This window comes from Engraulis encrasicolus, unplaced genomic scaffold, assembly GCF_034702125.1.
Source record: "Engraulis encrasicolus isolate BLACKSEA-1 unplaced genomic scaffold, IST_EnEncr_1.0 scaffold_29_np1212, whole genome shotgun sequence".
In the NCBI taxonomy this organism is placed as follows: Eukaryota; Metazoa; Chordata; class Actinopteri; order Clupeiformes; family Engraulidae; genus Engraulis; species Engraulis encrasicolus.
In genome coordinates, this window is record NW_026945588.1 from 1594896 (window position 1) to 1714554 (window position 119659).

At 41.5% G+C, this 119659-nt stretch overlaps 1 protein-coding gene across 1 annotated transcript; it reads right to left on the minus strand.

Annotated features, from left to right (window-relative positions):
- Window positions 1-5242: 5242 nt before the first annotated feature.
- Window positions 5243-75843, minus strand: LOC134443249 (interferon-induced very large GTPase 1-like). Its single transcript, XM_063193127.1, has 8 exons — window positions 75792-75843; window positions 72809-73041; window positions 68686-68716; window positions 68330-68593; window positions 47322-47456; window positions 16912-17181; window positions 8062-11730; window positions 5243-7335 (listed from the first exon to the last, which is right to left on the minus strand). The coding sequence occupies exons 1-8, from the start codon at window positions 75841-75843 to the stop codon at window positions 6329-6331; spliced, it is 5661 nt and encodes a 1886-aa protein (XP_063049197.1). The 3' UTR covers window positions 5243-6328.
- Between the last annotated feature and the right edge of the window lie 43816 nt (window positions 75844-119659).

Here is a 119659-nt window from a genome sequence, read left to right on the forward strand (position 1 = left end):
TGGCAACTATGCCTTTGGTTTGTGTGTGTGGTGCCGCTGGGGAGTCGAGCCCATGTAGAGCCTCGCTTCACGAGAGAGGGACAATTTCGTGGAGTTTGGTCTATGGCGGGGGTGCGACTGTAAGCGCACTTTTACGCACAGCAAACGAGATCTATTTAGGGGTAACCCGCACGCTGAGCGGCCCAAGTGGTGTGAGGTGAACCAAAAATAAACAAAAGAAAGATACAAATAAACAAAACAACAAACAGATAACTCTCACTTTCGCCTACATCACACAAAATAAGAACTGAAAGCAAAGGGGGAAACGTCACACACTCGCGCACGCACACACACACACACAGTCACTCTCCAATATAAACAGCAGCCCGCAGACAGACCAACAGGTGGATCCACAGGTACCACGGACAGCGACCGACTGTCTCGAAGTCGCCGGGCAAAGGACGCAGCGCAAAAAGCCTGGTCCTGGTAGTGAACCAATGTGGCCGCGCTTACAGTCGCACCCCCGCCATAGACCAAACTCCACGAAATTGTCCCTCTCTCGTGAAGCGAGGCTCTACACGGGCTCGACTCCCCAGCGGCACCACACACACAAACCAAAGGCATAGTTGCCACAAGCACACAAACAATCTGACGGTTCCCTCCGACTCCGAGCAGATTGTGCCAACCTTTTAAAAGCGTGCCAAGTTTTGCCAATTGGTGCCTACTGATCACATGGCGCACTAACGCACGACAGACTTAATGATGCGGCTTAAAGGTACACATCCCATTATGTTCACCTACACTACAAGACACTAGTGTGCCGTCAGAAATCATATGGTGTGCCATGGGAAATTAAATGGCTGTAGGCCTACCTTTATAGGCCTAGGCAATATGGTTGTATTTTCAGTTAACATTTTTATTGGTGGTGTGCCTTGGCATTTTCCCTCGATGAACGGCGCTGAACTGAACGGTTATTTTCAAAGATTATGAAGCATATGACGATCATTTTGTCATATCAAGACCCACATGTGAATTACGTAGGCTAATTTTAACATTGGCAGCTGAGGCAGCACGCTGTATTCTTTCTTTCAATTCTTTCAAAATTGGTGTGTGTGCGTGTGCGTGTGCGTGTGCGTGCGTGTGCGTGTGTGTGTGTGTGTGTGTGTGTGTGTGTGTGTGTGTGTGTTGTGTCCCGCCACACCTCGGAAAAACTGTCCTGTCAGTGTTTTAGTTTGCGCAAGGTTGCGTTAGGCTACGGCCCTTTACGCCCGTTACGCTATGATTTTGGACTGCTTACAACAAAGCCAGATCATCAATGCCAGTGCGCTATCGCCCTTCTGCCAAACTTGACACTTCTCCGTGAATTTTTGAAAGTTGTTAGTCATCTCTGTGAGCTCTGCGTTAGATTTCAGCGATATCTCAGTGCTACAGGGTCGGAAACCATGGCACCATGGGACACGTGGCGGTACGAGTTACATCCAAAAGTAATTTGTGTTCGCTAAAAGCCATCACTGTAAAACTGGTTCAGAGTTAAAAGCAAATAACTATTTGATTTCCTCCATTTACCCAAGACCCGATGTCATGTATAACAGGAGGAATTGTCTACCACAGGAAGGACATATGTCGCTTTCTATTCGTGAAGTTCCGTGATCTGCCATCATGTCATGCGTTAAGAAACATTAATCCAAGTCTGACCGAGAAAACTATTAACCAATGCCCACTTTGGATAGTTCCAAATGTCGGAGTTGTTACAAGTCTAAGCTCTCTGCATGGCTAAGCAGTGATAGCCTACTTGATTTAGCCAATTATAAATTAAAAGGGGAGAACCGCAACAAAAAACACACTGCGTTGAAAGTTTCAAGAAAAAGAAAGAAAGAATACAGCGTGCTGCCTCAACGTCGAGGCCTATGTTAAAATTAGGCCTACATAGTTCACATGTGGGTCTTGATATGACAAAATGATTTTCATAAACTTCTCATCATCTTTGAATATGACCGTAGAGTAAGCAGTTGTCCCGTCTGCCTTCCTTAATTCTGTCATACAGAGCGTCTGCATTGCAGACACGTGTCGTCCAACAAATCCTATATTTCCCTTTCTGTCCGTTCGCAAAGCAAGGTGCTACGGTGTCTCTCAAAATCTGTTTATTTAACATAAAACAATGGATAAAATAACGGTATCCTTGCACGTCCTTCCAGCGGTAGTAGTCTCATGTTTTTGACTGTCAGCATCCCTCTCGCTGTTGTCCAACAACAGTGGTGGTTGAATTGAATAGCCTACCCCTACAACTGTGGCGTTTCAAAGCCTTACACGTGTTGGTTCAGACTGCCCCCCGGTGACCAAAAAGTGTGCTGCAAATCAAAGTGGTGAACCCGCAGATATAAGTTTTAATTTGCGTTATCTCGCAAAAATATTTGCGTTATCACGCAAAATATTTGCGTTATCTCGCAAATGGTTTGCGATATCTCGCAAAAGATTTGCGTTATCTCGCAAAATATTTGCGTTATCTCGCAAAGGTGTTAGTCTCCAGTGCACACATTTCCCACCCCCAAAAAAATCCCTCCGTGTCACCTCTGGGCCTCCGTAGACTTCAGAGTAATTTACTGTGAAATCTCACAGTTAATTACTCTGATGTTCTGGTACACTATGCTACTGTGATGGTCACACGGCACACAGCAAATTAGTCTGAAATCATTGTATCACTTGCCATTTCTCACCTAACTTGCACATCACAGTATTTTACTGTGCTCTTCAAGGATAACCAGCATGACAAAGTGATAAACTAGGAAACATCACAGTAAACTACTGTGTGGGCGGAGCATCTATTAAATTATTAGTGCATTGGGGCACAACTTCAGTCATAGACAGGTTGGGCTCTTCATTACAATCACACCTTTCATTGACATTTTCAGCAAATTATTTCATTCTTATTATATGGTGTGACGTCATCGGTCGAATGCTCCATTCATTTCAACGGGGCTCCCCAACGTTCGCACGTCTGTTATTTTTCGATAACGGACGGGTTGGTCTATAACAGACCGCTGCCAATGGCAACAAGACGTTTCACTGCTAAAGCGACTTTTCAACAAGACTCTAATCAGCTGCTGTGATAGACAGCACCCGTTGTCCTGGCTACCGCTGTCAATGGCAACAAGACATTCACTGCTAAATACATTCACTGCTTGTATACAAGTCAGTGGCTAAAGCGAATATTTCATATCACTCCGCAGGGGGTCCGGTCTTTTGTCACTCTAATCAGCTGCTGTGATAGACAACACCTGTTGTCCTGGCTACCTAGCTGTTGCCTACCGGTGTTCCACAACGGCACTGTTTTGTTTTGCGCAGCAACAATCTTAACATTAAATAGGCCTAGGTCTAAAGAAATGTCCCCGCCATGTGTGAATCATTTAAGTATAGGCCTATCCATATAATAAGCGGGTTAACTTTCGGCGAGTCGGTCGCTTTGTGGAATAGCAGCACTTCAGAGAGAACAAGACCCCTCCGCTCCGCGTCGGGGTCTAAAGATTCTCTCTGTCGTGCTGCTATTCCACGGTAGTGCCCAATCAACCTGTCAATTAGTACCGGCCCTCACTTGAGTACATAGGACCGTTACAAGTTCATTGAATTACTACCTGCAGCTGCCACATGCCTGATTACTCTGGTCACATGGTTAACTTTCACCTCTATATAAACTCAGACTGTCACAATGCTTGAGTTGCTTGCCTAAATGACTGGTTCGCTGGCTCTCTGTCCGGCTTGTTGGTTAGTGAGCTAACTGACCGACCAACTGACTGTTTGTTGGCCAGCTGGTTGGCTGGCTAACTGACTCTTTTGGTTGACTGTATGGCTGGTTTGTTAGCTGGCTAGCCATACAACTGACTTGTTTGTTGGTTAGTTGGCTGACTAACTGAGTGTTAGTTGGTTAGCCGGCTCTTTGGCTGGCTAGCTGACAACTGACTCTTTTGGTTGGCTGGTGGACTGGTTTGTTGGCTGGCTTGCTATTTAGTTGGTAGTGAGTATTGTGGTAGCAGGTACCCTTTTTGGTGTGTTGCTTACTTGATTAAGAAATTTCAGGATTGTCTAATTATGCTCAACTAGAGTATTCTATCAAATCTACCCTTGGGTACCAATAAAATAATCTAATCTAATGCACACTGGTTAATGTACTCTCATCCAGGAGATAGCAACTATCAAGTGGTAATAATATTGCACATACTGCAGAAACTTGAATTTCTCTGTGGTTATGGATAGTGTGGATGTTGGATAGTATGGACAGTTGGATAGTATGGATAGTTGTTGTCTATCAATACAAGAGAACAGTGTGATGGACTGGTTCCATGCCACAGTTGTCTCAGTCATGGTGGGGATTGGGAGATGCCACAATAACATAGTAGCTACCTCTTTTGTGGTGATGAATGGAGGGGCGGGATCATGGTAGTGTGGGTAGGGTGACAGTAACTTACTGTGGTGTGGCCACAGTAAACTACTGTGAGAAGATCACAGTAAACTGTGAGGATGGCCACAGGGAATTACTGGCTACTAATTGCATTCATTTCACAGTAGTTTACTGTGACATCACGGGAATATTTTTTACTGTGTATTTTAACATGAAATTGTTAGAACTAATTCCTTTCTCTTTGTTTTTTGTTGTTGCTGTTTATTTAGCAGGGACAGCACACACACCCACAGAGGACAAATCACCCAAATGGGGTGGGGGGTCTCAATCTGTGCTGTAATACAGTTCAGTGTACGACAAGAAAAATATCATTAAAGACCTCCATTTACATAGTTTATAAGTCTGTGTATTGGATCGGGTAAATACATGGAATCTGGGAAAGCACGTAATAGCCTAACATTTTAAAATTGCAAAATACACAAGATTATAGCCATGAGGCTAACTCCCATCCCTAAAAAAGAATAAGTCATTCCAGACAGTATACATAAGTGTAGACTGTTAACAGCCACAGTGTATTGTAATGTCATTTCTCATACACACAGTAGAATACACCACTAGAGTATTAATGTTTGGATTGTGTTATTAGATATGAATCAATACAGTTGGATTATTAAATATCTGATTAAAGAGCGATGTGTTACAACTTTAATCCCCGCATGATATGAAAAAATATTGAATGCACTAAGTGTAATGTAACGTCATTGTATGTCATTGTATGTCCAAAACAAATTTCCTTCGGGACCATTAAAAGAATCTTGAATCTTGAATCTTGAATTTATTATTATGAACAAAATAGTACAAATGACCACTTCAGTATTATTGTTTTGATTTGATCATTAGATATGAATACAACAGGATTATTACACATCAGATTCTGAGCAACGCAGGGTTACAACTAATTACTTATACGATATGATGCAATAAAAACATGAATAAATGTGTGAATTGCCTGTAGTTCCAGAGAGTAATAGGCCTATATAAAGATGTGTCATACTTCAAATTACCTCTCCAGTATGATATGAATAAATCCATACACCTCGGAATCACAGTGACATTGTTAAGTTATTGCTATATGATTTAGTATTCAATAAAGAACTTAGTTTATTAAATGTGTGAACTGACTGTAGTTACAGAGAGTAATATGTGAACACGCCTGTTACAGACTTTTTGTTATTTTTTGAAAACTGTGTGTACTTAATCTATGAAAAGGAAAAGATCAATATCCCTTATGGATTGGAACAAACTATAAAACAGGCTGTCGTAAGAAAACATCTGGTCTTTCAACATCTCTTGAGGATCAACACTAAAGCAATGAAGCACGCTGAGGGGTCCATGCAAAGGGGCGTTACCCTCATAGATTATGGAAAATGTCAAAATAAAGCAGAGTGAAGAAATCAGCAGAATTATCATTTGATGAAAGCAAAAGCAAATAATTAAAAAAACAAATAAAACAAAAGTCCCAAAACCCCACTCCCTTCATTGTCTTCATGATCCGTAAAGCAGACAGACGATCTTATATAGCTCTATTTTTTAAACAAACTTGTGAACTGTGCATCGCCTCAGCATTATTTACTTACAAAACTTTTATTTACACTGTCACTAATTACAAACTGTTGTTATTTCTGCACTGTTGCATGTTAAATGGCTTCCTCGGGCCTGTCAGAGTGTCTCAATCTCTCAGCCTCTTTTAGTCATAATGGGATGTCTGCAAGTTCTTTATTGTGAGCAGCTGCTCAATTACGTATCTCAGTGAGGCCATTACTGTCTATTGTGTTGTACTCCAGACTGTCTATTGTCATACTCCTGAGCTAAAGACTTCTCTATCCTTCATGCTCTTTAGATTCATTAGTGATTTCTTTTCATAGACACCACGGCACGTGTGTTGTCATTGCTGTTCTACTCCATGTTAAATGTTTTCTTCAGGCCTCTCAGTGCATCTTCTTTTGTGAGCCTCTTCCACTCATCTGGGATGTCTGCAGGTTCTGCCTTGAAAGCTTCAGCCTGTTCCTTGTTGAACTCCTTCATCACATATTTCCAGTAGTCTGAGGCCTCACTGCTGGCATCTCCTGCTATGTCCCAGTCTGGGTAGATCTCTCTGTACTGCTTATAGGGGTGCCATTCTCCTTTTGTTCTAAAATTCTTAAATTTGCAATCACTGATCACTAAAGTTGTGCATATCTCTATCACTAGTTTATTGGAATCAACCCACGAATAGCGTCCAAGACCTTCAGGTCTGTGCATGCTGGACTCGTGTTTTGTATGGGACCTACATCCTGCATTACAGGGTGTCTCACAGAAGGGACACTGGTGTCCACATCCACTGACATAGTAGAAGAGCTGATCATGGGGTTTAGAGGGCAGCTGCTCAATTCTGACAATGATATCTTTATGACTAATTCGTCGTTCGTAGTCCTGAGTTAAAGACTCCTCCATATCCTTGATGAACTCTTTGAGGTTGGAGGTAAACTGGTCCATATCAGCACTAAGGAGAATAAGGAGAAACAGAAATTTGTTGTAGGCGTCTCTTGGGATTGTCAGCTGATCCTGAAGGGCAGAGCAGAATTGATGTATAAAATCCTTTATGCCCCTTCCTGCCGCCCCTGCAGGGCTGGATATGGCATGATTTATTTTGCTCACAATATCAGAGAGGAGCTGTTTCTGTAATTGAGGCAGCCGGCCACTTGTAAACATTCTCTGGATGGTGTGTTGCTTTATTGAGTCCTTCACAAATGCCTCATATGATGTTGTGTATTTCTTGTACTTCTCGAAAGAATGTTCCTCAAGGAGCTGTTTTAAAACTGCAAACTGGAAGTTAGTCTGTGTGTTGTAGATCACTTCCCCATCACCTGTCTTTATTTCGTTTGCTATTGCCTGGCCGAGGTGTTTAGAAACATAGTACTGAACTGCAGGCCTCACACAGGTCTCTGCAAATTGTTTGGCTTTATTGAAACAATGAGTGTTATTATTAAACACTGCTTTGAAGCTTTCAAGAAATTTGTCCCTAAACGGCTTTAAATGCTCATCATGGGCTTTCTGGAACTCACTTGCTGCAAAACCCATGACATGAATCTTCAGATAAGCTTCACACACATCAGACATCCTGGGCCAGGCTATTTTGTCATCAATACATTTTAAAATCTCTTTAATGTATGTGTCATTGTAATCTGTATTGTCTCTCTTCATATTTTCAATTCGATCATTAACTAGAGTGCGACATGTTGTAATTATGTCATTACACATCTCTTGTTTTGCTTGATGATTGCTGTCGTTGCTTTTTTCAGGATGTGCCATCTTCTGCAATAATCTGTCGTACATTGTGATGTTTCTTTTCAGAGTAAACTTCCCCTGTCCACTTTTTTTCAGATCAACCTTGCTGAGCATTTCAGAGATGCATCCACTCTTTGCACTTAAATTCTCCTTCAGTAGATATAAAGCATTGTGGTGAATGTCTGCCTTTTGTAATTTTGGAATCTCTGACTTGATCTCATTCCATATGTTTTCAAATTCTTGGTTGAGGTCAAGCTCAGACAAATCAGTGTTTCTTTCCCTACATTGTTTAATGAGCTGAAAGACATCTCTCTCAATGGCTTCAGGTGTAGACACATACTCTTGTACTGCAGGCATCACACATCCTTCACTGAATTGTTTAGCTTTCTTCAAAAATTGGTCTTCTTCGTGAAAACGAGCTAAGAATGAGTCAAGAAATGTGTCTCTAGACCGTTTTAAATGCTCTTGCGGATCATTGTTGGACCTGAACTCGTCATGGGCTTTCTGAAAGTCACGTGCTGCAAAGCCGATGACGTGAATTTTAAGATAAGTTTCACACTCATCAGAAATCTTGTCCCTGGTTATTTTGTCATCAATACATTTGCAAAGCTCTTTGATGTATGTGTCACTGTAATCTATGTTGTCTCTCTTCATGGCATCAGTGTGATCTTTTACCAGATTGCGGCATTCAGTTATCATGTCATTACAGATATCTTGTTTGTTTTGAAGGAAATGTGTTTTATCAGCATATCTAATGGCACTAAGGATTCTTTTTCCTCTGTCATCCCAGCTTGAAAACCAGTCTTCTTTAACTGTAAACTTCCCCTGTCCACTAGTTTTCAGATTGATCTGGCTGAGTATTTCAGAGACACGTCCACTCTTTGCACTCAAATTTTCCATCACTAGATAAAAAGCATTCTGATGAACATCTGTCTGTTGTAAAGGAATAGTTGACAGCTCAGACATGCTCTTTGTCCACATTTTGTCAAATTCCCCCCTTAGCTCATCCTCAGGTAAGTCAGTGCCTCTTTCTTTACATTGTTTAATGAGCTCTAAGACCTTTCTCTCAATTGTCTCGGTTTGCTTGTCCTTGATTGTGTTCACCTTTTCCATACCTTTTCTGATTTCAACAGCTTGCTCTAAAGATTGTCTCACAGAATGCTCTGTCTGTTGTCTGATATTTTTGGCACTGGTACAAAATTCCTGTCTGTATTTCTCCACTAAATGGACCTTGTTGTCATTTTGCTTAAAGTACTGCTGAAGGTTGTCCTGAATCTTCTGCTGTTCTCCATCTAATTTGACTGAGGCCTCATGCAACATGTCCCTGAGTGTAGTCTGTAATTGACTGATTTGGACATTCTTTTTAGTCACTCCAAAATTGGATATCACCGTTGTCTTGGCAATGAGCCATTTGTTCATCTCTGATTGGAATGCCCACTCCCACTTGTTGTAGTGAGTGTATAAATCCAAGTAGGCATCAGCCACCAAACTGTTTCTAAAGTTGAAGATGAAGTTTTCAAATTTTACGGACTTCCACAAACTGTCAGTCAATTCCTTAAACTCTTCTGCATTTCTGTGGCGCATTTCCTTGTCAGATTTAAAGAGACCAATTAAATTCTCCCTAAGTTCATACACAGCTTCACTGTAGCCAGTATTCACTGGGGCCATTGGGGGAGTTCCATGCCAAAGTCCAGGGATGTAGTAACTGTCTTTGTCAGGATCATATTTCATCACATCAGTGAACTTTGTGTTGGCTTCTTTTTTCTCCATCTTAGCTGCTGCCTGAGTCATCTCATTGAGCTGCTCCACCAGCTTATTCCGATCTCTCATGTTTTTGTCATGAGCAGACATGTCTGACACATTCTGATGCACAAACAGACATATGGGCTTCTTCCCAACCTCCTTCATCCTCAGAAAGGCATGGACCGCAATCTGTAGAACATCTTTCATCTCTTGGTTGTTCTCCATGGCAACATTGATCATGGTGATGTCACTGAGCCCTATCACCAGGGTAGCAAGTTCGTTGTCGTGTTCATAGCTTGTGTCCAATGCTGCCAGCTCAGCTGATTTTAGACCCTCTGTGTCTATGACCATGATGAAGTCAGAGTTTAGCGCCGGTCTGAGTTCCTCAGAGACCTCCATCAGCAGCATGAAGGCTCCTCTGGTGCATCGTCCACTGCTGACAGCAAACTGCACCCCAAACATGGTGTTGAGAAGGGTGGACTTCCCAGTGCTCTGCACCCCCAGCACAGTCAACACCAGGATCCTGCTCTTGGTGTCCACCAGCTGATGCAGCTCAGTCAGGACCGCTGATATCCACTTCATTGGGATGTTTGAAGCATCTCCATCCACCAGCTCCACTGGAAATCCATCCAGAAGCATCTGAGCACACAGACCAGGAAAATTCTGGACTCGTTGTCTCGCTAGGTCATCTTGTGGAAGGGAGCAAGCACACTCATAAACCTGTCCAAGCTCTCTGAAAAAGTGCTCAGGACCCAACGAGCAGTTCGAGATATGCTCGTCTAACTTTTTGATTTGCTCCTTGTTCTGTGGATTTTCACTACAACAGTCTTTGTACTGCTGTCGCAGTGTGGACAGGTTTTGTCTGGTGAGGGTGTCTAGCTTCATCTTCAGCCATGTCAGGAAATACAGGCGCTCTTTTCTTGGTTGTGAGATTCCAGTAATAAACTTAGCCATTACTTCTGATAAAGCTCTCTGGTGCTGTTTTTCTCTCAGTTCCAATTCTTTTGTATTGAGTGAACTCCTGTAATCTTCTAATTCTTGCTCTCTATTGGCCTTCCTCATTACGCATCTCTCTTTCTCCAACCAGCTGATTTCCTTCCAGATGGCTCCATGCAAAGGCAGCTGCTCCTCCTTAAACTCCACAACATTCTTCACCATTGCACTGATTCCTTCAGCATTTTGTCTGGCATTCCTGCATTCACTGGAGTTCTCATCTACTAAAATCTGTTGAGCTGTATAGGGCAAGTTTAACATGTTGGTTTTCACAAAATTACTTTCAACAAAGTCCTTTACAAGAAGTCGCAAGATTTCGACAAATTCAGACTCATTTCGCTTTTTTCTGACGATCACATGTTCCTCTTTGACATTGTGTTGTCTGCAAGTCTCCTTGAGTTTATCCACAATATCCTCCCTCTGAGAGCTGGTGACCAGGAACAGCTCTGCTTTTTTCTCTGTGTTGGTGAATGCACTCAGGTCGTCACCCTCCAGATCATCACTGAAGATGAAAACAGCTGCTGAGGTCTGACACAGGAATGACACCTGAGTTTCAAACGACTTGCTGTCTCCTCTCAGGTTAGCTATGTTCACTGGCTGTGTGAATATGTCAATGTTTTTATTCCCAGAGGGCAGATACCAGCTGACTTCAACCAATCCATTTGATATCTTCCTGGGCACATCACCACATGGCATGTCATGATGGATGAATGCTTCACTGTGTTGAGAAGAATTGCTGAGCAATCTGTTCAGAGTTTGAGATTTAGGCAAGCTGCTCTTTCCTACCCTAACAAAAGACACCATGGGGATTTCCAGTTCAACTATCCTGCCTTCTACAAATGCCCCTTCACCTGAATGAGGTTTGTAGTTTTTAACTATATCTCTCATGGCCCACAGCATCAGTGTACTCTTCTTTGTGTCACAGTTTGGCAGTAGTAAAGGAACAGCAAACTGACACACAGACATTTTGGAGACCATTTCCTGCTGGAGGAAAGGATCTGCGCAGTGGAAAAGGGCAGTGATCACATCTAAAGGATTCATAGCGTCACTGTCAACATTATCCTCTCTAAAATCACAACTATGCATTGCTTGGTTTTGTGAACACTGGGTGTTTCTTGCCTTTAAATTGGACATTATGAGTTTCTTTAAGAAAGTCAATGGCAGCTGGTGTAGACCTTGTGGTGGTGTATCAGACAGTGTGTAACTGTTGATCTCCAGGACTGAGCTGAGAGTGAGCTTTCCTCCCTGCTGATCCTCTAGGCCCAATTCAGACAGCAGCTCAGAGAGGGTGATTCCTGTGGAGACATAGTAGAGTGGTGGCTATAAGAATGCTCATTTGGTCGGTTTGATAAAGACATGATCATTTCAAAATATGTCACTGATTCTTCAGAATGGCCCTCAAGTAGCATACGACCAAAAACATGCGTACGTCGTAAGAGTAGGAAAGATGCTATCGTACAACAGATCTGAGATGGCGTACGCTGTTCTCAAGATGAATTTGAGATGACTATGATGGCCAACTTGAGCAGCAGTTGTTGCACAACAAATCATTATCGTAAATAAACAGCCTAGATAATAACAAAACAGTTTTATATTTTATACTTTGGCTATAAACCACCTCCTTTTCCTGTTTGAACAACAGGGGTTTGACAAAATTATGGAAACACCTGTCATTTTGCATCCACAGCCATTTTGTATCTGTCATTTTGCATCCAAAGTTAATCCTGTTGGATGTGGTTGCAAACATCGCTCTAGATACATCACAAAGACTTGCTGTCTCGGTCAAAGATGCACCAAGAATTTCTCCTTCCGTCATCTAAGACAAGCATGTAAGAGTCCTCAACGAAGCTCATAATATGCACAATGAAAAGTGAATTCAGCATCAGTATTGATAACGAAAATCCTTGTCTAATTGATAGTAGGTAAGATTTGAAATATCTTTTAAGTATTGCCTTGAAAATATAAGCCTTAATCACAATTCAGTGAAAACTTTTTTAACACTCTCGTCTGGAAGTTTGTTGAAGACTTTTACGGGCTTGTCTCATATGACGGAAGTAACGTTGGCGCAGCTTTAGCAGCAGAGAAGCTATTCAGCTTGTGTTGATAATACTAAACTCCTGGACTATTTCCAAACTTCCAAATGCTTCGTTTCGTGAGTACAGACCATATTTGTGCTACTGCAGAAGTTTGGTGTCATGACATGTTATTTTTGTGGGGAAAGTTTGGAGACGGTGCCCAGTATCCATATGCGCTTGAGTCAAGCTAACCGGAATAAACATCGAATAACACGGCAACTCTGTTGATGTAAGTCTGCGGCAGAAAACACTTCGGGTGTAAAGGTGGATGGGTGTCACGGTTCAAATGGCATTAGGGTGATTCTACTCCGAACCATCGCTTTAAGGGTTGCCCAATACAGGACAATAACCCACTACACCCCACCTCAGCTACCTCACCCCCTGGAATAGCTTCTGTGAACTGCTCTACTTTTGCATTTTTATTCTTTATTGAACGGAGGGACTTCTATCATGGATAATAATTAGAACTACTTTGGTTCTCTATTAGAACCAAAGTATTAGAACTAGAATTAGAACTACTAAAGTACTCTACTCTACTCTACTCTACTAACATCATATCCAATGCAACATCCGAGAGCATTTGCATTGTAGGCTATTATAACACTGAAATAACGGCAAGTGATTGCAAATCATATCCAATGCCAATATCAGAGAGCATTTACATTGTAAGCATCCTCTTGCTTGCATATTGCTAGTTGGAAAGCAATTATCTCACTGTCGTTACAGGCCTAGTGGATAATAGTAATGGGACTGGAACATTAGTGATATGGGGATGTCGGGGCGAACCTATTTAGGGACAGAACATTCCCGTCCGTATGTTTACTGATGTCTGTTGTCAGAAGCAAAAATGTGCGTAAACCGTTTGTCTGCCTTCAGAGTCACTGGATTTACATACAACTGGACTATTGTTTCTTGCAGTGTGATCCATGGATTCCTATTCGGCAGTTCGCAAGAAGCATCCTGTCAGTTCAGTCCTGATTCTGCACCTGTTGAGAGAGTAGGCCTTCTGGCCGCTGAAGCAAGCGCTACACCTAAAAAAAAACATTGGGTACAGAAATATTGCAAAGAGCTATATTCTTCTCTGTGCCTCGGCTTGGCTGACAAGACCTTTGTTATGACAGCTCTGAAGTATGGAATGTTTTTGAGTGTGCTTTTGCTGAAACCCAACCGATTACTTAGATCTTTTATATTGACCCCAGCAGTTAACATTGGCTGTGTGTTTCGTTAAAACGCTTAAAATAAGTTAACTCCGTAATGCTGCGGCATTTCTCAGATTGTCTCGTCATTAGACACATTGGCCCTCATTTATCAAACTTGCGTAGAAACCATCGCAGAAATGAGCGCAGATCTCGTCGTACGACGAAGCTCACGTGAGATTTACTAAACATGTGTACCTCTCCAATCCCATCGTAAGAGCGAGCGGCTGTTGATAAATCCAGCGTCTGAAAACCATCGTAATTAGAATAATCACACCTTCTCTAAAACGGCAGGAAGGAGACCACACCCCTAAGTTTGCGACATGGAGAGGCGCAAACCGGCTAAAACATCCAAGTTTCTGGTTGATTGACAGCTTGACATTAGGCTTTACGCGAGGTAGACAACAAAATAACACGTGGAAATAATCAACAGCAGTAGTCAACAGTGTTTCGGTTCTCAATATGTAAGGGGTAGAGATTGATTTCCAAATAGCCTACTTACAATGAATTGTTTGATTGACTACAGTAGACATAATGAAGATATTTTTTATATCTATATTATTATATTAAATAATATATATATATTTTAAATATGATGATAAACCTTATTGTAAACGAGGTCAAGAAAGGGTTCCTACGTGAAACTGGCAAACAAACAGTGCCCAAACCATTTGTTGGGGATAGGAGAGTACATGTCCAGTGCGCTGTCCTTCTCGCGCTCACGTGCGCCCTGCTTCTCTCCTGCGCTCCAGTCCTTCGAGGTGACAGCCCTAGCTTTCGCCATCTAAATGGACAACTATAAAGTGTTATCGGACACACACGTTTCAGCCTGAACTCCCAGCTGTTAAAAAGAAAAGACGTCGGTCCATTGATTCCACGACTGAAGGCACATTCCAATACTCGGCTGTATATTGCACAATTATTCACACATCACGTCAAATCACAAATTAGAAGTCTCTTGCATTTGTTGACCTATGCCAAATTAATGCAGCGCTACCAGGAAGTTTTGCACCAATTCAAACAGGTAGAAGTTGGCTTATAGCCAAAATATACAATGTAAAAACATTTTGTAATTATGTAGGTCACATATTTATGATAATGAGATGTTGCGCTGCAACTGCTGCTCAAGTTGGTGATCATAGTCATCTCAAGTCCAATTTGAAAACGGCGTACACCGTCTGAGAGCAGTCGTAGGATTTCATCTTTCCTGCGCTTACGATGAGATTTGATAAATGCCAAGTGGTCGTAGAAAAAGAACTTACGCACGACGTACGTACGATTCTCGTCGTACGCTGCTTTGATAAATGAGGGCCATTATGTGNAAGGGGAAATCGATGGNGAAACTTTCATTTTACGCCGGAACTATCCTTTAACCTCTTAAGCTTCAGGGCTATTTTTGAGGGTTTTTTTCCTACAATGTCTACTTAAATGGTTCCTGTGTCTGCATACTTTGACCTATCATGAAGTGGTACCATTTGAAAGTAGAGACTCTGTAGAATCCACAGGAAGTGACGGGAAGATTTTGTGATGTACTGCCAAGGACTTACAGGGGTTAGAACATCTTTTTTTCTGAAATGCGGTCATGAAGACCCCCTGGCAATTACTACATTTCAGCAGTACAGCTGATACATTTGGCCTTAAAACACATTGAAGACTTATTCACAGATCTACTGAAGCTGTCGAAGGGGAACTTGCTACAGCTACATATGACCTTTCTCAAGACAATTATGTGTGTATACACATTTGTTTTACCAAGTGTCTTTTTGTATTTTTTAGTTAGTCAAAATGCACCCCCCATATAATGTCTTACTGTACAAGAACCTTTTGAGCTAGAAGCCGTATCATAGTCACATATGAAAGCATACCCCTTGAGGTGTTATACAGTCATCTGCCATGGTTGGATATGCCTTTTGGGTAGTATTACAGAGATGTTGCTGTACAGTACTGTACTGTACTGTACACTATGTACAGTAAATAACATGGGAAGAAAGGGGTATTGTATAAGTTAAAAGTCATTGGACCCGGTACAGGGCCCTCCGAAGCTTAAGAGGATAAGGCAATCACCAAGAGAAACACTACATTTGTTTTACCATAAACTACCATACTATCTACTATACTGTATACTACTGGCAAATGAAACAAGTTTTCAATGCATTTACATTTGCCGATAGACCTCAAAGCACTTAAAATGATCCGCTTGTCTATGGACTAGGTTCATTGTGAAACACTGTTTAACATTGTTACAGCCTCTAAGACATAAAAGACAGGCACAAGATTATTATAACGTCTTATTCATTAATGGTGCTTGCTAAACAAATGCAGTGATGATGTAATGTATGCCTATTTTCATTGATTGAATGGGGTGCTGCTGAAAATAAACATGTTTCTGAAATGGGCATAGAAAGCTTGGTAAGTTTCTCAATGTCTTCAGAGCATTCAGCAGACTTGAAAATAATGCTAAAAATGTTCAATGCCTTAAATGGTGTTGCTCAATTTAACATCTCTGACATGCTCTCTTTTTGTATCCCTGAGAAGAAATTTGATGGAGTTGCTTTCGAAATGTGCACACCCAAGACCAACCTCTTCACCCTTGTCAACTCACCCGCTCATGAACCCAACTCACCCTCACCCTCACCCTACTAGACCTTTCCGACCATGTATACTCTCCACACATCATACCCAAATCTGTTTCAACCCCTACTGAACTTCTTGTAACCCGCTCTGGCAGGTGACTCGCCTAGGTGGTCATTGGTTTCTTCCGAATTGAAGATTTTTTTCCCCCTATATTGTGTTCCTTTCAGGGGGCACATTTACAGTATGTTCTCTGATCCTTGCGATTCCTGTGAATTTCATGTCATTTTAGTATATTATTGTTACTCAGCACACTGTGACTATAACTATTGTCATTATTACTCTTCTTTTTAACCCCTTAAGACACGGCATTATAAATAAGCTGTTACCAGTATGGCCATGACCAAGTCGTAATGTATTACTAAAGGCCCCTTGCACTATCATAGTATTGTAGTGCTATAGTAGTTAACTTCCAATGTCTATTACAGCGTGCCACAGGAGGTACGGCGCGCATTAAGGGGTTAATCAACCTACTATATTTCTTTTTTTCCCTTTATTTCTTTTTTTCCCCAATATTGCTGTCAATCGTAAAGCACATTAGTAGTAGTAGTAGTAGTAGTAGTTGTAGTGTTACCTGTACTCATGTCAGTAGAAGCAGGCTGGCTCTTTCCTCCATGTTGGAGCTCAGTGTAGACTCTAACAGTGTAGTCAGTTCCTGGTTGCAGGAGTGTGATGTCAGTGCTGCAGGACTCAGTAGACATGAACTTTGGCGCAGTCCCTCGACTCCGGTAAGAGACCAGGAAGCCGTGTGCAGTCTTCTGCATCTCAGTAGGCACCTGCCAGACAATTCTAGCAGTTGATGCAGTGATGAAGTTCACAGAAAGGTGTTCTGGGACTGGAATCTCTGAAACAATAGAATGAATACATGTACATTTCCTCACAATAACTCAACTCAACTGATTTATCTGTTTGTCATACTGTATTTTAGTAGACTTGTCGAAATGGCCACAACCACATTAACACTGAGAGAGTAGGACCACATGCACTCATTAGAGATTTACATTGAATACTATTCATCATCCCTCAAGGCAAGTCAAGGTCAAGTTTAGCTGAGTTAGTTTAGTTGTAACAGCCCATTTAATAGGGAGAGGCAATGTGAACAAGAGGGATACTACAATCCACTACGTGTGAGTTACCTGTAAAAGGAGATGAAATAGGCAAATACAACTAATAACATGACTTCACATGGGCAACAGTAATCCCAAGCATTATCACAAAATCCATGCAGCAAAAGCATTGTGTTGACTCTTTTTTTACTGTAACCGTGAACCCAGGCTAAACAAATACAAACAAGGATGCTTTATTGTCATTATACAAAGTGCGATGGTATTTTAAGCCTCCCTGAGACACACACAGACATTGATTAAACACCATCCTGCAAGTGTGTGTTCAGTATTGTGCTTTGCTTAAGAGGCTGATTCTTCTCTCTGTTGGTTCTGGCTGATGATGACCTGCAGCGCCTGCAAGCCAGAGGGCTGCAGTGTGAGCCGTTGGAAGCCAGGGTGTGAGTTGTTTTTATTGTTTTTTTTGTAGCCTATATCTGTTTAGGCAGCGGGAGTTGTAAATGGAGGCTTAAGAACTGTAATATAGTAATACTGTGATTACTTCCACCTTCAGGGTTGGGCTGGGACCAGCATCAGCATCAAGATCAAGCATCAAGAAGCATCAGGATACCAAAACAGGTTGGACGATTCCTTGAGGGCCTCTTCCTACATGACTGTGCACCAGTACACAAAGCAAGGTCCATAAAGATCACAGAGTCTTGTGTGTGCCTGAACAAAGTCCTGACCTGAACACCTGAACCTGAACCACCGACCGACTTGATTTGACTTGACTTGACCTTTGGGATGAATTAGAGCGGACAATGAGCCAGGCCTTCTCGACCAACATCAGCGTGTGACCTCACCAATGTGCTTTTTGATGAAGGGTCTATAACACAGTTCCTCAACCTTGTGGACAGCCTTCCGATGATTAGTTGAATAATAGCAAATATTCTCTATTCTATTGCATTTAAACCGTCTCTGGTAATAGTAGTAGTGGTAGTAGCAGCCTTTATTGTTCCGAAGTGGAAATTGAGGTGCAAAAGGTGCACCAATATCATATTCGGGCAGCCGTGACCTAGTGGTTAGAGAGTTGGTCTTTCAATCTAGGGGTTGCCAGTTTGAATCCCCCCTGACCTCTCCCTACATCTCCATCCATGGCTGAAGTGCCCTTGAGCAAGGCACCTAACCCCACATTGCTCCAGGGACTGTAACCAATGCCCTGAAAAATAATAGTTGTAAGTCGCTTTGAATAAAATGAAAACGTCAGCTAAGTGCAATGTAATGTAATGTAATGTAATATTGAACTCTTTGCTTAGGAATGGGATGGCAAGTATAACGCCTCCCCTCAGTCCCAGCACTTTAATAAGCAGGTGAAAGTGTTTTCTTGGTGACCCAGCCATTGTCCGAATCTGATGCAGGGGTGACATTATTCCTTTCAGTTCATGGGTGAAAGACTTTTTTTGGGGGGGGGGCTCAGATGTCAGGTGGAGTAACGGCATTTAATGCCCATAAACGAATTAGTAATTGGTGGTTGATATGCTGCAATAAATACGCTTCTCATGTACACGTAGTCCACTAAATACAAACAAACAAACAAAATTCATACAATAGTGGCACTGGTTGTGTGCTGCTGCTGAAACGTTTCTGACCCTCATACGTATGTGAGACCCCCTTACAAAAAATACCATGTTTTTTATGTAGTAGACATGGTTCTACCATGGTATGTCATGGTCACTCTAAGGCCGTTTACCATGTCTAATTTATAGCCCTACCCTACCCCAACGCCTTCCCCTTGCCCGTCGTGCTTTCAAAAGAAGTTGTAAGGTGTAGGTCTTGAAGCGCAACCCCTACGAATTGCGACACCCCTTCAACAATCACGGAATGACACTCAGCTGTCACTAATTCTGTGCATTAAGTTGACATTAATATAGTTTTTTTTTATCATGTGTGTTTCACAGAAACAATGACCATGACACATTGTTAACTTAGTACAATGCAACAATTATTACAACTGTATAGCCGTAAATAACAGGCGAAAATACTTATATATTTTTGCTTTTGTTGATGCTGCCATTTTTAAAAGGGGTCATTTCACGTGAAATCACACACTCTGGATCCCGACTGACACAGATTTCAATTATTGTTGGAAAATAGGCTAGATTCTGAGGTCCTGAAATATAATGCATTGTCTTACAGCAAGTTGTTCAGGTATTCATTTGTGTTTGCAGGAAATTCTACAATATTTGGTTATGATTAAAAACATTAAAATAAATGTGTCTTGTTGGTGGGCACTCAAACCATTGAGTAGGCCCAATGACCCCATGTGACAATCATGAGATGCGGATATTGAGTAATTGCCCATTCTTTTTAGGAGAGCCTACAGAGGTCATCAAACATTGTTGTGAGACAAGCTGAAAGCTGTCATGTGATGTTTGATTAACTGATTGCTTATTTTCTGAATAAGTCTGAAGTCCATACCAAACTCCTTGAAGTATCATTCTTTCTACACAGGATACAGTGATGTCACTCAGAAGCGAAACTATTTGACTTAATCCTTTTAGGAGGCCAGGAGTAGGTGACAATGGGCAAACGACTAACATTGGATTTCAATCTTTTCAGAGCCAAGGACCCTCAAATATGTCAAAAGAATGTGCTGTTGTATGTGTATTGCTTGATTAAAATTACAGAACTCAGGAAGTCCACAGATGAGGTCATGAAGACCTAGAGTGATGAAATCAAGGCCCACCTGGAAATGAAGACAGCAACTTACAATCGACACAGATTAGGCATATTCTGGGTTAACTAACAAATCACGTAATTGCTTACACATAACCACACCCATACACCCACAAACCATAAATACCAACAGATAGGGATATTCAAGCAGGTCCTAATTTTTGTTATCGGTCAGGGCGAGAGAAGGTTAGGATCTCCGGAACGTTCCGTAATGCTTTCGCTGTGATTGTCATTTTTATGTAGTAGACTCTGCAGTTCTGGAAAGCTGTAGTGTTTACTGTGTATGGGCCATTGCTGGTATTCTGGATATTACCAGTGGTGGTTATTTTGTTATTTGGTAATTTTAGAAAATAAATAGATTAATTTGGCTTTTGGAGTTTTTGATTCCTTTGACTCGGATTTTGAACATGCAAGAAGTAGAGACCAAGACGGTAAACTTCAACAACTTGGTAACGGCCGACGTGATTCGAGCAAAAGGAATTAAAAATATATTTTTTCTTTTGAAGAACATTTTACTTTTCACAATAGGATTTACATTTTTTCTTTCCTGGAGGATATCGCAGTCGGGTGACAACAACGAAATCATGGCCACACAACCAGGTAAGCAGAAACCAGTTAAATCAAATTCTGCGATTGGCTATTCCAAATTGTGTGTTGCTACTCTGTTGCATATGCCTCCTTGTATTTGACGGCGACAGCATCATTAGGCCTATTTGTTTGTTTGGTATTGTCTTTGACTGTATTACGTGTTGTGGTTTGCACATAGTCTAAGTTGGGAATGAGGGCTTTATCAGGTGTAAGGTAATTGAGGAGCTTGGTGCTTCCCCGTGGGAGGATTGGGTTCGAAATAGCCCATCTAACTATGTAACAAGTAATTGCGGACATCAAGGTTTCCCCATCTGTTAAAAATCGAAGAGATCTGGGATCTGCGAATCTCAACTAGACAAGAACCTTGGAGGTTAGACAGAAGGTTGTTGAAATATCTGCCCTGAAAGAACGGTTGAATGTGAACGGAACTTTTTGCGGTCCAGATGGTCGTCAGTTGTGAATTTGGTCGAGTTGAGAGTGAGGGGCTTTTATCGGAAGTCAGAGGGCAGTTCGGTGTTTCCCCCTTGAAGATTAAATATCTGAAAGGTAAATTTGGTAATAGCGGTCATCGAGGCTTCCTCAATCCGGTAAAAACAGAAGGGGTCGAGTAATCTCAACTGGAGGAGAACCTGGGGTTCAAAGGAAGTAAGTGAGGTCTGGATCGGAGAGGTCTGGGACCTCTGGAGGGTCTGGGACCCTCCCAAAGTAGTTACTGATACGCATCAGGGAGATCCGCGCGCTGTTGAGCTTGGAGTTCAACGAATAGGCCTATTGTTTTATTATTTTGATTTGTTTTCTTTTGGTTAGGTTTCACTCTGGTAATTATTGATATCAGGACTGAGCTGTGAACCTTAGTGTGTGGACCGGGTACCCGTGTGTATGTGAGAGCGTGTTTGCACGAGTGTTTGAGAAGTGAGTAACGTACTAGCGAGTACGAAATGAGTGGTCATTCTGCTGAAGGCAGGATGTATGGAGGAAATGTATTGAATTTGGAGTCAGAATTACGAGAGAAGGATAAAATGAGGTGGATCACTGTTTCGGAACAGTGGGAGGAGATATTGAGAGCGTTGCTTGGCCATTCATTGGAGAAACAAAGAGATGGAATCTGTTTAATCTGTGAGCAATTAATGTCACAGGATACGCACTTTGTGTTTACTAACATGTAGACTACATAGGTGGTCTGTGTTTGTCTGCCATTGTATGTCAATGGGCCCTATATGTGTCTGAAGAATGTGTGACTACTGGCCAGTTGTTTGTTTGTGTGTGTGTTTGTTTGGACTTTTGAGAGTGCATGTGTAAAGGTCGAATACGAACATGAGAAGGATATTTTTTTTCACGTAAAGGCCCAACCAAGACAGTTGGAATATATCCGGTGGAGAAAAAGAACAGAGTGGATGAATAGGCTATAAGCCGTTTAGTTTTACTGACATGAATTCGATCCTGGAAAAAATGCCTTCACCCGTCGAAAGGGGTGCACCGTGGTTGTCCAAATTGATGAAAGCTAGGCTATATGTCACAAAAGATAACGATTAGCGATTGGCGCGCAGCTGTTATGTAGGCCTAAACAAACAAGCGCGTGGGAATTACAGATAGTGGAAACAGACGCAAGAACGAGCCTTTTGCCAGATTCATACCCATTTGCGTTATACGCAGCTGACATAGGCACTGCAATGCGTAAACGTCACCCAGTGCCCGATGGAGCAAAAAGTAAGAAATTTTGGACAGACATAGCCGGAAACCATCCAAGCTCTGACAAGCTGCAAACTGCTATGTTCAGAATGGCCATTCTAGAAGCAATCCCAAAGCCGGTACGAGAAACGATGTTAAATGATCCAAATTTGCCCTATAGTACTACCGAATACTGGGAACGCCATCTCAAGCACCACATGAAACAGTATAGTGCAAAACGTGAGGAAGAGAAACTAAGCACTGATACAGCACATGCACAACTAGTTAAGTTGCAATTAGCTGAGTCCAAAAGAGCGACGGAATCGAAACACTATTGATACAACTCATGTTACAACACAGCAGTCACACATTCTTCATCCAAGCCTGAAGTTGGTCCAATTTCATTAAGGGGTTAGGGACAACGTGGTGGGATTCAGAGGACGGGGAACAGGGAGTAGCGATGCCCAAGGTAGGGTCATGTATGGGGGGTGTTTTGCTTATAGTGGGACCGGGCACTGAGTGAGAGACTGCCAGTGGAATGCCTACACAACACGGAGGGCACTGCACCTACTTCAAAGCTGAAACCAGAGAAAAAAACAAGCACAAGCACACCAAGCGCACACTGGAGCCGGAGCAAGCCTATCCCATGGACAATACGCAAAGGGGATTTGGGACCTAGAGCTCACAAAGGAGAAGGGTTGGGGGACCCCTTCTGGCCTATGAAAAATTGAAAGACTATGTCAACATTGTTTGGTAACACTACTGCTTAACTCACAGCAGAAGTGACGCCCTTGGGTGCCATTTATACACCCATATCCCTTTTATCTGACCCCTACCACGTAACATTGATTAAGATGAAAACATACGCACAGGCGTGTTTAACACTAGAACTACCACGGAGGGGTCAATTGACCTTTTTACCTAAAAGCCCCACAAGAGGGTCATTTGACCCCTTGGACCCCCTGTGGACACTCCTTTTGTTGTGGAAATGTGGCTGTTAGCAGCTCACAGCTGTCACTTGAGACACAGAGTGTGTGTGTGTGTGTGTGTGTGTGTGTGTGTGTGTGTGTGTGTGTGTGTGTGTGTGTGTGTGTGTGTGTGTGTGTGTGTGTGTGTGTGTGTGTGTGTGTGTGTGTGTGTGTGTGTGTGTGTGTGTGTGTGTGTGTGGATCATTTCCAATGCCTGTTGAGTGCTGTATCTCTGCATCTCTGTTCCATGGAGAGGAGCTTCTTTCACCACAAAATTCTTGAGGGAAGTGAAGCAGTAGTCCACATGCACTGGTATTTATCCATCTAACAATTGCCAGGTTACATTCACATGAGTCGTTATGGTCACATGGCATGGGAGATTCACACGTTACAGTTTTTCTCGATTGGTTTGGCTAATTTCTCGAAACTGAGATGACATTCTCAAAACAACACGGACAAATCCCCAAACTAACTTGCAATTTCCCAAAACAGAATGGCATTTTTCATTGCTTTCATCAGATATCAAATGCTTTGTACATGTCTCAAATGTTTAGTATATCTCTGCAGATGGATATGTACAAATGCCTTTCAGTTGACACATTCAGCATACATTTAGCACATTTTCCAAAATAAATTGACCTTGCTTATCTAAACGAATTAGACAATTCTCAGTCTAATGGTTGCCCTCTCCAAAACACGTCAGCATTATTTCATTGTGTAAGTCATCATATTCAAAGTGGTCTACGCAATTCCCAAAACAGTCAAGGACATCATATTTTAAGAATTTCATTACATAGTAAATTCATGACAGTGTTCAGCAGGTCAGATGGTATTGTAACTTTACTAGTTAGTAGAAAATAATTTTACAACCGTGTATACTACAGTTTCCTCTGTTATTTGGCTAATTTCATGACACTTTTTCAAACGACATTCTGTTTTGAACAATTGCTAGTTGCTTTGGCATTTGTCCATGTTATTTTGAGAATGTTATCTCTGTTTTGAGAAATGAGCCAAACCCATGAGAAACCTGTGATATATGGGCATTACTTTCTGTATATGAATTTACAGTAAAGAAAGTCACTGATAAATGTCCTTGGTAAATTATCTGTGTTGTCAAACTTCAATGGTTTCACTCACTTTTTCATTTTTATACATTTTTATACGAAATCTAGCCAAATCTTAGCTGAACGTAGATAAAACACCTAACCATTTTGACTGACAGTGCTTACACAATGGCAAAGGGACAATGTATTTTGGGGGTACTGATGATATATGTGGGGAAGAAATTTAGTTTTGACACATGGGTAAACTGTTTTTGGGGTGATATGAGCGAGTGATGAGGATCCATGTAGTTATGCTGAACCATCCAGTTTATTTTGACAGAAGGACTAAATGAATGCAAATGAGCCAAAGCAATTGAGAACGATCTATGCCATTTTGATGGTACTGACTATTTATATGTGAGACGGTTTAGTGCTGATGCAAGAATGAGGTGTTTTGGGAGGTATATGACATTTTGCTAGTTATCTGAACTGTTGTGCAGAAGTGTAAGAATGTTTGGCCAAATGACCCAATGGTTATAGGAATGTCATCTCAGTTTCAAGAAATGAGCCAAACCAATCGAGAAAAACTGTAATTCAACCATTATCTGGTTGCAGTCATATGATTCGTCATGATCACATGGGACATTCACACGTTCATTGATGACTTATATGAAGAAAATGTGCTGAGATGTTTTCAGGACAACCATTACACTGAGAATCAACCAATTGGGATAAATCAGCAAGGTACATTCATTTGAAAATTCTACTAAATGTAAGCTGATTGTGTTAACTGTAGGATACTTGTACATAGCCATCTGCAAGGATGTACTAAATGATTGAGACATGTACAAAAGCATTGAAATTTGATGAAAGCAATGATAAATGCCATTCTGTTGTGAGGAACTGCAAATTAGTTTTGGGATTTGTTCATGTTTTGAGAATGACATCTCAGTTTCAAGAAATGAGCCAAAACAATGTAGAGAAACTGTAACACACTCTCCGCCAAACTGTGCTATCTGTCTTTGCTGCTGATATCTTCATGCAAGTTGCTATTTACCTGTGGTGATTTTGGAGGCTGACAGCCCTTGAGAAGAAGCTGTCTGTCCCTCTGTCTTGGCTGTTAGCACTGTAAGGTGTGACCCCCTCACCCCTCACACGGCCCCTAACAGCCTCATTACCATAACAAAATGAGTGATTAGTGTATTAGGTAAAAGCCACCGGGTCAAATGACCCCTCTCTGGTACTTCTAGGTAGGCAGAAAAATCCTGGTAGTTCTAGTGTTAAGACAGTTATTGGGAATCAGTGGGACTGTTTACCCTACATCTACATTGGGCAAGAAGGGGTGTCTGCTGGGGTTGAATTATACACATTGCATTATAAGCTACACATAGTCTACCCAACACCACGCGAAAGTTTATATAAGAGTACACAATACTGACTGAACAAACATAATTAGCTAAAAACACGATGGCCTTCCCAATACTCTCTGTACATTGATTTGACTGATGATTTTTTTTTATTGTTTGTTCTATTTGTCACAACAGGAATAGGCCTACTCCTTAGACCTATGGATATTTTGAGGTTTTTATTTTTATTTTTTTTTATTATTAAGATTTTTACGATTACCGTTCAGACATTAGCTGCGCGGTGTACCTGGTTACACAATTGTTGTGGGTTCTTCTGAAACAACACGGCGTGTTATTTCAGAAGAAAGGGGGAGATAGGCATATTAGGCCTAGGCCTACATGTGCGACCGTGACACTGGACTCGACTTAAGACAGACGAGATTTGAGAAAAGACTGCAGTACACCACACATCACATACATAGCCTAGGAAATAACGACGGATAACAAAGGTTGTTTGAAAAACACATTGTTGAGTGTTGGAGGTTGGTAAAGATTGAAAGCGGTTTATGCGGCAATGAGGTAACAAGGCCATGGTTTTACAGGGGTTCACTATGGAAAAGGTAAAGAACGTTTGGCAGCAGTGCAAGCTTCTCACAAGGACATCGGAAATCAAGGATTTTTTTTCCACAGCGAACGTGCAATATGGAAAGGATTTGGAGAGAGCACGAAAGGGCGTCTTCGGAAAAGACGTTGATGCGAGTGGCCATTTGGAAATAACTGATGGACTGGTTGGGAGCCGTACGGCCAAAAAACTGATGGTTGGTAGAGGACATGAATGGGAGACCGTTGTCTCTGGGCTGGTAAAATAACTTTGGCAGAAGGTCTGTGGTTTGAAAAAAACAGTTGCAATGAACTTGGACATATTGGTGGATTGTGGAATGCATACCCATAAGGATTTGGACCAAACGCCAAAGAGCAAATTGGTAAGGTTGGTATAGGCTACATACAATTATGAGCTGGGTCAACACTCTGACTCATGGTGCTGAGGTCAGTAAGAAACTAGGCAAACAGTAAGCCCTGGACCAACGCTAGGTTCGAACATGAAGATTTCGCACGTTGCAATGTAAACCATATTACGATAAACTAACTACTTTGATGTCAGATTTCTCCACACAGGTTGCAGATGGAAGAGGAACCAACGAGACAGGAGACAAGGAATTGAAATTGGCTCCTTCCAAAAGCTAGTGAGCGCAGTAGACCGAACCGAGTTGAGCGAATTACACACAATATTCACCTTGAGGGAAAGGCGCACAGGGTTACATTGAAACAAGCTTGCGGAAGCGCAGAAAATGGGGAAAGGCATAAGCCTGCAGCTTAATGCATGCGGGGCACTACTATCACTAACACCACTAATACTAACCCTACTAACGTTAACATGTTTCCTTTTACATTGTGGTATTTGATGATGCTTTATAATGAAACGGGATCCTACAGGAGACGCCACCATTCAACGTGACAATAAGAAACTGCCATATAACAACACCTCAAGGAACTGGTAGTGGAAAAGGGGGTCCCAAATGTTGCGGAAATTGGTGGTATTGAATGGAGAATTTTCAGTTTTAGGTTTTGTTATAGCAGGAGGATCAGCTGTGGAGGATTTTGTTTTAAATTATTATTATTATTAATTATTTAATATGTCTTTTACAGTTTTCATTTGTTTAACCCTTTACATTTTTCCACAGCCTTCGGCAATAGGAACTCACTGTGGTCTTGCTGTAATGACAAATTGGGTGATGAGCAGATGATATGTATTCTCTTTGCACTAGGTTTCTGAGGCGAGCAACTTAGGTTGCAGAAATGGACAAGGGAAGTTGACCAAGGAAAGATATGTGGTCATGTTGGTTACAGAGTCTAACACTGAGGTCTAACAAATTTGATGAGGTCATATTAATTATGACCTCACGAAAGGGACTGTTGGAAAATAGGCTAGATTCTGAGGTCCTGAAATATAATGCATTGTCTTACAGCAAGTTGTTCAGGTATTCATTTGTGTTTGCAGGAAATTCTACAATATTTGGTTATGATTAAAAACATTAAAATAAATGTGTCTTGTTGGTGGGCACTCAAACCATTGAGTAGGCCCAATGACCCCATGTGACAATCATGAGATGCGGATATTGAGTAATTGCCCATTCTTTTTAGGAGAGCCTACAGAGGTCATCAAACATTGTTGTGAGACAAGCTGAAAGCTGTCATGTGATGTTTGATTAACTGATTGCTTATTTTCTGAATAAGTCTGAAGTCCATACCAAACTCCTTGAAGTATCATTCTTTCTACACAGGATACAGTGATGTCACTCAGAAGCGAAACTATTTGACTTAATCCTTTTAGGAGGCCAGGAGTAGGTGACAATGGGCAAACGACTAACATTGGATTTCAATCTTTTCAGAGCCAAGGACCCTCAAATATGTCAAAAGAATGTGCTGTTGTATGTGTATTGCTTGATTAAAGTTACAGAACTCAGGAAGTCCACAGATGAGGTCATGAAGACCTAGAGTGATGAAATCAAGGCCCACCTGGAAATGAAGACAGCAACTTACAATCGACACAGATTAGGCATATTCTGGGTTAACTAACAAATCACGTAATTGCTTACACATAACCACACCCACAAACCATAAATACCAACAGATAGGGATATTCAAGCAGGTCCTAATTTTTGTTATCGGTCAGGGCGAGAGAAGGTTAGGATCTCCGGAACGTTCCGTAATGCTTTCACTGTCATTGTCATTTTTATGTAGTAGACTCTGCAGTTCTGGAAAGCTGTAGTGTTTACTGTGTATGGGCCATTGCTGGTATTCTGGATATTACCAGTGGTGGTTATTTTGTTATTTGGTAATTTTAGAAAATAAATAGATTAATTTGGCTTTTGGAGTTTTTGATTCCTTTGACTCGGATTTTGAACATGCAAGAAGTAGAGACCAAGACGGTAAACTTCAACAGTATACAGGTCCTTCTCAAATAATTAGCATATTGTGTTAAAGTTCATTTTTTCCCCATAATGTAATGATAAAAAATAAACTTTCATATGTTTTAGATTCATTGCACACCAACTGAAATATTTCAGGTCTTGTATTGTTTTAATATTGATGATTTTGGCATACAGCTCATGAAAACCCAAAATTCCGATCTCAAAAAATTAGCATATCATGAAAAGGTTGTCTAAACAAGCTATTAACCTAATCATCTGAATCAACGAATTAACTCTAAACACTTTTAAAAAGTCCCAGCCTGGTTCATTACTCAAAACCACAGTCATGGGTTAGACTGCTGACCTGACTGTGTTTAACATTGAAGTCAATGGCAGTGGCATTGCATGAGGGTTATGGAAGCCCAGATATCCTTGATGCTTAGCTGTCAGCTGTTCTTTGATCTGGTGACCCACACTTCCCTCTTCATTATATCTGTATCTGCTACACAGGGTGCATTCTCACCTGGACAAGAGAGACATGGCTGTGAGAATCATGTTCTTTGATTTCTCAAGTGCCTTTAACACCATCCAGCCACTCATGCTGAAGGACAAACTGCTGCGAATGGGAGTGGAAACAGGACTGGTGACATGGATAACTGACTACCTCACTGGGAGGCCCCAGTTCGTCAGGCTCGGCGACCATACATCCCAGACTGTAGTCAGTAACACGGGCACGCCACAAGGGATGGTGCTCTCCCCTGTTTTGTTCACCCTGTACACCTCCGACTTCAGCTACAACACAGAGACCTGTCACATGCAGAAGTTCTCTGATGACACTGCTATTGTGGCGTGCATCAAGGATGGACAGGAAGGAGAGTACAGGGAACTGGTGGAGAACTTTGTCAGATGGTGCCGGGACAATCAGCTACAGCTGAATGCCACCAAAACAAAGGAGACTTCAGAAGGACCTCCCCACCACTGGTATCTATTGAGGGAGAGACAGTGGAGACAGTTGACACCTACAAGTACCTAGGTGTACACCTGGACAACAAACTGGACTGGGCTGCTAATTCAGATGCTCTGTACAAGAAAGGACAGAGCAGGCTTTACTTCCTAAGGAAGCTCAGATCCTTCAACGTCTGCAACAGGCTCCTGCTGATGTTTTACCAGTCTGTCATGGCAAGTGTCCTTACCTATGCTATCGCCTGTTGGGGAGGTAGTATTAGGAAGAGGGACGCGGGGCGCCTTGACAGGCTGGTGAGGAAAGCTAGGTCTGTGGTGGGCATGGAACTGGAGGACCTCACTACAACAGCCGAAAACAGAACACTTAGCAGATTGGACTCCATACTTGAAAATGACACCCCCTGCACCCGCTTCTGGCCAACCCCCCATCACCCCCCATCCCCTCCGGACTCTTTTCTCTACTGAACAGCTACACTTCACCCAAAGGTCATGAGTGTGCAGCACCGATGCCTGCGTGTAGGCTATGTGTGAGGGAGGGGAGGAGAGACGCGGAACAGCTGAGATGAGGGTCGCGACTTCCGACATAGCAGGCAATTCTTTTTCAGTGTTTCAGTGACATATTAACAAAATGCTTCGTATTGGTTTTCGTCTCCGGTGGTATTGTAGTCACATTTTTATTTTTTTGACGAAAATATAAAACAATAAACTCCACAGAATGTTGAAATTTTGCGGGAAAAATGCGGCTTTACAGGAATTACGCGGCATCGTGAAATTATGCGGAATATCATTGAATTTGCATGAATCCACGCGATCGCTGAATCACGAAAAATTGGAGGGACTGGCTATGTTACAATGATAGTGTGCGAGGTGGGCTTTTTACTGTATCTCTTGATGAGCCAATGATGAATATAGCATTGGTCAGTCTTTAAAAAAATAATTTGCACCAAGTAGCACAGCAAACAAGCAGCACTACAAGCTAGCTCTCAAAGCAATGCCTAATTTGCAGCAGGCACATTATATGCAACAATGCCACAAATGATGCCACATACAGCAAGCTTTCACAAAGAGGAAAGTATGCAAGCATGTAAGCAAGCATGTAAGCAAGCATGTAAGCAAGCTTGTAGGCAAGCAAGTGCTATGCTGTGCCATGCAGGCCAGCCAGCAGGCAGGCAAGCAACTGAAGTGTTGATAGTCCAGATTTATATACAGGTGCAAGAGTACCATGTGACCAGAGTCATCAGGCCCTTGGCAGGTGACGCCCGTAATTGAATAATGGCATAACAGACCTACTCAGGTGAGGCCAGGCACTGATTAGCAGATTGGTTTAGATGGGGCTGCTTGTTGCAAGAGTGTTCAAATTCTTAAAATGTTTCAGCCATTCACACTTTCATATCAAAATCATAGTGATGAAAATCATCATAATGTGCTGCATCAAACACTTTTTAAGTATTGTAGTTTCCTTAGAAATTGTTTAATGCTTGTTAGTATCAGAGCATATTTAACCAGTGAGAATGACTTAAGTTCTTCAGGTGGTAGGCTATTGCAGCTTGATGGCGATCATGGACAAGTGGAGGATGATAGGGTTTCAATGGTGCTGCCTAAAATATTTTGTAGAGGTGTGTCGTTCATGAACGAGCCGGTTCTTTTGAACGGCTCCCTGAAGTGAACGATGGGAACCCGATAAATTTGGGAAAAAACACAATTGTTTGCCTCAAAGAGAGGCAAAAACGGTCTTTAGAAGCAGGAGAATAATCAGTTGTTGTTTGGACAACATTACCTTGAGGAGGAGTCAAAATATTACATTCACTGAATAAATAATTTAAAAAAGAGCCAAAAGAGCCAGTTTTTTGAACGGCTCTTTGAAAGGAACGAGCCACTAAGATCCGGATCCCGCAAAAGAGCCATAGATCCCATCTCTAATATTTTGGTTGCTTCCACAACGGCCAATGCTGCTATTGTGCAGTACTTACTGTTTATGCTCAATACTTGACTCAAAGTAGTATTTTCACAGTAGTTGTCTGTTTTTTCAAAAAACAGTAGAATGCTGTTGCAGAATTGCCCTAAATTAACAGTTATTTGTTACAGTGTATGTCTGCAACATGATGCCCTACAGCAGGGGTCGGGAACCTATGGCTCGCGAGCCACATGTGGCTCTTTTGGGAACTGCATGTGGCTCTCGGACAAACATGTCATTTGTTTACTCAATAAGCCATGAATAATTTTGTTACGGCACTAAATTAAAAATGGACCTACTGAAATCGAAAAGTTAAGATAATATTCAAAATATAAAGTATGATCGCGCATTTAATCCATCCCAGGTCCGATCAGCTGAGCCAAGCACAGGCCTTCGACGAAGGCTACTGTACAGATATGAAAAACGCGTTTTTTATTGGACAATGCCGTGCCAGCGCTGGGTCGTGTCGTGTGAGATAACATTCCATCCGTAATGCTTTACCTAAAGTTCAGCTGGCTAACGGTTGTATCCAAAACAAAGAAACTGTTCACGACCGTGCCATTATGATGGCAAATCAAGTGGAGGAAACGCAAGTGAGGGATATAAATGCAGCGCTGTACTTCTCCCTCGATTACAGGAAGAACTTTTGCTGAATCAACTGACGTAAGTCTTTCACAGTTTAGTGTGATTGCGAGATAACTGGTGCCACAATGCGAAGGCAAACGTAGGGTTGCCATTCGTCCCCTGAAATACGGAATCGCCCTGTAGCCTATTTGGCGGTTAAATCATGCGTTCTGTATTGGGGACGCATGTCGGTAAGGGACGCGCTTTGTAGGGCATTTTCGCGAATTACTAAAAATAGACATGTCAGCCACATATCAACTGTAAAATGTTAACTATGTCAGCGCGACCAAGATGAGCATCCTGTCTTGAAGTTCTCTCTCCCTCCCTCCTCCCTCCTCATGCACCTTCCCTGTGTCTGTCTGATGGCTAGAATAGAAGCACCTCCGTCATTCTCATTGCTCATTGGCAACTCCGATGCATAAAAGATAGAAACTTAAGGTAATGCATGCGCGTGGCTTCTTAAATGCACATCAGCACATCTACAAGTAGTTTTAGTTCTTCTTTCGTTAGCTCTCCCTTCTTGTCCCCAATGCAAGCGTTACTTTTATTCCCTTCTGTGCATGACAATTAGCATTAGAAATAATGGCGAAAATGGTATGGCTCTCACAAAAAAATATTTTTTAAAAAATGGGCGTTTATGGCTCTCTCCACCAAAAAGGTTCCCGACCCCTGCCCTACAAGGACCTTGTGTGTGTGTGTGTGTGTGTGTGTGTGTGTGTGTGTGTGTGTGTGTGTGTGTGTGTGTGTGTGTGTGTGTGTGTGTGTGTGTGTGTGACAATGTGTGTGACAATGTGTGTGTGTGTTGGGGGGGGGGGGGGGGTGAGAGAGGGGGAGAGGGAGGGAGGGAGGTAGAGAGAGAGAGCGTGTGTGGCGGTATACTTTTACTGTAATGTGCAATTATATGTACAAGTTCTTTGTGTATGTTTGGATTTGTGTATTTAGGTAAGCTGACAGACACCTTAATTTCCTTCGGGATCAATAAAATTACTCTACTCTACTCTACTCTACATCCCATAGATTTCTATACCATGCTTACAGTGCCGCCAGTTACTATTGGCACCCTTGAAGTTCAAGTACATTATGGAACATTATGGGATGACAACAAATAATAAGGTCAACCATGATTTTTCTATAGATAGCTTGTGGCTTGTCTAATTTAAAAATAATCAACAGCATTAAATACTAAACTATGAGAGGGAAAAATTGAAGACAGTAAAGCTCCCGGGATCACTGGTATTGGCACCCTTTACTGGATACCATTGTGGAAACCTAATTTGACTCAATTATGGTAAATCGCAAATGGGAAACACCTTCCCAAAAAGGAACTGTCATTCAGTGTAACAAATACCTTCTGCTGACTGTAACTGTAAGAAACATGTCTCTTTTTATTTTATTTTTTTCCAGTGAATTCATGAAAGCCTCGGCTGTCATCCATTCACTTGAAACAATTTAAAAATCACGGTTTTTTTTTACAGTTACAGCAGAAGGTATCCGTTACACTGAATGACAGTTCCTTTTTGGACGTCTTTGACCCACTTGCTTTTGCCCATATAACATGAATTAGGCAAGGAATTATGATATTTGTGTTTAAATAACCACGTCTTACAGCTTGTGTGTCTTTCACCAATGTGAAGACAGAGGAGCTGCCTGATGACACCACAAATATTATTATTTGCAAAAACAAGACCTCCAAATAATAAAAGGTCATCTCAAAAGACCGTGGTAAACCATTATCACCACTGTGTTGTGTTATTCAGAAATCTGACAAACATGGAGCTGTAAAGAACATCCTTGGATGTGGGGGTTAGGGGAAGACATTATGATAAAAGTATTTGGAAGTCGGTGCAAATAATGAAAAAACACAGGGGCTAACATCTACAGACCTGACTGTCAACTTTGAACTGTTTTGGGTAGTCTACACAAAGTAGTGCCATTTGGTTGGAGACCAAGGCAGACCACATTGCTTAATTAAAGTCATAACAGGGAACACCTGACGGCTGTATGAGAAAACACAGGCATAGCACAGCCCTTTTAAGAATGTTTTAAGGTCAGATGAAGCAATAGCACAATTTTTCAGTGACTTACACAAACAGCATGTTTGCATACTCTGCAAGAAAGTCTTTAAGGAAAAGGACACCCTACCAAAAATCAAGCATGGTGTCCGATCCATAATATTATGTCACCCCATTGTTGCATCAGGTATTGGAGGCTTTGACCGTATCACAGGTATCATGACAGGCAAAAATTTGTAACCATGGCAAGAGCACTTGGTTTGAGTTGAACATCATCTGCACTCCAGCAAGACAAAAACCCAAAGAACACATCGAAATGCACAGTGGATTGGTTGTAAAATGAAAGAACACAGTCATTGATGAAAACCAAAACCTTCGGAGGCTGCCATTGCTGTCTAATAACCCTTGAAGGAGGGGTGCCAATATTCCTGGACATGCCCTTTTTCGTGTTTTTGCTTGAATTTACAAAATGCATTTGGAAATATCTTATAATGTTCAATTAAAAGATCCTGATGGTAAAAGTTGTGTATATTTCCATGTATTTCTGGATATATTGCACACTTTGTAAATAAAATTAAAGCGTGCCAATACTAACTGGCGGCGCTGTAAGTACTTTGGTGGTTATGGACATTCTAAATTACCAGACAGAACATTCCATTGACTTATGCAGGCATTAACATTGTATAGTGCTACTAGATGTATCCCTAAAATAAAGTGTTACCGAAGTTAGACCACTGCTCAGCATTCAGAGAAGGCAGGGTTGAAAGAGTGTGCTCAGTAAAGGAATGTGTTAAAATGTCAAGCATCAAAGGGTGTTGTAGCTGTATATGATGGCAACTGGTGACTACAATGTAAGACATTTCCCCTGCAAAATAACGGCACTTACTGGCAATTATATTTACCTGTAATTCTACTGTTATTTCACACCAAACATCAAATACAGCTCAGTACTGTTCAATGTATCACAGTCTATAACAATTTTTGGTAACACTTCCAAATAAGGGGCCATAATTAACAGTAAAGTAGCTATAACCTAATACTTAAGTAAGGGTTAATAATCATTACTTAACGCCATATTAGACACATATTAATTGTTATTAATGCATATGTTGAGCATTAGTAAGCAGTTACTTAACTATTAGATAACAATAGCATTTTATTATTTAACTAATAGATAAGTAAGGGCNCAGTAAATAGTGAAGTAGCTATCAGGTCATACTTAACTAAGGACCAACATTAATACCTACTTAATACAAAAGTATGGCATAACTAATGGATAAATAATACATAATTATTGGGAGTTGAGACCCTTATAATAGAGTTGACTGAGGATAACTAATGGTTAATTAATGGATAGATATTGGTGTTTGGGACCCTTATATTAGAGTTGGCTGCGGATAACTAATGGTTAATTAATCCATAGATATTGGTGTTTGGGACCCTTATAATAGAGTTGGCTGCGCATACCTAATAGTTAAGTAAGTAGTCTACTGTGGCGTCTAGTTTTCACTCGTTCAAATCAGCAACAGGAGCCATTATATAGCAAGGATTGGACGTACACTTCTCAATGATGGTGGGGTGATGAGATGTAATTTGTTCATATACCACTTATTAGTTTTAATGGTAAAAACCCTACAATAAAGGCAGAACATTATGAAGAGTAATAGTTTTGAAGAGAAACTAAACCATTCCTTTGTGATAATTAAGTTAATGTCTGAGGATATTAGCTCCAAGAAGTGCAGTGCATGATGGGTACTCAATCTACAGACAATATTTCGGTATTATTTATTCATTAGTTATGCCTTACTTTTGTATTAAGTAAGTGTTAATTTTGGTCCTTAGTNCAGTATGACCTAATAGCTACTTAACTACTACTGTACCCTTACTTATCTGTTAGTTAAATATTTTTTATGCTATGAACTTGTAACACAAGGTAATATTTATCTAATAGTTAAGTAACTGCTTGCTAATGTTTTACATATGCATTAATAACAATTAATATGTGTCTAATGTGGTGTTAAGTAATGATTATTAACCCTTACTAAAGTATTAGGTTATAGCTACTTTGCTGTTAATTATGGCCCCTTATTTGGAAGTGTTACCCAATTTTTCAGCAGCAACTGAACTGTTAAATAACAGTACTCTACAGAACGCTCACAGTATTAGTATTGTTAAACTAAAAGTGCTCTACAATATTTATACAGTAGTATAAGTAAAATAAGGATTGTACAGGTAGCTGTTAATACCTGCTGGGCATTGTCAGCTGTGCAATAGTCTTGTGATGTGATGGTATTGTGTAGGCCTATGTTTTTCTGTTTTCTGTATTCTGTTTCGTCTTAACGAGTGTTGCTCAGGGATGCAAACTGAATTTCAGTGCAAACTGACAATAAAGTTCATAAGGGTTGGAGCAGGCGTCACCCAACAGTTTTTTTCTTCCTTTTAAGGGTGCTGACCAAAATATTGTAAGACTGAAAAATGAAAAAAGGTCGCACCATGCATAGGTTAAAGTATCATCGTATCGTATCGTATCGTATCGTATCGTATCGTATCGTATCGTATCATATCGTATTGCTGCCTGTCGCACCTCCTCCGGTGCCCATGGGTCAGCGAGAGAAAATAAGACTTGTGACACAAACATCTTTATTGTATAAATTACTAGACAAACATAGGGAATACACATTCATCATGCATGCACAGGAGGTGCTTTCCTCAACCACCTTCGCAGCGGTGTTTCGGCCCTGAACCACAACGCCGCCAACTCCAGCTAGTGGGCCAACAGTGAGTGGCCAGGCTCACTGTCAAACTGCTTCTGGCGTACAGCTCACACCAACAATACATACGTTTCATACATTTGATGAGCATAAAAAATAAAAAAATTTAAAAAAGGAAAATAAGGCAGCTGTGCTCGGGTGCGTTGGTTGCTGGGGCAGCAACAGTGCTGAGTGAAAGGTGCCGAATGCGCTGAATGCTTACTGACGAGTTGTTTGTGAGGCAGTTGAGCTGTTTGGTGTTCGTTGGCTGCTGGCTGTAACCCCCTTCCAATGCAGCTGTGCTCGGGTGCGTTGGTTGCTGGGGTGGCAACAGTGTTGAGTGAAGTGCCGAATGCGCAAGCCGGTTGGGAGATAGGCTTGCTGTTCCCTGCAGCTGCTGTCTGGGGGTTAGGTGTTCTTCCCCCAGTTTCTGTCCTTCCTCCGCAGCCAGAGCCAAAAGCTCCCTTTCTCCGCCTCCTCTGCCAGTTCCTTTGTTGCCTTCTTAAGCTTCCTTCCGGTGACTCCCACGTCCTTTAGGAGGCGTAGAGTTGACAACCCCATAAAGCCTCTGCATCCAACCTCCACTAGGTCTTCCAACCCGCCTCTCGGCACTCAGCAGCCAGCTCGGAGTACTTGGCCTTTTTCCGCTCGAAGGCAGCCTCGATTCCTTCCTCACTTGGCACGGTGAGTTCAATGAGGGCCACCGCTCTTGCCTTTGTGGACCACGCCACTATGTCTGGGCGGAGAGATGTGGTGGTAATCTCTGTGGGAAACAAAATCTTCCTGTCTAAGTCGACCTTCATGCTCCAATCCTGGCTGGGACTGAAGGGCCTTGATGTTTCTCTTTGCCTGATGCTTCTGATCCCTCCTTCCGGGACAAAGGTGGTGGGGTCCTCTGTCGGCCAGTGTTAATTTCGTCAACCATGACTATGACTAAAATATTTCGTCAAAGCCTTTTTTTGATTTTCTTCATTTAGAATTAGACTAAGACTAAATTGGGAAGGCAATGACTACCCTATGACTGAGACTAAAATTGATTTTCGTCATTGTGACTAAGACAAAGACTACATTTTAAAAAGCTGACTAAATTAACACTGGTGTTAAATAAAATAGAGAAAAAGAGAACCAGTGTGTGAAGAAGTTTCATTCTGCACAGTGTGATATATGTTAAAAAGAGAAGCAGTGTGTGGAGAAGTTCTATTATGTACAGTGTTGACTAAAATGACTAAAAATTGACTAAGACTAAAATTGATTTTCATCATTTAGACAAAGACTAAGACTAAATTGGGAAGGCAATGACTAAAATATGACTAAGACTAAAATTGATTTTCGTCATTGTGACTAAGACTACGACTAAATAAAAAAAAGCTGACAAAATTAACACTGCTGTCGGCGATGGTATTCTGCTATCCTGTCTGCGCTCCTCCAGTACTTCGGCTAGCTTTCTCAAGACTTGGTCATGGCGCCATCTGTAGCGGCCTTGTGATAGTGCGATTTTGCAGCCTGACAAGATATGCATTGCATATCTGGGAGCATTGCAGAGTGAGCAACATTCCTCATTTCCAAACCACTGGTGGAGGTTCCGAGGACAGGGGAGCGTGTCATAGGTTGAGCGTATAAGGAAGCTGAGTCTTGCCTGTGGGATCTTCCACACGTCTGACCAACTGATGTTCCTGTTTGAGATTCCCTCCCAGGTTGTCCAGCTTCCCTGCCGTCCCTGAGACACAGCCTTGATCTTGTAGCGGTCTTCCTCCATCCTCGTCACCTCCGCCACTACCATTTCCTTCCTTTCCTTGCGGTGGGCCTTGGACCAGAATCTTGGTGCATCTCCCCATCCTAGGCCTGCTCTACCTACCTGCACTCTGCCCATGATTTCCTTGTGCTGCAGCCGGCTTACAGCTTGGTCGACCTCGGTCTGGGCGTTCCACTTGCGACCAGTCAGGACCCTGGCGTTAGCCGTCCTGACTGACTCGTCTGTGGACTCCCGAAGCTCAAGGACCAACCTGGCTTTTTCTTGCATGTAGCCCAACTGTAGTGACTTCAGTGGTAGTTGCGGTGTATTTCTTCCAAAGAGGCCAGCTTCAGGTAGGCAACGTGGCAACCCCAACCACTTTCGTATGAATGAGTTGGCTTTCCCATCCATCTTAGTCACGGTTGATGAGGGGATCTCGCACATTTTCAGGGGCCACATTACCCTCTGGTAGAGTGTAAACTGGTAGCACCAAACCTTGTACTTCCCAGGGAGTTGGCTTTGGTCGATCCTTGCCAGGCCGTCACATAGCTGTTTCATGACGGTCTTCCCCATCTGTTTATCAGATAGTTCTGTGGTGTACTGCCTCCCCAGGTTTCTGATGGGTTGCTCGGCAAGAAGTGGTATCTTTTGTCCTCCGCCAAGAAAGGTGGTGCAGTTATTCCTGACTCCTTTCCTAAGTGACAGGCTGCAATACTTAGAGGGCTTGATCTTCATTTGCGCCCATGACATCAGCTCGTCCATCCTCTTCAGCAGTCTTGCTGTACATGCTGCTGTTTGCAGGAGGGAGGTGATGTCGTCCATGTAGCTCCTTAGTGGGGGAAGCCTCTGACCATTTGGCAGTTTGATCCCTCCGACCATTTGTCTTGCACCGATGAGAATGATCTCAAATGCTGCTACAAATAGTATCGGAGAAATCACCCATTGCGATACCGACTTCAAGCCATTGCCACCCAGTAGTGAAGTCTTGTATGGAGAAGCACATCTGCAGGTTGTTGAAATACTTTGCTACCAGGGTCTTGACACGTGAATGGCATGTGAAAGAAGTCCATGGCGTAGTTGATCAGTTGGTGTGGGACTGATCCATACGCATTGGCAAGGTCAAGCCAGATGACGTGCAGGTTTTTGCCTTCTGAATCTGGTCCAAGATCATTGTGGAATGCTCTACGCATCCAGGGAATCCTGGCATGCCTGCTTTCTGACAGTTGGTATCAATATAGCCATTCTCAAGGAGGTAGCGGGTCATTCTTCTGGCTAGAACTGAGAAGAAGATTTTCCCTTCCACGTTTAGTAGGGCGATGCTACGGAACTGGCTGATGTCCTTGGAGTTCATTTCCTTGGGGATGAAGACTGCTACCACTCTTTGCCACTCAGATGGAATGATTTTCTTCTTCCAGGCAGTTCTCATTAGGTACCATAGCAGCTCTAGTACCTTGGGCAGTTCTTATAGAACTTGTAGGGGACTCCATTGGGGCCTGGTGCAGAAGAGGACCTCGCCTTCTCCACGACTTGCCTGACCTCGCTGAGCTTGGGAGGCATGATGTTAAACTCAGCTGTTGGCTGTGCAGGCTGGGGTACATATCCTGGTGCTCCAAGGGGGACGCTCCTTTGTGGATAACACTACACTTCAGTTAAAAAGTTGAAGATTGTGAGATGAGAGGCAATTACTGGGTAATATTTGCATTCATGAACATGACTATGGCAACTTCCCATTCCCGGTTAATTTAGGGCAATTCTGCAACAATATTCTACTGTTTTTCGAAAAAACAGACAACTACTGTGAAAATATTACTTTGAGTCACATATTGAGCAAAAACAGTAAGTACTGCACAATAGCAACCGTTGTGGAAGCAATCAAGATATTTTAGGCAGTAGAATTACAGGTAAATATAATTGCCAGTAAGTGCCGTTATTTTGCAGGGGAAATCTCTTACAGTGTAGCTATAGCTAGCGGCTATCACTGACTAATGTCTTTAATCTCTGCTGGCAGCTAACTAGTGCTATTCCTAAAATGAACAATTTTATAAACATTGCATACTTTTAAACAGCCCTCAAAAAGTGAGTTTTTAAATCCTACATCCATTTTAAGACTACAAACAAAGCTTTGAGCAACTTGAAGAGTTATTATTGGCTGTTGCGTATGATCAACAGAGCATCAAATTTGCTGTTTTCTTGTTGACAAAAAGGTGTAGTTTCCTCCCCTACGTCCTCTACACTTGTAACTTCTCATTATGAATGACAAAGCTGTCATAAGTAGGCTAACGTTCTAGCTTTGTTTGAAAGTGCTATCCCCTGACTAATAGAGCTCCTAAGTGGTTGACGATGAGCTGTATGCGTGGATTAAAAATTTCACGGAAATCCGTTTTCCAGGAATATAATCGGTAACACTTTACTTAAAGCCAACATTATAAGCACATTTATAACAAATTATAACGCACATTATAATTACTTACAACGTATTATGACTACACTCATGATGCTTTATATTAACAGTTATGAATAACTATGAAACTAGCTTATAATGCTTTATAAATCCAAGGGTGTCATGAGTGCTCATGACTGGCTATAAACTACAGGCTGCCTGATGGGGCTTATAGTGCATTATGAGTACCTATACCCCTCAATGCACAGACCTGGATGATAAACTGTCATAAGGGCTCATACGATGCTATAATGTTTCATGTGAGATCATCAGTCGTCAATGTGTGCTCTAAGTAGGGCTGTCAATATTAACGCGTTAATCGCGATTAGATTAATAACATTCTTGATCGCGAATATTTTTTTTAATCGCGATCAGACTTCGCCAGAATCTCCCCACTTCTACCGTCCATATGCAGCTCCTCTGTTAGTAGTCGGCTTAGCACTGTCTGGGCAGTAAAATGGTTGATTATGGCACAGTCTAGCTCAGTGACTTCTACAGTTTGTCACTTACATTTCACAAAACTAATGGGCAAACTGTCAACATAATAGGTATGACATCATTAGTATTATGTCCATAGTATTGTGTCCAACGTAATTAGGCTACGTTATAGTCTGACACCTGAAGCCGATCAGGAACACAATCCCTGCCCCCTCGCGTGGAGAGCGCAGCGCCCTTCCACCCTCTCCCCCATTTGAGAGAAATATATCGCCACCTCTTTCGTCTTTATTTGCTGTTTTACTGATTTGTATAACTCTTACAAAGACAGTCAAAACACTGTGACCAGTCTGATTGCCAACAACGAGTCTAAAATATTAATGTAGTTTTAGGGTTGCCTATGCGTCTTCTCTTCACCGTGCGTTCTCTCCATACGGAGATATGGCCACGTTCGCCGCTGCCATCCACCCAGTAGAAGTCAGAAAGAGGGACAGAATGAGTGTGTGTTTGCTGCTTGGTGAACAGTGTTTGTCGGATCCCAGGATTATTGCGTTTGCGTCCGGATAGGTGGCTATCCGCATCACCGGGGGCCGAATGGAGGGAGCGCAAGCTAACAAAGAGTGCTCGTCCGATCATTTATCATCGTGAGATAAAAACTGTCTTTCAGAGTAAGAATAGGCAAATAACATGCTCAGAACTTCATCACGATTCAACTTCTCACTTGCCATGATAAAATAGCTCACTGATAGCTAGCTCACTGATAACAACACAAACTCAACTCGCAAGCCTTGACACAAAGACGCAGAGTGGCTTCTTCCGCATTTTATGGTTGCGTCACAGGTCGCGTCAAAAATACTGAATCAAACAAAGATATCGCAAACCACGCCCACTCAATGCAAAAGCGTGTGCTCAAGTTGGGTCTCCTAAGGGGGCGTTGTCCCCTACTTCTTCTCTTTTTGAGGTGTTTGCGCAAGACATGCGCTACTGCCATTTAAAAAGTGGGGAAACTGTTTGGGGCAGTTCTGAAAATTGTAAAACATTATTACAGCTTTGCAATTATTTGACAGTTATGTGTCAGTTATTGGCAGCTACTTGACTAAACTCTTATCCTTATAGGTGAAGAATTACTTTTATGTATGATTTTTTTAAATTAACATTAATGTTTAAGATGATATTGAGTTCTAAGAACTAAGAAGTATTGGAAAAAAATAAATGAATGGCCTGAAAGGCAAAACAAATCAGTCTTTGTCTCGATCCTTGTTTTATGCCAAAGAAGACATAGTGATCAGAAATACTGTGCATTAATGGTTTCAACTATCTTGAATTGCAAACTAACCATTTAAAAAATGTAAAATAAATAACGATTAATCGCGATTAACTTCCATATTTTTATGAGATTAATCGCGATCAAAAAAATTAATCGTTTGACAGCCCTAGCAATAAGTAAAGTGAAGATCATATGGATGCATCTATAATGCACTGTATAATGCACATCTATAATGCATCATAATATACTGTAAGCCCCATCAGGCAGCATGTAGTATGGGAGTGATTCTACGATTCCCCTACGCTTTTAAGTCCGTGGATTTTATTTGCCAATTCCACTAACTATTAACTGCATCCAATGATGTTTTGGACATTAGAAAACATTTATCTTTCATATAATACAGAAAGTGTAGACATGGCATTATTTCCCTCAGCAAGAATGAATATTTAATACTGGTTTTGGGCGTTTTCATGCCGTCCTGTTTTCCAAATGTCAGATTCAGTCTTCATATTAGCATGCAAAGAAACTTGTTTTGCCCAAGACGATTGCAAATATTGATTCACAGTAATCATCACAATATGACAAACTGTCAGAAAGACCACTGTCCTTTCCATTATACATAAAATTTGCCATTTTGTGTGTGTCCACGAAAACTGTGTTAACCGTGTCACGGTCTGAAACCCCCTCCATAAATCAGTAATGGTTTGGTCTTAGGCCATACGAATAACATCACGTGATGTCATAACCTCTTTGGCAGGATATGGGAAGACTTTTTGGTAAGTTTTGAGCTCCATCCTTCCATAATTTAATCCATTCTTTTTCATGTTCTCATAGCAGGAAAATTGCCTGTCAACTGTGTTATCAACATATTCATAAGAATCTGAATTACAAATCACATGTAGAAAAACACAGATAAAGCATACAGATACATGAATTGATTAAGGTGTTGTGGTGGAACTTCTGAGGTCCTCAGTTAGCACAACACCATAAAAATGGCTGAAATGTCAACCGTGTTACCGTCAATGGTGTTACAATTAGCCAATTATGACAGTCAGGGTTGCCAGATGAGGGTGATGATTTCCAGCCCAAAACATTTTCAAAACCCGCCTAGAAGCACAAAATCCCGCCCAATTCTATTGATTTCTATGGCAAAAAGTGGGCGGGTTTTTCTGATGAATGCCATTTTTACCCGCAGATGGCAATCCTAAGCAGCCCAATTGGGCGGGAACCAGCCCAATCTGGCAACACTGATGAGGAGTATGTTTTTGCCAATTTATCTCCATATTGACAGACAAACAAACAAAATACTTTGTTTTCTAGGGAGATGGGTTCGTCGGCTTTGTTTTTTCCCCCTAAAAAAGTGCAGACTTATTCCCATGCACTGTTGACCGTAACACAGTTGAGTAACACGGTTGACTGTTTTGAAAGTGTTTTTCAGCTATTGATCCCTTATGTGTTGGAAAAATCCTATGAACAGACACTAGGGATTATCTCTGGAGAAGGAAGTCTTGTGTAAGGAGGGTGACTAAATTCAAATCAGACGTTACAGGGATTTATAATGAAAAATGTGTCAGTCTGTATCACAGTGAATCATAAAATCCTACTTATGAAGCTCAACAATCACATTTTCTATATCAGTTGCACAGATTAATGACAACATTATTGCTAAGGGACATAAGCACTTTCAAACGTATGTTGTTTCAACTCTGTAGTACTTTTATATATGTTTGAAATGACATAGTATTTGTCCATAACACTGTTGACAAAATAATCAAGCAAATGTTCGCTTTCATTAGAGTATTTATCAAATGATTTAAGATTAAGCTTGGCAATTTGCTTGTTTGGAAACTTAAATATATACACTATTTAAACATCTAGGTCATTTAGTTGAAAAAAAAATACTGATAATTGACATTTTGCTTTTGCCAAAAGCGTAGGGGAATCGTAGAATCACTCATATATCCAGCCATGAGCACTCATAATACCCTTGGATTTATAAAGTATTATAAGCTAGATTCATGGTTATTCATTACTGTTAGCATAAAGCATCATGAAACATCATCGGTGTAGTCGTAATGCGTTGTAAGTAATTATAATGTGCATTATAATTTGTTATAAATGCGCTCATAATGCACTATAGATATGGGCTTCATAGAAAGTGTTACCATATAATTTTTAACATTGGGCTAACAAAAATATAAGACCAACGTCATTCGCCTATCCTCACATCCTTTCCTTAGTAACAAACGGAGCTGCACAACAACACGTGTGTATTTATCAACCTAAACATAACGATAATAAAGTAATGTTGCTATACCTTGGCTACTTGTGAATTTTTGGGAACTACATCTCACATTCTCGCGTGAGCTATAGTCGCATGAGCAAATTTCTCCTCGATGGTAAGTTTTGAAAGTATACTACTAAACCAAGGCGATTGGAGTAATTGCAGTTATGGCACTATTTAAGTTTTATCAAAAGAGTATTACCAGGAGTGAAAAACAACCTGTATCAGTGCTTAGTTAGAAATATTTCCAAAGTCTCGTTCTAGGAAGGTTTGTTGCGGTTTGCCATGGGTTACCATGGTCACGGCTCGTGAAATCTCCCTCCTGTAGTCTGCCAGTTTTCCGGGTTAAGCATGTGATAGCAACATCGTATTTATACCAGCGTTTGACACAAAAATGATCAATCATGTCATCCCTACAGCCTATTTGTAATACCCTCGTCAGTTTGCAGGGGTTCGCTAATCGCGTGTTTGCGACACACACCTTATTTGAGACTGGTCCCCATTCCCCACGGCCATTGAGTGGGAACCGGAAAGTCCTTAAAGGGACACTGTGCAGGAAATGGTCAAAAAAGGTACTGCAACTATGCTGGTCATTGAAACTGGGCTGCCTATTGTCAAATTGTATCTTTACATGGATGTGTACAAAGTAATAAACAAATATTATCTAGTATGGTCCAAGTACAGTCATTTTTGCAGCTAAAAATGGCTATTTTTGGAAATTCAAAAAGGCGGACTATGGACAAGATCCCCCTTTTCATGTATGAAAAGTGCAATTTTTCCAGTCATAATAATTTCTTGGAATTTGATGCTGGTGGTAAGTATTCATGCAAAATGTAACATTAGTGAATGGGCAGCATGAATTCTGGAAATAAACAGCTAAAATCTCACACAGTGTCCCTTTAAATGCTAACAAGAACTACAACAGTCTGCTACATGTTTCCGGGTGACTTCGGAGCTCTATTGCTTTTCTCACTAAGAAATGCATCTTTATGAATGCAGTAGTCTGCATATAGCTATCAGATGATCTTATAATGTCATTTAGCCTAAAAAATGCCAAGGAGGCACAATCCCACACTGCTCCAGGAAAATGTAGCCCTGCTGTATGAGGCACATTTCTCCCCTCCTGTCACTGCAAACTAAATATCCTCTGTGTGTGTGTCTTTTGTGCATAGGCCTATTTATGTGTTTGTTATCATTTTTCTTTCCATATTTTTTACTATCATATGCCATTAGGGCAGATGTTAGTGTCTAACACTTGTTTTCAATTTTTTTTTTTTTTTTTTTAAAATCTTTGCACAAACCTAGCCATTTTTGTAGGCCTACATCGGTAGAAGTATTACAATGATTTTAAATGAGACATAATTATGCGATTAATCACGAGTTAACTATGGCATTTGTGCGATTAATCGCGACTAAACATTTTAATCGAATGACAGCACTACTTTTGATACCTGGGACCATGGACACTGACCATTTTTGCTGCATATTCCGATAGACATGCTGACATGTGATATTACTATGGTATTACCATATTATTAGTACGTGATCTGTATTTTTGAGTCCCATTATCATTAGCACATCCCGGTTTTTAGTCCGGCTGTCCTGGAGTTTGCTGTGTACCACTAATTTTGGTCTGCAATTGGATAACCAAAACCAGACAAAACACATATCACTAAAAGACAAACCTCCTGGCTCTACATTGTGGTTGGAAGTTACACTGTTTTTTTATGTTTAAATAATGTGCATGCATGTGGGAGTGTGTGCATCTGAAAGTCTGTGTGAGATGGGAGGCCCATTGAGTTGCACATCAGTTGCCCCTCCTATGGTGCAGTGCTTTATGTTCATATGGTATGTCTGTATGTCTGCTGCATGTTGCATTTGTATTGAAGGCTATTGGCTATTTCCATTCATTTTCCCTTTCTTGCGATTACCTGCTTGAGTCATGTGTGCAACTGGTCATTGGGTAACAAATTGAAATAGATTAGGATGACATTTATCATGACTATGTTTGGAACTGGTTTCGATCTTACCAATTGTGAAAGAACTAGAGATGTGTTGGCTTTGAAGTTCATTCGTCTGGGTAGATAACTGAGCAGTGTATTTAATGCCATATTGTAAGTCAGAGATGTCATGTTGAAGAGCATGTGTGTGGATGGTACTCAGTGGTTCCTCCTGGTCCTCCCTGAACAGCTCCAGCAGGTAAGACACCTGGTCTACTCCCTCTGGTTTGGTCCACTTCACAGTAACTCCTGATAAGTCTGCTGCTACAGTCAGATTATCTGGTGGTGGAAGCTCTGCAGGGCAAACAAACATTCACACAATGATGATATTGTAGGTACTCTTGCAATTAATGGGCGTGAGCATAGGCGTGCACAGATAGACCTTTAACAGACAAAAGTGCCCTTTTGAAAGTTCGGTTTTTATTTTTATTTTTAATTATTTTATTCCTTAAATGTAGGGTTAACGCTGTATTCGATGTTCCCATCATCATTTAGACATAATTGTCAATTAAAATCGTCTGATAATAATGCCCAAAAATGCCTCATGCCCCCTCCAACGGCACACATCTCTCCCTTTGTCAACGTGAGCGCGCTTGAACTGACAGATTCGGAAGCGCGTTGCACAGGCAGCAGTGTGGCGGGCAGCCCCACATGCCATTCTCCCCTCCAGCCAGGTAACAGTCAATAGCCTATTTATGATGTTGAAAGTTGCGTGTGACTTTGGAAGTGATCTAAAGAGAGCCCTGGCTTTCATAATGAGACTTTGCAAATTGTGCATTTAGGCCCTATCAAATCTACCGCAGAAGATGTAGCCAATGTCAACAATTAACACGTGTAACATGATTGCAAAAAATATTATATTAGCAATGAATCCAGAAGTTGCTCAAACAGTTTCAGGTCTAAAGATTAACAGAATGTTTGGGAAACAGCAAGAGGATTCATGTATGTTTGGGAAACGTTGGCCTCCTGATGAACTATGCAACACACCAAATCACATTTGTGACAGACGGCATGGAACAGAACAGCGGTCACGGCCAGGGAGAAAAAAAGGTTGTGCGTAAATTCCAGCAAATCTACTAGTCTAGGCAGAATTTCTGAAAATGTGCTTATTTAAGGTCCTGAAGGCAAATCATGTTAATTTTTGGTATACAACTGATTTAGGGGTATTCAAGGGTGCTGAATCCAAATCTGTTGTATACCGGGCGCAAAAATGTACGGAAATGCCTCAAACGGGCAAAATCCAATATGGCCGCCGACACCAGGTTAAAATCTCGCAATCCCTTTTCTCTTTGACTAAACAAGGTATGAATGTGAAAATAAGACTTATTTTTATGTTTTCATATATGGGGAACCCCATTCTGTCATCAGATTTAAGGTCAGATTTGAAGAAAATGCTTATATAATTGGCTGGCAGCTTTTTTAAAACAGGGAGCCTCATACTGTCAACGATTTTTAGCATTATGATCAAACTTTCAAGATCCACAGAAAATAATATCTGATGTCTTTGTGAACACCAATACTACCAACACTGCACTGAACTGTCTACTTTCACCTGAAAAAAGAAGTTTGTGTCTACCTATTTCCATTCTTTAGTTATTGGCAGTAGAACATGGGATGACACCACCAAAAAAGCACTGTTTTTTGACCCAAAAATGGTACACTTCCATATTTTTTCCTCCAGGATAAAGTGTCTTTTTAGTGTTCATGTTTGGTTTACAGCATTTCCATGGGTTTTGAAAGATGCTTAACTCAAATCTGCTGTATACCAGGCTCAAGAAATCCCATAGTACCTCAAAATGAAGGAATCCAATATGACCGCCGTCACCAGAGATATACAGTACATGTCTTTGATTAAACAAGGTCAACTCTTAAATATATTATGCCAGCTATAGGTTTTCATACATGGGGAATTCATTGCTGTGCTCGGGTTTAAGATTTCGATGAAAAGACATGATTTAGACCTGCATTCTGTACATGTTTAAGACTGTTAATAAATTGATCGTTTATATTGGAATATTTCCCCTATTTCAATTTAATTCGGCATTAATTAAATGTATTGGTCTTATATAACATACCATGTTTTCGAATAGGCCCCCGGTAGAGCCCATTACAATACGAACTCTGTCACTGAAAAGACAACACTTACTACTCACATACACTACATTCACTCCCTCATCCCCACCCTGTCGCCACTCTCAATGTAAATAACAATCAAGCATAACATGGCAATGTTCGGACGGACCACACATTGAGAGAGTACATACACACACAAGTGTGGCAGAGAAGACATTCTTATTGGAACAACAATGTACACATACGTACGTATACAGGCGCTTTAATATACACTCAGGCAGATTTCAATTAAATAATTGAGGCATTATACCATGATGAAATGTTTCCATCTCAAACCATCTCCCATGCTCCCATCTTTTCAACCATAAAAGTAAGTGCACACACGAGTCTGCCTAAATAATTGTTTTTATACAACTTTACAATGGAAATCACCGTTTGCCAATTTTATTGATGTGCTCATTCAATCTATGAATAAAGGAGGATTGAGTGGCGAGCTGATGTGTAGAATAGAATAGAATAGATTGGAATAAAATAGAATAGAATAGAATGGTGTTTGTCACTATGCACATGTTCACTGAGATTGAAAGCAACACACTTCAGAGCACACATTAAATTCACAAAACAGTTTAGGTGAGCAGAATATACAATTAATAGTGCCAAAAAAAACATGAACAGAGCAGGGAGTGCATAGGGTGTGTGTTTGTGTGTGTGTGTGCGTGTGCGTGTGTGAATATATACACAGAGGACATACTCATGTATTGGTACTCATGTCATACTCATTGGTATCCAAAAGTTATTGCATCGATTGTCTTGCTCAATGTAGATATTACAGTAGCGGTGGCCCACTCTGCAAACACAACCATTTTACATGGCTCGTGTTCATTCTGTATTACGGTACTTCAAACCTCAGTTCAATATGTTGTGCAGTATCAATTAGTCTATTGCAGAACACCAGATGGATGGAAAGAGATCATTGGATTGAGGGATACCAATGAATGGTCATTCTGTGCATGTGTGTGTGAAATGTGGTTATGGCCCTTTGTTGCGTTGTTTGGTCCTTGCTTTGACACACCTGTACCAAGAGGACAGCAAGGCAAAGAGCTGAGGACCGGGTTGGAGGCTGTCCTAGATAATGTTTTAGCTCTGTTGATGCAGCAGGAGGATGAGAGAGGGGCTAAGTTTGTTCCTCCTGTAGGTGTGCCTCCTGAAGGCCGCAATTATCTCTTTGGTTTTCTTTGCATTCAAAGATACAGAAATTATTACCTGTATACCAGACTGCCACCATTTGCTGGCCACAGCAACTTCCATCTGGAGCTACGCCATAGGCATAGAGGTCCAAAAGAGTGGATTTATTTAAAGAAATCCTTGCACTTATGACACATTTTGTGTCACATTTGTCTGAGCTGCGGTTTAACTATTCACAGATTCGAAAAGTGACTCATTGGAGCAGCCATTGTTGCTGAAAGAACTGCTTTTTCACTTATTTAACTTCTCACCACCATACATTTTGACTATGTCACATCTCTGAAAAATCAGTGATCCTGATTCTACGGTATTGTGGTTTGCGATCAGGGCGAATCCGAAGGATTAGAGGTTATCTGCTGTACGTGATGGAGTGACCAAAGTGCCTGAAGTGTGATGGCTGCCTTGTGGCCATGGGAGGCACACCCATGAGTGAGTTGTAATCATATGTGAGGGACCCAAGTGATAGGTGAAGCTTAGATGATGGAGCACACTGGATGGGAGAAGCACAGTTGTGTGAGGGCCACCATAGGGGTGAAGTGCAAGTAAGGGGAAGGCAGCGTGATATTGACCATCACTAGGGTTATGGGTGTGCTCTGACTGTCCCACTTATGATCCAAGCCCTTTGGAGTAGAAGTCAGAGCCCTAGGTTAACTTATTCTCAATCACCTCTCCTCCTCTCCAGTGATTTTGAAGGAGTTGTTTGCTTAAATGCGACAGCTATGTATGCCCAAGACAAATTTCTCTTAGGACAAATAAAAAGAATCTTGAATCGTGAATTTGCAGCAAGTGAATGACTCCATGTACTCCATGCCTCTTCTTGCAGATCCAGAGGGGGATGAGGCACTCCTTGGGGCAAGCACAAGTTGTGATGTCTTTTCATGCTTTGTGAATGGCAGATACAGGAGTAGTGGGACTAATGCCCCATTCAATGTCATCCATCCCGTTTCAGTGACTGACAGGAGGACAGGGTGGAATAGTATGTGATCCTGCCTCAGTACATTGGCTTGATAATGTGAGGGCACAATATGTCATTGTGTGGCTTCTGATGTAGATAGCAAAGACTCTATGACTAGGACTCATCACTGCAAAACAACTCCATTGCTTTCGCTACATCTGCAGCAAAAGTACAATGTAGTGCATGGTGTTATGTAGGCTAGTGTCTAAACATGTAGTGGCCAAATCACTGAGGAGGAGGAGCTTGATAATGATTGGGAATAGCCTAACTATCAAGAAAGTAAATATTTCACAATGACATCAACCTGTCTTTTGTTCCACCTTTCACCTTTCTACCGTTCAAGGATTCAATCTAAGCAAGGCAATAAAATCAGTAGACAATAACTTCCCAAAACTAGATATTCATATTAGATGAAGGTACATTCAGGCATACAGGCTTATCTGTGTATAGTTTTGTCATAATGGAAGAGGTGTGCTGAGGTGGACACGTTTCATTGTGCATAAGCAATTGAAATAGACAAAACATTTCAATAGAAATTAGCCTGTCAGTTAATTGGCATGAAAAACAATGGTTGTAAACATGAATTCAGACTACACTGAACTGCCTGAATACACTGACTACCTTTGATTATAATTTTAAATTTGATTACATACATTATTTCCCCATGTATGAAAAGAAAACATATAGCTACATAATGTTTTAATCAAAGATATGTATATCTCTGGTGACGGCGGCCATATTGGATTCCTTCATTTTGAGGCATTATAGGAATTTTTTGAGCCTGGTATACGACAGATTTGAATTTAGCATATTTCAAAACCCATGGAAATACCAAACATGAACACTATATAAAGGCACTTTGTCCTGAAAGAAAAAATATGGACACGGAAGTACTATTTTTGGGTCAGAAATCAGTGCTTTTTTGGAGGCGTCATCCCATGTTGTACTGCCAGTAACTAAAGAATGGAAATAGGTAGACACAAACTTCTTTTTTCAGGTGAAAGTAGACAGTTCAGTGCAGTTTTTTGTAGTATTGGTGTTCACAAAGACATCAGACATTATTTTCTGTGGATCTTGAAAGTTTGATCATAATGCTAAAAATCGTTAACAATATGAGGCTCCCTGTTTTAAAAAAGCTGCCAGCCAATTATATAAGCATTTTCTTCAAATCTGACCTTAAATCTGATGACAGAATGGGGTTCCCCATATATGAAAACATAAAAATAAGTCTTATTTTCACATTCATACCTTGTTTAGTCAAAGAGAAAAGGGATTGCGAGATTTTAACCTGGTGTCGGCGGCCATATTGGATTTTGCCCGTTTGAGGCATTTCCGTACATTTTTGCGCCCGGTATACAACAGATTTGGATTCAGCACCCTTGAATACCCCTAAATCAGTTGTATACCAAAAATTAACACAATTTGCCTTCAGGGTTCATCTTTTGGGAAAATTGACCCTGACTATACTACTTATAGCCTTCTGCACAGCACAGCAATCAAAGCAGGGTGCACACAGCAATGTCTTATGTGGGGGGAAACAGGTAGGCTATAGAGGATTGTGCTTGACACCTCCAGAAAAGTGTAGCCTACACGGATAAAACCTCCGACCCAAAGTAGCAGTTTTCATTCACAATACCCGTGTAGGCCTAATAGACTAAATCCTTTTGACAACGTCTTGAAATGAGAGTTAAGCTTTAATATTCGTTTGAACAGTTTGAAAACACTCATGGACTAATTAAAATCGGTACTAATGGAGGAAAAATGACAGGAGATGCAGAGTTTTCCAAGTAGGCTAAGGAATCTGTTAGAATGAATCGCTTCCTGATCACTGCGCTGGAGACACGCATTTAAAGCGACAGTACACTTTTTAGTCCATGCGGTAAATGATGCACTAGGCTTGGTAATCTAATTATTTTAACTTTCCGACATAGTATTCCTCACTTTTAAAAAATGTAAATGTTTTGTTTAGCGTACTGTGGAATATTCATTAAAATGTGAATTTTAAAAAAAAATCACCGAACCGTGATTGCAGCCGCTAGTTCCACATGCCCCCCACCACCACCCCAGGACCTGCCCCCCAAAATGTCTGTGCACACCAGTGGGCGTGAGGAATATTCGTCCTCACCAAGGGGCAGCGTTAAACGTAGGTTCAATTGCAGTTTAAATTTCTTGTTCACTCACAAAAAAACAAAATACAACCATTAATGTTTGAACATGTACTCACAAAAGTGAGTACACCCCAGATTAAAATCCTGTAGAGAAGGGGCTGTGTTTGCTCGAATTGTCTAGAAATGAAACGAAATGAAAAGGGATGAAAAGGGAGGTCTTCAGTGTGCGTTTCAACCTTTCTTTGCATTGAACTTTTACATTTTGAGTCTTCATCTGACTTAAATAGATTGGTGTGTAGGTATAATTGCAGTTATGCAATCGAAATTACATTATTGGGTGTGGGTAACTTCCTCGCACGGCTTGCACCATTAATGTAAGGGAAGTACAGTAATGTAATTATAATTACATTAATAAGTATAACATTCTTATACAGTTCCAAATATGTAATGTGTTATTACTATATGTGAGGAATAAGAAATGATGCATGAAGAGTGTGTTAAACTCTTCGCGCTGGGTATTAATAATGTGTAGGTGTGTACTTATGGAATCGTCAATTGTCTAATTATTGATTGCATAAAACACGTTTCATGACCGTCTCATAAAATCATGACCATTATGTAAGGGATAATTGACTTCACGTTGTGCGTATAACAGGAAAAATAATGCACACCTAGGTGGTGATGCGGCCACGACGCGAAGCGGAGTTTTCTGTATAACTACTTCCTTCCGCGACAAGAAGATTCTTTTCATAACTTTCTGGCGAACTGCCGTTACTAATTCTAAATTGAGTTGTCAAGTCAAAAAGCCAGTAGTTAATTCGATCGCATTTGGTAGTCAAGTCAGTCGCCTCAATGTTCTACCCATCCGATATGGGCGCGTCTGACTTGCCCACAAGATTAGGCCTATGCTACAGTTGGCATGATTCCTACAAATTTACAGATCTCAATAGATTAAAAAAATACCCCGCTTATCTTGGCGACATTCTAAATGCCTCGCCTCGCCATTAACTTTATCAAAACAGGCACCTCGTCAATCTGCTCTCCTCCCATAGGAAACTCCCTTTGATTTATTTTCCACTGCGTTCCCATAGTTATTGATCCGAAAATATCCCATATTTTCCATAAGTTACGCTACTCTCTCAACTGTAAACGCTACAACCACAGGAAACTACTCTCCTCTCGTGGGGAAGAAACGCCCACGTGAAACGGGCGTCCCTTTGCGCAGGGAATATTTCTCTCTCTCTCTCTCTCTCTCTTTCCCTCTCACACACACACACACACACACACTCACACACACACACACACAAAGTTGACAGAGTGATGGTCAGTTGGGAGAAATAAACATGTTTGAAATTTGAAATACTAGTACAAGGTTAACGATCGTCCATACAAAAGTTATCCTATAGCGTGTTGAGTTCCTCGTGTGTCCTGACTCACTGCTCTCCTTGCAGTGCTCGCAAAGTCACTTTAAATATTGCAACGGAATGCAATACAAACGAAAACCGGTTGAAGGAAGAAATCGACCGTAGTGCTAACCTGGCCAAGATAACTTACAGTTTCAATCATTTCTAGAGTAGACGTCTCCAAGGAGACTCGTGGTCCCGTGGTGTTGTCTTCACCTCTCGACAGAGGGAGTCGGGCCATGTAAAATTACTGGGTTGAGCCACGTATGTAACCTGAGCCAGGTACAATATGAAAACACAGCCACAGCCACAGCCACTCCAGCAGCACTCTCAGCTAACTACTCATTTTCACACACCAGTCGGCTAAAGAAAAGAGGAGGCGGAACAGGGATCCTTATCAACAAGCATTGGAGCTATGCCCCCCTGCTGCCTGCCAACAACTACAGCTGCCTGGAATACCATGCAATCAAAGTCACAGCCCCAATCAAGGTGTCTGTACTTGTGATCTACCGTCCCCCAGGAACACTGGGCGACTTTATTGACGAATTGGATACGCTGATCTCCTCCATCACGGACCTAGGCGGCCCCCTACTTGTCCTCGGCGATTTCAACATACATCTAGAGAAGCCGTACGCCACAGACTTCAAGGCCCTGATGAAGTCATTTGACATTCAACTAGCCAGCTGCCCCCGCCACACGAGTGGTAACCAGCTCGACCTGATCATGACTAAGGACTGCCAAGCGGACAACATCAAGGTAACACCAATGCATGTTTCAGACCATTTTTTCCTCCATTTCACCACCTCCCTACCCGACCCTACACCCACCCCCCCTCCCTTGGTCACATATAGGCGGAATCTACGCAACCTGTCACGCACTACCTTTGCATCAGTGGTGGCAGATGCCTTGCCCTCAGCAAGCGTGCTCTCCTCACTCGATGTTGACACTGCTACAGATTCGCTCAGCTCCACACTGACCTCCTGCCTCGACAACCTGTGCCCACTAGTCACTAAACCTGCAAGACCTTCACAACCGCGACCATGGCTGACAGAGACCATCCGAGCTCTACGTACCACCCTCAGAGCGGCAGAAAGGAAATTGCGCAAAACCCGCAACCCATCTGACTTAGATCTCTACTAGCCTCCCTCTCCGCCTCTGTAACAGCTGCCAAGACGACCTACTACAACGACAAGATCAGCAACACTACAGACCCACGTAAGTTGTTTTCTACATTCAAGTCACTGCTCAACCCTCCCCCCCCCTCCTGCGCCCACAGACCTGAACCCAGACAACTTTGCCACCTTCTTCACGGAAAAGACGGCAAATATTAGCAAGCAATTCTGTGAGCCGCCCTCCCGTCCAGAAGACACCCCCCTGGAAAACACGGCGACTCCTGCAACACTTCATGAATTCACTCTGCTCTCTGAAGAAGACGTTTCCAAACTCATCACAAGAAGCCGTCCCACCACCTGCCTACTAGACCCAGTGCCCACGAACCTTCTTCAAGACATTGCCCAAACCGGTGGTCCCAGCAATCACATCCATCATGAACTCCTCACTCTCCTCCGGCACTGTCCCCTCCGCCTTCAAACAAGCAAGGGTGACACCACTATTGAAGAAGCCTACACTGAACCCTGCTCATGTCGAAAACTACAGACCTGTCTCACTGCTTCCCTTCCTATCCAAGACGCTAGAAAGGGCAGTTGCAAAGCAGGTCACCAACTTCCTAAACCAGAACGGATTACTGGACCCAAAACAATCTGGTTTCAGAAGTGGACATTCAACTGAAACTGCGTTACTCTCAGTGACTGAAGCTCTAAGGACTGCAAGAACGGAAGGACTATCCTCGGTCCTCATACTACTAGACCTGTCTGCAGCCTTTGACACAGTCAACCACAAGATCCTCCTGAGGATACTCGCAGCCATGGGAATCACAGGCGTTGTCCACTCATGGTTCAACTCCTACCTCTCTGGACGCACCTTCAGTGTGTCATGGCAAGGGAAGCTGTCTACGACTCACACCCTCTCCACAGGCGTACCCCAAGGATCAGTGCTGGGACCCCTTCTGTTTGCAATACACACCTCCTCCCTGGGACGTGTCATTCAAACACATGGGTTCTCCTACCACTGCTATGCTGATGACACCCAGATGTACCTGTCGTTCCGTCCAGAGGACACCACGGTTTCGGAACGCATCTCTGCCTGCCTCACTGATTTGTCAACATGGATGAAGGACCACCACCTACAGCTGAACCTGGCCAAGACAGAGATCCTGGTGATCCCAGCTAAAGAGTCGCTCAGTCACAACATCAACCTCAAGATAGGCTCCACCATCGTGACCCCAAACAAAGTCGCCAAAAACCTCGGCGTCATGATTGATGATGAGCTGTCATGCTCCAACTACATCAACTCGGTCACCCGGACCCGTCGAATCCAGATGTCCAACGTACGGAATATCAGACCTGTGCTGACACAATATTCTACACAACGACTGGTCCAGGCCACGGTCCTGTCCCGCGTTGACTACTGCAACACACTCATGACAGGTCTACCTGCTTGTGCGCTAAAGCCTCTGCAGATGATCCAGAATGCGGCGGCACCGTTGATATTCAATCAACCCAAAAGGACCCATGTTACTCCTCTATTTATTGAGTTGCACTGGTTACTGATCGCCGCCCGGATCAAGCACAAGGCATTGACCCTTGCCTACAAAACCATCACAGGAACGGCCCCAGCTTATCTGAAGGACCTACTAACGCCTTATGTTACTGGAAGAGAACTGCGCTCATCCAGCACAAGCCGTCTGGCTCTGCCATCCAGTCGCTCTAGGTACTCCCAGTCAAGATTGTTCTCTGTTGTGGTACCCAAGTGGTGGAACAGTCTCCCAGAGGCAGCAAGACTAAGCACATCTCTTGCAGCCTTCAAGAAACAACTAAAGACATTCCTCTTTCGAGAGAATCTACTAGACTAATGCTTGAACTGGCCTTGCCCCAGGGCAGACTCCTGACATGATGTTTAGTTTAGTTTAGTTTGTGTGTGTGTGTTTGTGTGTGTGTGTACTCGTTATTTACTCTGTATTTAAAAAAAAAAAAAAAAAAACGAACCCCTCTTTGCAACTGCACTTCTTGTTCTGTATATCTCCTGTGCACTTTGTATTTGCTTGTGATGTTGGCTTGATTATGTCCTCTTTTGAAAGTCGCTTTGGTTATAAAGCGTCTGCCAAATGCAATGTAATGTAATGTAATGTAAATGTAATGTAATATAGAAAATGGCGTCTGTAATCTATTTAACAATATGGCGGGCATTCGTAAAATGAGGGGAGATGCCTTAACCCCTTAGCGCAGCACTATGGCTCTCTGTAATGTCATGGCAATGTTGTTATGATGTAGTTAAGCATTTTCAGCAAGTGAATAGGGTCGCCGGCGACCCCTGCTGTAGTAAGAGGCTACCCTTGGTGTAAAGGTCCCTACAATATCAACAGCCTGGCCAGTAAGGGAAAAGTGAAAATCAAGATGTTTCTGTTACCGCTGTAAAATTGAAGTGGGCATGGTATGAACCTTTAGACAGAAAGTTATGAAATAAGTAAATAGCAGCCGACAAGGGAAACAATGGACAAGGCGGAAGCGTAGAAGAGCCCAACGGTGCAGCCCAAACCAAGTCCTGTGTCCCTTGATAGCGAGACACCTCAAGGGACACTCTCCCATTTATCACCCGGCTGCCAGTGTTTAAAAAATATTTTATTATTTTGTTGGTATAAAGCTTCGTGAGAAATTAATAAAAGACCGAATTGGATATTGGATGTGTAAAATGCTTCATGTCTGAAGAATTTGAAGATTGGGCACAATGACCACAGTGATGAGTGATGATTGGGTGAGCGGTTAGGGCGTCAGACTTGCATCCCAGAGGTTGGTTCGACTCCCGACCCGCCAGGTTGGTGGGGGGAGTAATCAACCAGTGCTCTCCTCTTAGACAGGTCATCAGCTGGGAAAATTAGGCCTTTTGTCCTACCGCACTTTTCTCTGTGGATTACTGACCAGAAGCCCTATTGAAAGAAATTAAAACATGGGGCCACGTCAATTTTTGCTCAGAATTCAATATGGCTGCCATTTTCCAAAATGACTTATTTTCATGCATTATTACATTGTACTATAAGGTGATATTCATGAGCGATTAACTACTTTCAGCACTATTCTGTCCTATTTCCTTACAAACATGTTTACAAAGGTTGACTAAACTAAAATAAATGAAAATAAAGTTGGCCACCTTGCAATATCCAAAGGAAAGTGCTAAAAATAATGATTGATCATACAGTGCGTCTATGGCTGGGAAAATTAGGCCTATTGTCCTGTCAGGGTTTTCAGAGTGGATTACAGACCAGAAGGCCTATTGAAAAATATTCACCAGATGGTTGCCATCTCAAATGTGCTCCAAAATTCAAAATGTTCTCTGTCCTATTTTCATTTATTTTAGTTTAGTCAACCTTTGTAAACATGTATGTAAGGAAACAGGACAGAATAGTGCTGAAAGTAGTTAATCGTTCATGAATATCACCTCATAGTACAATGTAATAATGCATGAAATCAAGTCATTTTGGAAAATGGCTGCCATATTGAATTCTGAGCAAAAATTGACGTGGCCCCATGTTTTAATTTCTTCCAATAGGGCTTCTGGTCAGTAATCCACAGAGAAAAGTGCGGTAGGACGAAAGGCCTAATTTTCCCAGCTGATGACCTGTCTATCATGCATGACTGAGGTACCCTGATCATGGTACCGTCCCACTGCACTGCTCCCCATGGGGTGCCACTGAGGGCTGCCCCCTTGCACGGGTGAGGCATAAATGCAATTTCGTTGTGTGCAGTGTGCAGTGTTCACTTGTGTGCTGTGGAGTGCTGTGTCACAATGACAATGGGAGTTGGAGTTTCCCAATGGGCTTTCACTTTTTTTTTTCTCACTTTTGTGATAAAAACGTTGCGGTTGGTTGGGTAGCTATGAAATCTTACTGAGTGCATTTTTAGGATGCACTAATCTGTCTCAAGTTGGGAGAGCGTGAATGTAATCAGAGGAGGTGTAGAACTGACACTATTCAGAGAGGGGTCGCTCTTGAGGATATTCCAGTGTTTACGAATTATGTTTTTCACTCTATCTGCCCTAGGTGAATATTCTGTGGAGTGGAGGAAGTATCAAATTATCGATTCATTAATTTTTATAGTTCATAGCCTTATCGATCGAATTATGATTAATTGATAAGCGGCGTTTTCTCCTCGAAATCTCAATGTTTCTTTTTAAAAAAACCTACTAAATCTAAAAAATTGAGATAAAATACCACATTTAAATTAATTCTATTTCAATTCTTTAATCCAACGGTGATTTAAATATTCCCACTATTCACACCCCTCTTCACACACACTCTTCACATTCCCATTTCACCAGAGTCTCTTGTCAGTTGAATTCTCAATTAATTGCGATTAATGTTTTTCAATCGATTAACACATTGATCGATTAAAGTCGATTAATCGTTTGCATACCTAGGAGGAAGACTTGTTTTTTTTTGACCAAAAGGGATTCTCTTTCAGTACAGAGTGCCCGTTAGTAAGCTGAGGAGATTTTGGAAAGGGGGTAGCCTCTCTGTTGGAAACGCTGCGTCATCTCAATGGCTTTGCGTTGGAAGTCAATTCCTATGCAGTCTTAAGACACGCACTCTTGTCATGGGGTTGCGGGAGGAAAAGTTTATCTAAAATCCACTCCAGAATATATTTCAATCAAAAAGTGTTGCATGGAAAAGATATATTGATGATTTGGCGAGGTGATCAAAAGGATTTGAATGACTTCTTGAAGTACATAAATTCAACAACTAACTATTTGTCATTCACTATGGAGCAAAATGAATAAATACTTGCTTTTGTTTGTAAGTTCACTGATATGAGAACATGCTCTGGGCAGCTCGTTGTATTTGGCCACAGTTAATGTAGAATGTTTATGTGGAACCGCGTAGTTTAGAAATACAACAACTGAGAATTGACTCACGGTGATGGTAAGGAACATCAACAAAGCATGTTAAATGTTCAAAATGTTAGCCAAGTGAGCATCAAATGCAATATTACATTTTACCTCATAGTGGCACTTGACCTTACTACAGCCCTTTGATATGCGTAAAGGCAAAATGCGCGTAAGTGGATGGGAGAATGCGCTTAGAAATAATTGACATGATAAACTCCCTGATTTTGGCCTTACCCAAAGCACGCAACTGGTGAAATAATGCGTAGGCCCCGCTAAGTCACAGACTTAAGCGCGGAGACACTGTTGCGCGCTTTTTTTTTAACTTAGTAGAGAATACAGCCCTTAGTGGTCCGTGGAATTTCGCCTAATTTTTGCCATTTTTGGGAAAATGTGCCCTGCAGTGTGACATCCTTGGTGTGACATTTTTTTTAAGATACAATAAAATTATTAATATTCTGCACAACCATATCCCCCATGGATACAGCCCAAAGTTATTAAAGGGACACTGTGCAGGAAATGGTCAAAAAAGGTACTGCAACTATGCTGCTCATTGAAACTGGGCTGCATATGGCAAAATTTGATCTTTACTTGGACCATACAAGAAAATATTTGTTTATTACTTAGTCAACTTTCATGTAGAGTCATTTTTGCAGCTAAAAATGGAAATTCAAAATGGCGGACCATGGGGAAGATCCCCCTTTTCATGTATGAAAAGTGCAATTACTTAGAATTTGGTGATGGTGGTAAGTACTCATGAAGAAGGTAACACTAGTGAATGGGAAACACTAGTGAATACTGGAAATAAACAACCAAAAATCTCACACAGTGTCCCAGGCATAAGTAGGTTTTACACTGTCTGTGAATCTGAAGATCCCAGTATTAGCTATTAATTTTGAGCTTACCTGTAATGTTTGCTGAATTTTGAAAAGTAAAAAGTAAAGCGTTCTTGAACTATTCTACTGAGTAGCCCATGACTGTGTCTAGTTTTATACATGGGTTCGCCATGTTTGTAAACACAATGTCATGAGGAGGGGCAAGACACTGGCGGCCAACCACATGAGCTATTTTTTTTATTATTATTCTAACAATTAGAGGTTGAGTTGTGCACAGGCATGTTTGCGCAGTCAGGGGAAAACTAAAATTTAGAACCCATGTAGGCTAAACAAAGGATATCAAGTTATGGTTATGGTTGAGGGTGGGGGCGGGACTAATAAGCCAATGTGGTGCCCCCTGGCACTATATGTCACTGGTGACCCCTTTATAAACAATGTTCGTTAAATTTGTGTCTTGTGGTGCCCCTTCAAAAACGGTTGGTGCTCCAGGGCGCAGGGCCTTTCTCAAAACCTAGGACAGTGTCCTTCCAAGTGTGTCAGCCTAATTAGTCACGCCCAGTGATTGGATTGGAAGGACACTGTCCTAGGTTTTGAGAAGGACCCACTATATCATGGTTTGGGTAGTTGAGCTTGGTAGTAAGTTTAAGGTCCTACCAAAGCTTACACCAAACCTACGCCCTTGACGTGATGTACCGTGAGTGTGTATGCAACTCGGAGCCAGCTAGGTTTCTGATGGCTACAAGTCTTTCCCCATGGTATTTCAGACACTTTTAAAAATAGGATGGAGATAATAATTGTACCAAGTGTGATGTGGATTTCATTGCACAGCTCTTTAATAAGTCATGAGGCCTTCTGGGTGTGTTTGCAGTGTATCCACAACACAAGGCGAAGTGACCAAGCTCTGTCATGCCATGAGAAATGTAAACAGTGATGTCACGCACGGATTCCCTTATAGAACCACTACTGGATTAATTTAATGTCATGTTTGACATTTCACTTTGTGAAAAATAATGTACAAGTGTTATCAACCCACAAGTGTTTAATGCCCACATTATGGGAAAACTTGACAAATGTACAAATTAAGAGATTGTCATGAAAAGTCACATAGTAGCCTTCTATAAACCTCTGACTGCATCATATCAAACACATTTGTGAGTAATCGCTCGATACATTTGATGTAGAAAGGTGTTTTAATCCCATCTCTTAATTCAAAGACTACAACAATAGTATGATATCAACATGATCACTCAGACAGAGATGCCTGAAGATGAAGTTTATTAGGGCCCGAGCACCGAAGGCGCGAGGCCCTATTGTTCTTACTTTGTTTTTTATTATTATTTTTTTTGGTTTTATTATTATTATTTGTCTTCTTCCCGCACGTCGGGCCATTTTTGAGGTGGTTGCCATGCGTAACTTTGAACGAAACGTTTGCAAGATGATTCGTTCGAACGCATTCTTCCGAGGGGACCATTTTTATAAAGCTAGGGACAGGAGCGGAGTGGGAACACTTTTCCCACCGGGAGTATTTTCCCCTTAGCGGCACTTTTTACCCCACGAAGGGAGACAGAGAGAAGAGGGGGCTTTTGATCCTGCTGCTGCGTGTGTGGGAGTGAGTGGGTGAGAGAGAGAGAGAGAGAGAGAGGCGCTTCTGATTGGATCAGCGCGAGATTCAGATTAACCCCTGAAGTGCTGGGGAACAGCAAGTAGTGGCTCCTGTAATATTGAGTTGGGGTTTTGGTTAAAATGTACCAGCAGTGAAAACAAGAAAATGAGTGAGAAATAATTCACTGCACATTCACTAACAGTCCATATCACATTTGAATTAAAAGTACCTTACTATGATGTGATGTGTGTTATCCAAATAAAATCCAGTCGTGTTTTTGCATTTTCTGTCATTTTAACAAAATGATTTGGATGGGATTATTAAAAAAAAATGCTACTGTTCCAGTGCAGAGTAGACTATTATGACCGTGTTATATTGAGATTGGTGTGATTTGTACCGGGAGATGAAAAAATATTGCATTACAGGACATAGAAAGGTTTTTTTTTTTTTGTGCCGAAAAGTACCGAAATACATGTTGATGCCGATACCGGTACCAAAATATTGGTATTGTGACAACACTAGACCATACAGGACGCAACCCCCACATACAATTTTTATCTTTGTGCATTTTCGGCCATGCGTTCACACACAGGTTACGCGCACCTGAAGACTCATGATAAATATTTATGCTTTCGTTTGCATGGCCCATATGACGCAGGAACGACAATCTTCATTGACAACGTTTTGAACGAAAATATTAGTGAATCATTCATAATTGATAACAATCATGTAGGGCAGCTACTGAACAAGAGTGAAAGCAGTTGGAAAATCCGACGGCAGCCTACTGTCAACGTGTTCTATTTAATTAAATAAACAAACTCCAAAGAAATAATCTAAGGGAAATTGTTGGGTTATTGAGAAGTCAAAACTAAGGGTCTTTGGAGAAATGCTGTCCCCAAAATGTTTAATCTAGAACTGACAAAAGAGGAATGCTTACGCTCTGTTCCATCCTCCTGGTGTTTGCGGAGCTCTCGTCGTGCTTTCTCATATCCAGGTTAAAAAAAGTCTTTAGCGGGACACTGTGTGAGATTTTTAGTTGTTTATTTCCAGAATTCATGCTGCCCATTCACTAATGTGACCTTTTTCATGAATACTTACCACCAGCATCAAATTCTAAGTATTCATTATGACTGGAAAAATTGCACTTTTCATACATGAAAAGGGGGATCTTCTCCATGGTCCGCCATTTAGAATTTCCAAAAATAGCCATTTTTAGCTTCAAAAATGACTGTACTTGGACCATACTAGAAAATATTTGTTTAATACTTAGTGAACTTTCATGTAAAGATCAAATTTGCCAATAGGCAGCCCAGTTTCAATAAGCAGCATAGTTGCAGTACCTTTTTTGACCATTTCCTGCACAGTGTCCCTTTAAAGTCTTTACTCACAGCGACTATGTCCCCACATTCTTCCTTATGCTCAATATCTTCCTTTAACTTTTTGACATAAATTTTGCATTTATACGACGTATCACCTTGCTTTTCAAAGTATTTCACAAACTCCATCTTCAGACCTTGCCTCACAGGGCACACATGACACCAAAACGGCGGGGTCAGTGGCTGGCTGTAGTCATTTCTGATTAGTGGTTAGCGATTTGGATGAAGTTACTCACATCTCGCCGCGTCATAACGTATCGTTGCGCACGTGTTCTGTTACTCACCCGATGTTACATGTTTGCACACATGAACCAACTTCAATACACTCACGGTCACTTCCTAACGCTTTCCACTCATTATGTGTTACACTGGGACTAATTATCTAACTAATAGGTACAATATCAGCAGCTACATAGCCTACTTTTGAAAGACAGTATTTTTCCCATCACATCACTCGTCTCGTGATCGACTGCAACTCCACTCGAAATCGACTGGTAGCCCGCGATCATCTGGTTGGACACCCCTGTCGTAGAGACTCCATTTTTGTTTTAGGAGGTCATAGCAACATGCCAGTCATGCTAATGCTAATTTGTTAACGTTAACAATACTTATTTGTTATTTTTGTGTTAGGGAGTTCATAGCAACATGCCAATCATGCTAATGCTATTTTGTTAACGCTAACAATGCCATTTTTTCCCCTTCAATATCTCGTGAACCAAATGTCGTAGAGACTCCATTTTTGTTTTAGGAGGTCATAGCAACATGCCAGTCATGCTAATGCTAATTTGCAATGATAATTCGTTTTTCTTCAATATCTTGTGAACCAGAGGTCAAAGAGACTCCAATTTTGTTTTGGGGAGGTCATAGCAACATGCCAGTCATGCTAATGCTAATATGCTAACGCTAAATATGCTAATTTGTTTTTATTCAATATCTTGTTAACCAAATGTTGTAGAGACTTCATTTTTGTTTTGGGAAGGTCATAGCAAAATGCCAGTTATGTTAACATTAATTATTAGCACTAATTAATGCTAATTTGTTTTTCTTCAATATTTCGTGAACCAAATGTCATAGAGACTCCATTCTTGTTTTGGGAAGGTCATAGCAACATGCCAGTCATGTCAATGCCAATTCTTAATGTTAATTAATGCTAATTTGTTTTTCTTCATTATCTCGTGAACCGAATGTCGTAGAGACTCCATTCTTGTTTTGGGGAGGTCATGGCAACATGCCAGTCATGTTAATGTAAATTGCTACTGCTACTTAATGTTAATTTGTGTTTCTTCAATATCTCATGAACCACAGGTAGTAGACACTCCATTTTTGTTTTGGGGAGGTCATAGTAGCATGCCAATCATGCCTATTCAAAATGTTATTGCTTACGCTAACGCTAGTACAGAAGTGCTCGAACTAGGGATTCAAATTATTGATTCATTCATTAACTATTAGTTGATAGTCTTATCGACTTTCGATTAATTAATAAGCGACGTTTTTTCACCTGAATTTCATAGGGCCTTTTAAATATCAGCTAGTTAAAACACTGAGTTCAAAAAGTATAGGCCTATATATTGTTATATTAAAATTATATTAGGAGAATTATATTATGATTATTAAGCCCATATTGTATTTTATTGTATTATGTTATATATTCCTCAAGAAATTATGCATTAGGAAAAGAAAGCAGACATATTGAGTGCGTTTTAATATGCAACCTTGCCTCCTCCACTTGCCTCCTCCACTTGCTTCTCGTCATGATGACATCACTGACAACAGCATTATATTTCAATATCTTGCAAAAGCTGAATTGTAAAGTCTTTTTCTCATTTGCAATTGGGATGGTGAATGAAAAACAGTCCCTCAAAAGTTGTTGTGGCGAGGCTGACAGCTGGGAAACTTAATTGTTTTCTCCACGGAGGAGGGGCCAGGAGGCGGGACGAGGAGACAAGCACAAGTGGAGGAGGCAAGGTCACATATTGGGATGCACCCGTTTTCTACTGTATGGCATCTCCAGACCACCTTTGGGGGGCATTGCTTGGTTTCACCCATGAGTGAACTCAAAGCAGATTTATCTTTAGTAGCCCCCACGCCCCCTCTATGTCGCCTGGCCTGAGATATGACAGACAACGTTGAGTGAGTCAAACGTGACTGTGAGCAAACTCTGGACTTATCTGCCTAAATGGGAGTGTCAGCAGCATGATCAACCACAAGCATTTTAATTTAATAAGCTTCAAAATAAAGAAATGCTATATTTTGGGTAGAGTGTTGTTGTCCATAATGGATAGTAATGTTAACAAAGTTTGTTTCTGAACAAAAAAAAACTATTTCCTGTGTCTGTAAGGAGAGCTAATAAGCTAACAGGCTCCATTGAGAATGAATGGAGCTATGACAACAACACTTATAGCTAACATGGATTCACCTGCAATTAGCATGGTCATATATTACCATGCCCAGTTCAGCTAATACCAGTCTTGTTATCTGGGTGTTAGTGATTAAAATTACAGCCCACAGTTTGAAATGACTATGTTTGTGATTTCGCTACTTAGCACGCTAAGCTAACCTAGCAAGCTTAAAGTGATACTGTGCCATTTTTGGAAATACGTTTATTGTACATCTCTTTGTGTTGAATGACAGAGTTTTACCTTTCTCCTGTACTTTCAATCGTTCTGTGAGTATGGCAGTGCAAATTTTACGTCTAAGCTAGCAATTAACATTGAGTTCTACAAGACCAGTTAGCCGCCAGCTGGTCTCATAGGACTCAATATTAGAGGTAAAATTTGCACTGCCATACTCGCAGAACGATTGAAAGTACAGGAGAAAGGCAATACTTGGTCATTCAACACAAAGAGAGGTGTACAATAAACATATTTCCAAAAATGGGACAGTATCACTTTAACCCTACAGAAAAATGATGCTTACCAGTGACATTATTTGTCATTTGTCACTACCTGTCTTGAAAGATCGTTTTTCACATTATTCAAACAGTAACAGCTTAAACCATTGGGCTTGGCATAATCACAGATTCAAGTACACATCTCCAAAAGACCCACATGAACTGTAGAAGTTGCAGTGACGATTTAATATATAAATAGATGTGCACCATGGATTTGAATAGGACTAGAAGAACTACTCATCAGTCTCTAGCGCCCTCTAGCGATTAATCACGATTAATACATTTTAATCGAGCAACCTCTTACTGGACAATTAATTTAAAGTCGATTAATCATTTGCATCCCTAGCTCGAACTGGGATGTAGTTCAAGCTACCACACTAATTTCTGGTGATAAAACTGTGGGAAAGTGGGAAAGATGTGATGGGATTGGGGGCTCGAGCCGTAGGTGCGAAGGCCCTTGATCGCCACTTGCGGCTTTAATTATTATCAGTATTTATTTTTTTGACCCTGGTGACTGTTGTGATTGACCAATGACCTTGGCGGAAAGGCAGAATGATGCAACTGTGGTAGGGGAGTAACTTTATGAAAAAAACTAATTTTGACAAAATCGGACTTAGGCGGTCGACAATATTGAAATTGGCAGAATTTGTCCTTTAAATGCTTTAGCATTTACGTTAGCATTACCTGTGTGTATGAATCTCTCTATAGGTGTGCTCTGCTGGCCATCTTGGCTCAGGGTGGCCACACTAAAGTGGTACTTCTGTCCTGGATGAAGACCAGTCACCTCCACCTCAGAGTTTGATGTTCTAAGGCTGCAATGGTCCTGGCCTCGTCTCCGGATAATGTTGTACCTGTGTGGACCAGGAACGCCTTCAGGTGGAGACCATCGTAACGTCACTGACACTGGAGACACTTTGGCGAACTGGAGTTGGTCAGGAGGAGGAACACCTGAGGTACAACATGAGAATATTGACTAAAACCAGAAAACAAAAAAAAAACATCAGATATCTTTTTTAAAATAATTAATTTATGATACAGACCTCCTTTTGTTACGATGCTGCTCTTCGGTACCTGTGACGGAAATGCATTAGAGATGAGATTAACATGCATCCCTCTCTATACACATGATAATTTAATCTCACTTTATACAGTGGTGCTCATATGTTTACATAACCCAGCAGAATATACGCTTTCTTGGCAATTTCTCACAAAATACAAACCCCAACTCCGATGAAGTTGGGACGTTTGGTAAACAGTGAATAAAATCAAAATGCTATCATTTTCAAAATATTCAATCTATTCATTAGATGGAGAATAGTGAAAAGACAACATATTAAGTGTTAAAACCGAGAAAAAATATTGTTTTGGGGGACATATGTACTCATTTCTAATTTGATAAATCCAACACGTCTCAAAAGAGTTGGGACGGGGACAATAAATGGCAGCCAATGTCGAGGAAGACTAAAAACAAAACAAAAGACAATACTTAACAGTTAAATACATTAACCGATGAGATGATTTTATATAAAAAACAGTGTTGATTCCTATCTTGGACATGATTTCACCAGCTTAAATGGTGGGTGTATTCCTTGTCATGTTTTGCAATGTTTTCCTTTCTGTAGTGCTTACAGTGTGACAGGTCTTGACCAAAAACCCACCATTTTATCACCTGCTGTTCCTTATGATGGAGCCAAACTGTTAAAACATAGTAGAGAATGCAATTTGACCTTACTATGTGGCAGTAATGGAAGATCTCCCTTCAAAATATAATGCATGAGTGGCTTTTCATGCTGTTTAAAACCCATTTATACCATTCAGCACTGTATTTCACTCTACAGATGAGTGAGAACATCTTAACCAATGCACTACTGCACCCGCATGCCATCATGGAGGCTGACTTTTGAAGTTAGCACTAACACAAGTTGGATGGTTCATTTTCACTGTAGCACAGGATGTGCAATGCTCTATTATTGTCAAAAAGAATGGACTTCTACAACTTCTGCTGACTTCTGTAAGCAAAGGACAGTTTCCCATGTCTTCTGGGTCTATTTCAAGTGAGCTCAGGTGCTTAGGAGAATGTTACACCCCTGTATCATTTGCACGCATTAAGCATTCTTATATGGTCAATTTTCAATAGCTCTAGCACTCCAGGAATTAGAGTGAGACTACAGCCAATATATATTTCATGATGTCATGAACCTATACAATGATTTTTGTAACAAAAATATGTCTTATATACACTCAATCGTGGTTAATCAAAGGGAATTCAAAAATGTATGTAATAACTATGGTAATTATTCCCTTTGCATCTTTAATTCTGAGTGACTCAGCCTCTCTGTGATGATCTTATACCTGGACACCTATATTGTCCGTCAGTACAATTCATTTTGAAATGTTCTTCTTTGTTGTTTTATCTTATTTGGATGTTTACTAAATTTCACTGATCCCCGTCCCAACTCTTTTGAGACGTGTTGGATTTATCAAATTAGAAATGAGTACATATGTCCCCCAAAACAATCTTTTTTCTCGGTTTTAACACTTAATATGTTGTCTTTTCACTATTCTCCATCTAATGAATATACTGAATGTATTGAAAATGATAGCATTTTGATTTTATTCACTGTTTACCAAACGTCCCAACTTCATCGGAGTTGGGGTTTGTATGAAGGATTACACAAAACCTTTTTTTTCAGTCATTGCTAGTGACTGGCTTAAGATATTTATTAGCAATCTTTTGTGTTTACTCTTTCAAAAGCATGATCACAACCCAAACTACCCAAATGACCCTGTTCAAAAGTTTACATACCCTAGTTTCTGATGCTGAATATGACCCTGTTTAACATCAGGGACCGCTCTAAATTGTTTATGGTAGTTGTGGATGAGGCTCTTAATGTTCTCAGATGACAAAACAGCACATTCTTCCTGGCGGAATAATTGTTTCCTATCTTGCTGGAACCTCACATTTGAGGTTTCCCCTGAGTGGCTCAATAATGTTGAGATCAGGAGAGTGAGATGGTCGCTCAAAAACTGATTTGGCTGAGGTGTCTGATTTGGCTTTCTGTGTCGAAATATTGTCATGTTGGCATGTCCAACAATGGACCATATGCAGTTTCAAGGCTGATGTGTGTCAAGTTGTCACAGGACAATGTATTCATCATTCTGCGAACGTAAGGACCAAAAGTATAGTGCATTTGTAACTCAAATGTCCCCATGACATCAGTGGTCCATGACCATGTTTCACAGAAGGGATGGTGTAACTTTCATCATAGGCTCCGTTGACTGTTCTCCAAATGGTACTCTTAATAGTGGCTGAAAAAAGTTCCATATTGATCTCATTTTTCCAAATGACTGTCACAGGCATTTTGATGCTTCTCACTATGCTATTTGGTGTATCATATCACTGATTCTTGAGAAAGTGGCTAAAACAGGTTGTAATCTTGAAAGAAAAAAACGAAGTGAATTACAAAATAATATGGTATATCCTCATAGACAAAGGTCTTGGCTTTTCAGAAATGCACAAGGCCAATCTCCCCATTTTCAATTTTTTTCAGAAATCAGGTTTTTTTCCGATCATACCTTGTTTTTTGTCAACACCGTCAGACACAATTAAAAGCAATAAAAAGTGTATTGATTTGGTTGCATATGTATCTGGAGTTTTTAAGTGATTGTGTGTGTTTTTTTGGTTCACACATACGCCTTTAAATGTTGAAAATTCACTTTCATTCTATTTTAATACTGCTTCATGTGTTCTAATTTAAAAATATGTGCTGTCAGACAATGCTTACTTAATAAACAGATCAAACAGTTTTTTTGTAATTTCACAAATATTCGTGTAGGCTTAAATTTGCTATTACTTGTATGTATACAATGTATACATATATATGTATATGTGCATATCTGCAGAACCACTTCAATATGGACTTTCACATCATGGTGATATTATTCAATAATATCAGTGATTTTTACATTTTAAGTCAATTGAAATGATGATGTCTGTCCTTGGGACAGCTGTTTTTACAGGGTGTGGGCAGGTTTATAGCCATGAAAAGTAATAAAATTACACTTAAATATTTCAAACGACGGTACATTTATGTAACAGACCCCTGGGTCTTTACCTGGATTCATTTTGTTCATGAAAATGTAGTTTATTTTCAACAGAATTGGCAGTTTATTGCAGAGACATGTTTTAGCCGCTTTCTCAAGAATCAGTGATATGCAAAATAACATGTTTGCATTTTTGTAGTAATGGCTTTCTCCTGGCAACCCCCAACAGCCCATCTTGAAGTTTTGTTTTGGTTGTCCTATGCATCCTGAACAATTTCCCTCGCAATGATCATTGCAATGCAATGATTCCCTTGCCCAATGGCTTGATTCCAACCAAACCCCCTCATATTGCATTTCTGAATTGAAATTCCAACAGTGCCAACATGACAATATTTCGACACAGAAAGCCAAATCAACCCGCCATTAGCTTCAGAAAGAATAAAATTAAGGTTTTTGAGCGACCATCTTACTCTCCTGATCTCAACGTCATTGAGCCACTCAGGGGAACTCAAATGTGAGGTTCCAGCAAGACACCCAAAGATATTATAGGAAACAACCATTCTGCCAGGAAGAATGTGCTGTTTTGTCATCTGAGAAAATTAAGAGCCTTATCCACAACTACCACAAACAATTTAGAGTGGTCCCTGATGTTAAACAGGGCCATATTCAGCATCAGACACATAGGGTATGTAAACTTTTGAACAGGGTCATTTGGGTAGTTTGGGTTGTGATCATGCTTTTGAAAGAGTAAACACAGAAGATTGCTAATAAATGTCTTAGGCCAGTCACTAGCAATGAATAAAAAAAAAAAGGTTTTCTGTAATCCTTCATATTTTGTGAGAAATCGCAGAGAAAGCATATATTCTGCTGGGGTATGTAAACATATGAGCACCACTGTATATATTTTTTAATCAGTGTTTCCCATACATTGAGGAAACTATGACGCACCGCTATGGCGCTATGAATTTCCACTGAAATGACACACCCAACAGCCCCCCCCCTCCCCCCCCCCCCCCCTCCCCCCCCCCCCACCCCCCCTCCCCCCCCCCCCCCCCCTCCCCGGCTGCCCCCATAGTTTCCAAAACATCTGTGGGAAACACTGTTAATTGACCAGCTCACCTGCTCAATGGCATCGTGTCCTTTATGTCTGTGGAGTAAACATCGTGAGCAGATTGCTGTTTGGTCGGTCCTGCAGAAGAACTCCAGCTCTCGTCTGTGCTCAGTGCAGAGAGCCTGTTGCTCCTGTTGCTGTAGGTCCTGCAGCTGATGTCTCTCCAGATCTGGATCAGTGTAGTGAGGAGTGATGCAGGTCCTGCAGTAGGAATCTCCACAGGTCACACAGGACTTCACAGCTGGGTAAGGGCATCCAGAGACATCACAGGGGTCTGGATTTATTGTGGAACTGCAAGGACAGACATCAGTTGGATATATGTTGTATTTTGTCATGTGTGCTGGTGAGAAATGGGAAACATCCACCACCCTTAAAGCAATACCCCACCTCTTTTGATAACAGCAGCTATGCTAAGATGATAACAACTCATTCATCTACAGCAGGTATTCTCAACCTTTTCTGAAGAGATGTACCCTTCACCTTATCATAAGTGTGCAAATGTCCTCCCTTTATTATAACACAATAACAGAGGCTTGCAGATGACTAGTTAAAAAAGCTATAACTTTATAAACTATAGGGGTCTTCCGATAGCCGCAGTTTTAAGAGTTCTGTGAACTACCGAGGTGTGGCTTCCCTTTTTTTGCCCTTACCCCACCAATCTTCAGTTCTAACAGGGTCGATTTTAGAATCACCTCAGACGTGGTTCTAGGCGCGAGCCTAGTTCCAACCGTGACGTGTAACCTCACTGTAACTACTCCTGTCATTAACCATCGTGTGGAAACCATGAACACGGTTTTATCACTGCCACTCGTGGCAGCTCATTCTACCTAGAACCCAGGTGAAGATACTTTCTTTCTCATAGATTTTTGACTTATTTAAACTTTTTTAGATGCGTCCTAGTAGCCGTGGAGCCAAAGTCCCAAAATTGGGTTGGACCTGACATGGCTTGCCATACTTTTTATTTGTGATTTTTTTGATAGTTCTATTCCTTCGGACAAATAATTGGAGGGTCTGTTCGGGCGGAAATATCATGAAAAAAAAGTTGTGCCTTCATTTTTCGAGAGAAATTTCTGAAAAATTAAAAATGACCTGAAATCCTTGGTGGCTTGGGTAAGCTGTCAATAAAGGCTTTCCTGGTGCACAGGACACCCATGCTGACAACATTCAATAGAAAAAATATTCTTAAACCACATTTCAGTAGGATTTTGACTCAATTTTATGCCTAAAAATTAGGCGTTTTCAGGTAAGGATTTAAGGTAATTTTTCATTTTTCAGAAATTTCTCTCGAAAAATGAAGGGTACATACATTAAAACAGGCACAACTTTTTTTGCGATATTTCCGTTCGTGCAGACCCTCCAATTATTTGTCCTAAGGGAAGAGAACTATAAAAAAAAACACAAATAAAAAGTATGGCAAGCCATGTCAGGTTCCTCCCATTTTAAAGCACGTTTGAGAGTTTGGCTCCCCGGCTATCAGTATCTCTATAAGAGGGATTAGGGATGCAAATTATCGATTAATTAATTAATCATTAGTTGATAGTGTTATCTATCGACTTTCGATTAATTGATAAGCGGCGTTTTTTCACCTGAATTTCATAGGACCTTTTAAAATATCAGCTAAATAGTTAAAACACTGAATTCAAAAAGTATAGGCCTATATTGTTATATTAAATGATATTATGAGAATTACATTATGATCATTAATCCCATATTGTATTTTATTGTATTGTGTTATATTATATTATATATTCCTCAAGTAATTCTGCATTAGGAAAAGAAAGCAGACATGTTTTCTATGGCATCTCCACACCGCCTTTGGGGGGGCATTGCTTGGTTTCACCCAGGAGTGAACTACAAGTAGAAGTAGTTGCCCCACGCCCCCTCTTTGTCACCTTGCAGTTGCCTGAGATATGATGACAGACAACGTTGAGTGAAACGTGATCAGACTCAGAACTTGTCTGCATATAGGTGTGTCAGCCAGCATGATCAACCACAAGCATTTTAATTTTATACGCTTCAAAATAAAGAAATGCTATATTTTGGGTGGTGTGTTGTTGTCCATAATGCATAGTAATGTCAACAAAGTTCGTTTCTGAACAAAAAAAAGCTATTTCCTGTGTCTGTAAGGAGAGCTAATAAGCTAACAGGCTCCATTGAGAATGAATGGAGCTATGACAACAACACTTACAGCTAACATGGATTCACCTGAAATTGAACAGATGGTGCTCCTCTTCATCCAGTTCAGCTAATACTAGTCTTGATATCTGACAGGGTGTTAGTGATTAAAATTACAGCTCACAATTTGAAATGACTACGTTTGTGATTTCGCTAGTTAGCTGCTTGCAGTGACATTTGCCTGTCTTGAAAGATCGTTTTTCTCATAATTCAAACAGTAACAACTTACATCCTTGGGCTTGGCATAATCACAGATTCAAGTACACATCTCCAAAAGACCCACAAGAACTCTAGAAGTTGCAATGACGATTTAATAGATAAAATCTGCGCACCATGGATTTGAGTAGGACTAGAATAACCACTCAACAGTCTCTAGCGCCCACTAGCGATTAATCGCGATTAATACATTTTGATCGAGCAACCTCTTGCTCGACAACTAATCTAAAGTCGATTAATCATTTGCATCCCTAAAGAGGGTATGTCTGTCCGTCGGTCTGTTTGTCTGCACATTCTTTAAATTAGCCATTTTTCGTGTTACTCTCTTCATATTTGTGCTACTGGGCGCGCCTTTGTCCATCTGTCGGACTTCTTTTATTTTAGTTAAAATTTAGTTTAGTTGTGTTTTTTCAATTTTACCTGGGAACTCCATCTTCCCTTCTGACATTTACTGGTACATCAATTGAAGCATCACTCCTCACAGACACCACATTGGGTACAGGACGAGGTAGTCTCCTGAGCAGAAAAAGGGCAATCAGTGAATGCACCAAATATTAATTTGGGTTTGAAATGATGTGCAGATGAATGCAGAGTTCTTACCTGGCATCTCCCTGTTCCCATCTGAAATCAAGCGGTAGGTCCATTGACTCATCGCTCTTCATAGAAACCATACTGACCACAGGACTAGGGGGCCTTCTGATAGACAAAGAGCAGAAAATATGTTAATGAAACACAGAGGTGACAGAATTAAAAGTAAAAGTTAAAAACATAAACACGGTTTCATTCCAACACAGGAAATTTATCTGAGTAACCAGTAGATCTGTGTACTTGCCTTAAAGGGACACTGTGCAGGAAATGGCCAAAAATGTTACTGCAACTATGCTGCTCATTGAAATTGGGTTGCCTTTTGCCAAATTTGATATTTTCATGTTTAAGTAAATAAACTAATATTTTCTAGTATGGCCCAGGTACAGTCATTTTTGCAGCTAAAATGGCTATTTCTGGAAATTCAAAATGGCGAACCATGGAGAAGATCCCCCTTTTCATGTATGAAAAATGCCATTTTTCCAGTCATAATGAATACTTAGAATTTGATGGTGGTGGTAAGTATTCATGAAAAAGGTAGCATTAGTGAATGGGTAGTATGAATTTTGGAAATAAACAACTAAAAATCCCACAGTGTCCCTTTAAAGGAGTATGCCACTATTTTGGGGCTTAATACAGTTAAAATCGTTGGCTGGAGTTTATAAAGGTGGTAAAGTGTCTTATTTTTCATGTTAAGCGTTGTCTTGCTTTAAGACAAGTTAAAAGAGGAAATATGTCGCTAAGCTAGTGAAAGTTAATGGATCCGATCCATTGACTTTCACTAGCTTAGCGACATGCGCCCTCTTTTAACTTGTCTTAAAGCAAGACAACGGCTTACATGAAAAATAAGACACTTAATCACCTTTATAAACACTGGCCAACGATTTTAACTGTGTTAAGACCCAAAATAGTGGCATACCCCTTTAAGATCAGCCGACTCTGCACTGGTTGGATCAAGTTTGTGGTGGGTCCTTATTAGGTTTTTAGTGTTTTTCAGCAGCAACACAGTCTATCCCATTAGATACAATGGAGTAAATGGTGTAACAGATATGCAGGTCATTTACTATTGAAGGACAACTGCAGTATTTTGAACATTAAGCCCCTTTTCTGGGTTGTCTGCAATGTTTTAGATATTTTACACGTTTTCTGCTGTCTCCGTCATTTGGCTTATTTAGATTTTGTCTCAATTGGCTTTACAATGGCCATCTATGGGCATGTCCAAATATGTCTTAAAAAACAACTTAAGCATTTGTTTTCCAACGTATGCATCTCACTAAGTGGTTAGGGATGTTCAATAGCGTTTCCTAACAAGTCTGAAGGAAAAAAATGGACTCTGTCATTCTTATTAGGTATTTTATGAGGAAAAGGAAAAGGAAAAGGAAAACAAATATTTACAAAAGGCTACATAAAACATGACAGAAACCATGTTGCACTAGGAAAAAGTGTTATGGAATATCAGTGAACACCCCTAAACACTTGGTGAGTTGCACAGTATTGAAAACAAATGTTTAGAGTGGATTTAGGAACATATTTGGACATGCCCACAGACGGCTATTCTAAAGCCGGTTGAGACAAAATCCAAATTAGCCAAATAACGGACACAGCAGCAAACATCAAAAAACAACGGTGAGTGGGGTTCTAAAAGATCAGATAAGATAAGATTATATAAACTTTATTGTCTGTTTACACAGAAATTTGTCTGCATGACACTTCTCCACAATCCACAAGTAAACGCACATTAAAGACACACATAACAAAATATGGCCTATATAGTCTAGTCATCTACAGTGAGTCCAATATGTATTTGATCCCTTGCTGATTTTGCCGGTTTGCCCACTAATAAAGACATGATCAGTCTAGAAATGTATGATAATATGTATTCAAACATGGAGAGACAGAATATCAAAAAGAAATTCCAGAGAATAACTTAAAATAATATATTTTGATTTATTTGTATTTAATTTAGGCAAATAAGTATTTGACCCCTCTAGCTAAAGAAGATAAAGTGCTTTGTGGCAAAGTCCTGGTTGTCTAGCACTGAGGTCAGATGTTTCTTTTAGTTGATGACAATGTTTGTGCATATAGTAGAAAATATTTTTGCCCATTTTTCTTTGCACATTATCTCTAAAACATTAATAGTTTGTGGCTGTAGCTTGGTAAATGGGAGGTTCAGTTCTCTCCATAGAATTACTATAGGGTTAATATTTGGAGACTGTCTAGGCCACTTCACGACTTTAATATGCTTCTTATTGAGCCACTCCTTCATTGCTTTGACTGTATGTTGTGTATTATTGTCATGTTGGGAGATCCAAAAATGGCCCACCCTTCAGTGCAGTGGTGGAGGGAAGGACGTTTGCACTCAGGATTGCACATTACATGTCTCCCTCCATCCATTCGTTGACGATGTGAAGTTGTCCTGTGCCTTGGCCAGACAAACACCCTCAAACCATAATGATACCACTTTCATGCATGATGGTCAGGAGGGTGTTCTTGGGATCATAGACAGCAGTACTCTTTCTCAAAACACATTGAATTGTGATAATGCCAAACAGCTTGATTTTGGTTTCATCTGACTACAGCACCTCCTTATCATATCCTAAACCAGTCTGATGTCCGTTGGCAAACCTCAAGTGGGACTGCACAGGTTCCTTCTGAAGTAGAGGTACCATGTGTGCACTACAGGATTTTAAACCTCTGTGGCATTAAGTGCTACCAGTAGTTTTCTCAGTGATTTTGGTCCCAGTAGCTTTGATATCATTGCCTAGTTCATCCCGTACAGCTCTAGGGTGATTTCTTTCTGTTCTCATGATTATCAAATCCCTACAAAAGGTCAAATCTTGTATAGAACCCCAGACAGGCTGATGGATAGTCATTTTGTATTCCTCACATTTTGGAGGAAATGCATCAACAGCTGGGTCATTAATACTCAGTCTCTTTCTTGTGGCTTTGCAGCCCATTTAATCTTTGTTCAGGTCTAAAATCGTGTCCCTGATATCATTTGACCACTCTTTGGTCTTTCCCATGTTGGTGAGGTTGGAGTGTGACTGATTCACTCATACTATGGACTGATTCTGCTGATTCAATGTGTCTTTTATGCATGTTAGTATGTACAGGTGTCTTTAATTCAGATGACAAGTTGATCGGAAGTGCCCATCTGGTCTGTGGGCCCGGAACTGTAATCAGTTGGCAGGGGATCAAATACTTATTTTGCTCGATGAAATGGAAATAAATTAATATATATTCTCTTCAGTTAATTTCTGGATTTTCTTTTTGATATTCTGTCTCTCCATATTAGAATACATATTATCATAACATTTATTGACTGATCATGTCTTTGTTAGTAGGCAAAATAACAAAATCAGCAAGGGATCAAATACATATTGGACTCACTGTAGGTCCATAAGCTGTTAAGGCAGCACAGTTCAATAAAATTAAAAAGTTACTAATTAAGCTACTAAAATTAAGTTACTATAAAGAAGTTACTAATTAAAGTGAAAATGAAGCACTGACAACTATTATCATTTTTGGCGGCTTATTTATTTTCATAAATGAATGGATGTTCGTTGGGCTGCACTTTGAAGTAGTTTTGCTGAAAAATGACATGTTATTACCGAGTTTGCCACAAAGGCACAGCCATGTTCACCGCCTACGTAACGCGAATGGTAGAAGTTGGTGGCTAATGTAACCTTCCATTCACTTAACGTTAGCGTGTGCTAACTACAGCGCTGACTCATTAATCCATAAATTTAAAGAAGGACGAGGGGTTCATTAGTCCCTGGCTCTTCTATGTTATAGACCTACTATCAGATGAAAGACAAATGCTAAGTGTCATTATCACTTTGTGTCAAAAAGCCTTGCTACGAGCATGGTGGGATAGCTCAATTAGCTGCAGTCATCCACCATAGGACATTGGCTATTTATATTATAATAAACAATCTTGTCATCACCGTAAAATATTAAAATCAATCCACCATTAAGTACGAAAATAATTAAGTGGGCTGGGATAAAGAAAAATATATTTGTCTGCACCGATGTCGGTAGCCTATCGACCACAATGTAGGCGTCAGTATTTCTATATTTCCATTGGGCTCATTCTCCGTGGTGGTGTGTTGCTCGCTCTCATAGGTTTGTAGAGCGAGACCGTGACCAATAACGTCTTTTTCCTGCATTGTTGGACTCTAATCTGAAAGCCCATGTCGTGAAGCTATGTGGTCCAATTCAATCATAATTGAAAATAAATGTATATTTGCTGGCTTATCTTACTGGTGTTATAGACACCTTTATTAGGTGACTGCTTCATTTCGTCTTTAAGTTACTAAAATTAATTTACTAAAAATTGTCTACTGTTCTCCCCTTTTGCTAAGCAATGCTATACACTCGCCTCCAAAAGAGTTGTCGCCTACCCATCTGTTTGGAATAACAGCTAATAACCTGACTTTCAATTAATCACTTGGCTTCAGAAGTCACCCATATGAAAGCTACAACCCTCTCGAATGAAAATGTATGTACAAAAATAAATTTCATGCACCAAAGAAAGATTGACCCTTTAATGAACACAGACAGGGCAGATTTTGACAAGACAAAAGTTTTGTCGCCTATCGAACATAATGTGAAAATGAGCAGATAAGTCACTTCAAAACACTTCAAATACGCAGATCGGGTGTCATACTTAATCACTGATTCACTCACACCTCTCCAGAAAATCAACTATGGGACTCATACTCTGAAGTCAAGATCCCAAGATCAACCATTTTACAACTGATAGCATCAAAACTATATGGTGTTGGAGATGAGGAATATGAAAAAAGAGAAATGGTGCATAAAGTGAAACATGGTACAGATACAGCTCTTATGACGAGCTGCATGCATGCTGCAGGTGTTTGAGGGCTTTTATCATTGATTAAATCATGAAGTTAAACATGTATTGCTCTACGAATAGTGAATATGTCACCATCTCTCATTGAACTCCATTGATTTTCATTGTGTTGCTTTCCATGATTACAATGACCCTAAACATACACCTAAGGCCAAAGTTGATTTTCTGGAGAGGTGAGAGTGATTCAGTGATTAAGTATGACACCCAATCTGCGTATTTGAAGTGTTTTGAAGTGACTTATCTGCTCATTTTCACATTATGTTCGATAGGCGACAAAACTTTTGTCTTGTGAAAATCTGCCCTGTCTGTGTTCAATAAAGGGTCAATCTTTCTTTGGTGCATGACATTTAGAATAGAAATAGAATAGAATAGAAAGCCTTTATTGTCAGTATACAAAGTATACTGAGATTTTAGCTTCCCTACGAAGTGCACAGTCCTTTATAGATGAGCATTGTCCAGTAAGTGTGTGTTCATTGTTGTAACAGCTTTGGGGAAGAAGCTGTTCTTCATCCTATTGGTTCTGGCTGGCAATGCCTTGTAGCGCCTGCCAGAGGGCAACAGTGTGAAGAGATGAAAGCCAGGATGTGTGGGATCTTTAATGATACTCCTGGCTCTACTTACGCAGCGTGAGTTGTAGATGGTGGGTATGGGAGGCAGGGGGCAGCCTATGATTTTTTGTGCTGTTTTGGTCACCCTCTGCAGTCTCTTCCTGTCAGCCTCAGTGCAACTTGAGTGCCACACTGGGTGCATCCCAATATGTGACCTTGCCTCCTCCACTTGCCTCCTCCACTTGCTTCTCGTCATGATGACATCACTGACAACAGCATTATTTTTCAATATCTTGCAAAAGCTCAATTGTAAAGTCTTTTTCTCATTTGCAATTGGGATGGTGAATGAAAAACAGTCCCTCAAAAGTTGTTGTGGCGAGGCTGACAGCTGGGAAACTTTCTCCACGGAGGAGGGGCCAGGAGGCGGGACGAGGAGACAAGCACAAGTGGAGGAGGCAAGGTCACATGCACAGACACTGCGTAGGTCAGCAGGCTCTCTATGGTGGAACGGTAAAAGGTCACCAGCAAGCTTGAGTCTAACTGTTCTTTCTTAAGTACTCTGAGGAAGTGCAATCGCTGCTGGGCCTTTTTTACCAGAGCCGAGGTGTTAGTCGACCAGGAGAGATCAGCGTAGATGTCTACACCTTGGAATTTAAATGAGCTCACTTGCTCTACACGTTCACCATTGATGTACAGGGGGGCAGGAGCATCTTTGTTCCGCCGGAAGTCCAGGATGAGCTCCTTCGTCTTGGAGATGTTCAGGGCCAGGTTGTTGGATGCACACCACTCTCCAAGTTTCAGGACCTCATCCCTGTAGGCCTCCTCCTTTCCCTCGGTTATCAGCCCCATCACTGTTGTGTCATCTGCAAATTTGACAATGATTTTCTCTGGGTGGGGCTACAGTCAAATGTGTAGAGGGAGTAGAGAAGTGGGCTCAACACACATCCTTGGGGCGAGCCGGTGCTGAGGGTGCGGGTGGTTGAGAGATGGTGACCTAGTTTCACCTGTTGGGGACGATTAACAAGGAAGTCTTTGATCCAGGAGCATGTGGATGATGGAAGTCCTAGATGTCTCAGCTTGGGGATTAGGATGTCAGGAATGATGGTGTTAAAAGCTGAGCTTAAAAGCTGAGCTCCCTTGTCTTTCCAGGTGACTCAGTGCAGAGTGGAGAGCAATGGCTATTGCATCCTCAGTGGATCTATTTGCCCGGTATGCAAACTGATGAGGGTCTAGGGTTGGGGGGAGACAGGCTTTTATATGCCTCAGCACTAGTTTTTCAAAGCACTTGGTGATGACTGGAGTGAGTGCAATAGGGCAAAAGTCATTGAGGGTGGTAGTAGATGCCTTCTTTGGAACAGGTATGATGGTGGCAGATTTCAAGCAGGCTGGGATGGTGGCTTGTTTCAGTGACAGGTTGAAAATGTCAGTGAAGACTGGTGCTAGTTGGGCCGCACATGCCTTGAGCACCTTTCCTGGTACGCCATCCGGGCCTGTTGCTTTCCTCGGGTTCACAGCACGAAGCACTCGCTTCACGTCATCAGCCGCAACCTCCAGAGTGGGTGGGGGGGTGCTAAGGTGTGGAGTGGGTTGTTGCAGGGGCTGGAGTGGTACGCCTGAATGCTGCGCCTGAGCTTCAAAGCGGGCAAAGAAGCTGTTCAGCTCCTCCGCTAGTGCTGCATCTCCATCTCCATGAGACAGACTGTCCCCTGTAATTAGTGATGGACTGAATACTCTGCCACATCTGCCGGGGGTTGTTCAGCTGCTCCTCTATCCGCCTTTTGTGGTCAGCTTTGGCTGCCTTGATGCCTCTTAGGTCGGCGCGAGCACTGCTGTATTGCACTCTGTCACCAGACCTAAAAGCTACATCACGGGCCCTAAGGAGTGTGCGCACTTGGCTGGTCATCCATGGTTTTTGGTTTGGGTAAACCTGGATAGTCTTTTCCACAGTGACCATGCCAATACAGTACTTGATGTAAGACAGTACAGTGTCGGTATATGTGCTCAGATCCTCATGATGGAAGGCTTCCCAGTGTGTCTGCTCAAAGCAGCCCTGCAGACGGGGGAGAGCATCGTCAGGCCAGGTGGTAATTGTACGGCGTGTGGGCCTTGATTGGCGGCTGAGGGGGGTGTATGCGGGGGTTAGGAATAGGGAGAGATGATCAGACTGGCCGAGGTGGGGTAGGGGTGTGGCTTTGTTTGCATGCTTGATGTTAGAGTATACATGGTCCAAAGTTTTTTCTCCTCTTGTTGGGCATTTAACATGCTGATGGAATTTAGGCAATACCGTTTTTAAATTGGCCTTATTAAAGTCGCCAGCCAGTAGATGTACTGCGTTTGGGTAGGTTCTCTGATGGTCATTAATGATGTTTAGGAGCAGAGAGAGCGCTATTTTAACATTAGCGTCTGGGGGAATTTATATTTGTACATACATTTTCATTCGGGAGGGTTATAGCTGTCATATGAGTGACTTCTGAAGCCAAGTGATTAATTGAAAGTCAGGTTATTAGCTGTTATTCTAAACAGATGGGTAGGCGACAACTCTTTTGGAGGCGAGTGTAGAATGAGGGAGAAAACATTGCAGACAACTCAGAAAATGGGCCTAATGTTGAAAATGGTGCAGTTGTCCTCTAATTTCACTGTAATATTAAGTGTGTGTACCTCGCCTCTTCCACTGTGAAGTTAGGTCGATTAACAGGTGGACTACTCCTCGCTGACACAGGAGACACAGGAAGATCTCTGGGACACCAAAGAACAAAATAGCATTATGCCTTCCCCAGTCAACAGGCAAAGTCGAGGGTCCCGCTTTACTGATGTTTTATTTTCACAACTCATTCATACATAGGCAGACGTTGAAACACCGTAGAACACTGTTCCCGCTTGTTGACTACGAAAGGATTTCATCACTTGGGTCACTCTTCTTCTCTTAAAGTGATACTTAGAACGCTTGCGCTTAACTTCACAAGCAAAAACTTGAACTTGAACGTGGAGCAACAAGCTCGCACGCTACCGCTTCCATTCAGAAAATCCCTATCCTTACAAACAGGAAGTGACATATATCAACATGTAAGACAAGACGACGTCAAAATAAAGGTATCATACAGAAACTCAAAATAACAGAAAATAAAGTGCATATGGATGAACACAAAATAGAAATACATTATGGATTTATCAATGTTAAATATTATGAAAGTACAAAAAATAAATATTTCTTTTATTTCCCTCTTGACCCTTTGTGAACACAAACACACTCCCACCATCACACTACGTGTGATTAATGGGCACAGGCATTTCATGCATACAGTACTCATACACTCACACTCAGTCATTCACACTCTTAAAACGTAACCTTTAATTCTTTATTTTAAAACTACCTTAAAATCCAACTTGTGAATTGCTTAATCACTTTCAAGTATTAGGATTGTCTTGTGTATGGGTCTATCTAGGTAAACTGGCTTGTGTGTGCGTATGCCTTTACTGTTCAGTGTCTTACAAGTAAACGAGATACGTGATGACCTCTTGGAAGGATGGCTGGGTGTTTGACATGAGGATGGAGTGTTGCTTGTGTGAGTCTCCCTCCCACCCTCAAGATACCATGAGCATCGACAAATGGGCTGAGCTTGTACAGCCTGGTCGACTGATTGGCTTGCACATCTTTGTTTTGCTTTAGAGACCTTATTTCACCACTGAAGATCTCCTCTTGTACTTTCTGAATGATAAACATCTCAGCCTCATTCCTCTCCTCAAGTGTTGTTGAGTCTTCGCAACCTTTCTTCAGACCTTTAACACTCCTTGCACAGCGCTTGAGTCTCGCTATGGCCTGCACCGCTCGCCTCCAGTCAGAAAACTTCTCCAGCCTTTGCAGGAGAGACTTCTGCTCCTTGACCTTGATGGTATGGACTTGTGTTCTTTTGACCTCAGGGTCGGTGTCAATTTCTTCCATTACAGACTCCTCCTGCTCTGGAAGTTCTTTCGCCCATAGGAAACTGGGTCCTGTGAACCAGTTGGAGTTTCCAAGATCTTTGGCACTAAGTCCACGTGAAGCATGGTCTGCTGGGTTATGCTCAGTTGCTACATATCGCCACTGCTTGGGCTGTGTGCTCGACTTAATCTGCTCCACTCTGTTGGCCACAAAGACATGGAACCTTCTTGCTTCATTGCTTATGTAGCCAAGGACTACCTTGGAGTCCGTCCAGTAGTACTCTTGCATTCCATCCAGGTCCAACTCTTTCTTGAGCAGCTTGCCGAGTCTGGTAGCCACAACAGCAGCTGAGAGCTCAAGTCTTGGAATAGTTGTTACTTTTGTCGGAGCAACCCTGGCCTTTCCCATAACCAGGCTGCAGTGCACTTCGCCTGATACGGACACGGCTCTCAAGTATGAACATACGCCGTAGCCCGTCTGGCTAGCGTCCGAAAAATTGTGTAGTTCATGCTGCTGTACCTCTTGAAAGTCTGGTGGCACATAGCAGCGGGGAATCTTCATGGCAGACAGGCCTGGGAGGTCTCGAAGCCATGCTTCCCAATGCGGCCTGAGGTCATCAGGAAGTGGTTCGTCCCAGCCCACCTTGTTGTGGCACATGCTTTGCAGTATCTTCTTCCCAACTAAGATGAAGGGTGCCACGAACCCCAGAGGGTCAAAAATTGAGGCCACTGTGGACAAAATTCCTCTTCTTGTAAAGGGATTCTGCTTCACGATCACTCGGAACTGGAATGTGTCAGAGCTAATGCACCACTGTATCCCAAGGGCACGTTCGATCTTTGGCTCACCTAATGCCAGGTCAAGGTCAGCTGCGCCTTCTGCGCATTCAGTCTTTGGGATCGTAGCAACCACCTTCTTGCGGTTTGAGATGAACTTGTGCAAGCGTAGCTTCCCAGAACTACAGAGGTCTCTGGCCTCTCTCACCAGCTCAATGGCCTCTGCTTCTGTCTTCACACTCGCCAACCCATCATCGACGTAGAAGTTGCGTTGAACAAAGCTCACAGCAGCTTGACTGAACTTGTCTTGACCTTGGGTGGCCAGATGCTTCAGGCCAAAGTTTGCACACCCGGGAGAGGAGGCTGCTCCGAACAGGTGGACCCTCATTCGGAACACAGTTGGTGGACTTTCCAATTCACCATCTTCCCACCACAAAAAGCGGAGGTAGTCTTGGTCTTCTTGTGTGACATGAAACTGGTGGAACATGCGCTCCACGTCACACATGAACGCTACTTGCCCTTTGCGGAACCGACACAAGACACCCACAAGAGTATTTGTGAGGTCTGGGCCTGCCAGGAGATGTTCATTCAGGTAAGTACCTTGAAATCTTGCCGAACAATCAAAAACTACTCTGATCTTTTCAGGCTTATGAGGATGGTAAACGCCATGATGAGGGATATACCAGGCTGGCTGATTGCAAAGCTCTTGCTTAGGAACTCTTACTGCATCGCCTCTTGCAATTATATCACTCATAAAGGTCACATAGTCTTTGAGATAACGATCATCCTTCTTAAGCCGCCTCTTCAGGTAATTCAGTCTGTGTTCTGCGCAAGCTTTATTATCTGGCAAAGTTGGTCTCTTTTCTTTGAACGGGAGTGGCATCTCATAGTGCCCATCTTCTCTTTTCTTGATGCCTTCCTTCAATCTTTTCAGAAACCTCACGTCTTCTTGGGACATGGGATCTTCTTCGCCGAGTCTCTCTGCAAAGTCGGACTCGAAGACTTTCACCATGTCTGCTGGACTAAGAATCTCCTTTACCTTGCTCCGCTGCACATAATGGACCTCTGACTTGAGTTTGTGAGTGGATTTGATGGTAGGTGCTACTTGCTTACAGATTATGCGATGACTGATGCCAATCTCATCCTCCAGGTCAGTGGCAAGGTTATTGTAGCCGATGATGCTCCAACCCAAAATTGACTTTTGAGCGAATGGCTGGCTTTCTTCGCCACTCAACACCTCTCTGGGGAGCAAGACCTGAGGGCAGTTATATCCAATCAGTAATCCCACTTCACAGTGCAGCAGAGGAGGCATTTCATCAGCCAGGTGTTGGAGATGAGGCCAACTTCTTGCAGTGGCAGAGGTAGGTATGTGGGATCGATTTGCGGGTATGTACTCTCTGGTGTATGTGATGGGGAGTTTAACCCTTTCCCTTGACATCAAGCCTCTTATTTGCAAACCTTGCAACTTGCGGCTGGAGACGACCTTAGTTTTGGATGTTATTGTGGAGATTTGAAGACTGACTGGTTCTTGTTTAATGTTCAGTTCATTGGCAACGTCCTTTAAAATGAAGGTGGTGTCACTTTGTGTGTCCAGTAAAGCGTACACCAAGATCTCATCATTTGGATTAGCTTGTGAGGAGACATAGACTGGAAGAATGGATGACGTATGAGTGCTCTTTTGGTCTTGAACAACCCTGAGGGATGTTGCTTCTGGCGTCTCATTCTGAGTCCTTGGAGGAGCCACCTTGCCATCAACGACTTGTGTTGCTTTTGGTTGCCTTTGATCTTGGTCCTTCCTTTCCCGCTCTGCATGCAAACAGGTTGGGTGACTTTTTCCACACTTATCGCAGACACTCCGAGTAGTGCAGTTTTTAGAATTATGGCCAGGCTTGAGGCATCCGAAACACAATCTTTCTGATTGTACAAACTTCACTCTTTCTTCCACTGGGTTTTGCATAATCTTCCTACACTTATGAAGAGTGTGGCCATATCGCTTGCAGAATACGCATGTGTTTGGGCTTTCAGTGGAGCTAGTTGTAAAGGTCTTAGCAGCTGAACTGCGATTTCTTTGAAACTTTTGACTGTAGTCGTGTGGCTTGGATTGATCATGCTCAACTGGCTTTATTGCTTGGAGGGAGGTGATAGGATTGCAGGCAATTCTAGCCTCTTTGTTTAAGAACTTAATAAAAGCTTTAAAATCAGGGAAAGCATTATGAGCTTCCTGGAACGTGGTGACGGTTCTGTTCCATCGTGAACTCAGCCACTCGGGCAACTTTGCTACTATCCTTTGATTTTCCACACAATCACTCAACACTTGTAGGCCTTGAACATGTGGCATGGCTGACTCCACGCTTGTCAGGAAATCAACGAAATCCCGGAGGTCTCTGCTGTCTTTGTTGGAAATTTTGTGCCATGCCTGTATTTTGTCACGATAGGCCTTGCCTATGAGGAAGGAATTGCCAAAGCGTTCTTCCAATGTTTGCCAGGCAGCGTGGTAAGCACTTTCAGTACCCACTAAAGAGTACCCTTCAATGGCCTTCTTCGCTTGACCCCCCACATATTTGCGTAAAAAGAAAAGTTTTTCTTGTATTGGAAGATTTTTTCGGTCTATCAGGGTTTGAAAGGATAGCTTCCAATCTGTGAATTGTAGGGGGTCGCCAAAGAAAACAGCAGGCTCGGGAATGGGGAGTCTATTTGCCGTTATGGCTTCAGCGAGAGTTTGCACGAGGTCATTAGAGGCTGCAGACGAAGACATGACCACTGAAGGTGCACTGGCGTGGGCAGTAAGAGGAGGTGGAAGCAAGTTTGTTGAGGGTTTTTTTACAGTGTGTGTTTCAGGCTGAGTAAGAGAGGTTGGGATATTTCCATGTTGGCTTTGAGGAGCAGCAGCAACTTCATCTTCGTCATCAAAGATGCTTTCACTGTAAACTTTCAGCTTAGCTTGAGCCGCATTGTGTTCTTTCAGTCCCTCCAATCTCTCCACTTCCTTGACTTTCTCCTGGATTTTGTTTTTTCTTGCAGAACTTTCGGACACAAACTGAGCTTTTTTCTTTGCAAATTCTGCTTCCATTTGCTTTTCTTCCACCTCTCTCTCCGCAGTCCTTATTTTGTCCTCTGCCTCGAGCTCTCTTATTTCCTCCTCACACTGATGTTGCGTCTTCATTATTTTCAGCACTTCATGTGTTGCTGCCACTTCAGCAGCTGACTGTTGTTTTTTCACAGATGACTTGTGCGATGCTCCTCCCGATGCTCTGGAGATATGCATGGATCGTGCTGAGGTAATACTGGATACAGTGGCATTAAATACTGATTCGGAGTCTGGCCACGGAATATCTTCTGGGTCGCCTTCTGAATTTATGAAACAATGGGCCTTCTCATTGGCTGTCCTGCTGATTGCCAGACAAGCATCGTTTCTCCTTCTGATCTCCAGGTCCGGGACAGCAATCACTCTGATTTTGTCATATACTTGGCTCAGTTCTCTCACTGTGGCATTGATGGCATTAATGATTTCTTTAATAAATTCAGTATCTTCTTTGACTTTCAGAGACCTTTTCAAGCCATTTACATGGTACTTCCACCTTTTGTACATTCGCTCAAAGGTTTTAAGCAATTGGTTTAATTTTTCACTTTGCAGTGCTTTTCCTTTCTCTGAGAGAGTTCGAGTGCGGCTACCTCTTCTGAGTTCTGATACTTCTTCAATTTGAGATTGAGGCTGACCTTGCTGAGCCCCCTCATCTTGTTCATTTACTTCTTCATGTTCGGCAGGCACTAGAACATCCTCTTCTGGATTAGGAATTGCATCAACATTGGAAGGGGGTAATGTGGTGGTCTCTTGTGAATCCATCATGGTGGACTAGTGTTTGTGTAGTGTTTTGTATTAATTAAGCATTTAATTTTGTATTAATTAAATTGAAGATGGGCTTAATTTTCTTATTATTTTCTTTTTAAAGATTTTTTTTCTTTTAAGAAACGTGCTTCAAAATTTCAAGTGCTTCAACTTCATTCACACATCTTCCATTCAACCATTATGAACACATGGGCCTACACCATAAACACTGGTAACCATAACCCCTTTGTCAAACATCGTACAAACACAGACAGATTTTCAAATAACAAAAATACCCATCGTTTCAAAACCATTCAGTAGCAGTACAAAATGTCCATTGTTTCATTTCAGTATTTTCTTTCCTTTTTTTTGTTTCCTTAAAAAGTCTTTAAATCGCGGACAGTTCAGTTCAGAATGCTTTCTCAATGTCCACGATAACTCAAGGGCAAATGAAAGAAAAAAGCAGCGTAACTTTTTACCTTGGAGCAGTTCAACTTCAAAGACCCGCGCCACTTCAAAGGCACGAATGCGAGACTTTACTTGCTTGCTCGCGCTGTAATTGTCCTCTTGCTTCGGAAACGCGGATCGAGTGCAGCCACCTTGCCGCGGAACAAAAGTCTCTTTTCTCGAATCCTTGGCGACCTCCGAACGCAGGTGTAGTCAGCAACTCGCCTTGTCCTCTTCTTCACCGAAAGCTGTAGTGTTCTACTATGCCTTCCCCAGTCAACAGGCAAAGTCGAGGGTCCCGGTTTACTGATGTTTTATTTTCACAACTCATTCATACATAGGCAGACGTTGAAACACCTTAGAACACTGTTCCCGCTTGTTGACTACGAAAGGATTTCATTACTTGGGTCACTCTTCTTCTCTTAAAGTGATACTTAGAACGCTTGCGCTTAACTTCACAAGCAAAAACTTGAACTTGAACGTGGAGCAACAAGCTCGCACGCTACCGCTTCCATTCAGAAAATCCCTATCCTTACAAACAGGAAGTGACATATATCAACATGTAAGACAAGACGACGTCAAAATAAAGGTATCATACAGAAACTCAAAATAACAGAAAATAAAGTGCATATGGATGAACACAAAATAGAAATACATTATGGATTTATCAATGTTAAATATTGTGAAAGTACAAAAAAGAAATATTTCTTTTATTTCCCTCTTGACCCTTTGTGAACACAAACACAAGCATCTTAACTTTCATGTCATTTCACAACAATTAAATAAATCTCCACGCTGCTACGTTGTAGACCATTTGCAGTGGTTTTGTGCAGGCGTACCCCAAGGATCAGTGCCCCTACTGTTCGCAATGTACACCTCCTCTTTGGGACCGCCACCTACAGCTGAACCTGTCCAAGACAGAGGTCTTAGTGATCTCAGCTAAAGAGTCTGTGGAAAAGCGATTGCTTTGCCATCGTCAAGATGAAACTTTGCGGCTGGAGTGCAGATGGAAGGATAGGAACTTCACGGTGACCAAGGCTTAGAAAAATATTCAAGCTCTGTTTATTTACTTACGTTTCTAACTTACTCTAATACATCAGCAGCATCTGGCTACATTGAAATTTACAAACTAAGACTGCGCAGAGTCAGCTACCTTCTGGTCTTCAGCTGCTCCTTGTTCGCGCACCTGTCTGTCTCTGATTCTGAATCTCCCGTTCACCGAGTGACATGGACCTTTTAAACACACCCTTCTCTTGGGCAAATTCACTAATTATATTCAATTATCCTAGCTACACAGCTTCACAATTGCTGCCTACACCGCTCTTACCGTAATAGCCTACTCTGCTGCCGGTTTACAAAAATCACAAACACAAAAACAAAAGACAATTGCCCTGCGCACATATTACACATTCCCAAATCCCTGTGATATCTGAAAAAAGTTGACCACATCATCAAAACAGTTTACACATTCAAATACACAAGTTGAACCCAGTCCCCTCCCACAAGTCATTGATGGAACGCTGCCCCCACGGTGCGCATTCCGCGATGCAGACATGACTGACGGAACAAAGTTCATCATGCAAAGTTCTCGGCCGCGAGCCCCGCATGTGTTGCAACTTTTGAGATCCGTGTGCGGGTGTATGTGTGCGTGTGTGTCTGTTCAGTCTATGAAGTTCATCCAACAAGCGTCAACTTTGTGTAAGTCATTAAAACCAGTGAGAAGGGTTAGACCACCTTCTCACAGAGTCAATCTGTCACAACATGAACCTCAAGATGGGCACCAGAATTGTGACCCCAAACAAAGTATTTAAAAACCATCATGGTTGATGATGAGCTGTCAATGTCCAACTACATCAATTCAGTTGCCCTGACCTGTCGATTCCAGATGTACAACATGTGGAAAATCAGGCGCTTGCTGACCCAACATGCTAGGTCTACCTGCCTATGCGTCAAAACCACTGTAGATGGTCCAGAATGCGGCGGCACGGTTGGTATTCAATCAACCCAAAAGGATGTTATTCCCCTATTCATTGAGTTGCACTGGCTACCGATCGCCGCCCAGATCAAGCATAAGACCTTGTTCCTACAAAACCATTGCAGGAGCCGCTCCAGCTTATCTGAAGGACATAGGCCTACCTTATGTTTCTGGAAGAGAACTATGCTCCTCCAACACTGGCCATCTGGCCCTGGTGCCTGCTCGCTCTAAGCCAGGGTTTCTCAAAGTGGGGTGCATGCACCCCTGGGGGTGCGCGGCCTCCCTTAACGGAGTGCGCCAGCTGAATAGAGCAATGGCTGATGTGGTAGTTTTTATCCAGTATTAATGAACATTAAGTAGTTTTTAATTGTATGGTGCATTGTATGCTGGAAGGGTCCATCTGAAATGTAGTTAAAGGGACAGTTTGGTCAATTTCAACATGCAGTTGTATTGCTCACGCTACCCTTGACTTGTCAGTACCTGGTGATGCCACATTTTTCGGCTCAGCCCTTTCCGAGATATGAGCAATTCTAATGGGGGCAGCGTTTGTTTACATTTTTAAAAAGTGAAACATAGGCCAACTCCAAATATTTTCCCAAAAGGTACTGCTGTTTGCTAGTTGTCTGGTGATGTTTTATAACCTTTTGGATGTTTTTGGGAATAAATAAAAATGTTTTTTTGAAATGTAAACAAAGAGCTGCCCCCATTACAATGACCAGGATCTCGGAAACGGCTGAAGAAGAAGAAAAAAAAATCTCAGGCACTGACAAGTCCAGGGTAGTGTGAGCATTACAACTGCATGTTGAAATTGACCAAACTGTCCCTTTAAATTGCCAAGGCTATTGGAAAAGAGGATTCCCCAAAAACAATTGTACTTAATATGCAGTGAATGAGCAGTGAATCCATACTTGCGTGGCCATCAGCACACCAGAATATTTGCTCAGGGGGTGCGTGAACCACATTGAAATGTACAAGGGGTTGCGCAGGGAAAAAAGGTTTGGGAACCCCTGCTCTAAGCGATCCCAGTCAAAACTGTTCTCTGTTGTTGTTCCTCAATACTTCTCTAGATACTTCTAGATACTCTAGATACTTCTCTGGAATGTGTGGCTATACGTAAATGTTGTTTTATCTCTGAAGATGAATTTTAATATTGTTGTGTTATTTTAGAACTGATAGCATCAAAACTGTATGGTGTTGGAGATGAAGAAAATGAAAAAAGAAAAATGGTGCATAAAGTGAAACATGTTAGGGATAAAGCTCTTATGAGAAGCTGCATGCATGCTGCAGGTGTTTGAGGGCTTTTATCATTGATTAAATAATGAAGTTAAACATGTATTGCTCTTCGAATAGCGAATATGTCGCCATCTCTCATTGATCTTCATTGTTTTTCATTGTGTTGCTTTCCATGATTAGGTGAGAGTGATTCAGTGACTAAGTATTACACCCGATCTGCGTATTCGATGTGTTTTGAAGTAACTTATCTGATCATTTTCACATTATGTTCGACAGGTGACAAAACTTTTGTCTTGTGAAAATCTGCCCTGTCTGTGTTCATTCAAGGGTCAATCTTATTTTGGTGCATGAAATTTATTTTTGTACATACATTTTCATTTGGGAGGGTTGTAGCTTTCATATGAATGACTTCTGAAGCCAAGTGATTAATTGAAAGTCAGGTTATTAGCTGTTATTCCAAACAGATGGATAGACGACAACTCTTTTGGAGACGGCTGTACACTTGAGGATGATATTATTAGTCCCCCTCCTGAAATTAGACATGTCTCTTGATTTCTCAGTGAGAATGACCATTATGAACATTCTGGAAACAAATACAATGATGGAGATAATGTCCAATGAGTTGAATTTGGATTTTTCCATTTTCACAATGAGTTTAAACAAAAAAGGGTAAAAATGGCAAGGACAAAATTATTAGAATCCTTATCATTAATAGTCAATAGAGTGCCATTTATGAACCAAAACTGAATCAGGCACTTTGATTAGTTGTTAACTATGTTGACACATGCCTTACCAGGGATTTTGGCCCATTTTTTCATTGCAAATAGTTAAGCTGATCCAGATTTGAATGGATGTAGAGGATGGACATTCATTTTCAGCACTCCTCAAAGTCTATCTAAAGCAGGGGTGGCCAACCAGTCGGAGACCAAGAGCCACATTTTGTAATGTGTCACAGCAAAGAGCCACATCGGCACACAAACATCACACGGGCATAAACATGCGCACACCCACCACCAACATGGGCATCACCCATCCTTCTTGCACCACAGACCAGCAACAACATACACAACAACACGGGCATGAACATCAACCATCTCTTCCTTTCACACGCTCACACACTCACACACACACATACACACACACACACACACACACACACACACACACACACGCACGCACGCACACACACAGTGTCAGATTGATGTTACACTCCAACTTAATGGCCTGACTAAAAGACAATCCTAAATATAAGATGACCACCACCCCTTTTTTTATACTGCTTCAATTTTTTTGGGGAAAAGGTTTTGTCAAGATAAAAAAAAATGTTGTTTGACATAAGAAGTCAACACTAGTCAAAATTCTGTTCATAAATTCTTTCACATTTTAATAAAACACGTTTAACAGCATAATTCCCATAAGCACTCTTTAGGCTATAACAGAACAAAGACAGTAACGCTGCACAAAGATTCTCCCCTCTCTTAATTCGGGGGTTAGACGCACACAGGCACATCTTTCTTGTGCACAGATGACCATTGGATGTCTGGCGACGTCACCATCCAAAACTTAACAAGGTGGTTCGTCAGATCGCCGTTCATTTTCCATGTTGTTTCAGCAGGTGCTGACAAGGGGCCAGGGGAAAAACGAAAGTTTTTCTTTTGAAACTAAACTGAGCGCGGAGAAGCGACAAGTCGAGTCAATTGGTTTCCCACCTTCACGCTGTCTGCCTGCGCCGCTTTGACAATGGCTGAGACTAGCCTATACCAGCCGACATTCACAGCGGAAACCAGGATAAAACATTATTTTTGGCGCTATTTTGTCTAAAGCCCGCGAAAATGAGACTATTTTAAACCAAAAACATCATTATACATTCGGGTCAATAGCCATGTGCACTCCTTCTAACAGAGTGCAGAGATGGCTACGCAGCTCAGAGATTCTCGGCGCATCTCTGCTCCAGACGCCTCTCTCTTGAGCAGATAATCATGTGCACATTTATTACCGCCATAGCCTATCCCAGCGATGGAATCTACAAATATGGACAGTAGCCTACATTTGCTTGACCTTATTGAGAGTTGTATTGCCTTGAGGAGTGATGGCAAAATATTTCAGGTTAAAACATTTTTGCCGCTATTTTGTCGAGAAAGCGAAAGACGCGGTCACTTTTTAAAGCGCTATTTTTAGAACGCTTAAATCACGTCTTGTATTTGGGCCAATGCAGTAACAAATTTCACACACCAACGTGATCATTCAGGGCACATTTAGGCAAGGCTTACTACACCTACCAAGACCACAGGCACTTAGCCTATTTGTCACAGTTCTAATCAACTTTGTGTGCGCAATTCCAATGCATATTTCTTATGGGACATAAACACAAACTTGGACATCAGGCAAAGAGTCGCATACGGCTCGAGAGCCATGGGTTAGCCACCTATGATCTAAAGGATTGAGATCTGAACCACACCATGACCATGGTTTTAGTATCATTGAAGAACATTTGAACAATTTTGGATGAAAGTTTTGGGTTATTATCTTATTGAAAGATCCAGATCCAGATCCAGACCTTAGCTTCCTCTATGAGCATATTTTTGCATGGTCACCTTCCACATTCTATCATAATCTTCTGTTTTTATGGTGCCGTACACCCAAACAAGGTTTCTTGTGGCTGAGGGTGCCACAGAATGATGCTCAGGCGCTACGCTGAGAACTCTTTAACGAGTAGCGTTTGTTTCAAGTGTTACGCAGCAGGTTTGAATATCTGCCTCCGCAAGGAGAAGAGACAGAGACTCAGTTCCCGTGCCTGGATCCTCAGTTTCAGCCATCCTCGTGGCATCTTGTGCCAGCAACTCTTCGTCTGTATACTCCGGTACAAAGAGATATGCCCGGCAGGGGCAAGTTTAGGCTATTTTTAGTGGGGCCACGGCCCCACCGTGACTTGGCTCGGCCCCACTAGCTCAGGAGCCTTTTAAAATATTATTTGTGAATTGTATTGGAAATTAATGCAATTGCGCAGTCGCTTTGCCCCTGCGCAATATTCTGCTGCGATTGCCCCGTCTGGCAACCCTGTGTATGAACTTCAAGAAAGGTCTTGTGACGAGTCTACTACAGCTCTTCTGATTTATGATGCAGCCGAAGCAGAACCAAAATCTGCGCATATTCTTGTGATGAGAAGGTATGAAGCACACTACACACAATAAAGTGGTGTAGGCTACTGTAGTGCTATGTGCGGACTATGATAACATTGATTATCATCATTACTGACATAATTTTGTAAGCTGGTATACTTCTGTAAAAAAAAAGTGTTGCAATGAAATACCATGAAAATCGTCCACAATTAGGTAGTGGATATCCGTGAAATATGCTTAACATGGGTAGCGGTGGCTAAGATTTTGTGAGGTGGTGCCTTGCGACGCACAATAGCCTACTTTCACTTTCGCCAGTGTTATGGGGCTCTCTGTTGACCACTTCATGCAAGGTGAGTCAGTCAGAATCACAAAAGCTCGAGATGTCAAGATAACGGAAAGGGGAGTCAAAATACAGATGGAATACAATGCGTAATCAACCTAGGCCTACTGCGGAAACCATGCCATTTCTTTGCAAACATATCAGAAAAATCAGAGTACAAATGATGAGGACATAGTGCTAAATAGGGGTTGTTACAACTAATAGCCTACGCTACCATCAGGACAGTCAAAATCATATATCTGCCTGGCAGCGTTTAGAAGTTGTGGCTCGAGGGAATGAAACATGCTTCAACCTTGGAATAGCGAACAGCAGGCAAATCTCGGCTGAAAATTAAATTACGGCGAGTCACCATTACAATGATAGTCGAAGTTCGCCCATATGCATGGGAGGTTTGTCCATATTTTGCTGATGCTGTAAGTAATTGTGATGTGAGAATGCGGGCTCTCCAACTTCTCACTTAGCCTACTGATTTTAATGATTGGGAACTGTGTGGAGTTTGGACGTTTTGCTATTGTGATTTGAACATACTGGCTCGGAATGAGCAGGAGTGACTTTGGTGCCCGTGCTGTTTCTACTGTGTGTATTGGTACACAGAGCACGTATAAAAGCATTTTTATGCAGGTTATGAGCTTCATATTAAAGGTTATAAACTTGCCTGCTGGGCCACGCTTTATTGAAAACGGCGCAATTGAACAATTTGGCGCAGCAAGCATGAAACTTTCTTGCGGTAGTCGCTTTGGCTCATTTCCCTGGGGCTACACAAGATGGGATATGAACCCAAAACAGCCGGACTTCTCCTTTAATATACAGTAATGCATTTCAGTGTTTATGTGATTAGTTGACCAGCCTACCTCTCCATCATGTCTGGAGTCCCTGCGTGTAGGTGGGGCTCTTGCCCAGGCTGTGGCTCTGCTGCTGCTTTGATGTCAGGAGCCCCGGCATGTACATGGGGATGTTCTCCCGGTAGCTTGACTCCTTCTCTAGGTTGCTCAACCTCTTTCCCAGGCAGCTAATAATAACAATAATAATAACAATAATAATAATAATAACAATAATAATAACAATAATAATAACTGTACAGCTCAATGTGCTTGACAGTTAGATCAACAACAATATTAAAACAGAAAATAATAAAATGACGTAAAAGAATAAAAAATAAATGAGAAATAGAAAATAAAATACAAAAAAGTTGGACCCCTACTTCCATCTGTGGCTCTGCAGCTGCTGCTATTTTCTGCTCCACAGGGTCCGCCAGTGGTGGACCCTTTTTCTTTAAATGTTGCAACTCCCCTGATGCTGCTGCTGTCCAGGACAGCTCATCAGAGCCCCCTGGTGGCACCTCAGGGTAGCTCATCTTCAGGACTTCTTTACTTCACTATAAGACCACTTCAATGGACAGAAATTTAACATACAGTGGAACATAATTATATAATATACAGGGGTTAGACACAATAACGGAAACACTCATTTTAGTGTGGGAAGTTTCATGGCTCAAGTGGACCAGGGTATTGGCCAATCTTCATTCATTGCACATTGCACCAGTAATGTGAAGTGTGATGGTTCAATTAGCAGGGTAAGAGCACAGCTTTGCTCAAAATTTTGCAATGTAGACAACATTATGGGTGACATGTCAGAGTTCAAAAAGGAGAAATTCTTGGTGAGCGTGTAACTGACATTCTAACTCACCAGACATGACAAAAAAAACAACAAGGGTTGGCGTCTGCACCTGCACTTTACACCCGTGTATTGCTTGTTGCGTGCACTCCCAAAAAGTAGTAATCACTCGAGATAATGAAAAAAGGAGGCGCACACAAGGCTTGTGTGAAAAAGTATATTGTAGCCAAAATTTTACAACTGAAGTCGGAGGATTAACTGAAGAAACAGACGTCCATTCTCAATGTCTCCAGTAGGAAGCCGTGAGTAGGAACTCACCAGACATAACATCCCATTCTTTTTCAATGGGGTTTTATATCTGGTGAGTTAGAATGTCATCACCTCCAAAGCACCTAAACATGGCATGGGAATCTACCGGTATATTGAAGAGTGAAGTGTGGGTCACCGGATCAAACAAACAAAAACAACTGACAGCAAAGGATGAATTATATCTATCTGGGCATCCATAACTCCCATGCAATTCCACTGCAATTGACTTCAATGCTAAACGCAGCATTCCAGTGACTAACGCAAAGAGCTTAGTAACCAAATATTGAACATTGAAATGTAATAGAAGGTACCAAATTCCAACTGTTTTGATGTAATTAAAAAAAAAAAATCGCCATTTATAACACTACAAAACAGTTTTGCGTAATAATTTGGAACAGAGTTTTTAAAGTTTTTTATTATTTTAAAAAATACCGTTATCATTGGAAGGTTAATTGAAAAACTTTTTAATTGCACTGTAATGGCTGATGACTTGAAAATTATGATGACTGTCATTTATATTGATTATTTGGGGAAATCAGCTAAAAATGTCATTTGCGTAATAATTTGGAATACGGTGTATATAAATGAGTCATCATAATTATGTTTTTAATTGAAACTTCCAATTATAACAGTATTTGTTTTTTTACTGAAAAATGCACTGTTCCAACTGTTTCAAATTATTAGACAATAAGAGTTTGCAGTGTTAAGAACTGAAAAAGGTCATTTTTTTATCGAAAGCATTAAAACGTTAATCAAAAACATCTTACAGTTCAAGTGTCATTACTGGATTTGTAGCTGATTCAGAGTACACAGGTTTGTGATAAAGTTTGAGATAAAGACACATTAAGAAATGTTTCTGTCAGACAAATGCTAAAATACCATTGTAAAGCAGCAAAAGGTGAAACAAACCTGTGTGTGCTCTGGAACAGCTACAAATCTACTTTGTTTTTCACCTCCTCCAAGCAGTGTTAATATTGTCACAAATGTTTTAATTAAGTCTTAGTCTTAGTCTTGTGTCAAAGTTTGTTCTTAGTCTTCGTAGCTTTTATTGTTTTAATAAATAATTTTGTTAGTCATGATTTAAGTCCATTAAAAGTCCTTAACCTTTTAGTCTAGTTTTAGTCTGACTTAAAAAAAAAAAAAAAGACGCCTTCTCAATGCCCTCTGGGGGGCTGGTCTGCCCCCTTTGTGAAACCCTACTTTAAAGGGTCAATTACCAATTATTATTATATGGTTTGACGTCATCGGTCGAATGCTCCATTCATTTCAACTGGGCTCCCCAACGTTCGCACGTCTGTTATTTTTCGATAACGGACGTGTTGGTCTATAACAGACCGCTGTCAATGGCAACAAGACTTTTCACTGCTAAAGCGACTTTTCAACAAGACTCTAATCAGCTGCTGTGATAGACAACACCTGTTGTCCTGGCTACCTAGCTGTTGCCTAGCGGTGTTCCACAACGGCACTGTTTTGTTTTGCGCAGCAACAATCTTTTGACATTAAAAACTATAATAGACTTAACATTAAATAGGCCTAAAGAAATGTCCCCGCCATGTGTGAATCATTTAAGTATATCCATATAATAAGCGGGTTAACTTTCGGCGAGTCGGTCGCTTTGTGGAATAGCAGCACTTCAGAGAGAACAAGACCCCTCCGCTCCGCGTCGGGGTCTAAAGATTCTCTCTGTCGTGCTGCTATTCCACGGTAGCGACCTTCTCGCCGAACGTTAACCCTTACATAATTCATTTATGGGCTTTAGCTGTGGTTGTACCAATAAATATCTGAGCCCCCAAAACCATTTTTGAGCCATATAGCTCTACAAATGAACCACTGGACATACTTATTTTCCTGCTTACCACAAGCAAAGACTGTCATCTGGCGGAGCTGGCCCAGTTACTGGGAACCTCTTTGTGTGTGTGTGTGTGTGTGTGTCCGTGCGCGCGTGAGTGTGCGCGTGGGCGTGTGATTGTCTGTACACTTACCTGTACTTTACTGTGACATTGTGAGACATTGTCACTCCCCTATCATACTCTGTACACTGCCTACATATTATACTATATCATAGATGTGTCTGTCAACACTGGTCATGTTAAGACTGTCTACCTTAACTGACAGAGTATGTTTTCTGCACATGGTCTATCCCAACTCACAGAATGTCTTTTTGCAAAATTAACTTTTTAAATTTTTTACATTGTCACATTTTTTATCTTTACTATTTTTATTTTTATTTTCCCCTCTCTGACTATTCCTGTGTTATTTGTGTCTTAAAATGTCCATGTGGACATTTGCTTATTGTATTGTATTTATGTAAGCTACTGGATACCTAAATTTCCCCCTGGGGATGAATAAAGTTACTCTACTCTACTACTATTAATAACTGAGGTACTGACTGGTTAGGAGCTTGTCTTTCAGACCCTTGTAGTTGGCCTTGCAGCTGCCCATTCACAAACATGCCAAATGCTTCATACATTGTTCAAAATGCTGTTGGTTAATTTATATATTATATTCCAGGTTTCATTAATGTTACAGTCACATCGCAGGATATTTGACATATAAACCTTTACATAAATCTTTAAAAAAAAAAATCTTCTCATCTAAGACTAATATGAAACATAATGTACCACATCTTCTTTATTGACATTTGTTTTTAAAAGGAAAAATAACAGTTTTGTAGGTTTTTAACCAATGTTACGAAAAAACAAGGCGTCACGTCTCCCACCCACATACAGAGTTAATTTTGTCACCCATTTTGTCTGACCATTACTGTATTAATACTGTATTACTGTAACGCAGGGGTCCCCAACCTTTCTGGGTCTGAGGGCTACTCGAGGGCTACTAAGATCTACCCGAGGGCTACTTATGTTCAAAATCCTCCACTGATGTCTTGACATCATTCCCAAATCACACTATGATTGACTGATAATTTGCTTAAAGGTAATAAAGAAATAATCTCATATTTAAATTAAGAAAAACATTAACTGTGACTAAAATCTTGTAGTCGTCACTGTTTACTAACATCCTTGGTGGGCACATCAGAAGCTCCTGAAGGGCTACCTGGCGCCCGCGGGCACCACGTTGGGGACACCTGCTGTAACGTAATGTACATGGCTGACCAAGACCTGACATCAACTGGATCCTTTTATACTTGTGCTGATTCCCTCTCTGCAACTCAATGCTGCTTTCTAATTCTGTCATCTGTTGTATGTCTGTGGGCATACCTAAGTGTTTGTTTCTTGTATAATGTAACTTTTGTAGCTTGTATTAGTATTATTAGGGCCTACTGTCATGTGTCAATGTCTTATTTAAATGTTTTTAGTTAAACTGCACATTGGAGACTGGTCAAACACAATTTCAAACTTCTATGCCAACCCTGTTACATAGACTTTTGACAATAAAGTACTGTTGACTTGACTTGACATCTACTTGAAGGGAGACTTAAAAAATCACTGTATTGTGAACAGGGGCAGCAGTAGGCCCTATTTACAATCAGCTCCACATAAATCATAAATCGGACTGTGTGGGCCCCTTATATACACTTTACCCCCGTGAATGACACCCCTGATTGTGTATAGTGACATTAAATGCTTTTTTATTCTATATAACAAAAGTCTGCAAGAAAAAGATCACACCACAAACATCAATACAGTATATCACGAAAGTGAATACACCCCTCACAGTTTTGCAGATTTTTGAGTATATCTTTTCATAGGAAAGCATTACAGAAATGTAACTTTGACACAATGATTAGTGACCTTTTAACAACATATTTAACCGCTTATATAATCTTGTTAACTCAGAAAAAAACAAAATACAGCCATTAATGTTTGAACATGTACTCACAAAAGTGAGTACACCCCAGATTAAAATCCGGTAGAGAAGGGGTTATGTTGGCTCGAATCGTCTCGAAATGAAACGAAATGAAAAGGGATGACAAGGGAGGTCATCAGTGTGCGTTTCAACCTTTCTTTGCATTGAACTTTTACATTTTGAGTCTGCATCTCGCTTAAATAGATTGGTGTGAGATTTGAATGCAATCCTATGGAGAATATCATGATCTGCTTCAGTAGTCACAGTGCATGTTGACATGCATGTTTCTTTTAGGTGTATTTCAGATTGCCAATCTTGACATCATTCATGCATCCCCAAACCATGTCAGTCCCACTACCATGCTTGGCTATTTGTCACGGGGGTGAAAATGACTTGTGGGGAAGGAACAAAAAGATTGACGCTGTGTTACCGGGGGAAACATTTGATTGACGGATGTAAACAACCTTGCTGGGTTCTCTGCCAAGACAGACGCTCATTCAGGTGATTAGGTGATTAATTGGGACAAGCCATGGGTGTTGGGAGGGCAAGGGGTAGGATGTGATTGGTGATTACGGAGTGGCGAGAACTTTTAATGGAACTGTGTTTGCATGGGCGGAGATGGGAGACGCCAAGAGAGGGAGAGCGACAGGACGCCGGAGAGAGGCGGCCATGGGCCGACAGCAGGTGCAGGGGTGGGGGATTGCCTCAGCCGGTAACCGGAGGGTGTCAGGAGGACGAAGAGAATCCAGAGAGCTTCATGGAAGATCCTAAGGATCGGCATCCAGGCGCCGCCAGCTCGACGGAGGGAGCGCGACCGGCATTTTGCCTGATGCGGAGGTGCGCGTCCCAAGCTGCGGTCGGTTCTGCCTCGGAGGATGTTTGTGGTGCGACGAGAGTGCGCCCTTGAGATGCAAGTGATTTGGCCTGGACACCAGGGCCTTCAATTGGAAGCCCCACCCGCCGCGATGCACGCTGCCTTGGCCCTCTCTACCTCCATCTCTCTCTCTTTCTCACTCACTCTCTCAGCCTTGCTTTCTTTCTGTCGCTCGGTCTCTCGACCTTGCGCGCACTCTCTCTTTCTCTCCCTCTCTCTCCCTTCGGCTGAAGAACTGCTCAGGTGGATCATCACCCCGTTTGGATTGAAGTGTGCTGTGACCGTGTGCCGTGTAAGTCCACCTCTTTTTGCATGCTGCTTGCTGGTGTGACTCAACTAGTAATAATTACGGTGACCCACTGACTGTGTAGCCTGCCATCCATCTACTGGAAGAGACTGCTGGGATTGGGAACTGTGGGACAATGCTTTAAAACTGTTTTAATCTTGGGTGAAGTAAAATAAATATTTATGATGGTCTAAAACTGTTTCCGGCGTCTTGGTGTATCTGAGTGTGTGCAGTGTACTCCTCTGGGTATTGGGTGGTAAACGGGGGTGCCGTTAAGAATTACGCGCGCCCCCTACCTGTGACATATTGATGGATACACTTTTCTTTGTACAACTCACTCGCTTACCACCACACATGCTTGACAACATCTAAAGCAAATTTGTTTATCATGGTCTCTTCAGATCACACGACATGGTTCCAGTGATCCATATCCTTGGTCTGTTCATCTCTCTTGAGACCAAGATAAACAAATTTGCTTTTGATGGTGTCAAGCATGTGTGGTGGTAAACAAGTGAGTTTTACAAAAAAGGTGTATCCTCTCAATAGCCAAGCATAGTAGTGGGACTGACATGGTTTGGGGATGCATGAATGCTGTCAACATTGGCAATCTGAAATACACCTAAAAGAAACATGCATGTCAACATGCACTGTGACTACTGAAGCAGATCATGATATTCTCCATAGGATTGCATTCAAATCTCACACCAATCTATTTAAGCCAGATGCAGACTCAAAATTTAAAAGTTCAATGCAAAGAAAGGTTGAAACGCACACTGATGACCTCCCTTGTCATCCCTTTTCATTTCGTTTCATTTCGAGACGATTCGAGCCAACATAGCCCCTTCTCTACTGGATTTTAATCTGGGGTGTACTCACTTTTGTGAGTACATGTTCAAACATGAATGGCTGTATTTTGTTTTTTTCTGAGTGAAAAATAAATTTAAGCGGTTAAATATGTTAAATCTGTGATGCTTTCCTATGACAAGATATACTGAAAAATCTGCAAAACTGTGAGGGGTGTATTCACTTTCCTGATATACTGTATGTGACATAAAACAATACAAGTAGCCTATGTAAGGAACATATCCACAAACCTGCTTGTCTCCATCCTGGACGATAGAACTGCCGTCTGATACAGCTGAGAAGATGGAGGTTGGGTCTTCTTCACATGTTACAGTGCACTGATGCTGTTGACAATGTTAGGCCCATATTACATTGCAGTGTATTTTACATTAGAGTGTGCATTACATTGCATTACATACAAAAAACAACAAATATAATGTCGCCTACTGTGTACCATGTTTTTAAAAATCGAGTTAAAATTGGCATGTCTACTGTAGGATCAGCTAGTCTTCATAACAATTTATCTTATCAGAGAGGTTTAAAAAGTCCTTTATTGGACCAAAAGATTCAGATTTTTACAAAGCCTTCAAAACATCATCATTTTTTAAGCAAAGCAAAGAAAAAACAAAACCAAAAACAAAACCAAACCAGTTCCCTCCTTACAGCCTCAACACCAACCTCTCCTCCTCATCCACCTCACACAACAGTCCTCCCAATCCCCAAAAAGACATCTACATCATTCACCAATTTGTAATATGCGAACTCCACCTTGACCCTACACCCCACCATCCCCTTTAAAACGTCCACGGGGTCTGTTGTCCCCTCCCCAAGATTTCTATTTTTTCGGGTTCGCCATATGGCCAACTTGGCTGAGGCCACTAAGAAATTGAAGAGGCACACTTCCCTTTTCACCTTAACCCTGTAAGCAGGACCAGTGACAAAACTGCAGTGTGAGAAAGGCAGCTGCAACACATTTGCCCACCCCTGTAAACAGTGTGTGTGCGCACAGGGCCTCATGAGCAAAGAAGTGCGTGGATTTCCTACCAAGAAAGTGCGGACGCGTAAATCTTGAAAGATACTTGCGGGCAAAAAAATCCGGATGTATCAATAAGTGCGTAACCAGGTTTTGCCGTGAAATCCTGCGCACATGCACGAGCACACGCGGGCCCAAGTCTCCGCCTTGCCTCCTCCCTTGAATATTCTAATTAGTATGAACAGACCCATCCATGTGCATTCATTGGTTGAAAGAATTGGAAAGGGAACGCGGGAAATACATTTCATGATGCAAGGTGAAGGCGCTGTTTCGGAGATAGCCAATTGAAAAGGAAAAAGGCTGCGCGCTCCTAAACAAAATTACTTTGCCGTGTAGGCCTATAAAATCAGGCATTGGTAATACTTAATGTGAGGACTGCAGAAAAAAACTGTCATGTTATACTGCAGTACAATGCAGGTTCCCCAACAATTGATATACAAGGCATTACATCAAAACACATTGCGATGAGGCAGTCGCCAAGGCTTCCGAGAAATAAACATTTATGTCGGGTATATGAAAGATGACACATGTAGGCTACACTAGCCTACGCCACATGTATGAATAACTTGCAGCCAATACTCAGTTATAAAATCACCTGTTAATTGATGGACTAATTTTACAGTTACCTTATTAAAAGAGAAAGACAAGCACTGCGTTGAGGACGTTACCAACAAATGCGAGAAGACACATCGCAGATCCAGAAAATATTCAATGTTTAATATCTGCCAAATACTTGAAATAATACTGCTGATGGGCATCCAATTTCGTTGTAATTCCAGGATAGTTTCATGAGTCCACTTCATTTTAACCAGCTGCCTCAATAATAATATGGTTGAGGTGGTTTTCTGTTTCTTCTTTTTTAAATCACGCGCCTCAACATTAAAATCCACGTTTAACTGGCTGCATCTATTTCCGACCGCGTAGGCTACAACACATGTAATTGCGCTCTGTGTGCCCCTGTGTGCCGCCAAAAAGACGCAATGCACCACTTAAGGCAACTTCCACGCTTACGGAAACTTCCACAGCTGCCCTGAAATTCGCGTGGAGATCCGCAGTTTTCCGCGTCCAGTCTGTTTTAGTACATCTGACCGTGGCCGTGGAAAACAACTTAAGTGAGCTTCGTACCTGAGGCCTCACATTTGAACGTGAGTAGGCCTAGGCTACTCTGTGTGCAATTTTGTTCAGTGAGCGGAACGAACCCCGTGATTTTTAAATTGTTTGTTTGTTGGATGACAGCCGATGCTTTCATGAATTCACTGTGGGGAAAATGAATAAAAAAGAGTTCTGTTTTTTACAGTTACAGTAGAAGCAGAAGGTGTCCGTTAAACTGAATGACAATTTCATTTTGCACGTCTTTGACCCAGTAGGCCTAACATGATAGAGACAAAGACACTCGCGGAACGTTTCATCGTGTCTTCCTGTATTTGCTTTTGCTGCCATCTGTCCTCGTTAGTAAAATGTTCGATTATGTAGTTAGGCAATTGCGTAAACATCACCGTCAAACAAAAGTAGGCCTAGGCTAATATTGTGTTGATGTGTCATGCGCAATCTCAAAGAGGCATTCAAACACTTACATTGTTGTTGTTGTTTTTTTATGAGGCGTCACGTAGCTTTGAGATCACAAAATGGAGTCTATCTTCTTCTTCGAAATCTACTTTCACTTTCATGTGCACTTCAGTGTGCATATTCACTGCGCATGGCGTAGCCTATTCTTTACACATTACAGTATTTCTCAATTGGTTTTGTAGGCCTACATATCTCGAATCTTTCGCATTTTGCAAAACATAATATTCATTCTCAAAACAGCTTTAACAAATGGCAAAACACCGTGGATGACCTGCAAAACAGAGTCTCTTGCTCAAAACCCAAGTTTTTGTGTCAATGAACGTATCAGTGCCAGCAGAATGGTTAGTCATTGTGTCATAGTGTGGTCCGTGTATGGACAAGCTAGTCAAATCGATTTGTCATGTTGTCAATTGAATAGTACACTCTAAAGGATCTTTTCTGAAACAAAATGCTGTTTAGATTGGATGGGAAATGTTGTAAATTTGGCTTTATATCACATTGATCAGATAAGATTGTCCAAGACATAGGCTACATTTAGACTATGACTATTTATTGACAGGTTTTCTCGCTGCAAAATAGGAAAAATAGCAAACTCTGGTTGAGGTGTCAAAATGCGCCCTCTACCATCCCTTTTTACTTGTCTTGCAAGCCCATGTGAAAAAAAAATCTAGAACTGTAAAGCAAAATAAATTTGAAACAATACACTGATACTGTATGAAGTGCACTTACTGTCTTGTGAAATTCTAGGGAAATATTGTAATTTTGCGTGGAGCGTAATTATAAAGGGCACATGAGGCATAGAGTAATATAATGCAGTACAGTGCCTATTGTTGTATTGCATGCCTGTTTATTCTATCCCTTCTATTGCCTTTGATTAGAGAGAGTCAATATTTACCTGTGAGCAATTTACCAAATCAGATAGATAAAAATCCAATGGAAATTATACAGTGCTTATCACATTATGACAGCTTGGTAAATCATTTTGCATGTCAAGACTTAAACTATGACATAGGGCCTACATGTTTTGGGGGGTGAGATAGTTTCATGCATTCAGTGACAAAGCTTTTTGAGTGATATGACAAAAGCAATTGATAATGTACAAAATCACTGAGAATTGTACACAGCCATGGCATGGTGAACGAGAGCATTTGCTTTATGCCGAAAACAATGAGAAACTGATTTGACCATGTGCAGAGGTAACTCCAGGAAGTCACAATTGAACAAAGACTTTTGAGAATCATTATTCTGTTGTGAGAAATGTACAAAACCAATTGAGAAAACGAAGCCAGAAATTGTAGTACATTTTGACTCTTATGTTGCTTTAGCGAGAATCACACCTGACGTGGACGGATGTATCGAACTGCATGTCAGACCAGTTTTGCAGTTTTAGCTGTAGGCTATTTGCAAATCTCTAGCCTACATACAAATACAATAATGACACTTTGAATTATCAAAACTGTGACAGTCTTCATTTGTGGGCATAGACTTCAAGCCTACTTCAGACCATCGTCATTATTATGTCACAGGTGGGGGGTACGCGTTTCTGGGCGGCACCCCCACTTAATACCAACAGTACACCGGGGAGTAAACTAGACATCAAATACACCAGGACACAGAAGTTCAGGTTTAGACATCAGGATATTTATTTATTTTTTTCTAGAGAAGCTAAACGTCTCAGGGGGTCAGAGTAATTAGTCCAGCATCCCAAGATACCCCACTGTCCAGTATCCCATATTGTCCAGTTACCCCAATAGGCTCACTGCCCACTCTGTCCATGTCCAACCCAACGAGCGACCCAGCCCAAACCGGCGGGGCGGAGTCCGGTGCAGGGGGGGTCCATCCATCCAAGGGCCCAGTCGCACCAAGTCCGTGGGCCACTCTGCAGAGACAACGGGTGGTCATAGTTTAGATGTTCATTTGAAGAATAGCAGGCTACATGCACCTCACCACCACCCAGCATAGGTTACGGTAATAGTTCGATTAACACTCAATAATAAATGTGGCTTATGGCTAAGGAAATATCACTGCAAAGTCACGGCAACCCAATTAGGCACTGCACACGAAGTTACTTAATCGGTGGTCTATGCTGGGGGGAGAGTGGTAGCACCGCTTAGCGAGTGGTAGAGTTCTATAGAAAGGCGACCGCTGTCTCTGTTGGGCCTGTCGTTGGGGTCCGTGCGAGAGTGAGAGGGTGAGTGAGAGAGAGGGCGAGAGAGAGAGAGAGAGCGAGCACTGGAGCAGCGTGCATTCCGGGAGGGGAGCTACGAAGATCACTGGCGACAGAAGTACTACTTAACTCGGACATGGGTGAAGTCCGCACCCCTCTTGGCTTCCATCACAGCAAGACCACTAGTGCTCTGGTCACGGTCCATCCATCAGGCACAATGCCGACTCGCAACCTCCGTCGAGCCACCTGGTTCCTTGTGTCGATCCTTAGGATCTTCCTCGTCAGAAAACGTCTGTCTTGGCCCGGCTCCGTCCGGCTACCGGCAAGCGCTTGCCCTCCTGCTGCTGCTCCCCGGCCTGCGTCTCCCCCCTGTCTTCGGGCCTCTCCTCCTCTCGTCGTGTCAGCTTCGTGTCACCTCTCCTTCTCCAACGTTGTCCCACCCTTGCATTTAAACCTGTGTCCAATTAATATGGGTCAATAGTCTTTCCCACCCGTCTCATTCTTCACCTGTTTCCAGTTAGCCTTCACTCACATTTGTTTGTTGACGTCCGTCCCCATTATCCTTCTCCCCAGAACCAAACTACCCTAAAAGTCAATTCCCCCTTTCGTCAGCTCGTGACAATTAGGCCTATATTATTGTTATTATTATAAGCACTAACATACATTGCCTGTATTATAACTTGTAAAGCATGTAGCCTACTAAGCAAAATCAAACATTTGTTAGGCATGTATTCGCAAATGTCTTATTCATGCATAATTAGGCCTACTAATATAGCCTAACCTTAGTAACGACCAGCAAGCCGATAGGCCCAAGTGCCAGAATACAATGTGTAGGCCTATAAGCTCCCGACACACTGTGTGAACAAACACTGAACAGTGTGAAAATAGATGTGGAATAAGGGTCCATATTCTAATTCCATTTACAATACATTTGCGGTATATTTTCAGGGGACCTAGTGAAGGTGGTGTCTGTGGTAAAGGTGGCAGCCTTCAATGTATAGCCCTAAAGTGCGCAGGGAAATCCTGGTTTCTGTTCATAGTACGGCCCTTGGAGGGCTTACACAGTTTTTCTTGATTGCAAGTTCTGGTACTTCACACACAATTCTCGGAACATCTCACCCATTTCCAAACTCCCCTAACCAATGTCACTGAACACTAAGCACAATTCCTCACATTTCAGTTTTAAAACACAGTCTTTTCAAACCACTACACACAATTCTCTGGATTACACACAATTTTCATGAAGAAAATCCCTGGTTGTAGCATTGAACACACTGCCATTCAAAATACTAAACAGGGATTCTTGAGAGATGGGAGAAAACATGTCCGGGAGATAAAACTCATGTTTGTGCTTAAAATGTAATTAAAAATTGCAACAAAGTTAGCTGGAATAATAGAAGAAGAAGTTTTGTACACTAAAATATGATTCCATATTTATATAGTTTTATTTTTTTTATTTTTCACGTTGCAGTGTGTCATCAGTACCTTCAAAACCCCATGTCCGAAAGCAAGATTTAGAATTTGACAATATCATAATAATTGGTTAAAATGAAATATAACAAACATCATAGCTATTGTCATCAAGTATTTTGGATAATTAATCAAACTACATGTATGTACAATATTTTATAAACCTTTTTATATACTTTTAAACTGTTGAACATGTGTCCGGAATTTTAGTCAACACCGTAAGATTTTTATAAAATACAAAAAAATCTACCATTATTGTGGTCAGCTCACACTCTAAGCAGCCTGGTAATACTTCCTGTTTGGTATACATGGGGGGAGTAATCAACCAGTGCTCTCCCCCATCCTCCTCCATGACTGAGGTACACTGTGCATGGTACCGTCCCGCAGCACTGCTCCCCATGGAGCGCCACTGAGGGCTACCCCCTTGCACGGGTGAGGGATGCAATTTCGTTGTGTGCAGTGTTCACTTGTGTGCTGTGGAGTGCTGTGTCACAATGACAATGGGAGTTGGAGTTTCCCAATGGGCTTTCACTTTCACTTTACATGCCATGGAGACACTGTTCTGTTAAGGTCACATTTAATATTTGATTTTATCAATGCATCTTTAGGAAGACCACCTATGTCACAACCATAATGTGTCAACACCATAATGCATAAAAATAAGGGTTATTTCAGTATTTTATATAATAAAAGCTTAGAATAACTTTATTGGCAACTGCTGATGTACTAGATGATTTCTGTTAGAAAATCATGTGTTATTATGAAAAGTAGGTTTATTTGTCAACTCCGTAAGAGTCAACTCCATAAGATTTTCTTATGGAGTTGACATGCAAAATCTTATGGAGTTGACAAATTCACCAAAAACTGCTCAATATGCTAATGTGATATTCTTTTCAAACGTAGAAAGTTATTTTAGGATATTATATGTATATTAATGTGCATATAATGCATATAACTACATATTTTTTGATATATGGACAAAAAAGTTTAAACTAAAGTTTAATTCAAAACAAATAAACTTTTTTAAAATAGAAGCTTAAGAATATAACAAATCTACAAAATAAACTGTGAAAAAACATTTTGCACTAAATAGGCTCCAAAAAGCAGACCAGTTTGTCAACTCCATCAGTTTTTCTGTCAACTCCGTTAGATTTTCCTCAGCAGTTTTGGGTGTTTTTGTGATATTTTGGGGAAAAAGCTAATTCTTTCATCTTTTTTTGTTTAGGCAATAAAGGGTAATCACTTTAGGTGTTTTCCTCATGGTTGCAAAATAAAAGATAAAGTCTGAAAATGCCAATTTTTCAAACTCTGTGTGTTAAAACAGTCTTAAATTAAAATTTAAATATATATATATATATATATTACATATTATTGTACATTAAGGTAACTAAGTAGGCCTATCATTGCAATGCAAATCAGAACTAAATATTCTTGCTGGACAATTACAATCATTTAATTCTGTACTTTTCTTTTGTCTGACGGAGTTGACGAAAATCTAGGTGTGAAGGTAAAAATGTTAATTTGTTAAAAATGCCTTTTTACCTGGAGCCTGTATTTTTACATGCCTGGAAACTACACATCTTTATCTATATTAGAGATGCACCGGATCCTGATTTTTAGGATCCTGCCGGATACCGGATCCACTGCTTAAGATCCTGCCGGATTCGGAACCGGATACCGGATCCTACAAAAGGGTTGAAACATATAGTCTACTCGCACACATGGGCCCTTTTTATTACGTTGGCTCAAACTATTTTTTAGACTCATTGGCTTATTGCCACACTGCCTGCAACGGCCGCTTCCAAAGGGCTTTCACGCCATGCAGTGATTGGGGTTGTGAAAGACTGACTGAAAAGCCTAGGCTAGAGATGCACCAGACCCTGATTTTTAGGTAACATGCCGGATACCGGATCCACTGCTTAAGATCCTGCCGGACCCGGATCCTGTGAAAAACCCTATTATCCTGCCGGATCCGGATCCGGTGCATCTCTAATCTATATGAATATATAACCATCAACAACATATTCTGCATTTTCAAAATCAGGTTTTCAAAACGCGTTTTGTCCCTTCTCTCAAGAATCCCTGTAAAATCAACCGCCATAGGCCTACTATATTCACTTCCTCATCACATGAGCAAACTCTCTTCATACCCGTTTACAATCTGAAATCATCACCCCATAAGGACACACATTGCATGTGATATTGATGAAAACATGAGTGGATGCAGTGAGAACACACATTTGTTTAGTTTTTGATCCCCAAAATATGTAATACAAGAGATCACTTTCATGTGGTTACCCAAAACTTTACAGCAAATTAGAGCAATTGTTTTTGATGTCAGAAAAATATGCTAAATGTATTTTTTGCCACACATCTGTGTACTCCGAGTAAAAAACAATATTACAGTATTTTACTACAGACAAATACCCTCTTTAGTAAGTGCAGAAAATACGTTTCTACTGTGTTTCAAGTTGAGTATAGAGTTTTACCTTGTGCATATTAGTGTTCAATGGTTCACATTAGAGTGTATTAAAATGACTGCTTGTGTGTGTCATTTGAGAACAAAAATGACCTTTTTAGAAGAGAGTAGCCTACATTGTTTTGAGACAAGACGTGCATTTTTCATAGGTAGTGAGGAGTTTTGACCACTGTGTGAGAGGTATGGAGCTTTTTGTGTAGAGTTTTGAGAATTCGAGAATTGATTCTGAAAATTGTGTGTAAGCAATCAAGAAAAACTGTAATACAATTTGAATATAAGACGGCGCCAGGAGTGTGTGTGAGAGAGGGTGTGTGAGAGAGAGAGTGGTAGAGTGTGTTGCAGATAATAGACTCAAGTCAAGTTGCAATGCACTCTTGTCCGGGGTTCAGCGGTGTGTGTGTTGGGGAGAGTCAAGGGTAACCATGGCACCCGCGCCGCTGCTGTTCCTCTCAGGTAAGCTGCATATCACAATGACAGTGGAATACAGGACATGAATATATACAGTATACGTAGAGAGCATTTTCATGAGATGTAACTGTAAGTCAAGTGACGGTGTGACGGTCAAATCAAATAGAGCAGGGGTGGGGAACCTAGTGTTTCTCGAGGGCCATTTACGGCCCTTGAGGACGTCTTATCCGGCCCGAGACATAATTTAAATGTTATGCCGTTTCACAAGACATATAGAGAAATCTTAGAAATTCCATTTGTAATACATTTGCGGTATATTTTCAGGGGACCTAGTGAAGGTGGTGTCTGTTGTAAAGATGGCAGCCTTCAATCTATAGGTCTAAAGTGCGCAGGGAAATCCTGGTTTCTGTTCATAGTACAGCCCTTGGAGGACTTAATACAGTTTGAAGGGACCCTCGAGTGAAATTGACACCCCTGGTATAGAGGAATAGAATATGAATATACAGAAGATAGAGCAGTGGAGACCAAACTCTTTTGGCCGGCAGAGCCTTTACAATAAAGAAAACTTTCAAATAAAAACCGAGAGGAGAGGACAGGAGAGGAGAGGAGAGGAGAGGAGAGGAGAGGAGAGGAGAAGAGAGGAGAGGAGAGGAGAGAGGGATGAGGAGAGGGAGAGGAGAGGAGAAGAGAGGAGAGGAGAGGAGAGGAGAGGAGAGGGGAGAGGAGAGATAAGGAGAGGAGAGGAGAGGAGAGATAAGGAGAGGAGAGGAGAGGAGAGATAAGGAGAGGAGAGGAGAGAGGGATGAGGAGAGGAGGAGGAGGAGGAGAGGAGAGGAGAGATGTAGGGTAGAGATTAGAGGAGAGGAGATTGGAGAGGAGAGGAGAGATGATGAGAGGAGAGGAGGGGAGATGAGAGGAGAGGAGGGGGTTGGAGAGAAGAGGGGGAGGGGAGAGGAGGGGGGAAGTAGGAGAGGAGAGAGGGGAGTAGGAGAGAGGAAAGGAGAGGAGAGAAGATATGAGGAGAGGGGAGAGGAGAGGAAGGGGGAGGAGAGAGGAGTGTAGTGGGGGGGTTGGATAGGAGGGGAGAGGAGAAAAGGGGTGGAGAGGAGGAGAGAGGAGGGAAGAGAGTAGGGAAGAGGATAAGAAAGGAGAGGAGGAGGAGCTGGAGAGGAGAGGAGAGGAGAGGTGTGGAGAGGAGAGGAGATGGCAGGAGAGGAGAGGATGATAGATGAGTAGAGAGGAGAGGGAAGAAAGGAGCGGAGAGGAGGAGAGGAGAGGAGAGGGTTGGAGAGGAGAGGAGAGGAGAGGAGAGGGCAGAGGAGAGGACAGGAGGGGGATTTGGGGAGGAGAGGAGAGGAGGGTGAGGAGAGGAGAGAGGAGATGGAGAGGGAGGGAGAGGAGAGAAGACAAGAGGGGAGGGGGGTTGGAGAGGAGAGGAGAGGAGATGTAAGGGGAGTTGGAGAGGAGAGAGAAGAAGAGAAGGGACAAGAGACAAGAAGAGGAGAGAAGAGAAGAGGAGAGGAGACTAGAGGAGGAGAGGAGAGTAGAGGAGAGGAGAGGGGAGGAGAGAGGAGAGGGGAGGAAAGAAGAGGAGAGGAGAGGAGATGATGAAGGAGGAGAGGAGAGGAGAGGAGAGGAGGAAGGAGGAGAGGAGGGGTGGAGAGGAGAGGAGAGGAGAGGATGCAAGGATTCAAGAATTTATTGTCATTTAGTCCACGGGCCAGGTGAGATGTCGGTACCACTCAGAGGGGCAAAGGTTGCTTATATTTTTTGAAAAGATACATGTCTGAAGTTAACATTTTTGTATGATAACCCTTCTGGAAGTACAGCCAAGTTAGGGTTATCAGCCGTTAAAGTAACACCCCCCAATCAAAAATAAAGGTTTTTAAGATGGGTGCCTGTCTTTCTACTGGCCCTTGTTTAAGACATATAGGGATGGTTAATTTTGTTATGTGTGGTATCGTTGCGAAGGGGAGACTCTGAGCTTTCATCCGACACCTTTCGAGAACATTTTGGTTAAGTATAGCCCTCCCTGCAGCTTTTCAAACATTTACTCAGACACATTTTTTTCAATTTTCGCCGATATCATCTCTTGTCTTTTCATACTGTGGCATCAGGGAGCATCAGAGAAACCTATTTAAAACTCTAAAATATTGTCTTGAGTATCAGGAATCTGAAAATATATCCTTTCACTATGTTATCCCATTTTTAGGGGGTGATTTTCAGTCTTGTATCAGGCATGCCACTTTTTTGTTGCTGTTTTTTTTGTGTGCTAATGTCTCGTATAGTCAGGCCTTTTTGAGACATTCTGCAGTTGGTTATCATAGCTTGTTATATATCATCAAGGAAGCCGACAGGGGGGGACAAAGGGATGTCTTGTCCCGGGCCCAGGGACAGAGGGGGCCCAGAATTTGATCCTTATTACATTGTATGTATTGAATTTGGGGCCCTTTCCGATGTCTTTGTCCCAGGCCCAGCCAAGGCTGTCAGCGACCCTGTATATCATATGAAAGCTTGGATTGTATAGTATACAGATATGACCATGTATTTGGTGTACCTATTTGCATAGTAACCTATTTGCATAGCAACGGTTGCCAATTTGTTGTTATGACTGAAACTTCATTATATGTCCAAAATACCTCAAGACGTTTCAACCTTGAAGATGAATTTGAGTGGTAACCGTAATATATCTGACTCCCACTCCACTTTTCTTTTTTACACTGCATTGTACATGACCCCACACTACTCTATCAGTTCCATGTAGTGGTAAACTGGCAACGCTTCTAGGGCCATTCTGCAATTGGTTATCATAGCTCATTATACACCATATTAAAGCTTGGAGTTTGCAGTGTATGGGATATTATGATATATTTTGCTGTACCTATTTGCTTGGCAACGCAGGTAAAGCATTTTCCTTACCAACCAGGGGGTCGTTTCTCGACAGTGCCTTTGCTAACGACTTTAGCCATTTTGTTCGTTCTTAAGACCAACGTTGTAACCAAGGTCTTGAGTTGGTCTTAAGTTGTTCTTAAGTTGTTCTTAAGTTATTCTTAAGTTGGTCTTGCGTCTAAAGACCAACTGAAGACCAACTTAAGACCAACTTAAGACCAACTCAAGAGCAACTTACGACCAACTCAAGACCGACTTAAGACGGTTAGCAAAGGCAAGAATCGAGAAACGGACTCCAGCATCAATGATACAGTTTCTCAGCGATTCCATTGTGTAATGATACGTGAATCCTGACTACTTGTCCTAATATCAGTGTTGTGATGCAATACATCAAGAGGTTATATACAACGTCTGCAACATATGTGATAATGGCCCATTTGATGTTAGTCTACCAACCGAAATCATAGCAAATGTGTGAGAAATACAATAGGCCTTTAAACATATCGTGTCAACTTTTGTAGACATATTGTGTCATGTTAAATATGACTTAAAAATGTTTGGTTACTACATGTCAGACATACATGTATCTTAATTTTACATGTGCTTAGCAGAAGAGATGGGAAAAGAGTTGAAGTTGTACTCAAGTGAGCGTAGGCCTATCTTTCTTAAATCTTACTCGAGGGGTAAGTAAAAGTCATGTACTCATCCAAAATCTGCTCAAGTATAGGTAAAGTAGTTCAAAAAAAGTACTGAACTTAAAATGTAATTTGATGAAAAATAGTTCTTTGTTACTTTCAATTAGATGTCCTCTAGTAGCCTAGGCCTCTTTTTTGGTCTTTTATGGCTCATTTTGTGACAGGAAAGGATTGGCGAGAGAGAGAGAGGCGGCAGTCTGGTGCCCTATCTAGCGGTCCATGCCTAGTCCTTTTGAGATGCTCTTCATTTAGTGGTTTTGTTTAGTCAATAATGACACATCTGGTGTTCCCAGACAGGTCCTCTTGCAGGAAATCCAGCAGGTCTATCATCTACAAACCTAAAGGCCAACTTCAGTCTTGGGTAGTGATTTGAACAGGCAGCAGGGCTTTGTTGCATCTGGTATTGGAGACCTAGACTGTATCAGAGGTGTCATGATTTATAGCAAAATGTAAAAACTGTGTCTGTGATATAACAGTTGAAGATCTTGAAGAAGTTGAACATATTGCAAAGGAAGAGTGAGGGACAATACCATCAGAAAAGTACAAAAAGCTCATTGATGAATGAAAAACATGTTTGGAAGCTGTCATTGTCATTGTGCACCCAAATACTACTGGTGAGGACTGTATACTGACCATTCAGAAGACAAAAATATAATTTCAGCAGGGGATGTTTTCTTGGCACACGTTGGGCCCCTTTGTACCAATCAAGCATCATTACAATGCCCCAGTCTACTTGAACGTTGTTGCAGGCAGTTAAATGGCTTCTTATTGAAAAAGGGGTAGGCTACAGCCCAGTACCCAGCCCAGTACCAGCCCAGCAAGGTGTACCTAAGTAGCAGGTAAGTGCACATCTTCTTTGTGTATGCATTTTTTCTTTCTAAAGTGGTATGCAGTATACAGTATACAGTTTTATGCATAAGTCAGTATACAGGTGGGATTTCAACCTGCAACCCTCTGATCTGATGTCCATCTCCTGAACCACTACGCCACAACTGCCCCATGTGCTGTTATAGTATGTGTAACATGGCTGTTATGTAACTGTATGAATGCCACAGTTGGTCCTACTCTCTACATTTACAGTGCATGTGCAGGGAGTACTATTCAGTGTGATATGAGGTTCTGTGCTATTGTGACATTAGCACATGTAGAGTAGCAGGGCAATAACAAACCCATTACATCTACTGTGACTACCAGGTTCATAGAGGTCAATGCTCAGCATGGTCTCCTATTGTAATGCACTGTACTCTACTGAACTATACTCTACTGTACCATACAGTTCTCTACTCTACTTCACTCCACTCCATTGTTCATTACTGCTGCTTGGGTCTAGGGATGGGTATCAGTGTATGCCTGGAAAGTGAGCTGCAGTTGCTCAGTTGGTACACCATGTGAATACAGTACATGTATGCATGTTGCTTCATCAGTGGCATGGTGTAGTAGTTGTTGCAGCAGTATGAAGTTCAGAACTTGTGCTGTCTTTGCAAAGCTCTGATGACATTGTACCCCACTCTTCCTCTGCAAACCTCTTCATGATCTTCACCTCAAATCAAGTGTTCTTGCAGAGGGTTTTTAAATGTTGCTGTAAATCATGATACATGTGGTACGACCAAGGCCTCCAGGAGGAGAGAAGTGCCGCAAATTCTCCAATTAAATAAACAAGTTTTTAATGTGACAACTCGAGAGTGTGCAGCACTTATCTCCTCCTGCAAGTGTGCAACTGCACTCAGGACCCGCCAGGTTAGTGGGGGGATTAATTAACCAGTGCTCTCCACCATCCTCTTCCATGACTGAGGCACCCCAATTATGGTACCGTCCCGCTGCACTGCTGCCTTTCGGATGCCCTTTGGGGGCTGCCCCCTTGCACGGGTGAGGCATAAATGCAATTTTGGTGTGTGTCGTGTGCACAGTGTGTAGTGTGTTGTGACGGGCTGTGTCACAATGTGAATGGATGTAGGAGTTAACTAGTTGAACTTTCACTTCACTTTCTACTACTAAAGACTACTAAAAAGGGACAAGTTAAGGGATGAGTTTATGTTGTGTTTATATACAATTGCTATGATTTCAGTTGCAAGACTAATATCATAGGGGACATTATCACATATATTTCTGGTATACAACCTCTGGGCGCATAACAACATTGATTTTAGGACAAGTAGTCAGGATTCAGACACCATATGACACAATGGAATCACTGAGAAACTATATCATTGATACTGATTATGGAAAATGATTTGCCTAGTTAACAACAGGTACACCAAATATATGATAATATATGAATATGCTACCCACCCCAAGCTTTCATATGGTATATAACAAGCTATGACAACCAACTGCAAAATGCACCTAGAGGTATTGCTTCCTGAACTTTATGAGAAAATGGTAAAAAC

Coding starts and splice junctions, on each gene's coding strand:
- LOC134443249 (XM_063193127.1), bottom strand. CDS start 75,843: ATGAGTCAATGGACCTACCGCTTGATTTCAGATGGGAACAGGGAGATG. Junction 73,042..75,791: donor TGGGAACAGGGAGATGCCAG/GTAAGAACTCTG, acceptor GCCCTTACCCAG/CTGTGAAGTCCTGTGTGACC. Junction 68,594..68,685: donor CAGCATCGTAACAAAAGGAG/GTCTGTATCATA, acceptor GTTGTACCTCAG/GTGTTCCTCCTCCTGACCAA.